Below are 144179 nucleotides of genomic sequence, written 5' to 3'. Positions count from 1 at the left end.
TGCAGTGGTTCTCAAAGAAGAAAAAAAATCTTTAATGATTCGATTGTTTATATGATGATGTTTTTATTTTCCAATTTAGGGCTTATTTAGTGACAATTACAGTGAAGATTAGGTTACAGCAAAGTCACAGACAGAACAGTATGGCCACTCTGGTCTCAAGGAGTTTGAGGAGTCTAAGAGCAGGTGAGGGGCCTGCACATTCCACCCAGGTGCTGTCCAAGGTTACCCTAGCTGGAGAAATGACGCTGAGGCTGCAGAGCAGAGTCCCATGTGTCATGATGCTACATGCTTGTGGCAATCATTTCCTCTGGTAAGGTCAGAGTCATAGGGAAGAGAAGTAAATGTGAGTCTTGCAGCTTTACTATAAGGGGTATGAACTAATTAGCTGTACTCCTTTAGCAAAGTCATTTTAAGTATTGATGACTCCTCTACCATGTGGAAGATAATATAGTTAAAAGTATTTTGAAAAGCATGAAGTGCTATATAAACATAAGTTATTACCATTATAATTTAATTCATTTTTAGTAGCTTTTAAATGTCAAAGATATTTAAATGCTTAATTTTCTTCCTCCTGACTAACATAGTACTGGGAACACCCTTCCTGAAGTAAAGGACAGGAAATGGCTCCTTTTCTAATCTTAGAATTTTCCTTTGCCATCAACTGTGGAATTGTTATCAGAAAGGCTATGTGTCTGGTTCTGAACAAGTGAAAAGCTAAATGTGCTGCTAAAAAATGGAAAGAAAACTTTTTCATGTAAAGTTCAAAATGGAATAATTGGCATTTGTGGTAGATATTGATGATTGCCTAACCAATAGCTGATCTCTAAACCTCTTTGTCTTGGCTGGCAGAAGAAATATCCAGCCATAGAGGCTAAAAACCAGATATTCACTTTCTTAGCCTGCTTCGTGATTATTAATACAGGCACATTGGATGTAATTTTGATGAATGTGATCTGAAGCTAAGTTTAGGGGACTTATAGGAAAGATTCCCTTTCTAAAAATGAATAAAATTGTACAAGGAGAGAGAAGCCTCTCCCTTCTTTCCTGCAGAAGGCAATGTCAGAGTGGACCTAATGCTTGGATATGCTGCAGCCGTCTTATAATCATGAAGACAAGGGCAGGAGAATCACTGGGAAGCTGATCCAGCTCTGAGTTCACTGGACCAATGTTAGAATAACCTACCTTTAGGTATATTGTTTTTGAGAAAATATTTGGCAAGTGATTATTTGTATTCAAAAGGAAAAGGGAGTCGATGATGATAATATGTTTTGAAGCCTGGTTAACTGGGTGAATGGTGAAGCCATTTGCAGGATGGTATATGCTCATAGGTGAAGTCTAGGGCAAAAGAAAAAAAATGGTAGTGAATTGAAGAAAATGAATGCTTTAGAGCTCTCAGATACTGCAAGCAGAAGGACTGTGTTGAAACAGGGCATTAGTTTAGTGTAGCCCACCACAAACAAGGCCACTTAAGCATACATTTTCTTCCAATAATCTTTTATAGCAACTTACCCTTAAAACTTAAAGGATAACAAAAGATCATCTTATATTTGGGGCTAATGGAAAAACAAACAAGCCAACAAAAACTAGAGCCAGAACCAAGCAACAACAAAAGAATCTTAGAAAAAACAGGTTGAATACAAGCAGCAGAAGACCACTGGATAGCTACAGAATTTTTTCTTTATCACTGTGTTCAGTAGTTAACTAGGATGTTGTAGTATTGAACATTTTCTATCTTTATTTCTTGGAAGCAGGGCATTACTTGTCTATCTGAATGTTTAGTTCTTTCTTCTTTTCAGTGAAATTATCTAAATAATTTTGAAGACCTTTTCTGTGGCTCTTATTTGTAATTGAATGAGGAAAACAAAACAACAAAAGAAACAAATTAAAACCCTCAGGCAGAATTAAGCCTTTGTCGTTAGGTTCTTTGTTTGCTTGCAGCAGAATAAATATTTTCCTTGTACAGTTAGACTTAATTTGCAATACTGTCTGGATTACTATTTTCAAAGCACTTTCCAAAGACCAATCAGTAATCAACCTTGTGAATTGCTAAATGATACATACTATAGAAAACCAATGGTGAGTGAATTTGAAAATGGCTTTGTTTCAGGGAAGGCCAGCTGGACATGTTCCCTCATTTGAGGGCCTCTGCCTGACTACTGGACCTTCAGTCTAAGTTTAGTAACCTAATTCTGAGTTCCTGCATAATAAGATGGGACGTTTAATTATTTATTCAAAATATATGTATCAATTTTTTTAAAAATGTTTTATTTTTTAGGTTTTGATACAGCATAATAGTACCTTTGTAAAACAAATCTGAAACAACTTTATGTTTGAGGAAAATTCAATATAAATATTTTGGAGTGACTTCTTTTAGAACTTCTCCCATTAAAAAAATGCTTACTGGTCTGTTTAGTTGTCAGCTTCTCCTGTCTGAGACAATTTTGATATCTTAGATTTTATATTTAAAATGATTAACTCTATTGTGGTAGTTAGTTTCAGGTGTCAACTTGGCCAGGTGATGTTGCCTAGTTCTGTTGCTGTGGATTTGAACATTAGCTTGTGAAACTCATCTATGGCTGATTATATCTGCAGTGTCTAAGGGGAATGCTTTCTGATGTTTAATTTAATTCATGGGAAGCTTAAAAGAGAGAACTCAGTGCAGCACAGCCTTAGCAGCTCAGCCCAGACCTTTGGAAATGCAGAAAGGAATTGCCCTGGGGAAAGCTGTTGGAACCCAGAAGCCTGGAGAGAAGGCCAGCAGAGATCATTCTGTGCCTTACCATGTAAGACAGAACTACAGATGAAAGTTAGCTGCCTTTTCTCTGAAGAACTATACATTTTTAAATAAATAAATCCGCTTTTATTAAAAGCCAACCCATCTCTGATGTGTTGCTTTCTGGCAGCTTTAGCAGACTAGAACATTTATTGTTCAAAAAAAAAAATCAATAAATGTAATTCAGTTTCATTTTAAAAAACAAAAAGTTTGCACAAATTATATCAATCTTGGCTGCTTTTCCTCACTGTTGGATTTGAATTTAGTGACTTGGCTGTCAGAAGTTTGTAAAACTAAATATATTAGTTAGATATTTCATTTGGGTTTTAGAGGACAAGACTAGAGATAACTGGCTTAAACAAAGTTTACAAGGTTCTTGTAGGAAATAAGATCAGATGATAGCAGTCGAAGAGTGAAGATGTAAGTTTATTCTCATCAGGGAATTCATTTCCTTCAGGCTTTCTGCTCTCCTATAGTTCACACATAACTTCCATTCCAAGGTTGTTTCATTGCCTAAAATGGTTTCTGGAAATCTAGCCATCACAGCTATATTCAAAGCAGAAAGCAGAAACAAGGTGTCGATACATAAAAGCTAAGACCCTCTCAAATTCTCCTGACATTTCACTGGTCACTTGTACTGGAGGGGCATCTGGGAAATGTAATTTTCAGCTAGACCCACTGCCCAAGCTCTATTAGTAAAGAAGAAAGGGGGATGGCAATTAAGTCTAAAACACCCAGTATCTGCCACACTAAATATACAGAAATCTTTCTTGCATTAGAATTGTCACAGAATCCAAGTCATGGGATAATCCATTAAGAAAAATACTCATTATAATTTATTATTGGTTCTTCAGTTTAAAAAAATAAGATTTATTTGCTCAAGAGTGATTATCTTAATTCTATTTGACTAAATGTTGTTAAAACTTTCCAGCATAGAGTAGCAATGGTAACCTGAAGAATAAATGCTCTTATTTTGCTTCTTTTTTTGTTTTGTAGGCAAGTATTAATAAATCAATTTTTCTTGATCATGGAGCTAGCTGTATTTTAGTCTTTGTTTTTTGTTTCCAGTTGTACATTCTCACATAAGCTAATATAATTTTTCTTGCAAATATTAAAACAACTTAACTTCCAGTAACACTCCCAATATGGTAACTCAGGTTAAAAAAGTAAAATATGGGCATCCTAAACTGACTGCTATAATATATCATAAAGCAGAAACTAAATAATTAGAAACATTTATCAATATGCGGTTAATATGTTTTCAGTCAGCTAATGGCTGATGTTATTGCCAATGTATATGCATATATGCTCAGAGGCCAATTCATAGTTAACATCTGCAAAAACAATTCTAGGTTAGATAAATTCTGGTTGGAGTTGAGTCCTATGCCAAGTGTCTTCCTTGAATAGAATTTCTTGTCTGAAGCATTGCAGTAAAACATTTTATATCCAGTTAGATAGGGACCAAGTTGATGAGTATCTGGTTATGATTCCTTATATTGATTGAGTAAATGACCTTCCCATAATATTTTTAAGTGATTTATTTAAATAAATTCCTGGTACAGTTATGCTAAACATTCCTTATATTCTGTGACACCTCAAAGTATTATTAGAAGAGCAAAATTATTCTTTATTAACCTGTAACTGAAGTTTCTTTATGTGAATATCTTATATTTGCTTTACATAATAATTTATACAAGTAATATGTGATAACCATACATATTTGCATATATTCCATGCATTTGGCCATTTTATTTCTGTCACTTAATAGTTGTGCATCCTTGGGTAACCTCTGTGGCTCTGCTACTCCATTTCTAAAGTAATATCAGTACCTACTTCTTAAGTATGCATTAACTAGCCACATGAGAACAGGAATTTAATTCTATATAATTTTAATTGACTTAAATTTAAGCAGTCTCATGTGTCTGTGGCTACGGTATCAGACCTTGCAGGTCTATAGCATTGCAGGATTCTAAATTTACCTGCATTCATCAGTAAAACAGCACTATAATTAGGAAAAAAATAGTTTGTGGGCCCACAATACTCATTCATTTCCAGAGAAGTCTGGTGAACTTCCAGTGTGTTAATTATGTCTTACCTTTTTACACTTAAACAGAAGTCAATTTATTATGCCCTTATATTTGCGTATGATGACTAGCCACTTTCTTAATAAATTGTGTGTTTGTGCTTTTAATTTAGATGCTTAAGATTTGTTAAAATCTGGTGATCACACTGAAGTTGGCTCACAAAAGTCCAGAGAAAGAAGAAATTCTTGTTAACAGGGGAAAATAAAGGCAGGCTGCACATTAAAATTGCCTGAGTCATAAAAAAATCCTGGTGTTTGACCACCATTCTCAAAGATTCTGGTTTAATTAGTCTACGGAAAAGCAATGCTTTGGTATGTTTTTAACTTTCGGGTGATTCAGATAGACAGCCAGGAAGAGAAGCACTGGCTAAAGCTTTTGGGGAAGGATAACATACCATTAATTCTCAGAGCATCTAAGGAATTTGGGGCATGTGTTATTCTCGTTTTAGAGACATGCTTATCAAATCTCCACTTAGTTGCTTAAAAGAATATTTTGACAGGCATACCCAGTGATTCTGATGCAGAAGAAGCTTGGATTACATGTTGAGAGACACAGCTTTAGAGGTCAATTAGAGATGCCAACTTCTCAAGCTTGTGATGAGATATGAGATAAGTAAGTAAAAGAACTTTGACTACTTTAAAATGCTATATATGTATATATATAATGTAAAATACTTTAGGCTTGTTAGATTCCAAATTCTTGGGTAAGTGGGTTTGAATTAAGTATGGTATTTATGAGATGATGGTGACACATGGATGCTAGTAGCAAAGGTAGTATACATAAATAAATGAGATCTGTAGAGGAATAATGCACCTTATCTCTTTGCCTGTTTAGTAATGATGGATCATGACATCATCCCTTCTCTAGCTGTGAATGTATAAATTTAGACATGATGTAAGTTTCCATCTCATAATCGCCCCTGGCAATGAAAATTTGAACAGCTGTCTGTCTCCTTAAAGGTCTTATAAGGTGCCATTTATCACCATGGTAAATTTAAAATGGTCCAACTCTGTTTTCCAGCTTTTGTACACTTAGAAATCTTATGTTGTCTGAGAACATATGCAATTTTAGGATGTTATATTTTTATTAACCAAATTAACTGATGTAAACAGATAAGAACCCAAATTTATTAATTCAAAATGAAAAATTATTACTACACAGAGCAGAATGCTCATGTTCCTTAGATTAATGCCTTCTATCCCTATGAGCTATGCATGAGAAACCAAACATGATCAAAGGTTACTTACTAGACATGGCACCAGAATAAAGAGAGTAGTTAGATTAATTGAACTGTAATGGCATCAGACTAAAGGATACTGAAGCATTCGTATCACAATAGAGATGTTCTTAAGATGGGCCGAAACACTTGGAGTCTGATGTCTAGATTCCCTCTCCCCTGGTTAGAGCTCAGATGGGCACTGCCAATATTTCCTTCTATGACATTCCTTCCATTTTGCTTCCTTGGCTGAAAAATCCACTTTCTATTGGCATATTCTTTCTCTAACTATGTAGCACATTCAGTTGGATTTTAGTCTTCTGTTAGTACTGGTTGCAAAGAGCAGCATTCTCAGATTTCCACAGGTAATGGAGAATGCAAGGTTATTGTGAGAGTTCAAGTTGTAGTGATATCAGTGAATTGTGGAGAATTTGTATATGTTTCGGGATACAACCACAACCATAGTGATATTATAGCAACTCTGGGAGTCCAGCAGCAGCTCTATTGACTGTAGCTCTATGGATGTACATTTATAAGTGATCTTTTCTTATATCTAACTTTAGTATCATTAAATATGGTCATGACTTATCTTTCTTTAAATCTCTTTTATTGCTTCTGGTTATCTCTGAGTGTCTCACAATCAACATCCCTGAGAGAAGATACAGTTTATTCTCTTTACTATTAGCAGGAAACACACATGTTGCGTAGGGTTCTCAGACCAGCTGGGACCCATGAGCTATTTGTCTTTTCTTTGTTCAGTTTATCAGTAGCTGCCTCTGTTAGAATGCTAACGTGTGGCCTCAGTGTGAAAGGCGTGGATACTTGTGAATGAATCCCTACTTTTAGTCCCTCTCACAACAGGACTATTGAGCCTGTTAGGCACTTAGGCCTCCACGTCTTTATAGTTCACAGAAAGTCTTGCAGACCTGGGAGAAAAATCTGTCTTTCTATAGTGTTTCAAAACTGTGCTCTAATCAATTATGCATTGATTTTAAAGTTTAACTCTCAGAGAACAATCTTATTCCCTTTATTTACAAGCTCTTGGGGAGTGTCCCCTTAATACTACAACAGAGATTAAATTTGGCAAGCTAGTTTTAAACAGAGTGGGTAGAGCTAGCCAGAAAGGTCAGGCATGGAATCTGACCAAAGTAATTGGGACAATCAAAAAGAAACTGCAAAACAATATTTTCCTGAATCTAAGATACTTAATGGAATTTTTATATCATACATAGCATTATGGTTATGACTTAGATAAGTTTTCATATAGAAACAATATGAAGTCAGGCTTTCATATCTTAGGGCAATAAAGGGATTATTTTTTACAAAATAGTAACATAGAATTTTATTCACTAAAAGAAATTAATGAATCACTATTATGAAGTAAAATGTCCTTCTTATCCTTTAAGACATACCAATTTTAAAGAAACCAGGATCTGCATGAACATAAATTGGTCCATATTCTATATTTCATAAATATTAAATATTGCATCTGAAATCAAATGCTACATGTAATAATCCTCAATAAATTCTTTATAAATGTGTCCACTAAATTTTAAAGGAGATAAATATTAATATCATTATTGCTGTTTGAATTTCCTCAAATTGCTGATTACTTACTTTGCTTATCAATTTAATTTTTACCCAATATATTTTATAGAATATATGCACTACATTGGACAGAAAAATCTTATATTTGTGTGTTTGTTTGTTTGTTTATTAGAGAAGTCATGGGTTTATGGAACATGATTGCATAAAATACAGAATCCCTTATACCACCCTATTACTAACACCTTGCATTGATTTATGTTTATGTTTAAAATTAGGAGGTCCCAGGAATTTGTTAACTTTGACTATTTGTCATCATTGTAAAACGAATCCAGAAGATATCTTCAATATTACATATCCCAGAGAGTAAGCAGAAATAAGAAATAAATTCCTTGTTAAATTTGACTAAATTTTATGATACAAATACTCTTTCAAATATTCCATATGTAAATGCTTTGTGCTACTTTATTATATGGGTATAAATATCAGTGTAAGTAAATATTCAGTGTGTGAATTTAAGTCTGCCTTGTTGTATATCCACATTATTGAGGATGTGTTGACATTGAGATAAATTATTTTAAACATAGTTATGAAGGAGATGTTTTTCCTCTCAGAAAACAACAGGAAAAAACTCAGTTAATGATTCACTTATGGTTTCTCTTCTTTCTTAATACAACTAAAAGATGTACAAGCATGTATAACTTTTAAAGTAACTTTTACACTGTAATATTTTACAAATTACTCTGCTAAATAAGTGCATTAAGTGTACTTATGTTATTTAACAATCTATTGCAATTATTCTCTGCTACATAATGAGGCAAAATTTTTAAGGTCAGTGTAGAGAAAATCTTGGATCATATATGTATATATATATATATATATATATATATATACACACACAGACACACATGCATATATATATATATATATATATATATATATATATATAACTTTTTTTTTCTTGGAGTATAAATTTTATTTAATGGTAATTCATTTAAAACATCATTTATATTAAGCCAAACATTTGTTATGAAAAGAGGCAAAGATATCACCCAACTAAAGATAGCACAATATACATCACATATATTTCCTATACTATTGAGACCTGAGACTTTCTAGTCTACCCATCTGTGCTGGTTTGAAAGGACATATGTCCCTTAGAAAAGCCATGTTTTAATCTAAATCCCATATCACAAAGGCAGAATAATCCCTATTCAATACTGTATGTTTGAAACTGTAATCAGATCATCTCCCTGGAGATGTGATTTAATCAAGAGTGGTTGTTAAGCTGTATTAGGTGATGACATGTCTCCACCCATTTGGGTGGTCTTGATAAGTTTCTGGAGTCCTATAAAAGAGGAAACATTTTAGAGAATGAGCAATTCAGAGACAGCATAGCAGAATGACATAGCCACGAGAAGCAGAGTCCATCAGCCAGCGACCTTTGGAGATGAAGAAGGAAAATGCCTCCCAGAGATCTTCATGAAACAGGAAGCCAGGAGAAGAAGCTAGCAGATGATGCCATGTTCGCCATGTGCCCTTCCACATGAGAGAGAAACCCTGAACTTCATCGGCCTTCTTGAACCAAGGTATCTTTCCCTGGATGCCTTAGATTGGACATTTCTATAGACTTGTTTTAATTGGGACATTTTCTCGGCCTTAGAACTGCAAACTAGCAACTTATTAAATTCCCCTTTTTAAAAGTCATTCTGTTTCTGGTATATTGCATTCTGGAAACTAGCAAACTAGAACACCATCTTAGTCATTGCCAAAAAAAAATCCAGAATCCTATGTGGTGAGGGTTATGTTCTCACCACATAGGATATATATATATATCTTTTAAGTTTAACAGTACACGTAGTATTAATATTGAACCACTTCACATAAAATACAGAGATCTTACCATGTACAAGTCCATTTAACCTATCTACCATCCTGTATGCAATTGTCATATTAGCACTACAATCTATGCTGCAATGTTATACTATTTCTTTAAACTATGATATATATTTTATTAAATAAAGAGGAAAAATAGTCTTTAAAATTACCCATATTCATATTATTTCCAGTGCTCTTCATTATTTTTCTTGAAGATGTAACTTTCCATCTGGTATCATTTTTCAGCCTAATGAATTTGTGTTATTATTTCTCTTAGAACGGGTCTGCTGGTGAAAAATTATCTTATTTTTTTTTTTTTAACCTGAAAAATGTCTATTTTTCCTTCATTTTTGATGAATAGTTTTTTGGGATACAAAATTCTGGATTGATAATAGTTTTTATATGTTTGCCTCAATTTTTATTAACTAGAGCTATTCAATGTACAGTTCTAAATAGGCCCTGGTTTGATAAAGGCTAACATTCTAAGATAGATAATTTCAAGTGCATATATTTATTTTTTAAATAATTTTTAAACGAAATACATTCTCATGACAAAGGGATAGAAAATAATATTTTCATAGGACTTTAAAAAGTAATACAAAAAGTTCAATTTCTGAGACATCTCTTTAGCAATTTGCATTTACCTATCTTTGAAAATAAATTACCATTAATCTTTTTTTGCCTTAACTTATAAATGTAGAGTAACTTTACCTTTTTTCTAAATGATCAAATGAAATTAAAGTATCACATAATAATTTTAATCCATTTTTCAAGCTGCAAGTGCTTTTTCCCTCTCTGCTATTTATCTTCTGCTTTCTCCAAATTTCCCCTTAGGTGCTGGTAGTTTTCACATAAAATTAAATTATTTCTCCAGTTCTCACTTTTTTTTCTAGCCTTTATCAATCCCTTTTATGCAGGATTCATATCTGATTCATTTCTGCATTCATATATCCACTTTAGCACTTAAAAGTTTTGTATATATAAAAAGTATTCAGTAAATATTTTTGATGTGTAAGAAATATCTTACACCTCCTTTTGCTATTTTTTTTCTAATGAGGAAAGAAGAACAAGTTGTCAGCATGTTGATACTTAGGTATTTTTGAAGGATATTATGATACTTTCTTGGTAAAAGGAAAGTAATATTCAGGTTGAAGGTATTTATATTTAAATGGTATACATATTTTAGATAGATGTTTGTGAGAAAGTGAATTAGAACACATTTTGGTACAGTTTAGGGGTAAGGACTTGGTCATAAATATATTTGAACTTAATGCATTATCAAATTGTTATCTGAAACAAAATCAGGCAACTAAGCTGATAACAAAACTCCTATTAATTGAAGTGGGCCTTGCAATAAAATAAAATAATGAGAAATGTGCGTACCTTTCTGATACAACAAAATTGATGGGAGTCAGGGTGATGAATCAGTGAGAGAGTATTTTTGATTGAATGATGGACAGGAGCAGACATGGAGGATGCTATGAAAGCTTGTGGTTGAGGGCAAGGCTGCGGCCAGGTAGATTAAATCAATAACTCTTTAAATGATTTCCTGAGACCCAGTGCTACTTCGTAGGCCTTCTCAACAAGAAACTTGGGGAGGATCTAGGAGTCACGTAGCAGGTCCAGAAAGAACTTGTAATAGTACCTCAATACTAGCCATTAATATCTGTCCTGAGTGTGCAATGACCCACTGTGAGATCTTCCTGCCATAGGATGGAGGCACTGGGAATTTCATGCTATGTTCATTTGGAAGTAACTTTTGTTGAATTATCAGACTAGTGTGGTCACTGGAGGATTTGTACAGGCTGTTTTTGTTTCATCTAGTTAACTGAGAAACCACCTAAAATACTAAAAAGGATGATCAATAAATGAAAATTTCCAACATTAATTGTTTACTACAATTACCAAAGATATCCCAAAACAGTTGTGTCAGTTAGGATGCTCTTGGCTACAAGTAAAAGAAACCTGGACTATAAAACCCTGACTTTTAACAAATGCCAGGGACATTAATGGCATTTACTGTCTCACAGAGAAGGAGGTCCAGAGGTAGGAAAAGTCCTGGTCTGATGCCATCAGGTTTCTGGTTCTCTGCCATTTCCTCAGTGTATCCTCTAGGTATTGGCTTTGACTTTGCTCCCCATCAAAAGATGGCTGCCAGCAACATGCGTCTTGGAATTGTAGTCTTCATCCGATCGGGGTGGCCCGTATGACCCAATAACAATCTTAGGAGGATACTATCAATTGATTTAACTTTGAGTTTCTGCAAAAACTTTGGCAAAGATTACTATGATTGGCTTATGCTAATCAGAATAAAAAGAAGGAAGGAGTGAATGGATGCTCATCAGGCAACCTCAGGATTTATTGAAGGAGTTCACTCTATTGGTGGTAGTGGTATAAGAAACTTCAAAGTAGTGATGACAAAGACAAGAAGATATGACGAATTATTCATTATTTTATTCTATTTTTCTGTATTGAAACACCATTTAATTCCACATTATTGATTGTATTTGCCTGTCAAAACTGAGAAAATTAGGGTCGTGAATTTTGAAGGTAAAATCTGAATGTTAATATTGGTAATTTTTCTAGATCTTAGAGGAAACATGTAAGCAAATTCTTAATTTACATTAAAATTATTTGAAGGTGTTCTACTTTTGGCTTGGCATAGTAGAAATTATGTATGAAAATTTCCATATATTTATTTAAAATTAGTTTAAACATAATATGCCAATATTTTCCTTAATTTATATATCCAGTTACCTTTCAGGCATCTGATTTTCAACAATGCCAATAAGAAAAAATGACAAAAACAACAACAACAAAAAAGATTAAGCTATTCAGGTAAAAAAAAATATGTTAAAAACCTTTGCTTTTAATAAATGCCAGGGACATTAAGATGTCTTTTAAAATGTGTCAGAAAATACCTGAAGACAGCAAGATAATATTATTGTGTTCGATATCTCTAAGAAGTTTGATAGACCTTATTTGAACAGTTTTCTTATGGTTATTCCTTTGTAACTCATAGCACATATTTTCTTATATTTACAATAAGAAAAGATATAGTAAGTGAAATGTATAGCTTACTTCTGAAGGTTGAGATGTTTCAACCTTTAAGTTTTTTTTTTTTAATTTCATTTTAATGTGCTATTTTAAGCAGCTGATTTTCTTTGGGGACTATAGTTCCTAATATGGCATCCTCTGGGATGGAAAAATACCTATCAGAATTTAACATTTATTAGTAATTTCTAAAAATGAAGTGCCTTTTCATGAATAAAACACTATATTATATTTAACCTAAATTGGCTCCTTCATTCAAGCTGTCATGTATTATTGTTCAAAATTTGCACCTGGAGTCATGAAGTGTTAATCTAACATAACACATTTATGTAGTCTTAGTGCTGGTTTAGATGCTATTGCTGATTTGCCTTAACCTTTCAGCAGTCAGGATATCGCTCAAGACCTGTGGATTTGCTACGTTTCTCCCACAACACATATCTACCCCACAGCCATGAAGAAATAAAAGCTTAAGCTTGTTAGGCAAAGCTAATTTTTCCTTTAAAATAAAAGAGACCTGATTTGGTACTTAAGTCTTCCATAGACTAGGAATTTTGCTTCTTCTCTAATTCCAGATCACAGGGTACAGAAATGATTTACAGTTATTAGGAGACTGGAGGCAGGAATTGCCATTACAAAAGAGGACAAGTAACTCATTTTATTATCAACAAACATTTACCTGATTTCTGCTTAGAAATTCAGCATGCACCAAAACTGTAGAATTGATCCTGCAGCAATATCAATTTCTTAATCTGCTTTTAAACTATTGTAGCTCCTACCACTTATTCAAGGGGAAATGAGTTAAATAGAAATAGAGGACAAATTTTAGACAAAATGAATAGATGTCTCTTTTTATGATCACATAAGTCTTTTTGAAAAGATGCAACTCAAGTTTACCCATAAACATGTTAGAACAACTATCTAATCCTAACAAAGAAAACTGAAGCCAAACTACATTAGTTAAAAATAAATCAATGACTTTTGTTTTTTATAAAAGGATTTAAATCATTAGGCTTAGGTGATTGGTGTTAGCAACAATTTATTTTGTACTGGAAAGCTCCAAAGGAAATATTTAATAAACATAATGTGTTTGGAAGATGAATAACAATAGGCTGGTTGAATTTAAGCAGCACATTTTCCCATTGATAGTAATCAGTTATTTTCTATAGTGAAAATATCTACAGCCATTTTACGTTTAAAATAGTAAACTTTTTAAAGGGGAAAACCTATCCTGTCATATACTCACTATCTATTTTATTAGTCTTCCTTGAATATTTCAAGGAATAATGTAATAAATCTTATACAAAGATTTATCTTTTTGATTTATAAATTATTATGACAGTGATCTTGATTTGTTAAAGTTTATCAGAAAGTTTAAAACCTAAATCAAGCTAAACAACCAACCAACAGACTTCTTATAAAATAATTGGAAGATCTCTCTCATGGAACTCGCTAGAAAAGAAGGTAGCATAGCTAATAGGCTTTTGGCTGTGTTCATATTTTAGCAGAGACTGTTGATAAGTATTTAAATATTAATCATTTCAATGCATTAAGTATTATATTAATATAAAGTTTTAATAAAATATTAATTATATACTTAATATATTTAGATTTTTCTTTGAGGTAAAGAATTATTACATTCTTTTTTCATGTCTCAGTGATTTGGGACTAGATTATGAAATAAAGGAACAAACCGGTGATAATCCAGGTATAATTTGCAACAGAAATAGTATCAAGACAAATATTTGAAAATATTCATTTATAAAAGTAAAAAAGTTTGTTCCTAAATTTGTAACTGCTATTCCCTCTCATATTAAAACAAATATAATATTTAAAATTAGTGCTTTCAAACAGATTTGCATTCAATGTGGTTTCTGGTGGAAATTATATTTAGTATTACATTAAAATAACCCAATATATATACCTTTCTTAAATGAGTTTTTTTTCTTTATTTTCAAATAAAGTGCAATTCTAAATCTGCTTTACTATATTACTTATGGATAATTTAATATCCCTAGGTGAATAGGAATTTTGTTCATAACTTCTGGAAGTATTAATGAGTTTATATTAAAATAGAAAAAAAGAACTCATTAGTAATTCTAAGAAGAGCAAGTAAGCCAGGGAAAATGTATCCGTGTCAGCAGATATCTTCAGCAGAAAGACTGCTCTGCGTTCTTTCGCTGCCCTTTGAAGTTCTTCAACACCAGTCCTGGCAGCATTCAGAATGCCCTCATGAAAGAAGTGGCAGTAGCTGGGTGCATAAATCAATAACTCAGGGCCAATCTATATACAGTTGTAAAGCTGAAAAACCCTGAGGAGTCAATTCCTTCATTTCTACCTAGAATCCACACTGCGCTGAAATAGGGATAAGCCTGGAAATTCCAGTCTCTATGACTATTAAGACATTCATATAGCATTTTCTCTGTTTCTGAACCCACGTGAAAACCAGAAATATGGCCCTCAGCAGCCTCAGAGTATACGAGATGTCAGAGGATACTATTTAACTCTTACAGGCCATGAAAGGGAATGATATTTAACCAAATCGAATTGACTGATTCAAATATTTCGTAGAATTGGCTAACAGCCAATCCCTTTGAACTTACTGAGAAAGAACGTTGGAATGCAAAAACTGATTTGAGTTGAGAATTGCTTTTTGTTGTTGTGTCTCCAAGGTTATAACATCTGAGCTGGAAAAATTACATGATATAAATAATTTTGAAGCTAATGCGAGAATCACATAAGAAGTATATTTAAAACATTTTATGAAGTATTTTTAAATGTAAATTGAAGATAAGACAGTATTTTGTGTTATTGGCAAAGATTTCTGTAGCACCCTGAAAATCTTTCTTTGTTGTAGTCCTACCAATTAAAATACCAGAAAGTGATGAAAGCTACAATTATGAGGTTCAGTTATTCATTAAATCAGCATTTGTGAATCATATACACAGAATACCTGCCATACGCCTACCATTGTGATAAGAGTCAATAATCTTTCTGAGCTGTCTACAAACAGCTTAAGTCTAAAATTGTGATCCTTGGGGATGGTATTTGGAATTATTAAAAAAGGAGTTCTCTTTATTAAAATGCTTTTTTTTTTTCTGGCTTCAAGATGTTCTTTATTGGTTGAGACAGTGGCCTTCATTTCCTGATGAGAGGATAGGTACAATGCTGCCAAATTAGTCAGGAGAAGGGCTTTAACCACACCCTCAGGGCACCATTTCTCTGAGACTTCCAGCTAGAGAAAGTGGACAAGTTCTCAAGGACCTGGGCAACAAGTAAATCTTATTTAGATTCCCCTTGATCTTCTCCAGATGCCTTTTCTGTTCCTGTTCAGGGAGGGTTTTTAAAATCAATGTCATGTGTACAAATAAGTTGATTTTGTTGCATGCTGCAGTCTTCTAAGATGTTTGATTCAAATCTTTTTTTCTTGTCCTCCACACTTGGCTTCAGATATTAAAGCTAAATCCCTTTGCAACCCAAAACTAAAGCAAAAACATTTTTTTCTTGCCAAATTTGGACTAAAGCAAATCAAAGCTAGTTTGGTTTCAGACTCTTGTGTTTTGATGAAAGAAATTCACTCAGCCTTTTGTGTCTGAATGTGATTAAAAGGGGAAATGGTAGATTGTATAAATGGCAACAGAATAAAAATTTTTTAAATCCGTGGAACTACACCACAGAAACTGCAAATTCTAAGTTATGCTATGGAGTTTAGTTAATAATACACTTATTAAGACATGCTATCAATTGTAACAAATATTGCATAATATAAGGTTTAGTGGTGGGTTGTTAAATAGGAGTCTTGAATTTTACATGATTGTACTGTATACACACAATTTCTCTAATAAGAAAAATAAAATGTTAAAAAAAATGATGAAGAGACTTCGAGCCAGCAAGCAGCATAGGAGCTGAAAAGGGTCCTTTCTAGTTCAAGATCTTTAAGTGTTATCCTATTATATTACAATCATCACTTTTTTCCAAATTTTGCCTGAAACAGATATAGCTTGTCATTAGAACACACTTGACACTTTGTTTAGAGAAGAGAACATTAAGAGGGAGAACAAGTAAGTAGTCATTCAGTGGCTAGAAGGAAAGAAAAATACTTTCTAAACTACACTAGCATCTTGCATGGTTCCTCATCACCTCTTCAGGAAAATGTGCCTCAGTTGTTTCTACTGGTCAGAAGTACATGCGGGATGTGGTGCTGAATGAGGAAGCAATGGAAGAATATTCAGGTATGGACAAGAGTCAAAGAAATTAGGAATACAATACATTGAAGTGCACGATTTGCATTAGATAACTATTTCCTAGTATTTTGGTTCTGGATACAAATGCAGAGCTTCTTCAGTTAAGATCTTTTGCTTCACTGCTGAGGAGGCTGATACTCAGGCTGGCTGGGTGACTTGACTCAGGGCAGCACAGATAATGGGTGTTCAGACGGAATATGAAGTTAGGTGTCCTGACTTTCTTTCTTTTGCCAGAGAAACATTAAGCTTCAGATGAAGAGGCCCAGGGAATAAATTATAAACTGATGTCACTCTCTTCTCTTACTCACGTCTGCTGTGTGACTTCCTATTAGCCGAAGGCAACCAGACGCTAGGGGACAAGGAAGGTATTAATAATGTAGTTCACAGGTTAGAGACAGAGAAGAGGTAGGAAAACATGGACAATAAATCTGGAAGGAAAACAGGGGTATCTAGCATACTAATATATATTTTTTACTTTTTATGTTTTTTAAAAAATGGCTTTCTATGAATTCAATTTGATTAAAAACATTTTTTGAATGTTTTTAAAACATGGCTGCTATTCTCTTTTATTTTTATATTGTCTTTTAAGATACAGAGTGAATGAATACTCTTTTATTTCAAAATCCAGGCCAACCTATGTTTTCCTCCATGACACGTACCTAGTTCAAATTGCCGCAGATAAAGGTCTTACAAATAACTGTTAGAAGGAGAGTGACATCAATGAAATAGAGAAAGAAGAGTCATCTGGTAGAGTTAATCTCACATACTAATGTGAGTGACCTTCACAGCTGTGTTAGTTCACTTACTGTCATGTATTTCTTGCTACAGAACAATAATGCATAAAATACGTGATTCCCTTATACCACCCTATTATTAACAACTTGCAATGGTGTGGAATATTTGTTACAATTGGTAATAACACATTTTTATAATTGTACTTTTAACTATACTCCTTGGTTTAACTTAGGGTTCACTACATAGTATAGGTCAATGGATTTTTTTCAAAAAAACCTTTTTCTGTTACCAGATATACAATCTACCATTTCCCCTTTTAATTATATTCAGATATATATTTCAGTGCTATTAATTACACTCACAATGTTGTGCTACCATCACCACCATCCATTAGCAAAACTTTGCCATCATTCCAAATAGGAACCCTGTATATGATGACTAATCATATTGAGTGTCTTTTCAGGTGCTTTCTGACCATTAGTATATCTTCCTTAGAGAGACGTCAATTCATAAATTTTGCCCATTTTCTAAATTGGGTTGTCTGTCTTTTTGTTAAGTTGGAAGATTTATTTATATATCCTGGATATTAAAACATTATTGGAAATGTAGTTTCCAAATATTTTCTGCCATTATGTCAGTTGTCATTTTACTTTCATGATAAAGTCCTTTGAAAGGAAAAAGGTTTTAATTTTGATTAAGTCCCATTTATCTATTTTATCCATTTATCTATTTTAAGCCTTAACTTCGCATTCCCTATCCCCTCCCCATCCCATGGTAACCTGTATTCTAGATTCTGACTCTATGCGTTTGCTTATTCCAGTTATTTCAAATTAGTGAGAGCATACAATATTTGTCCTTTTGTTTCTGGCTTATTTTACTCAACATGATGTCTTCAAGGTTCATTCATGTTGGTGCACATAATCAGGACTTCATTCCTTTAAATGGCTGAATAGTATTCCATTGTATGTATACTCCACACTTTGTTTATGTATTCATTCGTCAATGTACCTTAGGGTTGTTTCTATCTTTTGGCAGTAGTGAATAATGCTGCAATGAATGTTGGTGTGCAAATATCTGTTTGAGTTCCTGCTTCAGTTCTTTTGGGTATATATGGGGTAGTGGGATGGCCAAGTGTGCTAGTTGGAAACTGTCGTGTACCCCAGAAAACTCATGTTCTTTAATCCTCATTCAGTATTGCTGGATGGGATCTTTTTTATTGTTTCCATGCAGATGTGGCCCACTCAATTGTGGGTGGTAACTTTTGATTAGATGGTTTCCATGGAGATGTGTTTCCACCCATCCAAGATGGGGTTGCTTACTGGAGTCCTTTAAGAGGGAACCATTTTGAAAAAAGCTTCAGTGCTGACAGAGCCCACATAGCCAGAGATCTTTGGAGATGCAGAAAGAAAACGCCCTTGGGGAAGCCTTATGAAATGAGGAGAAAAAGATGTCGGATGTCACCATGTGCCTTCCCAGCTGGGAGAGGTATCCAGAAGCCAGAGACCCCAGCAAACACCTGCCACATGCCTCCCCAGCTGACAGAGGTGTTCTAGAGGGTACCAACCTTTCTTAAGTGAAGGTAACCTCCTGTTGGTACCTTAATTTGAACATTTTCATGGCCTTAGAAGTGTAAATTTGCAACTTAATAAATTCCCTTTTGAAAAGCTGTTCCATTTCTGGTATATTACATTCTGGCAGCTTAACAAACTGAAACACCAGGTCATATAGTATTTTTATACTTAGCTTTGGTGGAACCACCAATCTGTCTTCTACAGCAGCTGTACTATTTTACATTCCCACCAGCAAGGAATGAGTATTCCTTTTTCTCTGTATCCTCTCCTACACTTCATATATTTCCATTTTTTAATAGCAGCTATTCTAATGGGTCTGGAATGGTTTCTCCTTAGGGTTTTGATTTTCATTTCCCTGATGACTGATGATGTTGAGTATCTTTTCATGCTTTCTGGCCACTTGTGTATCTTCCTTGGAAAGATGTATTTTCACGTCTTTGGCCCATTTTTTAAAATCAGGTTGTTTGTCTTTATGTTGTTAAGTTAAAAGATTTCTTTATATATTATAGATATTAAACCATTATGGGATATGTGATTTTCAAATATTTTCTGACATTGAGTAGGTTGTCTTTTCACTTTCATGACATAGTCCTTTGAGATGCAGAAGTTTTTAATTTTAATCAAGTCCCATTTTTCTATCTTTTGTTTTCTGCTTGTACTTTAGGTGAAAAGTCTAAGAAACCAAGGTCTAACACAAAATCCTGAAGATGTTTTCCTTTAGGAGTTTGGCAGTTTTGGCTTTTATATTTAGTTTTCGAAAAATCTATTTTGAGTTGATTTTTGCAAAAAGTGAGAGATGGGGCTTTTTTAAATGCAAATAGAGATCTAGTTTTCACAGCACCATTGTTGAAGAGACTATTTTTTTTCGCAATAGAGTGGTGTCTGCCTCCTTGTGAAAAATCAGTTGGGCATAAATGTGAGGGTTGGTATCTGAGCTCCCAGTTTGATTTCATTGGTCTATACGCTTGTCATTGTGCCAGTACCTTTGTAATAAGTTTTAAGGTCGAGTGTTGTGAGTCCTCCAACTGTATTCTTCTTTTTCAAGATGTCTTTAGATATTTGGAACCCCAAATATACTGTTCCATATAAATTCAATGATCTGCTTTTTCATTTCTACAAAAAACGTTTTTTGATTTTTTTGTTTTTTGTTTTTTTTTACATGGGCAGGCACCGGGAATCAAACCCGGGTCCTTGGGCATGGCTGGCAAGCACTCTTACCTGCTGAGCCACCATGGCCCGCCCCATTTTTTGAATTTTGATTGGGATTGAATTGCATGTATACATTGCTTTGGGTAAGACTGACATCTTAACAATATTTAGTCTTCCAATCCATGATCGTGTAATGTCCTTCTATTTATTTAGGTCTTCTTTGTTTTCTTTTAGCAGTGGTTTTTAGTTTTCCATGTACAAGTCTTTTAACTCCTTGGTTAGATTTATTCTTAGATATTATTTTATTCTTTTAGTTGCTGTTGTAAATGTAATTTTTTCTTGATTTCTTCTTCAAGTTATTCATTAGTAGTATATAGAAACACAAAAGACTTTTTTTGTGTGTTGATCTTGTATCCTGCTTCTTTGCTGAACTTGTTTATTCACTTTAGTCTTGTGGATTTTTCAGGGTTTTCTGTATATAGGATCATGTCATCTGCAAATAGGGAAAGTTTTATTTTTTCCTTTTCAATTTGCATGCTTTTTTTTTTCCTCTTGCCTAATTATCTACAAAATTTACAGTAAAATGTTGAATGACAGTGGTGATAGTGGACATCCTTGTCTTTTCCTGATCTTAGTGTGAAGGCTTTAATCTTTTGTCATTAAGTAGAATGTTAGCTGTGTGGGCTTTTTTGAAAAATGTATGCCCTTTATCATGTTAAGGAAGTTTCCTTCTATTCCTAGTGATCTAAGTGTTTTCATCAAGAAGGGGTACTGGATTTTGTCAAATGGCTTTTCTGTATCAAGTGAGATGATCATGATTTTCCCCACCATTCTGCTAATGTGGTGTAATGCATTAGTTGATTTCCTTTTATTGAACCAATCTTGCTTATGAGGGATAAATCCCACTTGATCATGGTGTATAGTTCTTTTAATATGGTGTTAATTCTATTTGCTCATATTTTGTTCAGGAATTTTGTATTTATATTCATAAGAAATATAGGTTTGTAGTTTTCTTTTCTTGTGGTATCTTTTTCTGGCTTTGGTATGAGGACGATGCTGTCCTTGTAGAATGAATTAGGAGTGTCCCCTTCTCTTTAACTCTTGGAAGAGTTTGAGCAGAATTGGAATTAAATCTTTTTGGTTTAATTCCCCTGTGATGCCATCTGGTCCTGGGCTTTTGTTGTTGTTGTTGGGAGATTTTTAATTACTGATTCAATTTCTTAGTAGCAATCAGTTTTTCAAGGTCTTCTATTTCTTTCTGAGTCCTTGTGAGGACTTCTTATGTATTTTTAGTATTTTTTTCATTTAATCTAGTTTATACAAATTATTGATGTACAGTTGCAAATAGTATCTTCATATAGTTTTTTTTAATTTCAGTGGTGTCAGTAGTACTGATTTTAGTTATTTGTATCTTCCCTCTTTTTTCTTTGTCCATCTAACTAAATGTTTGTCAGTTTTGCTCTTTTCAAATAACCAACTTTTCATTTTGCCGATTAGCTCTATAGCTTTTTTTCTTTTTTTTTTTAGGTGCATGGTCCATGAATTGAACCCAGGTCTCCCGCATGGAAGGCGAGCATTCTACCACTGAACCACTCAGGCACCCATAGCTCTATAGTTTTTTAATTCTATTTCATTTATCCCTACTCTAATCTTTATTTCCTTGTTTGTGTTCACTTTAGGTTTAGCTTGCTTTTCTTTTCTTCTTCTTCTAGTTTTGAGGTTAGGTCTTTGATTTGAAGTTTTTCTTCTTTTTAATGCAAGCATTAAAGCTCTATTTTGCCTCATAGCCATACCTTCGCTATGTCTCATAGGTTTTGGTGTGTTGTGTTTTCATTTTCATTTGCCCTAAGATATTCTGACATTGTTTGTGATTTCCTATTTAACTCATTGGTTGAGTATGTTGTATATTCTCCACATATTTGTGACCTTTCTATTTCTCTATTATTGATTTCCAGCTTCATTCTGATGTGGTCAGCAAATACATATTGTATGATTTCAATATTTTTGAATTTATTGATACTTGTTTTGTGACCTAAAATATGGTTACTTCTAATGTGTGTGTACATTAGAAGAATGAGTATTCTGTTTTGTTGGGTGAAGTGTTCTGTATATGTCTGTTAGGTCTAGCTGGCTTACAGTAGCATCTTTTATTTCCTTATTTATCTTCTTACCAAATATTCTATCCCTTATTGAAAGTGGTATATTAAATTCTCCTAAAATGTAGAAATGCCAATTTCTCCCTTCAAATCTGTCAGTATTTGCTTCATGTATTTTGGGGTTCTACTGTTAGGTATATATATGTATCTATAATTGTTACATTTTCTTGTTGAATTGACCCGTTATCAGTATATAATGGTGTATTTTTGTTCTTCGTAACTTGTTTTTTAGTTAAGACCTACTTTATCTAATATTAGTATAGGTTCTCCAGCTTTATTTTGGTCACTACTTGCACAGTGTTATTTTTCCATCCTTTTACTTTCAACCTTCTTGTGTCTTTGAATTTAAGGTGTGTCTCTTACAGACAGCATATATAGTTGGGTCATGCTTTTTTATCCATTCTGTCAATACATTTCGACTGGAGTTCTTTATTCATTCAAATTGAAACTCACTACTGATAATGCAGAACTTTCTTAGCCATTTTTCTATTTAGTTTTTAAAAAGTCATACTTTTTTTCCCTAATTCTTCTGTTAATACCTAATTTTATATTCATTTGATTTTTTGGTGTTGTACCACATTGAGTGCCTTCTCTTTTCTATCTGGATATATTTTTCATCTATTTTTCTTGTGGTTAAAATTTAGCATCCTAAATATGTGACAATTATATTTGGTTTGATACCAACTTAAACTTCAATGGCATATCCATGTAATTTTCCTATACCCTTCTACCCCATGCCTTTTTAAAAAAACTTGTTACCATTTATATCTTTTACACTGTATACCCCAAGCCATAGATTTATCATTACTTTTTATGTGTTTGCATTTTAACACCTGCTCTAGTTTGCTAGCTGACTAATGTGATACACCAGACTAGAATGGCTTTTAAAGAGGGGAATTTAATAAGTTGCTAGTTTACAGTTCTAAGGCTGAGAAAATGATCCAGTTAAAGGAAGTCTCTAAAGATGTCCAAATTAAGGCACCAACAAGAGGTTACCATCACTCAAGAAGGGCCGATGAAGTCCCAGGCCTCTTGCTTCATGAAGGTCCTCAGTCATGTTCTCTTTCTTCATCTCCAAAGGTCGCTGGCTGGTGGACTCTGTGGTTCTCTTGTCATTCTAAAGCCTTCTCCAAAATGTTTCCTCTTTTAAAGGATTCCAGTAAACTAATTTAGACCCATGTGGAATGGGTGGAGTCACATCTCCCTCTATTCAAAAGTTAATACCCACAATTGAGCAAGTCATATCTCCATGGAGATAATCTAATTAAGCCTCCAATACCCAGTGCTGAATAGGGTTTAAGAAAAATGGCTGCTCCCACAAGATTGGATTAGCATTAAGGCATGGCTTTTCTAGGGTGCACAAATCCTTTCAAACCAGCATATCACCTGTAGGAACTACGAAGTAGAGTTATATACCAATCAACACACAATAATATTGGCATTAATAACTACAAATGGTTACCTTTACCACAGGTGTTTATTTCTTTGTGGCACTTTGAACCACTCTCTACTATCCTTTGCTTTTGATCTGACGAACTCCCATTCGCACTGCTTGTAATGGAGGTCTAGTAGTGATAAACTACTTCAGCTTTAGTTTATCTGGGATTGTCTTAATCTATCCCTTATTCTTGAAAGACTGCCATGCCAAACATGAAATTCTTGGTTGGCAGTTGTTTTATGTTAGCACTTTAACTATTTTTATCCATTGCCTTCTTGCCTGGAAAAAAGTATTTGTGAATTTTCAGAGCCTCAATTTCTGTTGGATGCTAAAACTTGAAGGGAAGGATGGTTAATGTTTCTTTTCTTCTCAAAATGACCTTAGCTCTCTCCAGGGTGGTTAATGGGAGGCTTTCTAGCATTCTGTTCTAGGACCTTTGGCTTTCATTAAATTGGGGATCTCAGAACTCCGGATTTTATTTTTGCAGAATCCTAGATTTGAGTCTCCATGTGTGGTAATCGCTCCTTGCCTTAAGATATTTTGGGGTAGCAGTAGATGCCTTATTGCACTGAAGATGCAGCCTTTGTTTGTTGGTCTAGAACCCTTCAGCCCACCAAATATGTACCATAAATCCCATAGATCAGACCAACATATCAGTCATGGGCCAATCACCACTCACATGTATACAGGTGAGGCTCTTAAAATTGTCTTGTGGGCCGAGAACCCTGAAGATTGTATGGTGTTGTCAGTGCCGTTCTTACCACCTCTTTCTGGTTAATAGTGCACCCTTTCCTGGTGCTGCTCTGACCTCTTGGCCTAGGAAGGAAGACTGAGAAGTAAGAAACTGAAGAGGTTTTCTTTGCTTAGTTCTCTGATTCTGCTATCAACAAATAGGGTAGAAGAGTTCAGCTTTGAAGGTTCAATTCTAACAGGAGCTGTCTTGACTTGACATCGGTTGTAGATCTTGCTAATACAGCTGAATGTCATCATCTCTGCTGGTTCAATACAAAAACTGCTTTCTGGTTTGTCTTCTTAAATGTTTGTACATTAAAAATTTATGCAAAGGGAGAAAAAAAGATCATTTTTTAAAGGCTTTGTTCGGTATGTTCCCATTCGGGTTGGCTTTGTTGTTTTTTCTCCTCTTTCTTTGGACGTGCCATCATTTCCTGCATCGTTGTTTGTCCTGTACTGTTTATTGAACACTGTGCATTATGATATTTTCAAATGTTATCTCTAGGATTTATGCCCTGAGGTATCTGTTTCTTAATTTTGTAATCAGCAGGTGATAAAACAGAGATTTTCTTGAGCTGACTCAGCTCTGCTATCAGGAAGGTCTGCCCAAGCACCTGTGGCATGCAGGGTTCCCCTGCCTTTCCTCTGTCTTGTCCTGGGCTTTGGCTCGTTAGTCGTTTCAGAGTTGCCCTGTTTACAGGAGTTTGGCTGTCCCCTCTGTTTCCCAGGAGACAGAGCTTTCTGTCCTGGGTGTTTGAAGCTCACAAGGCTTTGCCCCAGACTGCCTCTGTGGTTTCTTATAATCCTTTACTTGTTTCAAGCTTCTTTACCTGGAGGTCAAACTCTGGGAAGAGGGGCATGCCTCAGAGGATTTTCCCAAGCCAGTCTTTCCCAGGCTTTTGCCTTGAAGAGGGTGCAGACTGGCTCTAAAATGTCCTGAGGAGAGGATCAGGAGGGATGCCAAGAGCTTCCTTTTGGCTCCCAAAGCTGAGCTTTCCTGGCTTTCCCATCAAATGCAGCCCTTCAACTTATTCCGCCACAGCCCTGAGGGAGTGCAGTGTTTTTAAGTCCTCTCTGCTCTGGCCTTTTCTGTGGCAGGCAGCATCAATGGCTGCCCTCAGAGCTGGACCCCCAGGGATCGGAAGTCTCTAATCAAAAGTTGTGATCAGTGATTGGCTGTGCCCACTCCTGCTGTTGGGGAAGAGGATTTTTATTCCCCTTTCTCATACCAGTGAGCTAGCCTGGGCTGGACCCCATGGCGGCCTGACGCCAGAGTGTGGAATGACAGCTGGTGGCAGGGACTGGTAACTATAGAGGAGAGAGAGCAATTTACTTATCTTTACAGTAATTTATCAATGTCCTCCTCTCCCTTTTCCTAGGGTACTGTACAGTGTTCTACTGGCCTCCAGAGATTCAAAATAGTTCTTTTAGACAGTTGCTCCCTATTTAATAGTTGTTCTGCTGGAAGGATTGAGTCCTGGAGCTCCCTACTGCACCATTTTCCCACAGCGCTCTCCATTGTTGTTTTAAGTAATTCTAAATTTCAGGAATTTATTTTAATACCTTGTGCAATGTACTGCAAGTACTTTTTTACTTGAGGAAGTAATCTTCTCCTATCCACAAAAGAAAGAAATGCCTAATGCATAGGCAAAAGGAGAATCCTTCTTAGCCTATGTAGGTGAACGGCTTGCATCCTGAATATAATGTTTTATTGTCCATGTCATTGTCCTAACTTGAAATATTTATGCGTGGTTATAACATTTTTTATCTCTTTCAAATATTCAACCCAAAGCATGTATACTGCTGACCTCCAGGGGGTGTTAGTGTACTGGTTTACTATTTTCATGTATTCTAATTAAATAATTATTTATTTTTATAGGCGTGAAATTTATCTCACTTCAATGTTATTAAGTTTTCATAATTTCATATCGTTAGCTTAACCCGTTTTCATTGAATCCTTAAAGGTAGTTTCCGTAAACATATGGAAAGGATCCTTCAACATTGTTTCTGCCAAACATGTTCATGCTTAATTTCTTCAGACCACTAAACTTAACAAATACGCATTCTTATAAAAATAGAAAACTTGGGGGAGTCATTTTGATCTGAAACGCATTTCACCATCCAGCACTTTTACCCTTAATCTGGGTAAAACAAACATTTTATGATCAGATTCAAAACACAGAAGTTATAAGTTAAGGGTATAATAAAACAGTTCAGAATTCTGTTTTAATTTTATCTAGTTTCATCACCTAAAACATAGAAAGTCTATGTAATAGAATGAAGACTATGGAGAGCACTGTCTTAGACTTGGACTTTTAGAAATCAAAACCCGAGGCAAAGATTAAAGTGCTGCTGTTTTCTTTGAGATATGCAAACTGTAGGCATTGAGGGTGAGGAATAAATGATGGAAGGCAAAGAAAGATATAATGGATTACTACACTAATGAGAACTTCAGAATTAGCAAAATGAAATAGGATCTTGTTCAATAGCCGTGTTCTCTTGACATGTGGGACTTCCTTTGGGGGAATTAAACCTTAGAGAACAGTATGAAAGCAGAAGGATTTATCTGCTTGTCTCTCTCCATCTCCTGTATCTAATTGGTCAAGGATCACTCCATGGAGTGAAATTCTTTAAATTTCAGGGCTGCTATCCTTCCATTTTGCAATGACTCCAGGAAGCTGCAGCCCATACTCAGCAGAGTAGGATTTCATCTGAGTAAGGAAGTGGCTGGGAGATGAGGAATTCAGTAATTGCCGGGCTGCATAGGTGATATTTGATGAGCAGATAAACGTATAGCCTAAACTTGGACAGTAGCCAGCTAGGTGAGTTTGTCAAAGACAGACTTTGGAAAAAATGAGTCAGAGGTAAGAATTTGAGACGGCACACAAAGTTTGTGCACATAAAAAAAAAATGATCAGAAATGGTCCGAACCTGAAAAGGCTGTGGAATATCTTATAAATTTATTGACAATCATATTGTATTAGAATTATGTCTGTTCTATCTCACCCATTGGATTGTGAATATTAGGACAGAAAATTTTCCTATTGCCTTGTTATAACCCCTTATATGGTTAGGCTCTTCTGGACCCTTTGTGCTGCATAAGTAATAAAAGTAGCCATTAGCTGGGAGTCTGTTGGTCTCAGCCTCTGTTCCTATGACAGTCCATATAGCAACTCTCTCTACAGACTGGTGTGGTCCAGTCAAACAAAATTTAAGAACAAACTTTGAAAAAGTCACTGTTTCCAAGTAATTTAATTTAGTCCCAGAACAAAACCCAAGAATATTAACCCATACATACATACATACACACATACACAAATACACACAAAATCCAGCACGTAACAATGTAAAATTCTGAAGTTCTTATTAAATCCAAAATTACCAGACATGTAAATATTCAGGAAAATAGATGGGAAACCAATAAGTCAATTTAAATGACCCACACATGATGCAAATAAGAGAATTTAAAACAAAGAGTATAGAAAACATTGAAACTGTATTCCATGTGTTCAATATTTAGAATACAACTGAACATGTTATGTGAAGTTATTGGAAGATATTTAAAAATTTGAAAACCTAAGGATAAGAAAATCAAATGTTGGAAATGAAAATATGTTAGATACTTTCAGCACAGATTAGACATTGCAGAAAAAAAAAAGATTTTGTGAACTTGAAGATATCTATAAAAAAGATTCTATATTACAAGAAACAGATGAAAGACTGAAAATGTTGACGAGGACATCAGTGAACTGTGGAGCAATTTTAAGTGGACTGATATATGTGTTATTGGAGTACCCAAAGCAAAAGAGGGGTAATGGAAAAATATTTGAAGAAACAATGGCCCCAAATTTTCTAAGTTTGATGTAAACTATGCACCTACAGATCCAAGAAATTACAGAAACCCCAAGGACAAGAATCTTAAAAAAATTACTCTGAGAAACAAGATAATCAAATTGTCAAGACCAATAATAAAGAAAAGTATTCAGAAAGGAAAGGCACATATGCACAGAATAAAAATAAAGATGAAAATGCACTTTTTGTCAAAAGTAATGCAAGTCAAGAGTCAGTGTGTGGCATATTTCTCAGGGACTGGAGCCTAGCCATGCTTAAAATTTTTTAATCCTTCTATCCCTCTCTACATTCACTCTCTACCCTCCATACCTGTAACCCCCCTCTCTGTTCCCCCCTTCCCCCTCTTGTTGTAGACCGCCCATTTCCGTAGCTCACCACTAAACCGCAAGCCTTCCTGTTATTCTCTTCACTCCTCTATACCTAACCTAAGCCCTCAGCCTAGCAACTGCCTCCTGCCTTGTGTGATTGGCTGTCCCTTCCTGACGTGTGCGCCCAAGACTCCACCCCTCCCCGAGAGTACTTAAGCCCCACGCTTACCCCGCTCTGGGTCGTCCGAGCCCCGGGGTCTTCGGACCCCAGACGTCTCACTCCTGGGTTCGCGGGTGGCCCATCCCGGAGTGTAACAATAAAAGCTTAAAACCCGCATCTGGCCTGAGTGACGACTTCTCATGAGTGACGACTTCTCACGACCGCCGGCTGGGGAAAGCGCCGGCTCCAGCTTACCCAGGTTAATTCCTGCGAGCTCGCCCCAAACCCACCCAGTGTACCGGTCGCGCGGCCCGGCTGAAGCTATCAGCGGCATCAGTGGAGCAGCATCTTTAATGTGCTGAATAAAGTATATCAATTTGCAGTTTTCTATGCAAGGAATGTATTTTTCAAAGAGGAAACCAAAATTAAGAATTTTTCAGATCTACAAAATCTGAAATATTCATTACTGTCAGGCCTACATTATAAGAAAAGTTAGCAAAAATCCCTCAGGCAGAAGGAAAATGAGGTCAGATATAAATCTGGACCCATGAAAAGATATGAACACCAGTTTTGGTAAACATTTGGGCAAATGTAAATTTTTTCTGATTTTTAAAATCTCTTTAAAAGATAATTGACAGTTCAAAGCAAAAATAAAAGCAGTGCATTGTAGAGTTTTTAACATATGTAAAAGTAAAATGTATGAAAACATTAGCAAGAAGGGGAGGAGAAATGGATGCATACTGTTGTAAGGTTCTTATACTATAAGTGGATTATATTATTTGAAGGTAAATTCTGTTAGGTTAAAGAGGCATAATATAAACCAAAAAGAAACTACTAAAAAAAATAGAAGTGGTTTAAACTAATAAACCACAAATGAAATAAAATAGAATTAAAAAAATAGTAAAATAAAAAAATCAGAAAAAGTAGATTTAGGAAAAAAACAAATGGAAGAAAGAGAAAACAACTAAGAAGATGGTAGGTTTAAATTCAATCACATCAGTTTTCTCACATCTCATTCATAAAAGTAAATGTTGTAAACAATCTCATTAAAATACTGAGATTGTTAAATTAGATTTAAAAAGACCCAAATGTATGCTGCCCATAAGAAACCCATTCTAAATATACAGATACAAATAGGTTAAAAGGAAAAGAATGGCAAAATATATACCATAGTGACAGTAATCAAAAGAAAGCTTGAGTAGCTTCATTTAATACCAAAGTCAATTTCAGAGCAAAGGCTTTTAATATAAATGGAGAGGTTCAATTCATAAAGATAAAGTGGTCGATTTGTCAGGAGGACGAAATCCTAAACATTCATGCACCAAAAAAATAGAACTTCAAAGCCAAGAATGCAAAAAAAAAAAAAAAAAAAGAACTGCAAGGGGCAATAGATAATTCCACCATTATAGTCAGGGATTAAGCATCCCTTTCTCAATAATAGCTAGAACACATAAATTAAAAGCTATTAAGAATATTGAAAGATTAAATCAGTCTTTTAGTCATTGTGATCTAATTGATATTTAAAGAATATTCCACCCAACAATAACAGAGTATACTTCCTTGTCAAGAGCACATGGACATTATCCAAGGTAGACCTATATAGGTGACCATAAAACAAGCCTCAGATTTAAAAATATTCAAGTCATTGATTCTTGAAGAAGATTGTATAGAGATAATTTTACAGTGTGATTGTAAAAATTTTCTGTCTGATGCTCCCTTTAACCAAGGTATGGACAGACAAATTAAAAAATATGTATAAAAAAAGCAATAGGGAGGATAAGGAGTGAAATAAATTTGGTAGATGAAAATACTAGTGGTTAATGAGAAGGAGGGGTAAGTGGTATAGGATGATGAGTTTTTTCTTTTTATTTCTTTTTTCTGGATGTAAGTGTTCTAAAATATGATCATAGTGATGAATACACAACTATGTGATGATATTGTGAGCCATTGATTGTATACCATTTATGAACTGTGTGTGTGCAAAGATGTGTCAGTAAAAATATTTTAAAAATTCAGGTCATACAGAGTGTGTTCTCCAGTTACAATGAAATGTAAACAGTGGAAAGATATTTGGAAAATCTGCAAACATTTGGAAACAAAATAACAGACATCTAAATATTCAGGGGCCAAAGAAGAAATAAAAAGTAATATTAGAAATTATTTGAGTTGAATGAAATTGAAAACACAATATATCAAAAATTTCTGGAATTCAATTAAAGCAGTACTTAAGGGGTGGGGGGTTTCAACAAAATAGTTGGCCTTTATTCTTCAAAAACATCAAGGTCACGAAAAACAAAAGTCTGAAAAACTGTTCCGTATAGAAAAATGCTAAAGAGCAACATGTGACCCCAAGGTTGAATCATAGGCCAAGAACACATTTTTTCTTTTGCCATGGATTAGTGGGGCAATTGGCAAAGTTTGAATCAGTCTGTGGTAAATTTTACTGTTACTAAAGTTAATTTCCTGATTTTGCTAATTGTTTTGTGGTTATGTATGAGAATGTCTAGAGGGAATTTATAGAATTAAACTCATATTAGAAAAAAGAAAGCACTCACATTAATAACTTCAATTTCATCTTAAAAATAAGAAAAAAAAAGCAAATTAATCCAAAGCATGAGGAGGACAGAAAATAATGAAGATAATAATAGAAATCAGGGTGGGCCATGGTGGCTTAGTAGGCAGAGTTCTCGCCTGCCATGCGGAAGACCCGGGTTCTATTCCCAGTGCCTGCCCATGGGAAAAAAAAAAAAAAAAGAAATCAATGCAGTAGAAAAACAGTGTACTAAAAACTGATTCTTTGAGAAGACCAAAATAATTAAGCGTTAGCCTGATCAGGAAAAGAGAAATAATAAAACAGAAGACTGAAATTATGAAATCAATAATGAGAGGTGACATAACTACAGATGCTACCAATAATAAAAGGACAAGGAACTACTATGAATGATTTTATGACAGTCACTACAACAACTGTGATAAAATGCGCAAATTCCTTGAAAGACACAAACTACAAAAGGTTACCCAAGGAGAAATATACAACCTGAATAACCCTATATATATATATATATATACTTAGAAATTTATAGCTTAAAAACTTCCTGTAAAGAAAATTTCAGCCCCATATGGCTTTTACTGAACAATTCTACAAAACGTTTAAGGAAGAGATACTAGCAAATATAAATATGTGTTTCTGGAAAATTTAAGAGTAGGGAATGCATTCCCACTTTTTCAATAAAGTCAATTTAGGAATGATACTTTGTTACTTTGCTGATTTAGAATGCATTAGAGGATTTATCGGTATCTTTATAATGATCATTACTTCCATAGAATTTTACCAGCACTATTCTGGTTATAGCCTGTTTTTTAATTTTTATTTTTTTTAAGAGATGAGGTTTTTAGGATTTTATTTTTTATTTTTTCCCTTTTTTTTTTTTTTTTTTTTTAGTTTTTGTTTTCTTAGGATTTTATTTTAAGTAAGCCAAATGACTCTTTCATTTGAGAATTGCAATGGCGGATTGCTTCTTGATGGGTTTGACTCAAAAATTTCTTTTACTTTCCAAAATTGTTTGATTTGCAAAGCCTAAAAAATGTTTATTATTTATTTATGTAAACCAACATTAAGCCTGATACACTGTATTTAAAAAGAGTGCAACATTGAAAAGTTATGGTCATTTTCTTATTTAGTTTTAAATGAATTGAAACAGTTCATTATTTCTAATCAAATTTAATACTGATATGATCTTTGTTTCCTATGAGTTTTCCATTTTTTATATTCTTAATATATTCTATGTATTCGTTAAAATACATAAGTAAGGTGATGATATTATAAACTATTGACTTGCAAAATGTCAAGAATTATAATATGAATATTAAAATCAAATAATTTTCTTTGATAATTTGGGGAGAGTATATTCACATCAGTTATTTTCTTTCTATAAAGGAAAAAAGACTTGTAGATGTCTCTTTTAGGTAATTCTAACTCATAAATATTCAAAAGATAGCCAAAAAATAAAGTCAAACTAATACTTACCAGAAAAATACTACTTATTATAGTAATACAATTTTACTATTCTACAGCCCCATACTAAAAGTTCGGTAGTCACACAATTTGATGTGCATCATACTTTTTCCTCCTACAAATTCTCAAATATAATTTGTATGTAACTAAAGCTTAATGTGATTCTCAGCACTGCTTTGGGAAATTTTGTCATTTTATTCTTGTTTTGAATTGAGTTTAATGAAGATAAATGATATTTGAAATGCAAAATGATATAGCTGACTGATAGCGTGGGAAAGATTGTTGTTTCTTGAAGTGACTGCCAAATGAAAATACTTTTAACTCTTCTTTTATGCTAAGCATTGAGTTACTTAGGGTATTCAAATATAGTCTTTGAGGCCTAAAGTTCTAGTTTTCCAGTAACATGTTGAACCACGATTTAGCGAACCTGGGTTGTGATTAGATTTGGTATTTTTGAGATGAAGTGATAAAACTAGTAGATCTTTCTTGCTCATTTTCCATTGCACACATCCTCCTTCCAATAGATACAGGAAGCATCATATTTACAATGGGTCAAATTCTTCAATTTTTATAATTAACCTGATGATTTCTAAAAAGATGCTAGAGCCACATTTCAATGATTCGTTATGTTGAGCCTTACATAGAAATGATTAATTTTTAGAAACTTCTCACTGGTCTATTTTTTTTTTTTAGAATTTTCGTGTATTTCTATATATGGCTTTATTTATTTTACTCATCAAGATATATTTTAAATAAAACATTTATTTGCAGTTTAAAACTACTCAACTTTTAAAAAGCTTTTAAAGTTGAAATAGTTTTAAAAATCTACCCTGACAGGAAATCTATGATTTTAAATAGCATTTATACATTCTAATTTTTGTTTGAAGCATTCATTCATATTTCCAATAGAAAAATTCTAAAAATGAAAGAATAAAAAGAAATAGAAGCAGAATACAATTTATAAAAGGAAAGTGATATTATTTAAAATATTTAAAGTCCTTTAAAACCATGTAGATTTTCTTAAAAAAAACACACACACACTAAAGTTGCTGAGCTAAAATGGTTTACATTTCAAGTCTTCCCATCTATCAGAAAAGAGATTTCATATTGTAATTCAGGTAAATAGATTTTTAATGAAAAACAAGCAAATCTCTAAATATAATCCACTATTTATGATTGGTAAAAACTGTTTAAAATCAATGATGATTCACATAGAAAAAATATGAAGCATTTTTTGCAAATGTGAAGAAAAATAGAAAGAAAACCTTAATGGCATAAAATATTTTGTGCATTTAATTTGTAAACCATTTCCTAAAAATTGATAAGTACTTTAAATGGTATATACTTTTCTCAGGATTTTTCATTTTTGTTTGTTTGCAAGATTTCTTCAAAAGTTAAAAGTAGTGTTTAGTGGGAGTCAGGCAATATCAGCTAGAAGATGACAGCTTCCAAAAGAAGCTACTTTGTGTGTCAGGCAGATCAATATAGATTAATTATATTTTGAAAATTGGGAATACAAAATGACAAATTAACAAATGTGAGTGAAAATGAAAAAGTTTGTTTTAATGACTCATTCAGAAGACTTCATGAACAAAGTGCACACTTCATTATGTAATTTGAACAATGTTTTGCACAAAATGAAAAGACAGTAAAACTCATTACCAGTCTACAGATGCTTAATGCAATTTTAAAATTGTATACCAGAATTAATGGCACATCTTTGTTTATAAATCAGCTGTAATATTTTATTAAGACATCTGTTAGTTCTTTGGTAGAAAAATATGGTGAAAGCAGAATAGATTTGACATAAACACAAACTGTAGAAATTAAGTTTACAGTAATTCAGCAACAACCAAAGGAACCAATGAAATAAATATAGACTTTTTTTTCTCTATTGGCAATGTGCCTAAGAATTTGAAGTAAAAATTTCAGGAATAACATAAAGAAATATAAACTTTCAATCTGGAATACGTTGCTTCCTTTTCCCCTCACAAAACCATCTCTTGCTTTGTATCTAGCTTGTTCTTAACTGTCTATATTTCTTTGCCTCTGCAGAACCAAAATATTTTTGGCAAAAGTATCATTCTGTTTTAGAGTTTTAGTATAATAATCCAGTTAGTTGGCAACTCCTAGAAGCTTGAGGAATCTATTTAAGTAAAAAACTTTTTAGTGTATAGTTATTTAGGGAGGACAATGGTGGCTCAGTGGCAGAGTTCTTGCCTGCCTTGTCAGAGACCCAGGTTCGATTCCCAGTACCTGCACATGCCAAAACAAATGAACAAAAAAAATATATGTATATAAAATATAGTGATTTATTGAATGTAAGTACTAGTTAAATGCTTCTTGAAAAAGAGCATTTAGCAGGTAAGTCCCTCCTCCCATTTGTCTATTTCTCATCCCACATCTAGGAATGCAAATCCTCCCATTTCCCAGCAGGCATTTGATGCTGAAGCCCAAGGCTGGCGAAACTGCTTTCTGTCCTTTGCTGCCTCTGTGATGTCTTTCTTTACCTAACTGGTCTCTGGCTTGATGGCCTTAACTTCTGCATCTATCATGTAATGCATTTGTGGGTTTCTGGGATGTCAATCGGGTTCATATCATTGACCTCTTGGCCTCAAGTGTTTGCCAGGCACGTGACCACTGCACATCCTTGTCGTTACCTGGCAGGTAGTCAAATACATAGCATCTGATTTAGGTGCCTTTACCACCTTCCTGAACAGATGACCATTTGGACAGTTGGTGAGATTTTCAGGGTTCCAACTTCCTTCTAAGACCTTTCTGCTGACATCTACTTATGTTCCAGTTTCCTTTTATGACCCCCATGCCCAGTGTGACTCTTTGGGGAAAATAAAGATTAATTTATATTCTCGATGCAGCTTCCAAACTATACTGGTAGGCACCATATTGAATACAGTGCTTCTCTAGAGCAGCTTGGATTTTCCTAATCCATGCTATTAAAACAAGGAAACTCTCATGGTCCAGAATTCTTCTGAATATATTTGCGTGTTCCTTGTACTTCTCCTTGCCATATTTCAGCTTCAGTTTAGAATAGGGAGAAAGGATACATGTGTCTAACAGCCTATCATTCCTTGACTGATTCCTCTTGAGTCTTTGGAAAACCAGAGGATAATGTTTTATGTCTGGTGAGGCTCTTTTTCCCCCTCTCTGTGTCCCTGCTGTCAAAATAAACTTGTTTATAAAGAAATGGTATGTCTCAGGATGTACTTTAAAACATGGTTCTTGCTAAAATCTATTTTTAATGTGATTTACAAATCTGTTGTTCTTCTCCGCTAGAGGGTCTGACTCTTTATGAAAAAGGCCATAAGTGCTTTGCCTACTTCTAGTTTCTCGGTGCCAGAAAAGCCTAGCATATAGTAGGTTCTTAACTTATTCAGTGTGTGAATGAAATTAAAAATTTGCAGCAGTCTTGAAGTAGGCACTCTCTAAAATGCTCTCAGTGATCCCTGCCTTCTGGTATTCACATCCTAGTGTAACCCCCTGTCTCAGATGGTGGAATGCAATTGGTGACAGGTTTCCAAGTAAAATATGATGAAAGTGATGGGATATCAGTCCCCAGACGAGGTTACAGAGAGACCATGACTTACTTGCTCATCATCTCCATGGTCTCTGAACCCTCCCTCTGGGGGAAACAAGTTGCCGTGCTGTGAGTTGCCCTCTGGAGAGGACTGTCTGGTGAGGATCTGATGTCTCTCACCAACAGCCTGTAAGGACCTGACACTACCAATGGTCACACAAGTGAATTTAGAAGTGGATCATCCTCCAATCTAGCTTTGAGATGACTTTCATTCTGCCTGGCTCTGTAATGGCAGACTTAGGAGAGGATTGACCCACAGGACCCAGCTAAGGTGTGTACCCTTATTCTGCCCCCTGGTCTGTGAGATAATAAATGTTTATTGTTTAATCCATTGTTTTGGGATAGTTTATTATGCAGCAATAGGTAAATAATACAGGTTTGAAAAGCTTTAAAAATGTATAAATCGGGATAAAATTATCTTAAGGATTCAACTCTCCCTATAGGTTCCATTGATAATATTTATTTACAGTAATAAATAATAATATTTATTATTTCCTGATAATATTTACTTCAAATAGGGATTATGAAGATAGTAAATGTAAGCACATACTAGTATTGTAATACATTTTCCAACCGTTCTATACAAACATGTTTGCACACAGGCCCTTGCCAGGCACATCAGCTGAGGTAGGAGTCTTGTGCGCATGAGAATGATCAAAGGCAGCTCAGAAATCTGTGGCACAGTGATGAAGACAGAGAGCCTTGTTAGAAAGACATGAAGGGGAGTTGAGGCCACTCTGTCTCTCCTATTGAGATATCTTCCGGTCTTCTGTATCACAATAGCTTTCAGAATTCTCTCTCTTCTCATATAGCTTTGTATAAAGTAATCATTGCCTGTTTAAAAAACGAAGGGAACAACATCATTTATAAACATCTATAAAATGTCAAAGGTTTATAGCAAAGGATATATCAAATGAATAATCTGTGACTGAAGGTAAAAAGCCTGTTCCACAAAGGGCAGGATATCCCACTGTGGTGTAATGCCTTTAGGTCATCTCAAAGGACCACAATCCGAGGTCTACCTCTGTTACTTAATTCATCCTTGAAAAGGAGATGAGGCACTGGTCAGAATCAGTCTAAGAATATCTCATTTCAGTTCATCTCAGGAAATTGACTTCAGATATCAGTGTGGTTCTATGATTAAGAAGGTTTCTATCTCTACAACTGAGGGTTGTGGAAAGTAAAGAAGTGGCTTACATGCTTTCTATTATTGACTCATACACCCCAAGTAACAGTCCTGTGTTTTAAGAGCTTTTGCTTTAAATCTATCCTTGGTGGGAGGATAATACATAGATTGTGGCAGATAACAGGGAAAAGTATCTTCTGAGAGTGTTAATCTGGGAAAGAGTTTAAAGTCCAGTTTCCATTAAATGTACTGCTTTAAGGAATGTTGTCCCTAACCAGGCTTTCAAATAAAAATCTCGAAGGGCATAGAGAGAAATCATTATTTCATTTCTGTGCTGATAAATAAATCTACATAGGGAAATGGTTGGCAAGATGCAGATTGCGTATCTTAACCCATTCCAGTCAGCTGGAACTCAGAATAGGAATTAATATCACCTGTTAGGAAACTAGACTGAAGTGGGAAAACTAAGTACAGCTGTACCACTAAGGCACGTGACTGCAGAGACAGACGGGAGAGGCACTACCCAGAGAAAGGCCAAGTGCTCAAGGGCTGCTGGATACTGGGCTTCTAGGAGTAAATTTAACTCTAGGCCCCACTCAGTAATTCAAAAGCAGTTCTAGACTTGGCCGGGAACAGCGCAAACCTTGGTAAGACTGATCTTCCAGGTATAAGGTCTGGTACCTGGAAAGAACTAGAAGAGGGAGGTTTGGAACCTGATACTTTTCATCTTACATTAAAATGCATCAGCTTTTAAATTCATTTATACTAGTTCCTGAATACAATTTGAAAATGAGAAATATTATGATGTTCCCAGAACATCATAACAACACAAATGGCATCACCTTATGTTGTTTTTTTTTAATGGCATAAGTATAGTATCTAACCAAGTTGAATAAATACCTAAAGCATTTATGATTTATTTTAATAAGCTTAAAAATATCATATATATAAATCAAATTCAGGAGTCATTTGAAGAGTATAATATCTGAGTTGGATTTGGATTTTGGATATAACCAATTTTTAAAAATTGATCCCTTCTATGGATATTCCTTGTGTTGTTTTTTTGTTTTGTTTTGCTTTGTTTTGCATGAGCAGGCATTGGGAATGGAACAAGTTCTCTGGCATGGTAGGCCAGTTCCTTGTGTTTTAAAACCTGATTTGCACAAGTGTTTCTTACAAATAGTCTTTTTCCCCAAATCAAAAGTCACTGCCATCCTATGCAGTGGTAGGTACTAAAGGTTGACCATAAACAGAGTTAGTACTGTCAATTCCTTTATTTAAAAAATATATTCTTAGTGCCTACTATGTGTACAGTACCAGAAATACACATATAATCTAGTGGAGTAGTTGACAAGTATATAGTCCAATTCAAGATTGTAATAAGTCTGCACCTCAAAAGACTTTATCAAAAAGATGAAGAGGCAACCAACTCAATGGGAGAAAATATTTGGAAATCACACATCAGATAAAGGTTTGATTTCCTATATATACAAAGAAATCATACAACTCAACAACAAAAGAACTAACAACCCAATTATAAAATGGGCTAAAGATATGAATAGGCATTTTTCTGAAGAGCAAATACAGATGGCTCAAAAGCACAAGAAGAGATGCTCATTTTCATTGGCTATAAGGAAAATGCAGATCAAGACCACAATGAGATACTACTTCATATCTATAAGAATGGCTGCTATTAAACAAACAGGAAACTATAAATGTTGGAGAGGATGTGGAGAAACTGGGACACTTATGCACTGCTAGTGGGAATGTATAATGGTGCAGCCACTATGGAAGACTGTTTGGCAGTTCCTTAGGAAACTAAATATCGAGTTGCCCTTTGCCCAGCAATAGCATGACTTGGTATATACCCAGAAGAGGTGAAAGCAATGACACAAACAGACATTTGCAGACCAATGTTTATAGCAGCATTATTCATAATTGCCAAAAGAAGGAAACAAACCAAATGCCCATCAATAGACAAGTAGATCAAACAAATGTGGTATATACATGCAATGGAATATTATACAGCATAAAATGAAATGACATCCTGAAGCACATGAACTTAATGTGTCTGCTCTAAAAGCTTACAATCTGGGCCCCTGTATTCTTATAAGCATTTTCTCAAGGTGACCATAACATTGTTGTTCTTTTGTTTCTGGCTTCTTTTGTCTCACCAAATGTCCCACCTGTTCATTCACATCGTTGCATGCCTCACGGCTTTGTTCCTTTTTGTAACAGCACAACCTTCCTTCTTATGTATACACCATTGTTCACCAATCTACTGTTCTGTCAGTGCATCCTTCAGCCACCTGAAGGATGAGCCTTGAGCTTGTATAATGCTGAGTGAAATTAACCAGACACAAAAGGATAGATACTGTATGATTCTACTTTTATGACCAGCTTAAATGTATATTCAGAGACTTGTAATACACAATATAGGGGACTAAGAGATACATAGAAACTAGAGATGGGTGAATCATTAGCTAATGAGGTTGAACTCCAATGTAAGGGAATAGATAGGAGTGAAGGTGGTTCTCTAGTGGATCTGGAAGTGATACTACCATATTGACGATGAACAAGATTGAAAGGGGTTGTATAGACCCATGTGTCCCACTGACTCACACTAGAAATATGAATGAGTTCTCATAAAAATTATTTCAAAGATATGATTCTTGCATAAAGAGTGTTTAAGTCCAGGGTACAGGGGAAAATTGCTATTGCATGCTCTGAGCTATATTCAAAAGAAAACCATCAGCACTACCACAGCAACAGCAGAGGTAAATAATGGGCTGAGGGACAGGGTTAAGAAGAGGTTTAGATTTCCTATTCGGTGAGGGTGTGCATATTGGTTTTCTTTCCATTGGGAACAATGAAATGATCTAAAATTGAGAATGTTGATGTATTGTGGACTTTAGGCCCTTCACGTGATGCCGGATGAATGCAGGTGGCTTAAGGATGCACTGACAGAGCAGTAGATTGGTGAACAATGATGTGTACATAAGAAGGAATGTTGTGCTGTTACAAAAAGGAACAAAGCCATGAGGCATGCAACGATGTGAATGAACAGATGGGACATTTGGTGAGACAAAAGAAGCCAGAAACAAAAGAACAACAATGTTATGGCCACCTTGAGAAAATGCTTATAAGAAGACAGGGGCCTAGACTCTAAGCTTTTAGAGCAGACACATTAAGTCCAGAGTGGTGATTAACATTTCTAGATTTTAAGAGGCTGTTTTATATATATAACCTGATATTTAGAGATCAGGAGGAAGCCAAACCGGTTGAGGTTAAAGTAATTCAGAATATAGGGGTAAGGAAGACAGTATCTATAGTTTAGAACCACATATACTCTTTGAGACCAATGGAAGAAAGTTTTATTGATCTGAAATTGAAATTTTCTGTAGTGCATAATCTAATTCAATCTATCTGTATAGCTCATTTGAACAATTGAAACACAGGGAGGACAGAATAAGAAAGAGACCCTTTAATCCTATATAGATTATTGTAATCCCTGGAAACATTTTAGAGTATATTAAGCAGATAATCAAAAAGTATTGGGAAAGTCCCCTCAGGGAGGGGAGAAAGAATATGGAACTATTAAACCTTACCACCATGAAATCCCCTGATACTGTGTCAAACTTTAGGGATACCCCAAATCAATAGGCCATGCCCTCAATCATGAGGCTTACTCTTGTGAAGCTTATGTAGGTACCAGAGAAGCTTAGACTATCTATAGGCATGCCTAAGAGTTACTTCTGGAGGACCTCTGTTGTTGCTTAGATGTGACCTCAGTCTCTCTAAGCCCAACTCTGCAAGTGAAATCATTGCACTCCCCCCTACATGAGACATGACTTCCAGAGGTGAAAGTCTCCCTGGCAATGTGGGAGATGACTCCCAGGGATGAATCAAGACCAGCCACCTTGGGAGCAACAATTCCATCCTGACCAAAAGGGGGAAAAGAAGTGTTATTAATAAAGTATCAGTGGCAGAGAGAGTTCAAATAGAGTCAAGAGGCTACTCTGGAGGTTGCTCTTATGCAAGCTTCAGTTAGACCTTGCTACCTATCATAACCTGCCAACCCCCAACCAGGACCATTCCAGCCAGTCCTAAAGAACACCTAGGGCGATATATTAGATCCCACCAAAAACCTACAACTTCCAGATGGGTCCCTGGTCCAGATAAGTCCTGAAACCTAACCCAGCCCCTCCAGAACATCAGATAGTTCCATCTTTCTACGCCATATTAGTGATAGACCCTTCCAATATAAAAAAATTTGGAATTGCCATAGCCCTAACAACCATAAAGAGAGGTATGGAAAGATCAAAGGTGATAGTGGAGTTTTACCAAAAAGATAGGATTTAACACATGAATATGTTTGTTGAATCATTAAATTGATATCTCTTTTAGTCTCCAGTATTTTAGAGCAGCTAGAAGTAAACACCTAAAATTGTGATTTGTAACCCATGTCAAAGTCTGTAATATGTTCTACAACTAATTGTGGTGCTGTACTTTGAAATTTATAGCTTTTTTTTGATTATATGTTATTTTTCACAAAAAAGGAAAAAAAGTCGATTGTGATGATAAAAGAATATTTAAGTCCTCTGGTCCTATATTCTGGAGCAGCTAGAAGGAAAATTATGAGAGGACCCTATGGTCCTCTGGGATCTGTCCTGTAACTACTTGTTGAACAGTGCTTTGAAAACTATTGCTTTCTACTTTTTTGCTTTGTATATATTTTATACTATATAATTAAAAAGTTAAAAAAAAAAGAGACTGTAATAAGTACTGAATGGGGCAACCACAGGGTGCATTCAGAGTATTTCATGCCCTTCAGGTGCTGTTAGGTATCCAAGTAGAAAAAGGGGGATGTCCAGAGAAGCCTCCCCAAACATGTGATGTCTAAGCCAAAAGCTGAGACAAATCAAGAGTTGGACACATGAGGAAAAGGCAGTGGACTGGCACATCATCTTAGGGGGGAGAAAAATAACATACACGAACACCCAGTAAGAACTTAGAATATTTTGGAATCTGTGGGTCTCAGTAGTGTTTAAAGATGGTGTAAGGAGACTGGCATAGTATATTCTGGAGAAAGATGAGCTTATGGAATAAGCCAATGCCAGTTTAAGGATATTTTCAAACCAGGCTATAATCTAGCAGTGTAATTAGAACTTCCTCATTTCATCTTAGGAAGTGGAACTTGGGAAAGATCTGCTGCCTTCTGCCTCCATAAGCCAAACTGATAACGTTACATGGCCCATCTGCCTACATGGCTTTCTACTCAAATCCTGGCTTCCACTCTTCCGCCCTGCTGGGGCAGATTTTCCTTGCTTCCATTTTGCTTGCCCCCTTCCCATACCTGGCTCTCTCTCATCTATTTTCCACATTTCTCTCTGCCTGGGTGGATACTATTTACCAGTACTTTCTAGCATTGTCTCTCCTGACTTCCCTAATCTGTAATTTACCCCTTCAAGATCATTTTGGGCATAAATTCAGTCAAGGGTTAGACTAGAGTAGCCATTCCTACATCTGTTTTAAGGAAAATTAATTTCTTATAAGAAATTAGAGTTCAGTGACCAGATATGTTGGGATGCACTGTGTAGGAAACTTCTTTGCCTTAACACCCTGGCAAATTTTCACGTATTCACATAGGCCATGCTAGAAAAGGCTTTAATTGTAAGAAATGTGAGTCTTGGCAGAATACCTTGTGATCCTCCTGAAGCATAGCAGGATAAGAGCCTTGGAAGGGCTGCTACAAGGCCATCTCTCACTCCCCTGCCTATTTCCTTGGGAGACTGTCATGAAACAGTTTTTCATCACATTACTGGTTCTCATGAAGGCTTTCTGCCTTGCTTCCCTCAGGATACAGCTGTAGAATATAAAACCACTTAGGTGCAGTCTAGAATTGGTGCCTCAGAAGTAGAGTTTCTCACAACTTGCTATAGTGTGGCCACTTTTATTTCAGTGTCGTACTTTTTGCTGTGTGGGACAATGCTGCAGGAAATAAGCTGTCCAAATCTAAAAGTGGCTCCTTGTATCTTTGCCAATCTAATTAGTCAGACCTTGGCCTTGTCACCTCTTAGAAATTCATAATACAGGTTAGTGTACAAGAATTTGAGTAGTCCAATGGTAAAGATATTTTGTTTAACTTTTTTCTACTATTTCCCAACTTATTGATATACAAAGCTTTGTTTCTCCCACCAATTCTAATAAACCTTATGGGACAAAGAACTTCCAGGGAAGGTGGTAGAGTAGGGAGTTCCAGGACTCATTCCTCTAAAACAGCTAGTGGATAGGCAGAAAATATTTGAAACAATTGTTCTGGGGCTCTGGAGGCCAGGAGAGCCCTATGCAGCATGCAGAGAAGAGTGGCAGAGAGAGGTTGAGAAACTGGTAGAGAATTGTGAGTCCCTTGCTCTGTGGTAGCTGCAGGCGCCCATCCCACACTATCAAGGTGAGCCTGGTCTCTGGCTGGCTTCTTGGGCTGGCGAGGGATGTGGAAGTCCTCTTCCCCAAGAACAGACAGGACATGGTTGAGCACCAATTGTGGCTTTTGATCAGCAAAATTTGGATAGTTGGGTCTGGGCTCTGAGCCCAGACAGGGCACAGTGCCTCCTTAGGGCAGTGGGGAATAGTTTGCTGAAGAGTGCCATCTGATGGGCTGGCCAGGAAGGTGCAGATTTAGAGAGCTGTTAATAAGGTTTGGTGTCTTTCCTGACCATTTCACCATGGCTCTTTGGAATTGGTCTCTGTTTTCCTTTTGGGCCCCAGCCCTGATTTTGCTGGGAAATGCTGAATTTTCACTCCAGGCCAAAGTGGCTGGAGGCAAAGAAAGTAGCGTAAAAACAAACTATAGAGGCAAAATGAAAACAAACTGAATGGATTAAGATTCCCAGAGAAGGAACAGAGGAAAGGAAGCTTTCTCCTGGGGTGTAACAATTGCACAAATACTAGAATATTAGTAACTGGACCACATATCCCGGCCAAGAATCAGATGAAGAAGAGTAGAAAAATCTGATCAGTTAAACATAGACAATTTGAAATGTCTAAAAGAAGTTGAATCAGGTGTTAAGGAAGATCCATAACACAAATCCAAGCAGCAATAAAACCTTAGGCGAGAACTTCACACTAAACTCCTCAAGATAAGAGATGCTTACACCTTAGCAAAAAATTAAAAGCCGTATTAAAAAACAGGAAGATATGGTCCAGTTAAAGCAACATATTAAGACTTCAGAGGAGAGAAAGAATCTAGAACAATTAAACAAAGATGTCAAATAAATCTCCTAAATCAATTCAAGGAGATAAAAGAAAATATGGCTAAAGAGATAAAAAATATTGAGATGACACTGGAGAAGCATAAAGAAGAATTTGAAAATATGAAATGCTACATAACAGAAATGATGGGAATGAAAGGCACAACAGAAGAGATAAAACTACACTTATTGTATGTAGTCATCAGACTTTTCCAGTGTGGTTTGGACTGTAGCTTCCTGCAGGCCTAGGTCTCTTCCTATCTTGGCTTTACTGCCACTATTTTCAGATCTTCTAATCATACACAGTTTCATTTCCAGCATTATCATATTGCATTTCTTCACTGTTCCATCATCTTTGTTGACCAGTGGCCTCTTTCTATCATCCATTTTTGTAAAATGTCACATGGATTTATCACCAAAAGATAATGAGGCTATGAGACTGCACACTTTGTTGTTTGTATGTGAACTGAGTTACAGATCCTCGGTGACCAAAGCAGACTTTGAAGGAATTATTGTGATTTATCAGTGATCATGATGCACATTTGTTCTTTGCCTAATGATTTATTGACCAAAGAGCTAGCAGCAAAGTCTTTACTTTCTACAACTGTTCATAGCACTGTGGTAACTGAAATTTTGACTGCATTTTTGGTAGACCGGTGTTATTTAACTATGATGACTGATGTACGTGCATGTTGGAACCATGCAAAGCAAGGACTACTTTCTTATATAAATATTTAAATTCTTGGTCAGATACATCTGACAAATAATGTTTTCTAAGAAAAACACCCTTCAGTTTTATTCCTCCCCAATTTTCAAGTAATTATCTTTAAGACCCAGGTATCTTTATCTAACATCTCCAAGAATAAAATTACTGAGTCCCTCAATTCTATTGCACCAAAGTGTCTTGCAGAAAAGTTTTCATTGAATTAACAGTTGATGTATCTTCCTATTAGAATCTCAAATTCCATACACCTATGACCAACCTTACTGAAAGTTCCCCCATTATCTCCGTATCAGGGAGCCAGAAACCAGGATGCCCAGGATTCACCCCAATCTATGTCCTGATTCTCTACTTCACATTCTTAGCTTTGGCCTTAAGTAGGGCTAATGGCACTGACTGAGCCAGGGCAGGTGAAAGCAAAAGATGGGATCCAAACAACACACTCTTAAACAATTAGTGTGTTAAAGAAAAAATTGTAAGTAACTCAAGAGAAATAAGCAAATCAGTAAATATATCAAGACAAATGAAAACAAGACTGCAATATAGCAAAATTTTATGGTATGCAATGAAGACTGTGCTGAGAGGTTATTGCCCTAAATGTCTAAATTAAAAAAAAAAAAAGAAAATTCAAAGACCTAATTGAAACTAGAAAAAGAACAGCAAATTAATCCCAAAGCAAGGATAAGGAAAGAAATGACAAAGATTGGAGCAGAAATAAGGGAAATTGAGAATAAAAAAATAGTTAACAAAACCAAAAGCTGGTTAATTGAAAAGATCAACAAAATTGGCCAAAACTTAGCTAGAATGATAATGAAAAAAGAGAGAAGATGCAAATAAGTAAATTCAGAAATGAGAGGGAGGAGAATAACTACTGACCCCAGAGAAATAAAAGTAGCATAAGAAGATACTATGAACAACTGTATACCAACAAATTATATATTTGGTTGAAATGGACAAATAACTGCAAACACATACACAACCTATAATGACTCTACAAGAAATAGAAGACCTCAACAGACTAATTACAAGTAAAGAGATTAAGTCAATCATCAAAACCTCCCAAGGAATTAAACTGCAGTGACAGATGATTTCACAGGTGGTTTCTATGAATTATTTCAAGAACAATTAATACCAATCCTACTCAAACTCTTCTAAAAAGTTGAGGAGAAGGGAACACTACCTAACTCATTCTATGAAGCCAACATTAACCCAATACCAAAGCCAGATAATTTTTCCAAAGAGGAAATACAAATGGCTAAAAAGCACATGAAGAGATGTTGAACATTACTAGCTATTAGGGAAATACATATAAAAACCACACCTATTAGAATGATTGCTATTTAAAAAAAGGCAGGAAACTACAAGTATTAGAAAGGATGTGAAGAAATAGGAATACTCATTGTACTTTACCTATGGCAAGGTAAAATGGTGCAACTGCTTTGGAAGATAGTTTAATGGTTTCTCAGGAAGCTAAATATAGAACTGCCATATGATTCAGCAATCCTGCTACCAGGACTATAACTAGAAAAACTGAAAGCAGGGGTTTGAACAGACATTTACACACCAGTGTTCGTAGTAGCATTATTCACAATTGCTGAAAGCAACCTGAGTGTCCATCAATTGAGGAACAGTAAATAAAATGTGGTACCTACATATGTTGGAATATTATTCAGCTGTGAGAAAGAAGGAAGTCTGATGCATGTGACAACATGAATGAATCTCAAGGACATTATGTTGAGTGCAATAAGCCAGACACAAAAGGATAAATATTGTATGATCTCAGTGAGATGAACTAATTGTAATAAGCAAATTCATAGTTAGAATGTTGAATATAGGTTATCATGGGATAAAATGGGGGTAGAAGATGGGGAAGGAATGCTTTATTTGTACAGTATTCCTATTTGGGTTGATTTTAAGTGTTTAAAAATGGATAGTAGTGATAGTAGCACATTATTGTAAGTGTTACTAACAGTGCCGAATTACGTTTGTGAATTGTGATTGAAAGAGGAAGTTTTGGATTGTGGTTATTATTAGAAGGATAGTTAAAAGATAAAACATGGGATTCTATTACACAGTGAACACTGTTGTTGTTAATGGACTGAGTTAATAGTACAAGTAAAAGAATGTTCTTTCATGAATTATAACAAATGTACATCACTATTGCATACACTGCCTACTAATAGGGCAGTATATGGGAAAATATACTGTGAACTATTGACTATAGTGAACAGTAATATTTAATATTCTTTCATCAGTTGTAACAAAGGTAGCACCCTAATGTAGTGTCAACAATGGGGGGTATATGGGAACCTTGTATTTTTTACGTGACTTTTCTGTAAATCTGAAATTTCTCTGATTAAAAATAATTATGCTAACTGAAAGAAACCAGAAACAAAGTACTACATATTGTATGATTCCATTTATATAAGAAGCAAATATAAATAAATGTACAGGGACAGAATTAGATTAGTGGTTATGTAGAGCTTGGGAAAAATAGAGGGATTGAGAGGTGGCTGCTAAGGGTATGGGGTTTTAATTTTTGGCGTAATGAAAATGTTCTAAAATTGATTGTTCTGATGAGTACACAGATACTAAAAACTATTGATTGTACACTTTGGATGGACTGTATATATTTGAATATATCTCAATAAAACTACTTTAAAATGAAACAACTACCTTATGGAACATACTCTGGTAATCATTGGCAAAAATTAGTGCTTTAAACTAAGTGATTTTTTTCTTCTTTGTAAGAGCTTTATCTTCTATTCTGCATCTTTTCTCCAGCACCCTACCATGGCTTATGCTACCTATTCTCTCCTTCATACACAGTATTGTTTGTTCACTTATGCCTCACTTTTGCTTCTCCAGTCCACCCTACACACGCACACACACACACACACACACACACACACACACACATATCATTTAGACATAAATTTCTTGCTTTATTTCTTTGTAGGAAGATCATATATTCTTTCATTTTCCTATCACTTTCATCACTCAGAGCTCAATTATTTTCATCTCATTAATTTCCTTTCTCATAGTTAACAATGTACATCAGCATCAGCTCTTTGTCTTCCAATATTCTCTTCAAATCCTTGTCTATGCTATCAGGAAAATATTTATCAGTTTTCATAGGTTAATTTACATATTCTGTTTACTAAGAATAATAATTCTAATAGCACCAGTAGTTCCTCCTTTTCATACCCTTCTTCCTATTCTCTCTTTCCTTCTTGAGCAAATCAGTCCTATTCTCTTTCAAGAAGGGTGAGCATTCTATACTGGGGAGAGAAGGGTAGCCACAGGGGCACAGAGGGATTGTGGGAAAATGAAATTTATCTGGAAATCCACATGGGTGAAAAGTGTCCTGTCTGAAGTTTAGGCATGATGAAGCCTGTGCAATATGAGAATCTGCAATGGAGGATGGCCCAGTGTGAGGTGTCAGAGTCTAGGCAGAGTAAAAAGCACTTCCATGTGCTTGAATAGTGGCTGCATGCAGGGTGTCAAAGTCTAAATGGGATGAGGAGGATATCTGTGGAGAAGGACCGTCTGATGGGGTTGAAGGGAGGATGTCCTGGCACAGAGTGTCAGAGCCTGAAGAGAATAAGGAGGGCATTGGTGTAGGATGGCAGCCAGGCATAGGATGTTAGAGCCTGAGGGGTGGGTTCTTGCTTAAGAGTTTAGATGATATGAAGATGGTGTTTGTATAGGAGTGCCCCTACATGCAGGAGTCAGGCCCAGTGTAGGATTTCAGAGCCTGATTGGGGTAAAGAGACCATACATATAAGGAAGCTGCATGGTCCAGAGTGTCAGGGTACAGGTGGAGTAAGGAGAAAGTCTACATCAGGATGAAGCATGGTAGAAGTGCAATGAGAGATTGTTATATACAGTGGGATTAATGAAATCCCTACACATGTTAAGAAAATGGATGCCAGGTTTCTCATTGTTGAAGGAACTTACAAATATGGGAATAAAGCAAACTAGAGTGAGTTCTGTGATGTGCTGGATTAGAGACATAGGTATGAAATTATGACTTTCAACCTATATAGATGCAGAAACAAATACAGATGCATATGTGTGTATTTACATGTTTTATATATGCACACATACATATACACAGATTTATACACATACATAAATACATATACACCGACACTGAGACAACTTAAGAACAATAGCACCCCAATAACAGTGAGCACACTTAACATCAGATCTTGGTTTCTAAATATCATTTCACACTGAAAGGAATGAGAGATTACTGAAGAAATTGTCTATTTCAAGGCTGGTGCAGAGAGAGCAAAGATGAACATTTTCTGATGCCAGAAATTGAGGGAGTGCTAACAAATGATGAGGACATGTCAGAAAGATAGAGAATCCACTTGATGGGCTCTCACTGGCCAATGTTGAGCTTTAAAAATAAATGATAATCATCACAGATGATGGTTCATTGAATAAAGTAGGAAACCATGAGTCCATATTGACATACCGAGGTCCCTGATGTATCTGTTTTCTGGATTTCCTTTTGTATATAATTCCTGGACTTCCTTTTCCATCACTGAAGATTTCCATTTTCTCCTATCTTTTAGTAAAATCACTACTCTTTATCTCTTTTCTGTTTTCAAAATGTTATTGCAGTAGGCTCCTCTTCCTTTTTTTTTTCTTCTGCCCCTGTGGTTTTAAAATCATTTTGGATAGGTTTGAGGAGCAAGTGCAAGTAAATGTAGAAATCCTTTGTACAATTTGAGAGCTAAACTTAGAATCAATTCACCATTTATGGTCCTGTTTTTATGATGGAGGAACCACATTAAAGGATTCATACAGTAAGCACACAAATGAATGTTTGACTACAACTAAAGTCTATATTAATCTGTCCTTTATTAACTTCATTTATAATCTTTTCAAATTGAAGAATCATGAAAGCAAAATGCATATATTTCATTAGTGGAAACTTAAAGTTATCACCAAAATCCTGTGGCTGTGAGTGTGAAAGGTAAAGGCCCATTCTATTTTCATATATTTATAAAACTCCCTCTTGTACCAGCAATCAATTTTTTTAAATGTAAATTGCATGTATTACTCATTTACAAATTTCACGTTCAAAGAGAGAACCCCTGCTTCTCTACAGTAAAGCATTTCATTCATTCTCTTCAGAAATTTGTAAGCCATTAACAAAAGTATCTCCTCTGGAATTAAAGGGCATGGATTTTTTATCTTCCACATTCCTCAATAGAGTCAGAAGGTAAAACAATGATTCTTGGATAGGCAATGCTCAGTGAAAGAAATTAAGGCACTTGCTATTTCTCTACAAATTAGCATCCCTTAGGGATAGCCTCACCAAAGAGTACTCCTTGGTGTTTCAACTATCAGGTGAGTTGGAGGGTAGAGTTGTTGCTAATAGGTGGGCATATCTCATACCTCATAACTCCTAATTTTTTTTCCTCTAGTACTTGATAAAAAGTGTCTATTTTAGCTTTATATTTTCAAAAATTATTTTATTTTTGACAGGTTATGGATTAACCTGCATCTGAGCAGTCCAAGGGATAATTTTGCATGATGGAAATTATATCCTGACAAAGATGCCATAATTAGTGGTGGTTAAAGCAAAACTATATTGGGACATCTTTACATCTATAAACAAATAAAATCAACTTTCAAAATGTACTCTTCAAAATCTGGACACAAGGAATATCAACTACTTAATCTTACATGTTAGGTTTATATTTTAATTTCAGATGAAGGGTAAAAAGTAATAGAAGCTAAATGTTATTTCAGAAGCTGATATAATGTAGTGAGTAGGTTTCTCAAAGACTCATTGACATTTTACTTACTGACCAGATTAGTAAACATTTTTGGTCAGCATGTTACTGGTGTGTGGATATCATAAGATAAAGCTGTGTATACAATAATGACTTGCAATAAAATCATAGGCACAGATTTTAATTAGTTATTAAATGCTTAATTATCTAATCAACATTTTATGGTTTAATTGATATTTATGGGTGAAAGCCTTCGACCTTTAAAAGCTAATATTATGGCTTTATATGTATACACCAGTTCTTTAACTTAAAGAACTCAAGGTTCTTAATACTTACTCAAATTTGATTTCATATGAAATTTCAGAGTATTTAGTAGGCACTTTATAAATATTTGTTGAATGAATGCATGATTTTAATATTGGAGTCAATTCTAGTAGGTGTCATGGAGTAGAAAGAATTATTTGAATAGTGGAAGAATACACAGTACTTAGGAAAATTAGAACTCACTCTGCCTGCTCTCCCTTACACCATGTACCAATACACTTTCAAACAGGAGCATGTCAAAACTTGTATCTGAACAAATTTAAAGGCTGTTTTAAATATGACACACAGGCAATTGAAAACTACTCTCTATTCAAACTGATCCCTTCACAGGAGAGAGGGTGTAGATGGATATATTGGTCATTGTGTTTTCCTTAAGGTGGAGATGGTAGACAGATATGGAAGGGATGAAGGGCTTTTGAATGTGGTAATATGAGTATTGCAGGAACAGCAAACAAGTTTGATACAAGGGAGGAAAATTAAATTATATTGATATTAGTGAAAAATCTGTGTTGAGAGCTCATAGAAGAAGTTGGTTAGGTGAGGATAGAATAGAATAGAATAATAAAAATTTTAAGGGTGATATTTAATATAAGGAGAGGGAAAAAAAGGTTACAAAAAGAAAATAAAAGTGTTTCGAGTCACTTGAGTGACTTCGAGTCACATAAAATCAACATTTTATGGTTTAATTGATATTTATGGGTGAAATATCAGCAGGAATTGGGGATTATTCATTGTTGAATATCTGTTGCCTAACAGTATCTGACACAGAGAGCACTCAATACCAATTGATTTGAATCAAACTATTAATTTTTTAGAAAAGTGCCTCATAGTGGGTGAGAAAGAAGATTCAGGAGCCTAGCTTCCTGGGTTTAAATCTGTGTTCCACCATTTATTCAGTTGTGTGACCTTGGGCAATTTTATCACTTATAGAAGGGAAATGATAATATTGTAAAGATTAAATGAGTTAATGAATGCAAAGCTCTAAACTATGCTGGCATAATAAGTGCTATATGTTTTACTTGTCATGGTTTTTGCGACTCAAGGGCAGTTTCTATAAAACTCTTAATGAACTTGGTAAAACAATATTAAGAAATTGATCTGTTTTCTTTTTCTTGGGGTACTTGATTAAATACTGATCAAAATTTGAAGGATCAAAAGACCCTAGTTAGAAAATATGGGATCTAATTCACAGAAAAATATGATAAATTATTCTTAAAACATGTTGTATAAGAAGCAAAAACGATCATGTGCCTGTCTTGGAAGTGCTCTTATCAGATATGTGTAGAAATTGTTTGGCTATATCATTAATTCTAATCGTTAGTCATAGGTTTTCTAAGTGTAGGAATCAAGAGATTGCTTGCTTATAAACTTCCATTTTCCAGATACGTAAACAAACTCAGTGAAGGTGACCAGTGTTTCAAGGACCCAATCACAAATCTGGAATATGTTCTCCCAGATCTTTTTCATTACAACATACTGTCATTCAGTCATGATCTCTTTTTCTTGGCTAATGTGTGTCTCTCTAAGAAGGAAATACAATTTATAAGTATTATTTGTTTTAAGCCATACAAATCTTTATACTGTTAAAAAGAATATGATATTGTCGGTTATGTAAAATTATAAATGTACATTATAATATTTTAAGTAATATAGGAAAGCACAAAAAAGTTCTGCTAATCACCCCAAACCATCTACTCCAAATAATAATCATTAAAAAAAGGTTAATATCCTCCCAGCACCTTTCTAAGGATAAATACAGATATATGAGACCAGACAGTGAGGTACATATAAATAAGTCTATAGAAACACTGTATATATCTTAAAATTAAGTTATTAAATGTATTTAACTTGAACAATCAAGTAATTTAAAATAAAAAGAATTGTCAAATTATAGCCTAGCTTCTATAAACTTGGGTTCTTAATTTTGGTTCATGTGTTAGTTGACTGAATTTCAAGCAACCAAAACTGACTGGGAAGCATAAGAATGAATTTATTCTACAGATATCGAGTAACCCAAAGAACTTATAGGAAATTTGAAAAACCAGTGTTGGGTTGGGGTCAAGGGGAGCAAGGCATGGAGAAGATGCTGCCGTATGACCATTCTCCTCAGAGTTCAACCATTTGCCAACTGGACACTTACCAATGCTTTGGTCATTGACATCGTCAGATTCACAAAGCTGGTGGGCTTTGCACCTTCATAATTATTTCACGCCTCCACTTATTTATTGCTGTGAAATATAACTCTCCTTTTTCCCCAGTCTCCATGAAAATATCTCTAAACCTGACCATCAAACTCAATAGTCAAAATTGTGGTTGGGAGCATTTTGGCTGTTCTGCTGCATATATCCATGGTCCGTCTGTCTGTCAGGGGATGGAGGAAGGGCACAACAAATGCCATTTATATTCTGTAGAAGACACCACTTATCTGCAATTCCTTCAAAATTGGAAGTGGATTCAGGTGTTGGACACTAAATTGACATCTATCCATCAAAATAATCAGGTTGCTTTTTTTAGTGTTCAAATACTCATTATTTTCTGAATTCGTATTACCTTACATTTCCAATATGCTCTGAGTTGTAAAATTCTTGATTTATGCTTGCCTTTCAGATTTTGAAGCTCTTGCTCCATTATTATCTGTCATGGGATGAAATCAATTCTTATATCACAGCTTCTGCATTCAGGTGACTTTTTTTTTCTCCCTGAGTATTCCTTCCTTATCCTTGAAAATCAATAACAGAATAAGAAAATGTTTTTGATAACAGTATGATCAATATCATTTGTCTTAGAAGATACTATTCCATTTCAAACAAAAAATATAATCAAGTTTTTATTTTTTTCCTGAATTTGGGTAAATATTCTCCATTGGAGTTATGTGTAATATTTGATGGGGGAATTTGGTTTTTGGTTTTTCTCAAATTTTGTGAAATATCCTGTAGCAGGGTTGAATACACCAATTTGAAAATTTACTTTATGCAGAACACTTTCCAAATTGATTTGTTCTCAAAGCTCTTCCTGAAAAATGGCAAGTCAAAGCACTTTTTCCTGTCTGTACACTGTTATAGAAATTTTGTAAATGCTATGTTCAAGTATATAATCATTTCCCACTTGACTTCTACCATTCTCTACTGACCCTTTCACATTACTTTTCTCTAGTTTTAGGAAGTATTACAGAGAATTGCCATGATATCATCTTCTTTAGGTAAGTTCCTGGGAGGTTTGCTAGAATTACGAGTTTTATTGCATTACCTCCATTTATCTTTCAAGTTTAGTGCAAGATAGTTTTATCTCTCTTCATATCTGATTCATGAATATAAGATTTGAGCTTTTTTGCCCTATTTCTCTCAATTCCATCAGGTGATAAGAAGGAAAGTTTGTGATTTGTCTTCACTCTGATATTAGTTAGAATACTAAGAATACTTAGAATAAGTATTTTCAAGAACTGTATGTGTATGCGTGTGTGTATTGCATTCACATTGCTATAGTTATGTTTATTTTACTTTGTGTGTAAAATATTTCAGTGTTTACAGTCAGGTCTTGATAGAGTTGATAGCCAGGTCTTGATTTTTCCATCATGTGTGTATGTATGCATATTTATTTAATTAGAAAAGTTGTAGGTTCACAGAAAAATTACATAGAAAATACAGTGTTGCAATATATTCCCACTCCTGTTAGTAACACCTTGCATTAGTGTACTATATTTGTATACAATTGATGAAATAATATTATTATAATTGTATTGTTAACTACCATCCATGGTTTACATCAGGGTTCTCTGTGTTGAACAGTAGTTTTTTGTGTTGTACAGTACTTTTTCTTTTGTCTTTTTTTTTTTTTGGTGTGCTGTATGGTGGGGCCACATTTCATAATTTTTCCTTGTGAGTATCCCATGATTGCAAGACCATTTCTTGAATTTTTGTAGGTTTGTTTTGTAGATTTGTTTTGTTGGTTTGTTTTGCTTGTTTGTTTTTTTGGGAAGTGCACAGACCAGAAATTGAGCCTGGGTCTCCCACATGGCAGGTGAGAATTCTACCACTGAACTACCCTTGCATCCCAGTCCTGCAGTTTTTTAAAAATTTTTGTCTAGTAGTATACATATAACCTGAACTTTCTCCTTTAACCACATTCAAATATATACTTCATTCCAATTAATAATGTACACAATAGTGTTTTAAAATGGATTAAGAATCACTTCTCAGCAACTGAAGGATGTATTTAAATATTAGCTTTTTCTTTTTGGGGTATGTGTAGTAGATTTATTTGGAAACGTTAAGGAAGTCACTCATTGTTTTCTCTCATAAATGATAAACCTGGTAGATTATACACAATGTGTTAGACCTGTGCTACTCCATAGGTAGGAATGGCATTTATTTTCTTTAATAACTCTTCTACCATTTGTAGAAAGTCCTTATTCCTTGCTTATATACTCATTGAAAATATTTTTAACATAACTGTGGTGGTTTGAAGTTGTATATACCCCAGAAAAAAAACAGGTTCTTAAATTTAATCCAATCCCGTGGATATGAAACCATTGTAAGGATGACATTGTTTTTGAGGTAACTTCAGTTATGTCCCACCTCAATCAGGATTTTCCTTAATCCTACTACCGGAGCCCTTAATAAGTGGAGTGAAATTCAGACAGAAGTGAGGAGCTGAAAATCAATGGAACTGGAAGATAAGGGAGAGACCAGAAGACCCTGCCATGTGCCTTGCCATGTGGGAGACTAAGGACCAAGGATCTCCAGCAGTCAACTCCAAAATTCTACAGTCTTCAGGAAGAAAGCATTGTCTTGATGACACCCTGATTTGAACTTTTTCCTAACCTAAAAATTATGAACAAATAAATTCCCACCATTTAACTGGACCTATTATTTCATGATATTTTCTTAGGTAGTCTAGGAAATGAAAACAATAGTCTTTTATAATTTGATTTTTTAAAAGAGATTTTCCTTCTTCTGTATATTCTGCAAAATGATTTCTGCCTCCCTTACTTACTACTCAGAAAAAGTGTAAATCTTTAGATATCTTTATGAAATCACTATCCTGTATTCTATTGACCTGTATTTTCTCTTTCCAAGTATTTTGTAGACTTTCAATAAATACTTCTATGTTAAACACAAGTCCTAAAATGGGTGGGCCTGACTTAATCAGTTAGAAGGCCTAAAAGTAGAACTGAGGTTTCTGAGAGAGGGAGAGTGAGAATGAGAGAACGAGCGCCCATTGCAAACTTTGGACAAAAGTTTTGGTACATGCCCATGGAGTTCAACTTTGCTTATGATCTTCCCTTCCTGACTCCTTGCCCTGTGGATTTTGGACTTGCTCAGCTAGGTTTCACAATTGCATACACTAAAATCTTGTAAATATGTGTATGTATTTATCCTTCTGGATCAGTTTCAGTGATTGATCCCTACCTCATAAAATTACAATTTCCTTAGAAGTTTTATGGTGGTATCATAAAATGATGCACCCTAACTACTAAAATGTAAGCAAAAATAACATTATAATATTATAGAGGAGTCACTTTAAGAAGAGTATCAAAAGATCAACAGAGCGTCAAGCAGTTCCCTTGTTTAAATGAAGGAGTAAGTTTTAAACTACTTCAAAAGTAACAGTGTTGCACATATATTTAGAATTACAGAGTTGTGGAGGAAGCATCTTAATCACATAATCTACTGATGTTTACATCAGGCTCTGGGCAATCCTAAGAGTAGTTTGGAGCCACTTCACTTGCTCCATTTGAGGAAGAGATGAGAAAGCTTGATGTGAGTAGGTTCTCAATGCCCCGCTGCTTTCCCCTAAGTGGTTCTTTATTAAATTAAGTCTTCTGTGTTTGACTTTGTTTGAAGAAAGGAAGTGGTTTGAAAACCACTGATCTAATCTTAGATACTTTTATCTATGTGAGGAACATGCACCAAGAAAAATTGAGTGCCTTGCCCAAATCTCACCCCTGGTAGAGGTGAAATTAGGATACCCATCTCTCCTGATTCCAAAACAAGCCCAAGTACATATTTCATTCATTCCCAATTCCTCCATAAACTGTAAGAATAAATTCCTTGATAGCAGAAACCATGTGTTCTTCACATGTACACATTAGAGAATTTAAATTTAATTGCATAGACAAGGAATAAACATAGGTCTACAACAGTATGTGAAAATACTATGTGATACTGTAGGAAATAAATTTTACTAAATTTCAGAAGAAAAAAATTCAGTGTGGGGTGCAGGATTCATGGACAAGATTGAATTTGCACTGAGTCATAACAGTTTTCCAGCATTTTACCATGCAGTCATTAAGAAGCAGGGAATCAAGCAGAGAGGACTATAGAAGTACATAATGGTGGAAGAAACGCATTCGTTTTTTCCTTTAACAAAGACTAATTTAATTCCTCCTATGCCTGGGTACTTTTCATGGCCTGGAAGATTCATTGGCTGTCATTTAAAAATAAACCCTGACATAAGAAGCTTACTTTCTAAAGATGTCATTAGAAAGAGCCTATATTGCCGGGCTTGTCAGGTAGAGGGTTGGAATGAAAAAGTAAAAGGAGTAGGTGGTGCGATGGTGACTCAGTGGCAGAATTCTCGCCTGCCATGCCGGAGACCCAGGTGTGATTCCCAGCACCTGCCCAAGCAAAGAAAAAAAAAGAGTAAAAGGAGTAAAGACTGAAAAATGAGCAGGAGATTGTGAAAAGTCTAGAATGCCAGGTTGCGTTACCCTGACAATGAAGTGCAGTTAATAAGACCAACTAAAAGTTACTGCAAACTTGTTAAGGCAAATTGATCAGAACTGTAAATAAAGTGGATCAAGTGCTGTATTCGCTTTTTTATTGCTGACATAATAAATTACCCCAAACTTAGTGGTTTAAAACAAACCAAATTTATTATCTTACAGTTCTGTAAGTCAAAAGTCTGATATTCATTGCACTGGGCTAAAATCAAGGTCTAGACAGGGTTTTATTCCCTTATGGAGGCTCTAGGGGAAATGCTGTTCCCCTGGCCTTTCTAACTTCTAGAAGCTACTCACATTCCCTGGCTCATGGCTTCCCTCCTCCATTTTTAAAGGCAGCAAGGAACCTTTTTATATAGCATTACTCTGACACTGGCATCTCTTTCTTTGACCCTCCCTCTGTTGTCTCCCTCCTCCACCTGTAAGGACCGTTGTGACTATACTGGGCCCACCAGGATAATCCAGGGGGACCTCTCTATCTTTAGGTCAGCTGATTGGCAACCTTAATTCTATCTGCAAGCTTAATTCTACCCTTTGCCATGTATGGGTTCTGGGTATTACATCTTTGGGCAACCACTATTCTGTGTACTATAGGTGGAATAAAAAGTATGTTGGGCCCATTAAAAAAAGAGCAGGACTTAAATTAGTGAAATAATAATAATAATAATAATAATAATAATAATAATTAGTGAAATAATTTCTATCATTGATAGGAACTGGAGAAACAGGAAAAAGCCTGTGTGTTGAAGAACAATTTCAAGTTAAACCTGATAGTATTGCCTGAACTGAAGACACAGTTGCTATACAGATTTTATATTTGGATTTCTGACTTATTTCTGGTTGTCCGTATACATAGAGGAATTTAAATGATAAACTAAAATACATACCTGTGTAATATATCTGCAGCGAAAGCTCTCAAGACCATTGTGGACATTATCTTAGCCTTAGTTAGCTCCAAAGCAGAGCTGAGACAAATGTCTATGTATAAATAGTTTACTTGGCAGTGTGATCCAAGTGAACAGAAGTGATTGGAGGCAAAGTGAAATAGGAAGAAGAGATAGCGAATTTCGAGATGTCCTGTCGTCTTGGCCACCGCTATGGGTAACAGGTTGCTCAGTCCTGCAGGAAGTATTGAGAAGTCTCATGGGTCCTTTTCCTAGAAAGAATAAATTAGAAAGCTTTTATCTATTCTGCTTGGTCAAGGTTTCTTCCACAGGGCATTATCAGTACCACACATTTGTGTTCTTCATGATTCCCAAGCAGGTTTTCATGGGTGAGCACTCCTTAGCATCATAGAAGATTCAGAGCAAGAAATAAGAGGAACTACATGCCTGAGATAAGACACTGCCAGTTTGCACTTGTTTGAAGCTAGTAGAGGCTTATATGACAGAGTTTCCTGTAGTAGTGGCTGTATCAATAGATAGAGTAAGAGCATTTGATAGTGACATGATTCATAACAGGTGTTCACTATAGAACGTATAATACACCATTCCGAGCCATTCGTGCCCTTCATCCCATTCCAGATGGTGGCCAGCAGGAGTATTTGCAGATAAGGCACTTAATGCCCAATTAATGAAATAAGATTAGTAAAACAAGCTTTACTTTAATCATTTGCCTCTTCCATAGCTGATATGTGATTCCCCTTACTCTCTCCTAGCACTTGAGCAATTAGGAGTTATTGGCCTGGTATGTGAACCAGATTTTAACATCCAAATATTCTGAGCTCTTATTTGACCTACCATTCTTATATTGTGATTTCAGAAACAGGCCCCTAACCATTATCTCTGTATGTGCAAGTTTCAAGAATACTTTGGAAGCCCCTTTATACCATATATGCTCCTTCCTTCTCCCATTTTTGTTTGTTTGTTTGTTTGTTTTGCATGAGCAGGCACCAGGAATCAAACTTGGTCTCCAGCATGGCAGGCGAGAACTCTGCCTGCTGAGCCATCATGGCCTGCCCTACTTCCCCCATTTTTAGCAGCAACCATGGGTCTTTATGGCAATCCGAGTTGATTATCCAACAGGTAACTTCCTTGCCTATTGATACATGATTTTAGGATTAGGACAGAGCCAGACCAAATATAAGGCTGCACACAGGGACTGAAAGGGCAAGTTCAGCAGATTGAGTCACAGGAAGTAATGGTGATAGGTCCTAGTCCTACTTCTGCCCCTTGGGTCAGGACCCATGAATTCTAATTCACTGTGAACCAGCACTATACCAGTGGTTGCTTCAGAGTTTATACCTATCATGGAGGATGGCGTTCAACCATCACCTTGTCACCTTAGCTGAACCTTTAACAGGACATTGTTCTGCTGTTCTATAACCATTGTTCTATTACAAGTCTGCTTCTGGGTTAAAAAGCATGATGTGAAACAAGTGTAACCTGTGGATACCCACCTATTATCATAACTCCCTTGTTATAAAATTAGGCTGTTAATCTGATGCAATATTGCATGGGGCACCAATTCAGTAAATTAGGCATTCTGCAAGCCCCTTTATGATGATATTGGTACAGGCATTAGGAACAGGGAAGGCAGACCCATAATTAGTTGTCAAAACTATTATGGATAAGTAGCTTCTTTATCCAAGTAGGAAAGAGTCGGTATAATCAACACTTCATCAGGCGTCACAGGATACCTCTAGGAATTGTGCCACATAGAGAGTTCAGCATCTTTCATTACTACTAGCAGATCAGGATTCAGCAGTGGCAGTAGCTAGATTATCTTTGGTGAGAGTGAACACTGTTGCTGGGTTAATGACTTTATTCCTGCTACTATGGCTGCTCCATATTAAGTCTACTGCATCAGCACTGGGGTGACTGAAGAGAGAGGCTGGCTTTCATCCAAAGAACAAGTCATTCTGTCCTTCAGGTGTTCAGTGACTTTTTTTTATCACGGATGCTCTCTGATATGCATTAACATGACGCAGAAAGATCACCGTGGCCCATATCCACTCCCATAGGTCTGTCTATATGTCTGTTTCCCAGAATTCCTTATGATCTGCCCTTCACCCTTACTTGTTTTGGAATCTTGTTAAAGAAATCAAAACATTTTTACCCCACCGAGGTATATCTGTACCTGAGTCCATTTCTTCTTTCATTAAAGGTAAATGATAAAGTGTTTTCTTTTAGCTCTTTCTATAGGAGGGTTTAACTTCACCACTCTTCTTTAGGGCCAACACTTCACAAAACTGGAATGTGATAACAGCCCATTTTAAGCTAGACCCAATAATTCATGCCAACCTCTATGTAAACCATGCCATAGTTTTTCTTTTTCCAGCAGCTGCTCATAGAGAAACCCTCAGGGAGGCCATTTATTTTGAGTTGAGAGACTTTGGTACAACAGAAGTAGTGTTCATGGAAACATGAATCACCTTTTTCAGGTAATTAACTTGTACCTTTTAGATCTGTCCAATCTCAAATATACTTTTTCTTTAGTAAAACGGGTGACTTCTATAACTACTTGATTTCATGATTTTGCAAATCATGTTGGGCATCTTTAATCAAATAATATAACTTGATGTCTTGTCACATGCTGGTAATATTCCAGGACAGGTTTTGTATATGACAGGAAGCTCTATTCTTCAGAAGGTAAAGTCTTGCTTCAGTTTCAGAAATCTGTCCTGTGACTTAGATTATATACAAATACAATGTATGCTACCACCAATATCCAAAGGGATTCAAAAGCACTGAAACTCTTGATTAATGGTAGGAGATGTAAGTTGCAATAATTTGTCCTTTCCTTAGAGTAGATATCCTGGAATTCTTCAGATCATTAGACACATAAAACCTTCACAGGTATTTCATTACTCTGAATTGTTAGGGAGTTTATCTCCAGCCTTCTGGAACGTATGTATCTCATCACCTGTTTTCTAAGAGTCCTCCCTCTAACTGGAGAATCATGATGGCATTTTGAATCCCCTGGCATCAGTTCAGGGCCCATATCTAATAAGCTTCAACCAAACCATGAGAATTCTCCTTTCTCTAGTGTGCAGTTACTTAAGCAAATACATGTAAGTCCCTTTGGGCAAAGATCAGAGGAATACTTGCTCTATATGGGTGCAGAAGTGTTTTATTGTCCTGGTCAAGGGACCTTATCTCTTTCAATCATATTTTTGGGTCCATGAAAGACTGATATTTGGAAACTGGATGTGGTAGTCTGAAGCTGTATGTATCCCAGAAAACATGTTCACAAACTTAAATTCCTGTGGGTGTGAATCCATTGTAGGTAGGAGCTTTTGATGAGGTTACTTCAATTAAGGTGTGGCTCACCTTGATCAGGATTGGTCTTAATCCTGTTACTGGAGTCCTTTATAAGCAGATGGAAATTCAGACACAGAGAGAAAAAGCCACAGAGGAAGCAGCCAGAAGCTAAACATCAGCGGAATCAGGAAGAGAAGGGAGAGATGAAGAGATGCTGCCATGTCATATGCTAATTCTGTACTCAGCTTTCTGAGGAATCACCAAACTGTTTTCCACAGCTTTTGCACCAGCAATGAACACATGTTGGTATTTCTTCACATCCTCTTCAGTACTTATTTTTGGTTTTTTTTTTAATAGTAGCCATTCTAGTGGTGTGAAATGGTATCGAATTGTGGGTTTTATTTGCATTTCCCCAATGGTTAATAATGTTGAGCATCTTTTCATGTGCTTGTTGTCCATTCGTATATCTTTTTTGGAAAAATATCTATTCAAGTCTTTTACTGATTTTTGAATTGAGTTGTTTGTCTTTTTATTGTTGAATTTTAGAATTTCTTTATGTGTTCTAGATATTAAACCTTTATCAGATATTTGATCTCCAATCTTGTAGCTTTACTATTTACTTTCATAAAAAAGTCTTTTGATGTACAAACGTTTTTAATTTTGATGATGTTTTTAATTTTTCTTTCATTACTCATTCTTTTTGATATAAGGTCTAAGGAACTATGGCCTAACACAAGTCCTGAAGATGTTTTCCTCTAGAAGTTTTATAGTTTTGGTTCTTATATATAGGACTTTGATCTCTTTTGAGTTGGTTTTTGTATATGGTGTGAAATAGTGATCTACCTTCATTCTTTTGCATATAGATGTCCAGACATCCCTGCATAATTTTTGACAAGATATTTTCACCATTGAGTAGACTTGGTATCCTTGTCAAAAATCAATTGGCCACAGATGTGAGAGTTTATTTCTGAACACTCAGTTTGATTCCTTTGGTCCCTGTGACAATGTCAGGCTGTTCCAATTACTGTAGTTTTGTAATAAGTTTTAAAGTCAGAAAGTGTGAGTCCTCAGCTTTGTCCTTTTTCAAGTAGTTTTATAATAAGTTTTAAAGTCAGGAAGTGTGAGTCCACCAGTTTTGTTCTTTTCAGGATGGTTTTGGCTATTTGGAACTCTTTGCCTTTACAAATAAATTTGATATGTTTTCCATTTCTGCAGAGACTGCTGTTGGAATTTTGTGTTGAATCTGTAAATCACTTTATGTGGAATTGATGTCTTTACAATATTTAATATTCCAATCCTTGAACATGAGAATGCCCTTCCATTTATTTAGGTCTTCTTCAACTTTTTCAGCAATATTTTTTTCCATGTACGAGTCTTTTACATCCTTTGTTAAATTTTTCCTATTTATTTGACTTATTTATTTCCTATTGTAATTGTAATTTTTTATCTTGATTTCTCTTCACATTCTTAATTACTTGTGTGTAGAGTCATCACTGATTTTTGTGGGTTGATCCTGTACCAGGCCACTTTGCTGAATTAATTTATTAGCCCTAATAGCTTTGTTGTGGAATTTTCAGGGTTTTCTATCTATAGGATCATAGCATCTGTAAGAAAGGAAAGTTTTATTTCTTCCTTTCCAATTTGGGTACCTTTATTTCATTTTCTTCCCTAATTTCTCTGGCTAGAACTTCCAGTATGGTATTGAATAACAGTGGTAATAGTAGGCATCTTTGTCTTGTTCCTGATCTTAGAGGCAGATCTTTCAATCTTTCACCATTAGGTTATTGTGTTGGGGAACAAATTTCACTCTGTCTTAGTTTTTTGAGTGTTTATGTCAAGATGTGGTGCTTGATTTTGTCAAATGCATTCTTGGCATCAATTGAGATGATGATGTTTTTTGTTTTTTTTTCATTTGTGCTATTTATGTGGTATATTACATGAATTGATTTTCTTATGTTGAAATACCCTTCCAAAACTGGGATAAATCCCACTTGATCATGGTTTATATTTCTTTTAATGTGTTGTTGGATTTAGTTTGCTAGTATTTGGCTGAGGATTTTGTATCTATATTCAAAAGGAGTATTGGCCTATAATCTTTTTTTTTTTTGTAATATCTTTATCTGGCTTTGGGTTAGGGTGATGCTGGCCTCATAGAATGAGTTAAGAAGTATTCACTTCTCTTCAATTTTTTGGAGGAGTTTGAGCAGGATTGGTCTTACCCCTTTACCTTTCAACAAAAAAAGAAGCATGCTGGGTTCAGTATGTACCTACTTATTTTCTGCATGTTTTTCTTTTACATTACTTGTAGATGTAGTTATGCTTTTAAAATAGTTCCACAATATTCCATATCTTTGTTTTGCCAGATGACCTTCAAGTCATTCATTTTGTTATTAACAAAGCATATCTCCAGTATACTTCTTTGTACATGTATTTTAATATAAGTGATACTTTTATATCTGAAGGATATAGTTCTATGTGGGATTTCTAGGTCAAATAGAATGCATATTTCAAACTTTAATAGGTACTATGGGATCTTCATACAGAAAAAGTTTTTAGAACTCATGTTTCTAATTGGAATATGTAATGTGGCTCATTTCTACACTTCCCTCCCAGCTGTGTACAATTATTACTTTGGTTTCGATGGGGTTGAAATATTAGAAGAAAATACATTGAAACAAGCAAAGAAAATATAACTGTAAATGTTGACCTTGAATATATAGGTAGTTTGTAATAGGGCTTCTGCTAGCTCTTAGAATACCTTTGAAAAACGATGACCCTTCTGAATAGATGGAATCTTTGGTCAAGGTGCAGTGGCTTGGTGAACAAAGGACAAACTAGATTTCAGACACCACTCAACTCTTAACTTGAGTACTCATAAAGAAGAAATGACCTACATAATTTTTTGTGACAACCCTAGATGCAAATAATTTGGGTGAAATCTGACTAAGGAGTAATCAATTTAGGAAGAACTACTTAGGTAGTTTGTTTCTAGAGAAGGTTAATTAAAGGAAAATGTAACCTACATAGGCTACTAGAATAATCATATTTCAATCAACCTTTATAATATTTTCTAACGATAAGATTATAAGAAGAGTGTGATGGTTAGGTTCTGGTGCCAACTTGGCCAAATGATTATGCCCAATTATCTGGCCAGTCAAACATTGGCTTGACTGTTGCTGTAAAGATATTTTGTGGCTGGTTAGTAAATCATAAAGCTGATGTATTAAATCATCAGTCAGTTGATTGCACCTATGGCTGACTACATCAGCGATCAACTAAAGCATGTCTCCCACAAATGAGATAATCCAATCAGTTGAGGACTGTTATGGGGCAGGAGAGATTTTTCACTGCTTCTTCAGCCAGTGAGCCTCTCCTGCACAGTTCTTCCAGACCATTCATCAGTCCTATGAATTTTGGACTCTTCCATTCCTACAGTTGCATGAGGCACTTTATGCCTTTCATGTTTACAGATATCTCCTGTTGGTTCTGTTTTTCTCGAGAACCCTGACTAATACAACTTGGTACTGGGAGTGGTTCTTGAGAAACAGAACTTCAAAATGGGTTTTTACAATTGGTTGTCTCCTCTGACTAGACTCAAAGGCACTAATGACTATATTTCCAATAATCAAGTAGCACTGACAGTCCATGGGGTGAGTTGGCAAGAGAGATATGCAAAATATCACTATTAGATTCTACTAATTGTGTGCTTATAAAAGGAAGGGCTCTGGGTGAGAGTGTTTTTGACACCTTTATGGTGTTTTGTGGAATCAAGAGATACAGTAATGTTGGCTGGTTGTTGTTAGATATGCTGGATAGTGATGAGGGAAAGGGATGAGCTGAAGGCTTCAAATTTGCAACTTAAGTGCTATGTGAAAGATGTTAAAGTTTCCATGTATGCCCTGAAAAAAATCTTACTTCTTGTGGTCACAGACTTGAGATCTCCAAAAACCAAACACAAAACCTCATTATGTGAGTAGCAGATTTACAACATAAACTAAAATCTCAACCTTTCAGGGTTTCTCCTGTTAAAGTAAGGGCTTTGATTAGAAAAGAATGGGATCCTGAAATGTGGGATGGGGATATATGATTTGATAATGATGGTGATGGAGAGATGGAATCCCTGGAATCTGCTGAAGCTTTGCTAGATAGACTTATAATGGACTATAAGGGGTCAGGAAGCTCTTTCTCAGCTCAAGGATTAGAAAGGGCATTAACAGTTTTTTTGGATGGTTGGCTGAAGCATGGATCAAAAGGTGGCTGATATTACTGAGGTCAAAATGCCAGAACTGTCCTGGTATAATGTAGATAAGAGTCTCCAAAGTCTTAGAGAGATTAGAATGCTGGAGTGGATTTATCATGGAAGACTTACTCACACACTCTAGGAATGTCCAGAGGACACATCTTTCAACAGAAAGTTGAGAAATAAATTCATGAGACTAGCTCCATTATCCCTGAGGAGCTCTTTAGTTGCCTTTCTCTGTATGTCAGATATCACTGTGGTCACTGTGCTATCACTGAGCTGGAATTCTTAAACACAATGGGTCAGACCCTGAATTGCCAGAAGCCATGTGGGGACAGTTAATTACCATAGACAAGGTAGGTGTGGCCACCATAAATTACAGCAGACTCAAAGCAGTAGTCAAAATAGTCTGACTCACAGAGACTTGTGGTGTTGGCTAGTAGATCATGTAGTACCTAGAAGTACAATAGATAGGCAGTCTACTAAATTTTTGTTTGAGCTGTGTAAGCAGAAGGATTCTAGGTCAAGTGAACACAAGTCAATATGAATTACAAAAACAGAGAGTCAAGGCCCCTTAATCAATTTCCATACTTGAGAAAGTTTACAAACCCAGAGCCCCTTGAATGAGGGGATGGCTGGGTAGCCTTGGGGATGGACCTTTTACACTGCCCCAAATTTGCACTGTTAACTTTCTTCCCAGCCTTCCCCAAGGAGACCTATGGTCTTTTACCAGGGATGCTGTGCACTGGGGAAAAGGAAATTATCAGATATCTTAGAGATTATTAGACACTGGTTTAGAAGTGACACTATTCCAGGGGACCCAGAACATCACTCTGGTCTACCAGTCAGAGTAGGGGCTTATGAAAGTCAGGCGATCAATGGAGTTTTAGTTCAGTTCCATCTCACAGTGAGTTCAGTGTGTCCCAGAACCCATTTGGTGATCATTTCCCCAATTCCAGAATGCCTAATTGCAATTGACATACTCAGCAACTGGCAGAATCCCCACGTTAGTTCTCCAACTCATGGAGTGAGGGCTATTTTGGTAGGAAAGGGCAAGTGGAAGCCACTGGAACTGCCTCTACCTAGCAAAATAGTGTATCAGAAGCAATACTGGGTTCCTGGAGGGATTACAGAAATTGTTGCCTCTCCTAAGAATTTGTAGAGTGTAGGAGTGATAATTCCCACCACATCCCCATGCAACTCTCCTATATGGCCTGTGCAGAAAACAGATGGATCTTGGAGGATGACAGTGGGTTATAGTAATCTTAACTAGATGGTGTCCACTTGCAGCTGCTGTTTCAGATGTGGATCATTGCTTGAGCAAATCAACACATCACCTGGTACCTGATATGCAGCTTTTAATCTGGCAAATGCTTTTTCCTCATTAGTTGTCAATAAGGACCACCAGAAACAGTTTGCATTCAGTTGGCAAGGCCAGCAGTATTTTCACTGTCCTGACTCAGGGATATATCTTCTCTCAATCCCCATGTCACAGTCTTGTCCATAGGGACCTTGATAGTTTCTCCCTTCCACAAGGCATCACACTGGTCCATTATATTGATGATATCATGTTGATTGGATCTAGTGACCAAGAAGTAGCAACTACTCTAGATTTATTGGTAAGGCATTTGCATGTCAGGGGATGGGAGATAAATCCAGCAAAAATATAGGGGCCTTCTACCTCAGTGAAATTTCTAGGTGTCCAGTAGTGTGAGGCATGTTGAATATTCCTTTGAAAGTGAAGGATAAGCTGTTACATCTGGCCCTTCCTATGACCAAAAAACAGGCACAACGCCTGGTTGGCCTCTTTGTATTTTATAGACAACATATTCCTCATTTGGGTGTGCTGCTCTGGCCCATTTACTGAGTGAACAGAAAAGTCAGTTTTGAGTGGGGTCCAGAACAGTAGGAGACTGTGACAAGGCCAGGCTGCTATGCAAGCTGCTCTGCCACTTGGGCCATATGATCCAGCAGATCCAATGGTGCTAAAAGTGTCAGTAACAAATAGAGATGCTGTCTGGAGCCTTTGGCAGGCCCCGATAGGAGAATCAGCACAGACCCTTAGGATTTTGGAGCAAAGCCTTACCAACCTCTGCAGATAACTACTCTCCTTTTGAGAAATAGCATTTTGCCTGCTGGGCTTTAGTAAAATCTGAACACTTAACCATGGGCCACCAAGTTACCATGAGACCTGAGTTGCCTATCATGAGCTGAGTATTGTCTGGCCCACCAAGTCATAAAGTTGGATGTATGCAGCAGCACTCCACCATAAAATGAAAATGATAAATATGAGATAGGGCCAGAGCAGGTCCTGAAGGTGCAAGTAAGTTACATGAGGAACTGGCCTAAATGTCAATGGCCCCCACTCCTGCCACATTACCTTCTCTTTCCCAGCACAGAATTATAGCCTCTTAGGGAGTTCCTGACAGTCAGTTGACTGAGGAAGAGAAAACTCAGGCCTGGTTTGCAGATAGTTCTATACAATATGCAGTGACCACCTGGAAGTGGGCAGCTATAGCACTACAACCTCATTCTAGGATGTCCTTAAGGGGCAGTGGTGAGGGGTAATCCTCTTAGTGGGTGGAACTTCAAGCTGTGTGCCTGGTTGTTCATTTTGCTTAAAAGGAGAACTGGTCAGAGGTGCGTTTGTATACTGAGTCATGGGTTGTTGGTAATGGTTTGGCTGGATGGTCAGGGACTTGAAAGGGGATAATCCAATCAGTCGAAGGCGGTTATGAGAGAGGAGAGACTTTTTCACTGCTTTTTCAGGCAGCAAGCCTCTCCTGTGGAGTTTGTCCAGAGCCTTCTTCAGAGTTGCCAGCTTCACAGCCTGCCCTGCAAGTTTTGAACTCTTCCAATCCCATGGTTGCTTGAGATACCTTCATAAAACTTATATTTACAGATATCTCCTGTTGGTTCTGTTTCTCTAGAGAAGCCTGACTAGTACAAATAGAATTACTTAGTTTCCAGAAAAATATTTATTAACAATTAAAATTGGTATTTGACATGTTTATTAATAACATAAATATTTTTATCTAATCTCAAAATTTGTGTCTGTGTTGGTTTAGGAGTTAAAGAAAGAAGACTGTATTTTGTTAGCAGGCCCAATATTTCTTCATAAAGATCATTTTAAAAGACAGCAAAACTACCATATTGTTCATAAAAGGCTGCTATTTTTATGGATTAGTAGTAGTAAGTAAAAATTTAAAACAAAATAAATAGCAATGGTAGTTTGTTATTCTTTACATAAAAATTGCTGGATCTGCATGTTGTCTAAGGGTTTAAGTTGGAGCATTTGCAAATTGTGATATACACCTCATTTCTTATTTATGTATATCAAGTTTAGAAATACAGATTATATTTATTGAAAAATATGATAACACAAACGATTTTGGTAATTTTCCCTTTTTTTATCCTTGTAGTTTTCAAACTACTTTGAATACGTACTACACATACACATGCACACACACGCACATTAGTATCAGGTTATGGTCAATTTTATATCTTGTAATTTAGGATAATTACAGTTAGCCATTTACATATTAAATCAGCTTTCTGCAAAAGCAATAACCAACAATCCCACTCTAAAAGACAGTTCATAGCCATGAAAAACATGTCTGTAAATAAAATTAGAATGAGAAAGGCATAGTTGATATTCAATTAAGGAATTCAGGGTATAAATTTCAGATGGCATTACTGAAATACAGTTCATATTCAAGGATAATATGATCTAATCTATGCTAATTTTCTGTTTTTATAAAGAAAGAATAATATATTAAGAGACACTCGTTTCTCCATGGGCCCCAGAAAAATGAAAGCAATAGAGTGAGAATGTGTCAGTGATTTCAGGACTACCCAAGGAGAATGTCACCTATCTTTGATGGCTGCCTTAGATGTGCACAACCTGATAACTCTAACCATTGTAATCATCTTCCTACACACCCTTGGTGACCAAGCAATATTCTGATTAAATCTGCTTCTCATAAAGACTTTATTACAGCAGAGAAGATGTACTGAACATTCGACAAGAATATTCTTGACCTTCGACAGTTCTATGTCACTTGAATTAGCACATTAGCAATCTGTTTTATAACTTAGATATTTTGTGAACTTGATTAGTGTGAGGTTGACAACCTGTGACATTCTGGGTATTCTGACAGAATTTCTTTGGAATTTGACAACCAGAACCTGGACCATGAAGCTCTTCCCACAATGTTTCTGGCATTAGAAGTCTGTGGCCAGAAAGCTGTTTTCTTTGATTTTCCTCTTTTCTTTAATGTAACTGTCTATAGGTACAAATTAGCTGTCTCCCACTCTAATGTTTTTGGTGTGAAATAAAACTCTCAGGAAAAGTGGACAATGCATATATTCATTCAACAAAACAATATTAAGCATCCACTATAAATCTGGTACCATGCTAGACTTTAAAAATACAGCAGAGAAAGAGACAGAATAAGTTACTCTTTTGTCCTTGGGTCTTGGAACATGGCCAATATTTCAGAATGAAGACTTTGTTATTAACTTTTTGTTGCTGCATTAAGCTTTAACATTTTGATTAAACTCTGGATTGATCCTACTGCTTAAATGAACTACCATATATAAAGAATCTAGCATGGTTCCTGGCAGATCATGAATGCCTAATAATGATTTGTTTCCTTCCTTTTCTCTTTCCTGGAGTTTCACGCAACATAATTATTTTGAGATTTTTATCTATTGTCAATTGCATGAGTAATTAATTTTTTATTTCTCAGAAATATCCTAATGTATAGATAAACCATAGTTTGTTTATCCATTCACATGTGCATTGATATTTGGATTGTTTTTAGTGTTTGGCTAATACAAATAAGGCAGCTGTGAACAGTAAGATACAAGTTTTGGGGTGGACTTATGCTTTTATTTTTATGGGATGATATCTAGTAGAGGAATGCCTGTGTGATATGATAGGTGTATGGGTAACTTTTTAGAAAACTGCCAAACTTTTTGCAAAGTGGATGTACCATTTTACACTCCCATTTGTAGTGCATGTGAGTTCCATTTCCTCCACATCTTTGCCAATATTTAGTGTGATTGACTTTTTCAATTTTCGATATCCTGGTTTTAATTTGCATTTCCCTAATGACTAAGACTCTAAACATGTTTTCATATGCTTATTTGCCATTCATACCTTCTTTGGTGGAGTGTTCCTTCAAATCTTTTGACCATTCTTTGGTAGGGGAGTTAGTTGTGTTCTTTCTATTAAAATTGTTTGCATATTCTAGATACTTTGTCAGACATATGATTAGTAAATATGTTAACATATTTGTCTTTCTTAAAAACAGTTTTATTGAGGTAAAATTAACATACAATGAACTACACATGTTTAAAGGGTATACTTTGAAAAGCTTTGAAATGTGTCTTTTATTTCTTTTAAGAGTCTTGCGAAGAGAAGTTCTTAATTATGAGTAAGTCAAACTTTCTTTTTCTTTTATGGATTATGCTTTTCAAGTTGTAGCTAAAAATATTTTATAAACCCCAAGATATTAAGAATTTTTCCTATGTTTTCTGTGAGAAATTTTGTAGCTCTAGGTTTTACATTTAGGACTATGTGTATTTTGAGTTAATTTTTTATAGGGTATAATGTAATGATCAAGTTTTCCTTTGTTTTGTTTTGTTTTTCATATGGTTATCCAATTGTTGCAACATCATTGAAACCCATGTATGTGTGTGTCTGTAACTGGATTCTCTTTTCTATTCTATTCCTCTTGTATAACTTTATACCAATATCCCATTGTCTTGATTCATGCAGCTTTATAATAATCCTTGAAATGAACCAATGTAAATCCTCCAAATTTGATTTTATTTTTCAAAGCTGTTTTGGCTATTCTAGGTCCTTTGCATTTCCATATAAATTTTAGAAAGACATTGTGAGTTTCTACAATAAATTCTGCTCAAATTTTATCAGTCACTTTGTTTAATCTGTACATCAATCAGAAGAAAATTGATTTCATGAACATGCAATTTATCTGGATTTATGTCTTCTTTAATTTCTCTATAGTTTCAGTCTACAAACTCACATACATTTTTGTCAAATGTAGACCTAGGAATTCAATATATTTCAATGCTATTGTAATTATCATTATTTTTCCATTTCAATTTCCAGTTATAGTTGCTGTTAGTCCTTGTAAGTACAATTGATTTTTGATATTGTTTGTATCTTCCAACTTCACAAATCTCATTTATTCATTCTCTTTTTGTAGATACCATAGGATTTTATAAACTGATCATTTTGTTTGTGAATAAAGGCACTTTTACTTCCCTCCTGATCTGGATACATTTTATTTATTTGTTCCCTGTAGCAGCCTATAGTTCTTATCTAATCTATAATCTCCTTTTAAAAACTAGAGGATTTAGTCCATTAAAATTTAATTTGATTATTGATTTGGTTGAGTTTAAAGTTTCTGTCTTTCTAGTTGTTTTATATTTATATTTGCTTCATTTGTTCTTTTTTTTCTGTTTTCTTTTGTATTGATTGCTTTTATAACTTCCATTCTGTCTTCTTTTGGCTTTTTAACTATTACTATTTGTTGATTGCTTTTATAACTTCCATTCTGTCTTCTTTTGGCTTTTTAACTATTACTGTTTGTTGTGCTTTTTATTGGCTGCCTTAGGTTTTATAAAATATATCTTTAACTTATCCCAGTGTGCCTTCAAGTGATATTATATCACCTATAAAACCTTAAAATGGTATATTTCCATTTCACTTTGCACTGCATTTATGGTATTTTAGACATGTAATTTACTTATTCTTTTGATACAGACACGAAAATATATTGTTATTATTTTTACCTTAAACATTTAATTTTAAAGGGATTTTAAAAATAATAAACAAGTCTTTTATGCTTACTCATATTTTCACCATTACTGTTTCTCTTCCTTCCTTTATGCCCATGCAGATTTTCATCTGGTATCATTTTCTTTCTGCTTGAAGGATGTTAATATTTCTTGTAGGGTCTACAATGTTTTCAATGAAAAGTCTGCTTTTTGCTTATTCTTTTTCTTTTTTATATAATGTTTCCCTTTTCTCTGGATCCTTTTAGGATTTTCTCTTTAATATCAATTTTAAGCAATTTTTAATGATGTGTTTTGATGTAGTCTTCATATTTCTTGTGTGACGATTTATTGAATTTCTTAGATTGGTAAATTTATTGTTTTCATTAAATTTGGAAATTTTGGCCACTATTTTTTCAAATATCTCCACATATACATGTATATTCAGACACTTAAAGTTGTCACACAGCTCACTGATGCATTCTGGTCATTGTTTTTTCAGTCTTATTTGGAAAATCTCTCTGTGCTTCTTTGCACAGTTTCTATTATGTCTTTAAGTAACCTAACATTTTCTTCTGCTGTGTGTTATTAACCTTTATTAATACAAGGTTAATAAAACCTTGCATATTTTTAATATTATTGTATTTTTCATCACAAGCATTTGATTTGGGTTTTTCTATATCTTCCATATCTCTTCCATGTCTCACCTTAATAGTATCAGTGTTTCATTAATTTTTAGACCATATGTAATATAATTATAATAAATCTTTTAATATCCTCATCTAGCAATTCTATAATTTATAATTTGTCATTTCAGCATTTGTATCAATTGGTGATGCTGTCTCATCATTATGTAGAAAAAATTCCCTGCTTCTCCTCATGCCTGGTAACTTTTCAATGGATGACAGGCATTGTGAAGATTGTGGTGTCATTTGCTGTAATTTTTAACTACAGTTTTACTATTAGTGAAATTATAGGTTTACAGAGAATTTATGCAAAAATACAAAGTTCTTATTTACCCTCTCTGGTAGTTTAAAGCTGTATGCACACCAGAAAGACACTTTTTGAATTTAATCCATTCCTGTGGGTTATTCATTAAATAACCCACAGTTATTTAATTCATCAAACTTATACTGGGTTTAAATTAATTCACTAAATTTAAGTATAAGCATAAGTAGGACCTTTTGATGAGGCTATCTCAGTTAAGGTTGACCCACCTCATTCATTTATGGGTCTTAATCCCCTAACTTTATAAGAGAATGAAATTCAAACAAAGAGACAAAGTCACAGAAGCAAGAAGCTGAAATCAATGAAGCCCAGAAGAGAAGGAAGAAAACAGATGCTGCATGTGTATCACCATGTGGCAGAGGAATCACGGGTCACCAGCAGCTGGTCTTGGGGAAGAAAGCATCGCCTTGATGATGCCTTGATTTGGACATTTTTCCATCCTTAAAACTGTGAGCGAAAATATTCCCATTGTTTAAGACTAACCATTTAATGTTATTTGCTTTGAGTAGCCTATGAACCTAAAACACTCCCTGTTAACATTTTGCATTAGTGTGGTGTCTTTGTTACAATTAATGAAAGAGTATTATTATAATTGTATTATTAACTATAGTCCATGGTTTATATTAGGGTTCAGTATTTGATAGACCTATGGTGGATTTTTTTTTTTTACAATTTTTATTCCATAAAACATACAAAATCTAAAAATTCCATTTACTCTTTTAACAACAGTCAACAATATAATTCAATGGTGTTAATTATATTCACAATGTTGTGCTACCGTCACCACCATCCATTACTAAAATTTTTCCATCATCTCAAATAGAAACTCTGTACCAATAAAGCATTAACTCTTCATTTGTTATCCTACCTTGCCCCCTGGTAACCTGTATTCTGTATTATGACTCCAAGAATTTGCTTATTCTAATTATTTCATATCAGTGAGATCATAAAATATCTGTCCTTTTGTACCTGTCTTTTTTTACTCAATGTGATGTCTTCATGTTCATCCATATTATTGCATCTATCAGAACTTCATTCCTTTTTGCTGATATTTCATTGTATGTAGATACTACATTTTATTTATCCATACATCAGTTTTTGGACACTTGGATTGCTTCCACCTTTTGGAAATTGTGAATAAAGCTGCTTTGAACATCATTGTGCAAATATCTATTTAAGGTCCTGCTTTAAATTATTTTGGGTAAAAACCTAATAGAGGGATGGCTGGATAGTATGGAAATTCTATAGGTACTTTCTGAGGAACTGCCAAATTGTCTTCCATAGCAGGTGGATCATCTCACATTTCCACCAGCAATGAATAACTATTCCTATTTTTCTGCATTCTTTCCAACACTGGTAAATTTCTGCTTTTTTTTTTTTTAATTATAGTCATTCTGGTAGGTATGAAATGATATTTCACTGAGATTTTAATTTTCATTTCCCTAATAGCTAATGTGAACATCCTTTCCTGTGCTTTTTATCCATTTTCATATCCTATTTGGAGAAATATCTATTCAAGCCTTTTGCCCGTATGTAAATTGGATTATTTGTCTTTTTTTCTTTATGTATTCTAGATATTAAACATTTATCAGATATGTGTTTTCCACATTTTTTCTCCTATTAAGTAGGTTGTCTTTTCATTTTTATGATAGTCTTTTGATGTGCAAAAGTTTTTAAATTTTTATGAGGTCCAATCTATTTTTTTCATTTGTTGTGTTTTAGGTGTAAATTTGAAGGAAACCATTGCCTAGCACAAGATTCTTAGATGCTTCCCTACATTTTCTTCAAGGAGTTTTATAGCCTTGGTTCTTATATTTAGGATTCTGATCTCTTTTGAGTTGATTTTTGTGTATGGTGTGGAGTAGGCATCCACCTTTATTTTTTGCATATAGATATCCAGTTATCCCAGCACCATTTCTTGAAGAGATTGTTCTTTTCTCACCGAGTAGACTTTGTACCCTTGTCAGAAATTTGTTGGCCATAATGTGAAGGTTTATTTCTGAACTCTCATATTCCATTGGTCTATGTGTCTGTTCCTGTGCTAGTAAGAAGCTGGTTTATTTATGCAACTTTGTTAATAAGTTTTAAAATAGAGAAGTGTGAGTCCTCCAACTTTGTTCTTCTTTTTTCAAGGTGGATTTGGCTTTTTGAAGCCCTTATCCTTCCAGAAGAATTTGATGATTTGCTTTTCCATTTTTGCAAAGAAGGCTGTTGGAATTTGATTGTGATTATGTTGATCCTTTAAATCCCTCTATGCCGCGTCCTCTTTTTCCTCCCCGGTTTGACACGGTTCCCTGGAAGGAAGGGCGGTGGCAAGGCCTTCAACGCCCCAAAAGAGGACGAGGCATAAAATGGTGTAATAGAAAAATACTATTACGTATTAACACGACACTAATTGTGTGTTTCTTGTTGCTGGTTGTGCTCCAAGCATTATATCAAAAAGAATCAGAAAGCAAAAGAATTGGAAAAAATGATACAAATTGTACAAATTGCAAAACCTTATTAATGACTGTTTGGAAAAAATTAGGTTGGGACGCCCCCATTAAGCAAGTCATGCTGCAGATACAGCAGGCAGAAGTGCTTTTAGAACAAGTCACAGAAAAGTACCCCATAGAAAGTAAACACTTACAATTAAAAAACCCTGCATTGAGCCATCCTAGAAATTTACTCCCCACCACGGCACCGGTCCATTGCTATAAAACAATAAAAAATCTAAGCAAACAATGTAACCTCTTAATCAAAACAAGCTAACCTTTAACCAGATTAAAATAGGTCTTGACATATTGCCTCACCTGTAGAATAATAGGAAAAGAAAGTCTAAACTCAGAAAACTGCAAACACAATGTCTGTGGTTTAAGCCAATATCTTGCTGCTGTTAAAATCTTGTGTAAGTGTTCCTAAGAAAATCAAAACGTGTACTTTCGCTTTGCTTCCCTGAATCTGTAACTTTACCTAAAACGTAAGCCATGACACAACCATGATTCTGTAATACCTGTTTCCTTGCCAAAAATAAGGGTATAAAATCAGTTAAGCAAAAATAAATCTAAGCAACTCTTCTCAGAGGAAAATTCTCTAAGCTGTCTCTTGGTGTTCTTCTCGCGCCGACGACCCTCCACACCTTCAAGCCCGTTCCCTCTGCTGCGGCTGGACCGCGGCACCTCTAGGTATAATTGATATCTTAATATTTAATCTTTCAATTTATGAATATTGAGTGTTCTTCCATTTATTTAGTTATTCTTTGATTTCTTTCAGAAATCTTTGTAGTCTCCCATGTACATTTCCTTTACACTCTTGGATAATTTTTTCTCTAGCTGTTTGATTATTTTAGTTGCTATTGTATATGTTTATCTCCTGATTTCCTCTTCAGATTGTTATTACCAGCATATGGAATCACTACTGATTTTTTTTGCATGCTGACCTTGTACTTTACTGAATTTATTAGCTCTAGTAACTTTGCTACCGATTTTTCAGAATTTGATGCCTGTAGGATAATGTCTTCTGTGGATAGGAAAATTTTACTTCTCCCTTTCCAATTTGGATGCCTTTATTCTCTTGCCTAATTGCTCTAGCTAGAAACTCTAGTATAATGTTGACTAACAATGGTATCAGTGGGCATCCGTGTCTTGTTCCAGATCTTGAGGGAAAACTTTCTCTCATCATTGAGTATGATGTTAGCTGTGGGTTTCTCACATATGCCCTTTATCATGTTGAGAAAGTTTCTTTCTAATCTTAGATTTCTAGGTGTTTTCATCAAGATGCTAGTTTTTTTCTAGTGCCTTCTCTGTATCAATCAAGATGCCCCTGTGATTTTTCCCTTTGTTTATCAATATAATGTTTGGTATTATCTGATTTTCTCATGTTGAACCACCTTTCTGTACCTGGGATAAACCTAGCTTAATCATCTGGATTTCTTTTAATATGCTATTGGAATCTGTTTGCTCATATTATTATTATTATTTTTGCATGAGCAGGCACTAGGAATCAAACCCGGGTCTCTGGCATGGCAGGGGAGAATTCTGCCACTGAGCCACCATTGCCCACCCTGCTAGTATTTTTTGAGAATTTTTGCATCTATATTTAAAAGGGATGTTGGTTGGCCTGCAATTTTCTTCTCCTTAGGTATCTTTTTTTAATGCAGTTTAACTGAGATATATTATACATTCATATACCATATAATCATTTGAAGTATACAATCAGTTATTCACACTATCATCGTATAGGTGTGAGTTCATCATCACAATCAATTTTTGAAAATTTCATTACTCCAAGAAAAGTAGAAATAAGAATAAAAATTAGAATAAAAGAAGAACATGTAGAATATCCCATGTCACCATCCTCCCTATTATTTATTTATTTATTTATATCTTTATTTTCTCACTCATCTGTCCATACACTGGATAAAGGGAATGTCAGTCAAGGTTTTCACAATCACACAGTCATACGTGGTAAAAGCTCTATAGTTGTGCAATCATCTTCAAGAATCAAGGCTGCTGGATTACAGTTCAACAGTTTCAGGTATTTCCATGTAGCTACTCTAACACACCAAAAATTGAAAAGGGATATTTATATACTGCATATGAATATCCTCCAGAATGGCTTCCCGACTCTATTTGAAATCTCTCAGCCAGTGAAATTTTATTTTGTTTCATTTCTCTTCCCCCTTTGATCAAGAAGGTTTTTCTCAATTCCACAATGTCAGGACCAGGTTCATCCCCACGAGGATGTCCTGTGTTGCCAGGGACATTTACACCTCTGGAGGGAGGAGGACAGTGATTTCACCCATGAGATTGGTTTAGAGAGAGAGGCCACATCTAAGCAACAAAAGAGGTTATCTATGGGTGACATTTAGGCATAATCATAAGCAGGCATAGGTTCCACTTTGCAGGATTAAGTTTGATAAGGACATGTCCCAAGATTGTGGGCCTGGCTCATCAAATTGGCAGTCCCTAATGCTTGTGAGAATATCAGAATTCCCCAGGTGGAGAAGCTTAACATTTGCACATTTTTCTCCAGTCCCTCAAGGGAACTTTGCAAATACTTTTGTAGTTTCTGCCCAAGTTTCTGTGGGATGTATCACGGTATCACACTACCTATACAAAGCAACATGATCTCACTCCCTATTCAAGGTTCAACGTAATTATTGTGCATTCAAATAAGTTTTCAAATAAGCTGACCATACAAGTTAAATTAGGTAGTGTGCTAAAAAAATATAAATTTTGCATCAAATGAACATCCCTTCCTTTGGTCTCACACAAAAGTTGAGTTAGTCAGTATCATTCTCTATCCTTTAGTGTGATTTACATTAGTTCTAACTAGATCTGCTTCATTCATATCTCTGTTTGAAATCTGATCTCTTTTTTAGTTTTTTTTTTATTTTTTTAACAGTTGCTGTATGGGGTAATGCTGACTTTCATAGCTGCAACACTATAGTTCTGAGTCTCAGGTATCACACAGATACCCGAAGTTCCAGGGATCAAGTTATACACCAAGAGCTCCACATTTCAGACTTTAGAAATAACAGTTACAACTCTGGAATGGATGTAACTATTGTAAGAGTTTACAATCTAGTTGCCTTTACAGTAGGCTTTCCGCTGATAACCTATGCTTTTGAATTCAGTTCTCAGAGTTTGCACATTTTAGTCCATATTAGTGAGGTGTTATAATATTTGCTTTTTAATTTCTGGCTTATTTCACTCAATATGATGTCCTCAAGTTTCATTCACCTAGTTGCACACCTCACAACCTCATTCCTTTTTTCAGCTGCGTTATACTCCATTGTATGTATGCACCACAGTTCTCCCTTCTGTTCTCCAATAGATGACCCATTAGGCCACCTCCATCCATTCAAAATGGTGGACACTGCTGCCATCAACACTAGTGTGCAAATGTCCATTCCTGTCCTTGCTCTTAGTTCCTCCAAGTACAGACCTAACAATATGATTGGAAGATCATGTGGCAATCCTACATCTAACCTCCTGCACCACTCTACTTCCCTACCAACACTGAATAGGTACATCTCCCTCTCCACATTTTCTCTAGGATTTTATCTCTCTGTTCATTTTAAACAGTTTTATTCATATACCATACAATCCAACCTAAGTAAACAATCAGTGATTCCTAATATAATCACATAGCCATGCATTCACCACAACAATCTGTATAAGGAAATTTCTTTTCTTCCATCAAGAAGTAAGAAAAGGAATAAAAAAAGAAGAAAAAACAAAAGAATAAAATTAAGTAAAAGGGAGAAACAACAACAACAACATCAAGAATCCCATACCCATTCCCCATATCCCCCTTATTAATATTTAGCTTCGGCATATTGCCTTTGTTACATCCGAAGAAGGCAAATTACAATATTACTGTTAACTATAGAACTTAGTTTGCATGGATTGTATTTCTTACTGTATGCCATCCCATTTGCAACACCTTATAATGTTGACATTGGTTCTCCCTCATCCAAAAAACATTCTTTTTTTTTTTTTTAAATTTTTTTATTAATCAAAAAAAGAAAAGAAATTAACACAACATTTAGAAATCATTCCATTCTACACATGCACTCAGTAATTCTTAGTATCATCACATAGATGTATGATCATCATTTCTTAGTACATTTGCATCGATTTAGGAAAAGAACTAGCAAAACAGCAGAAAAAGATATAGAATGTTAATATAGAGAAGAGAATTAAAATAATAATACTAATAATATATATATATATAAAAAGGAAAAAGAAAAAAACAAAAACAAAAGATACAAACACACAAACAAACAAACAAAAAACCATATTTCAGGTGCAGCTTCATTCAGTGTTCCAACCTAGTTACATTACACTTAGGTATTATTGTGCTGTCCATTTTTGAGTTTTTGTATCTAGTCCTGTTGCACAGTCTGTATCCCTTCAGCTCCAATTACCCATTATCTTACCCTGTTTCTAACTCCTGCTGGTCTCTGTTACCAATGATATAGTCCAAGCTGATTCTCGAATGTCGGTTCACATCAGTGGGACCATACAGTATTTGTCCTTTAGTTTTTGGCTAGACTCACTCAGCATAATGTTCTCTAGGTCCATCTATGTTATTACATGCTTCATAAGTTTAGTCTGTCTTAAAGCTGCAAAATATTCCATCGTAGGTATACGCCACAGTTTGTTTAGCCACTCGTCTGTTGATGGGCATTTTGGCTATTTCCATCTCTTTGAAGTTGTAGATAATGCTGCTATAAACACTGGTGTGCAAATGTCCGTCTGTGTCTTTGCCCTTAAGTCCTTTGAGTAGATACCTAGCAGTGGTATTGCTGGGTCGTAATCCATTCTGCCATTCTATGTCTTTTGATTGGGAAATTCAGTCCATTAACTTTTAGTGTTATTACTGTTTGGATAATATTTTCCTCTACCATTTTGGCTTTTGTATTATATATATCATATCTGATTTTCCTTCTTTCTACACTTTACTCCATACCTCTCTCTTCTGTCTTTTCGTATCTGACTCTAGTGCTCCCTTTAGTATTTCTTGCAGAGCTGGTCTCTTGGTCACAAATTCTCTCAGTGACTTTTTGTCTATAAATGTTTTAATTTCTCCTTCATTTTTGAAGGACAATTTTGCTGGATATAGGAGTCTTGGTTGGCAGTTTTTCTCTTTTAGTGATTTAAATATATCATCCCACTGTCTTCTAGCTTCCATGGTTTCTGCTGAGAAATCTACACATAGTCTTATTGGGTTTCCCTTGTATGTGACAGATTGTTTTTCTCTTGCTGCTTTCAAGATCCTCTCTTTCTCTTTGACCTCTGACATTCTAACTAGTAAATGTCTTGGAGAATGCCTATTTGGGTCTATTCTCTTTGGGATGCGCTGCACTTCTTGGATCTGTATATTTAGGTCTTTCATAAGAGTTGGGAAATTTTCAGTGATAATTTCTTCCATTAGTTTTTCTCCTCCTTTTCCCTTCTCTTCTCCTTCTGGGACACCCACAACACGTATATTTGTGCGCTTCATATTGTCATTCAGTTCCCTGATTCCCTGCTCAAGTTTTTCCATTCTTTTCCCTATAGCTTCTGTTTCTTTTTGGAATTCAGATGTTCCATCCTCCAGTTCACTAATTGTAGCTTCTGTCTCTTTAGATCTACCATTGTAGGTATCCATTGTTTTTTCCATTTTTTCTTCTTTGTCCTTCACTCCCACAAGTTCTGTGATTTGTTTTTTCAGATTTTCTATTTCTTCTTTTTGTTCAGCCCATATCTTCTTCATGTCCTCCCTCAATTTATTGATTTGGTTTTTGAAGAGTTTTTCCATTTCTGTTCGTATATTCAGCATTAGTTGTCTCAGCTCCTGTATCTCATTTGAACTATTGGTTTGTTCCTTTGATTGGGCCATATCTTCAATTTTCCGAGCATCATCCATTATTTTCTGCTGGTGTCTGGGCATTTGATCAGATCTCCCTGGGTGTGGGACCCAGCTGGTTGAAAGGTTTTTCTGTGGAATCTCTGGGCTCTGTTTTTCTTTTCCTGCCCAGTAGGTGGCGCTCGTGGCAGTCGTTTGTCTGCGGGGCAGTCGGCCCGGGAAACCGCGCGTGGAGGCGGGGGTCGCTGGCCGTGGCTTGGGGGAGTGCTGGTCCAAATTGCCCAGCTGGCCTGAGACGCCAAGCGTGACGGGAGGGCCCCGCTATCCAATGTTCCCAGTCAGACCGGGGAGCCACGTCCGTGGAGGGGACCCCAGACGCCAGCCACCCCAGCCGGGAAAACGTGCACCCCTCGGGTATCTCACAGCAGTGGATTCTCCCTACCCGTTCAGCCGTTCCAGAATGGGGTACGCTGTCTTTTTTGGTCTCTGTCGTGACTCCGGGAGCTGTTTCGTATTGTTTCTGTTTCTTTAGTTGCTTTTCTGGAGGAGGATCTAAGACCCGCGCGTCTTACTAAGCCGCCATCTTCTCCCCAAAAAACATTCTTATATCTCATTTAATCACTGTCATTTTCCACTTTAGGCTTTGCTATGTTATACTGACTCAGTCTTTATCCCCTTATCTTTCCTTCTGGTGTCATACATGACCCTAGCCTTCCTCTTTCAACCATACTCATAGCTTCATTTAGTGTACTTAAGGTATTGTGCTACCATCAGATAGTATTTTGCTATCTATTTCTGGATCTTTATAATCAATCCTGTTGAACATTGTGTAATTCTTGAGCATCAAATGCCCAATCTCTACCTTCTTTCCATCTTCTGATAACCTGTGTTCTCAACTTTAACTCTCAAAGTTTGCACTACAATGTTAGTTCATATTAGTGAGACCATACAGCATTTAACCTTTTGTTTCTGGTTGATTTTGCTCAACATAATTTCCCCAAGATTCATGTACATTGTTGCATGTGTTATAACTTTATTCTGTTATACAGCTGCATAATATTCTGTAGTATGTATATACCACAGTTTGTTTAGCCACTTGTATGTTGATGGACATTGGAATATTTCCATCTCTTGCCAAACATGAATAATGGTGTTATACACATCCATGGGCAAATGTCCATTCATGTACTTGCCTTCAGTTTTTCTGAATTTATACCTCACAATGGAATTGCAGGATCATATGGTAATTCTATGCTTAGCTTCCTGAGGAACCACTAAACTGCTTTTCAGAGTGCTTACACCATTCTACATTTCCACCACAAGTGAATAAGTGTGCCTCTTTCTCCACACCCTCTCTAGTACTTCTCTCTCTCTCTCTCTCTCTCTCTCTCTCTCTCTCTCTCTCTGTGTGTGTGTGTGTGTGTGTGTGTGTGTTTCATAGTGGCCATTCTAGTGGGTATGAGATGATATCTCATTGTGGTTTTGATTTACATTTCCCTAAAAGCCAGTGAAGGTGACCATCTTTTCATATGCTCTTGAGTAACTTGTATTTCTTCTTTGGAAAAGTCTCTGTGCATGTCTTTTGCCCATTTTAAAATTTGGTTGTTTGTCCTTTTGTTGTTGAGTTATAGAATCTCTTTATACATTCTGGATATCAAACCCTTATCTGATATGTGGATTCCAAATATTGTCTCCCATTGCATAGTGCATAGGCTGCCTTTTTACTTTTCTGACAAAGTCCTTTGACAAAGTGTTCAGTTTTGAGGAGTTCCCATCTATCTATTTCTTCTTTCATTGCACGTGCCTTGGGTATAAGATCTAGGAAACTACCTCCTATCCCAAGATCTCGAAGACACCTGTATTTTCTTCTAAACATTTTATGGTCTTATCTTTAATGGTCTTTGATCCACCTTGAGTTATTTTTATATAAGGTGTGAGATAGGAGTCTTCTTTCATTCTTTTGGATATGGCTACTCAGTTCTCCAGGCATCATTTATTGAAGAGTCTGCTCTGTCCCAATGGAATTGACTTGACCATCTTATCAAAGATCAATTGTCCATAGATGAGAGGGTCAATTTCTGAAAACTGAATTTGATTCCATTGTTCAGTATATCTATCTTTATTCCAGTGCCATGCTGTTTTGACTACTGTAGCTTTGTAATATGCTTTAAAGTTAGGTAGTGTGAGACCTCCCACTTTATTACTTCATCTCAAGATATTTTTAGTTATTCAGGGCACCCTGCCCTTCCAAATAAATTTCATTATTGTTGTTCCTATTTCTGCAAAGTAAGTTGATTGAGGTTTTTTGTTTTTTGTTTTTCTTTTTTTTGTGTGCTGTATGGTGGAGTCACATTTCATTCTTTTTCCATGTGAGTATCCCATTATTGCAGCACCATTTGTTGAATTTTTGCTTGTTTTCTTTGGTTTCTTTGTTTAGGAAACCCGGGTCTACCACATAATAGGCGAGAATTCTACCACTGAACTACCCTCACACCCCCAGTTTGAGATTTTAATTGGTATTGAATTAAATCTACAAACGAATTTGGGTAGAAGTGAAATCGTAACTATATTTAGTCTTCCAATCCATGAATACCATATGCCTTTCCAAATATTGAGTCTTCTTTGATTTCTTTTAGCAATTTCTTTTCTTTTTCTGTGTTTAGGTCTTTTGCAGCCTTGGTTAAATTTATTCCTAAACATTTGATTTTTTTGTTGCTATTTTAAATGGAGTTTTTTCTTGATTTTCTCCTTAGATTGTTCATTATTAGTGTATAGAAATGCAACTGATTTTGGGGTGCTGGTCTAGTACCCTGCCACTTTGCTGTACTCATTAAGTACCTCTAGTAGCTTTGCTGTAGGTTTTTTTTTAATCATTGAATGTTATCTGCAAACAGCATAGTTTTACTTCTTCCTCTCCAACTTGTGTGTCTTTTATTTCTTTTTCTTGTCTAATTGCTCTAAGCTAGAAATTCCAGCAGAGTGTTGAATAACAATGGCGATAGTACATATCCATGTTTTATTTCTGATTGTAGAGGAAAAACTTTTTAGTCTTTCCCCATTGAGTATGATGTTTGCTACTGGTTTTTCATATATTCCCTTTATCACTTTGAGGAAGTTCTGACTACTCTAATCCATTGAAATGTCATCAAGAAAGGATGTTGATTTTGTCAAATGCGTTTTCTGCCTAAGTTGAGATGATCATGTGGTTTTTCTGCTTTGATTTATTGATATGGTGTATCATGTTAATTGATTTTCTTGTGTTGAACCAACCTTGCATACCTGGAATAAATCCCACTTGTTCATGGTGTATAGGTCTTTTAATGTGCTGCTGGATTTGATTTGTGAGTATTTTGTTGAGGATTTTTGCATCTATATTTATAAAAGATATTGGTCTGTAATTTTCTTTTCTTTTTTGTAGTATCTTTGTCTGGTTTTGGTATTAGGGTGATGTTGGCTTCATAGAATGGGTTTGGTAGCTTTCCATCCTCTTCAGTTTCTTTAAGAGTTTGAGCAGGATTGGTACTATTTCTTTCTTGAATGCTTGACAGAGTTCACCTGTGAAGCCATGTGGTTCTGGACTTTTCTTTTTTGGTGGCATTTTGATGACTGATTCAATTTCTTTACTTGTGATTGGTTTGTTGAAGTTCTCTATTTCTTCTCAGTCAGTGTTGGTTGTTCATGTTTCCTAGGTAGTTGTCCCTTTCATCTACATTGTATAGTTTAATGCATATAGTTGCCCATAGTATCCTCTCATTATCTACTTTATTTCTGTGGGGTCATCAGTTATGTCCCCTCTCCCATTTTGATTTTATTTATTTACATCCTCTTTTTTATTTCTTTTATCAGCCTAGCTAAGGGTCCATTGATTTTGTTGATTCTCTCAAAGAACCAACGTCTGGTTTTGTTGATTCTCTCCATTATCTTCTTATTCTCAATTTCATTTATTTCTACACTAATCTTTATATTTTTTCCCTTTTGCTTGCTTTGGGGTCACTTTGCTGTTCTTTATCTAATTTTCCAGGTGAACAGTTAATTCCACAATTTTTACTCTGTCTTCTTTTTTAATGTACTCGTTTAGGGTAATAAATTTCCCTCTGAGCACTGCACTTACTGCATCCCATAAGTTTTGGTATGATGTGTTTTCATTTTCATTTGCCTTGAGATATTTACTTATTTCACCTGTAATTTCTTCCTCGACCCACTGGTTGGGTTAAGAGTGTGTTGTTTAGCCTCCAAATAATTGTGAATTTTCCAGCCTTCTGGCTGTTACTGATTTCCAACTTCATTCCATTATGATTCAAGAAAGTGTTTTTGTATAAATTCAGTCTTTTAACATTTATTGAGACTTGCTTTGTGACCTTACATGTGGTCTAACCTGGAGAATGATCCATAAGCACTTGAGGAAAATGTGTACCATGCTCTTGTGGAGTGTAATGTTCTATAAAAGTCTGTTAAGTCTAGTTCATTTGTTATACTATTCAACATCTCTTTCCTTATAGATCCTTTGCCTAGATGTTCTATCCACTGATGAAAGCAGTGTATTGAAGTCTCCAGCTATTACTTTAGAGGGGTCTACTTGTCCCTTCAGTATTGTCAGTTTGTGCCCCATGTATTTTGGGGCACTCCGGCTGAGCACATAAATATCTATGATTATGTTTTCTTCTTGAATTGTCCCTTTTATTAATACATGGCATCCTCCTTTGTCTTTTTTCATTGTTTTACATTTGAAGTCTAATTTGTCTGATATGAGTATAGCTACCTCCACTCTTTTCTGGTTGTTGTTTGTACGAAATATTGTTTACAACCTTTCACTTTAAAACTTCTTGTGTCCTTGGATTTAAAGTGAGCCTCTTGTGGAGCACCTATAGATGGGTCCTATTTTTTTTTAAATCCATTCTGCTAGTCTATGACTTTTGACTGGGGAATTTAATACATTTACATTTAATGTTATTAATGTATTACTGTAATCGTCTACCATTTTGTCTTTTGGATTTTATTTGTCATATTTTTTTCTCTTTTTACCCTTACTGATAGTTTTCTGTTTTCTTTTTCTTTTTTTTCTTTTCTTTTTTTTTGCATGGGCAGGTACCAGGAATTGAACCCAGGTCTCTGGCACAGCAGGGAAGAACTCTGCCTGCTGAGCCACGATGACCCACCCATTACTGATAGTTTTCATTTCTCCACTCTTCTCCATGCCACTCTCTCCTGTCTTTTCCTATCTGCCTGTAGTATTCACTTCTTGTAGAGCAAGTCTTTTATTTAAAAGCTCTCTCAGTGTCTATTTTCTGTAAAATTTTAAACTCTCCCTCATTTTTTTTTATAATGCCAACAATCCATGCATACTTTATTCTAAAGGATATGAGGAACAAGAGAATGATAATTATGGTAATGAACTGTTTATGTACATTTGAAAGTGATATTGAATTAGGTAGCTTAGATACATTTGAAAAATATGATATTCAACTTAAAGGCTATTGGAGTAGCATTTACTAAAGACAAATCAAGTTTTGGGAACACATATTTTTAGACCAGAAAACTGATAAACCTAAACTTTGACTGTCAAATTAGAAATGGGAAATTCAGGTGAATGTTAGATCTAGTAGATTTCAATACAATCTAAAGGCATTCTAGCATCACTTCCAAATCGGAAGTGTTGGAGGACTGTAGTTTCTTCAATCCAAGAACCTATCCTCCAATACATTCATTAATAAAATGTAGGATTTCCAAAGTGTTTAATATTCATTTCTTTGTCCTTCTAAATATCTTTGTGAAGTAGGATGGGAATTCTAAAGATAAGAGCATAGAAGACTTAGGCAAAAAGAAAATCTCAGACGAACACTGAATCACATTCCCCAATCATATTACAAGGACACTGTATGAGGTAGTTCTGAAATCACCATCCCAAGGCCATGCTGCGTGACTGTAGGACAGGATGTGCTGGAAGGAGAAACACCCACTGTGACCTATAAGAAGCCCTTGTGGGAGGATTACTCCAGTGCATTCCCCATTAGAAGGGCACATCCTTCATCTTGCACTCATTATCAATCCAAGGATCATATAAAATGATCAGTTGGGGATTTTTCTCTTCAGAAGATGCCAGCAGCATCTGAGTTTCCTCATCAAAGGAAGACATGTCCAGCCCGAGCACCTGCAAGGAACAGTCCGGGTGGTTCAAGGCCTCACATAGCACCAGAGCCCCATCGTGGTCCAAAGGGATGGAGTGTAGACTCAGATGCCTCAGTGTTTTGCAGATGGTGAGAGCAGAGGCAAAGTCCTCACAGCAGGCACTGGTGAGCCTATACCTGTCCAGCCCAAGATCCTCTAATTTACAGTTAGGATGCTTCAAAGCTTCACGCAACTGTTTGACACCATCATCTCGTATTTCATTATGCCCAAGTTTCAGGGTTTTTAGTTTTTCATTACTAATAAGAACAGAAGAAATGTCCCTACAGCAATCTGAAGTGAGGTAACAACCCACCAACCACAAATTCTGTATGTTACAGTTTGGGTGCTTCAAGCTTTCACATAGAGTCTTGATTCCGTTATCTTCCAGGAAATTGGACCCCAGATCCAAAAAGGTCAGTGATGTGTTGCACAAAAGGAGTTGGGAGATGTAGTTACAGGAGTCAGAAGTAATACAACAGTGCATTAACACAAGTGAATCCAGCACACAGTTTGGCTGCTTCAATGCATCGCACAGTAACATCACTCCTTCGTTCATCAGGGGATTTTCTAACAGGGAGAGATGCTTCAGCTTGTTGCAGAGGAGAGCAGAGGCGATTTCTTCACAAGCGTCACTCGTGATGTCACATTTTTTTCAACATCAACTGTTCTATGTTGCACATGGGGTTTTTCAGTGTCTCACACAGCTGCCTGGACTGCAACATAGGAGAGATTTGTGCCCTGCAGGATCAGGTGTTTCAGGTGAGCATTATGAAGAATGGCCTTAAAGAAGTGTGGACCATTTCCAAGGTTAGAAACAAAATGAATCTCGAGCCTTTGGAGTTTACTCATGGGCTGTGCCAGTGCTTTACAAAAAATCATCAGGGAGGCATCATCTAGGCTCCAGTTGTCCAATTCCAAATCTTGCAGGTTCTTGTTGGTGCTGAACACTGAACAAAGTTTCTGCCATGAGAGGAGACTCTCTTGAGGTGAATTCAAAGTCATCTGAAAAGACGTTTTCTACACACAGCCTAAACTTCTGCAAATTATGGCACTGTTCCAGGCAAAATGAAAATATCATCAATTCCTCCATATTAGTTATATGAATGTTAACTTCTTCAAAGAAATCCATTACTTGTGCTATAAATTCTTTATCCTGAGTTTCAAATATATCAATAAACAATTCCTGGAAATCGACCTCTCTCTTATGGTGTCCACATTGACTTAAAGTTTTTAAGAATTGGGTTATTTCCTGCCTTATATCTCGTAACAGTCGAAAACCAAAGCTTGTCTACAGAATTTTGGTTACTTTTTCTGTTGAAAACCCGAACACGAATAGCCGCATTTGAGACAAGTGATCTTGTGCTTGACACACTCCTGCTGCTACAAGCTGGGTCACACTCCCAATGGCTGGGTTAGGGTTGTCTTTGGGTTGCTGCAGCAAATAGAACATGGCAGCACAAAACTCTTGGATACAGACATGGATGAAAGTGAAACAATCACCACTTCTTAGAAGGAGGCTCATGCCCACCCACATCAAAACATCAGATTCAGATACCCCATTTCTCCTGAGATCCCCATGGCAAAACACAAATGTCAAATTCCTTTGGCAGCCAAAGAACACAGGCCTTTTAGCCGGGTTCTGTTTTGCTTAGGTGAACACGTTTCACTTCTTGGTTTGAATATGTCTATAAAAAAGGATGCACACAAACAGGTGATGTTACACCAGGCAATATTTAAGTCTTCTCCCCTCTCTAGCTGAAATTTCAGACAAGTACAGACCAACCAACATAGAAAGGGATTTTGGCACATGGAGACTAGGGGTCTGTGGTGTCTCACAAAACTAAGGACTTTCAAAACATTCTTCTTCTCACAGAAGAAGTGGGTGAAATACAGCTCCATTTCATGCTCAGAAAGTCCTAGCAGATAGATGTATTTGGGATGCTGTAGCAAGAAATGATTTTTTTTCATACCCACAGCTCCTAATGCGATAAGCAGAGAGGACTCCGGAAGGAGTTTTTTCTGCAACAAACTGCTCAGGATAATGGGGATTGGCTGCTTCTGTGTCCACTCATGGCACAAGTTAGTCTTAAGTTCCAAATCAAATTTCAATTCCTCAAGGCCATCAATGATGAACAGAATTTTCTGTGGTTGGGAAAAAATGTCTTCAATTTGCTCTGCAGACTCAGGCCAGTCCCCGGAGATGAGCTCCCCCAAGCTTGCTTCTTTAATATTGTTCATTTCATGGGCAGTGAGGAAGAAAACAAACGTGAATCTGTCTTTACAGAAGTTTCCCTCTGCCCATTCCAACCTTATTCTTCTCAAAAGGGTCGTTTTTCCTATTCCTTGAGGACCATGCAAGACCACAGTACGTGAACACTCTCTAAACTCCTCAGCAGTATATGCGTCATTCACTCCTTCATAGTCGTTATTTGTGACCTCTTTGTAGAGCCTCTCAGGGACCTGAAGACAAGTTTCCTTTGTCCAGACAAGATGGAACTTTTCCTTCATGTGTTTTCTGTATGGGTTTATCTTTCTAATCTCTTCCTGAGCCTTCAGCCAGAGGTCTCTTCGATCCATCTGAAGAAATATGCTCAGTGTTACCTCCTATGCCTTTTGTCCTGGGTAATGCTTGTCTAACAGCTTTGCTAGGTCTTCTCTTGAGGCCTTCTTTAGCTCACTCCAGGAAATTGGCTTGAATTCAGACTTCACAGGTTGTTGCTTGAGCAGCTCCTTAAATTTCCAGAACTCTTTCCTTTTGAGCTCCTTCAGGTACCACAACAAGCCAAAGTCAGAAAAAAAAGATTCAGCCATTGTGCTCCAGGGTGCTGAGCTCACCTGTCTCCAGAAGAAAATCTACAGAAACAAGAAAAAGGTGGGATCCAGTCTGGTTCTGGTCCTCAGGGCCACATGGATTCTCCCTCATTTTTGAAGGACAATATTGCCAGGTGTATTGTTGTTCTAGTTTGCTAGCTGCTGGAATGCAACACACCAGAAACAGATTGGCTTTTAATAAAAGAGGATTTATTTTGTTAGTTCTTCAGAGGAAAGGCAGCTAACTTTCCACTGAGGTTCTTTCTTACATGGGAAGGCACAGGATGGTCTCTGCTGGCCTTCTCTCCAGGCCCCTGGGTTCCAACAACTTTACCCGGGTGACTTCTTTCTACATCTCCAAAGGCCTGGGCTGAGCTGCGAGTGCTGAGATGAGGAATGCCAAGTTGCTTGGGCTGTGCTACACTGTGCTCTCTCATTTAAGCACCAGCCAATTAAGTCAAACATCATTTATTACAGCAGGTATGCCTCCTAACCGACTGCAGATGTAATTAGCAACAGATGAGGTTCACTTACCATTAGCTCATGTCCACAGCAATGAAACTAGGTACATTCACCTGGCAAAGTTGACAACTAATCTAACTACCACAAGTGTTCTTGGTTGGAAGTTTTCCTCTTTTAGTATCTTAAATATATCATACCATGTCTTCTCATCTCCATGGTTTCTGCTGAGATATCTACACAGAACATATTCTTATTGAGTTCCCTTGTATGTGCTGGGTCACTTTTCTCTTGCTGCTTTCAGAATTCTTTCCTTTGTCTTTGATATTTGATTATCTGGTTGTTAAGTTTCTTGGAGTTGGTCTATTCATGTCTGTTCTATTTGGGGCATGATATGCTTCTTGGAACTGTAACTTTTGTCTTTAATATGAGCTGGGAAATCTTAGTGATTATTTCCTCCAGTATTCTTTCCACCCCTTTTCCCTTCTCTTCTCCTTCTGGGACATCCTTAATACAAACATTTGTGCTCTTCATGTTGTTATTCAGTTCCCTGAGACCCTATTCATATTTTTCCATTTCTGTTTCTGTTGTTTTGCATAAGGTTTTGGATGCCCTGTCCTCTAGTTCATTAATCTTCTGCCTTTTCAAATCTGTTGTTTTTTTGTTTGTTTGTTTTTTGCTTTTTGTTTTTGTTTTTTTGTTTTTTCGCTATTGTAATTTTCATTCCCATACATTCTGCCATTTGTTTTTTTCAAGCTTTCAAATTCTTCTTCATGGTTTCCCAATATCTTATTTATATCCTTCATCTCTTTGGCCATATCTTCCCTCAACTTGTTTTGATTTTTTATTTGATTTAGCATGTCTGTTTGAACATCCTTAATTAGTTGTTTCAACTCCTGTGTCTCCTTTGAAATGTAAGTTGTTCTTTTGGCTAATGTCTTAATTTTTCCTACTGTGACTCATAAATTTTGTTGGTGCCTATGTATCTGATTTCCTTGATTAGTTTATTTGGGAGATCATTCTCACTCTTTTACCTAAAGTTTTCTTACAGGTTGGCTTTTCTCTATATCTGTTCTTTGACAGTTCAGTTCAATTTGTTCTAGACCCCTAGCCTGGCTTCAATTTAACTGATCAAAATTTTTCACCTCTGTTTTTTTGTCCTGCCTAAGTGGAACTTGTTCTTTTTTGAAGAGGGTCTCCCCAGGTATTATTGATTCCAATCTAATTTTCCATATCAGACAGGCCCAGATCTCAGGAGGAGGGTATAATCAGTATCAGGTTTCCCTGAGGATAAGACCCAGCAGGTTGTCACAGTTTCCTGTGAAGGCTCCAGACTTTATGTTTTTTTTTTTAATCTTTCCCAGCAGGTAGCACTCATCAACCCCTAGCTCCCCACCCATGTAAAATTATTTGGTGACTTTAATTCTCAAAAGACCTGTCCCTTCCAGTGGTGTGGTGAAGACAGAGGCTGTGATAGAAGACGGGCCTAGACTGTTTCTGTTGTCCAGCCCCTGGGGTCTGAATTCTCTGAATAAGGGCCACTACTTAAGCTGGGCCCTGCCACACTTTTTCTTGGGGAAGATATTCTCTTTAGGAAATTATCTCCTTCACCTGACTCTCAGACCTTTCTTAATTCCACTCTTGCCTGAGACTTTCTCTAATGAGCTTCTTAAAAGATTTCAAAAAAGAAAAAAAAAAGAAGAAAGAAAGAAAAAATCCCTTTTCAGAACCAGTCCCCAGCCCTCACGTTTCTTGAGTCAAAGGCTGGAGTTGTTACCTGGCTCAATGTGTCCCTTTTCTTGGGGCCCACCCCTTCTCCAATATTCTAAGTTCAGCTGACTCTGCAAGCCTCTGTTTTCGTTTTCATTTTGTTTTGCTTTGTTTGTCTTATCTCATTTCTACCAGGAAAGACTGCAGGATTCCTTTCCTGATTGCTCTGAGTTTATCTGTATTTGGAGCTTATATTCAGCAGTACATGCTCATTCATTAAAACCAAGTTTGTGTCTGATTGAGCCACCTTCCCTTGCTCCAGTAAAGACTGCTTTTTCTTTTCCCACAGCAGCATATCTCCACCTGAGCCTGCAGTGCAAATGGGGAAGGGGTGCCAGTTCATTCTGTGCCATGATCTCAGCCCTTCCACCCATTCCAGACTGGTATATGATCTGTATAGTCATGATGTCCCTCAATTTCAGACAGTTCTGGCTATTTAATAGCTGTTCTAGAGGACTAACTAAATTCCACACCTCCCTATGCCACCATCATCTGTTTTTTGCATGAGGTTAATGTTGACTTCATAGAATGAGTTATGGGGCATTCCCTTTTCGAAGAATTTGAACATGTTTGATATTAATTTTTCTTGGAATGTTTGGTAAAATTCACCAGTGGAGACTGATCATGTTTTCTGTGTTGGAAGATTTTTCTTACTGATTCAAAGTCTTTCTTGTTAAGATATTTTATTTTTCCTTGAGTCAATGTAGGTAGTTTCTGTATATCTAGGAGTTTGTCCATTTCATCTCATTTATCTAATATCTTGGCTCATAATTTTTCATAGTATTCTCCTATAATCCTTTTAATTTCTGTGGAGTTGGTAGTAGCATCAACCTTACATTTCTGATTTTAGTTATTTGCATACTCTGTCTTTCTCCCTTTGTCAGTCTAGCTAAAGGTTTGTTGATATTTTTTATCTTATCTAGGAACCAACTTTTGATTTTGTTGAATCTCTCTAATGTTATTTTATTCTCATGTTCATTATCTCTCTCTAATCTTTTTTCTTTCCTTCTTTCTGCTTGCTTTGGGTTTAGCTTGCTTTTATTTTTCTGGACCCTCTAGTTGTGAGGTTAGGTCTCTTATATGAGATCTTTCTCCTTCTTGAATGTAAATATTTAGAGCTATAAACTTCCCCCTTGGCACTGCCTTTGCTGTATCCTATATGGTTTAATATGTTATGTTCTTATTTTCATTCACCTCATGATATTTCCTGATTTCCCTTCTGATTTCTTCTTTAATTTTTTGGTCAAGTCTGCTTTGTTTAATTTTCACATATTTGTGAATTTTCCATTTCACTCTCTGTTATTGGTTTCTTGTTTAATTCCATTGTGTCTGAAGAAGATATAGAGCATGATTAAAATATTTTAACATGCTCCATGGGCACTAGAGAAGTGTGTGCATTCAGTTGCTGTTGGGTGAAGTGTTTTTGTTGATTTATAACTTTGCTCAAATACTGTTTTTTCCTTATTGACATTATGCCTAGGGGTTCTATCCATCTTGAAAGTAAAGTATTGAAATCTTCTCCTATCTGTGTAGAGCTGTCTATTTATCCCTTCAACTCCATGAATATTTGCTTCATCTATTTAGTTGCTTGGCCCTTTTGTTTATATATATTTATAATTGCTATACCTTCTTGTTGAATTGACCCATTTATAATTATATGGCCACCTTCTATGTCCCTCATAACAGTTTTTCAGTAAAAGTATATTTTATTTGATATTAGTATAGGTACCTGAATCTCTTTCAGGTTATTGTGATCAGTTTGTGTGTGTGTGTGTGTATGTTTTCTACTCTTTCAGCGTACTTGATTCTTTGAATTTAAGGTGAATCTTTTGTCAAGAGCATACAGTTGGGTTTTCTTTCTTTTTTTTTTTTTAATTCACCTGCCATTCTCTGCCTTTTGAATGGACAGTTAGTCCATTTACATTTAAAGTGATTATGGATAATGTAGGACTTTATTCTATCATTTTATTTGGCCTTTCTAAGTCTTAAACCTTATTTTTCCCTTAATTCTTCCATTAATTACTAATTTTATATTTATTTGAGTTTCTGTATTGTTCTATTTTGAATGTCTTCTCAATTTTTTATATAGTTCCCTTGTAGTTATTGTTGGACTTAAATTTAATATCCTGTATTTATAACAATCATCTTTGATCTGATATCAGCTTAAATAGCATACACAATTACTATTCTATCCCCTCACCTTTTTGTTGTGTTCATTACTAATATCTTTATATATTGTATTTCTAAAACTATAGATTATCATACTTTTTATGTATTTGCATTTTAGAAACTGTAAGAATTAAAAATGGAGCTATATAACACAAAATACAATAATGCTGGCTTTTATAATTACCTGATTGATTCCCTTTACTTTAGAGGGCTTTATTTATTTATACCTCTTTGATCCACTGTCTATTATCCTTTCCTTTCAGCCTGAAGAACTCCTTTTGTCATTGCTTCCAGTGCAGGTTTAGTTGTGAGAAACCCCCTCATCTTTTATCTGGAATGTCTTAATCTCTTCTTCAGTTTTGAATAACGCTCCCACCAGATATAAAATTTTTGGAAGACAATTGTTTTCTTTCAGCACTTTTTCACCACTGTGTTTTTGCCTCCATGGTTTCCAAAAAGAAGTCATCATTCAATCTAATTGGGACTGTCTTATACATAAGCCATTGCTTTTCTCTTGCAGTTTTCAGAATTCTCTCCTTGTCCTTGGCATTTGAAGTTTAATTGCTATGTGTCTGAATATAATGATTACTATTCTGTGCCAAATATTTAAGCTTTCTACCTACATTACAACTATCAGGTAACAATGCTCTTTAGTCTTTATAAGCCTTTCATTCAAAGTAGAAAAATATACTTAGTATGTATACTTTTATGTAGCTCTAATGAAGTAAAGTTTGAACAAGATTTAATGTATGTTTACCAAATAGAAAAGACAGTTATTAATTTGCAAATTATTCATCTTTTCATTCTTCTAGGCCTTGACATGAACAACTTAACATTCAGATAATTCTGAAACTGCTATACTAATTCTAAGTAAGCCAGTCAGGTAAGTGATGATAAAAACTGAAGGCTCAAGGTGTGTGTGAGGAAAATTCTATGCTTTGCATAAGCAATTGCCTAATTGAATATTCAAACACAGACTTTAAGCTTATACAAGTTTTATGATCATAGCTTAAGTAACAACCTTGAAAAGCCTGGGACGATATTTTAAAAATAATTCTATTCATAAATTGTGGTGAAATGTCATAGTAATAATTACATTGTTTTCAGAGAATGCAGTATGCATCATATGAAAGGCTATCAAACTTTTCTTTCTATATAATAGTGCTATGGACTCAATGAATCATCCATATGATTCACTTACGTTTACTTTTTTTTTAGTAAACGTTTTTACTTATGTTTAGGAAAAAATTCTCAATATTACATTTCATAAGTTTGCAATTGACTTTTTTGTGTATATACATTAAATCTTTCAGTTCAGTTGAATCATGAAATATTTTTTAATGAATCATAGTTATTGAATTTTGATACATTACATTCCTGTTTAGAAATGGTGCCTTTCATAGATTTTTCTTCCCTTTTAATTTTCAACTTTCCTTTTTAATGTTTTGTGGATGCCTTTTAAAAAAAAGTTTACAGGAGATTTTTTGGAAACCTACTAACAGCCACTTTGTTGTTTACTTTCTTAATAATAACATGGAATTGAATGTCTCTTGGATGCTTGCGATGGCTGTTTGTCTGTCAAGATGACAGTTAGAATACCGTGAAAGATATTTGCCTTCTACTCTGTCGATTATGAAATGATGCTCTCTACTCTCTAAATCAGTGATTCTTTATCTTTAGTATATGCTAGAATTACCATCACTGTCAGCTTGAAGGTCTCTTAAATAAAACACAGACTATAAGGCCCCCTCCCCAGCTGGGTGGAATTTCTAGTAAGTTATAGATTACTGATGTTGTTAGTGTGGGTCCATGGACCACATTTCGAGTCCTGATACTCTAGATTGGTGTTTCCTAACTCTGGCAGAAAGTTAGCGGTGTGTAGGGAGTTTAATAAATGCAGGTAGTTCTTGCTTTACATCTCAGTGCAGGACTGTAAGAATGACCATGCAACGTGCAACCTGAAACTGTACAAAGTGATCTTAATAATTAATCAGTAGGAAAATTATAATTGTTTCATGACCTTTAAATATTATTCATCAAAATATTTAAATCTCTCTTACTCTCTGTTTAATAGCAGGTAAAACTTTTTAAATAAATGAAAAACATATTACATATTACTATATAATTTTAAATGTTATAAGCACAGAATTAAAATGCTTTACTTCTTTGTAGAAAAGTTATCAAAAGTAATTCGAACAGTGCTTGCCTTTTTCTCTTTGTATCACTTGTGATATACATGAGCATATTTTCTGTGGTTTTCACAAATTGTTAAATTCCTCTTTCAATGTTGTAAAATATCTCCAAAATTTCCTTTAATGTGAAGTTTTGCTGGTGTCACTTATTGAGGACAGCTTCATCCTTTTCATCACAACCCCTTTCTTCTCTTATAAGTTTTCTTTCACCAAGTTCCTCTGGTTGCAAATCTAGAATCTATCTGTGCAACTTCCACAGTGTCAACATTTCCAAGGTGAACTATATCCTATAAAACTCCGTTTACTCTTGATTTGCACTTCACCTCCAGCATTATCACTTCTTGTTCCTTTGCTGCATTTTTATCTTGGTGGACAAGTTTCTTTTTGTGATTATCCATTTTTATAAAATTCCATGTGGATTTATCACTGAAAGACACACTTTGCTGTCTCTGCCGAACTGAAAAACAGATGTTCAGTGGCCAATCAAGGACACGCTTTGAAAACAGTGACTTGATTGAACCTGACCATGATGGCCAGCTGTTGTTTACATAGAGATTTGTGTACTAAAGTGCTGGCAGTGAATTTTGTACTTTATACAATTACTCACAGTTAATATACCATGGTAACTGAAATTTTAATCGGGTTGTCTGGGAACTGTTGTTATTTAACTGTAATAACTGAAATCTGCATATTAGAAGCATGCAAAGTAAGGATTACCTGTAATAGCAATGCCTAGTCCCCTCTTCAGACTAATAAAATTAGAATCTCTTGATGGGAGTCAGACAATGATGCTCTTCTAAAATTAGGTGATGATAATGTGCAGCCAGTTCTGAAACCACTGCTCTGGCACAGAGCTTCTCAAAACTCATTTGGAGGGCTTGTTAAAGAACTTGTTCCTGGTACCCATTCCAGAACTCCTTTTTCAGAAATGTGATGAATTTTACCTGTTCAAATTATCTGACAAAGTTTTAACTAAAGTTTGAATTTTTTGCAAGCTCTCAGGTGATGCTGCTGCTCCTGGTTCATGGAATATACTTTGAGCTGATTTTTACTGTAAATACAGTATGTCATCTGAATGTGAAAACTGTAACTGGAGCAACTACTTTTGTTACCATGTGAAAAGCCATCTTTAGATGTATTTGGCACATCAATGAGAGCAGGACTCAGAGAATTATTGTGAACTCATGATGTAAATCTGATGATTTAGAGACCTTCGAAGTCAAACTACAACTAAGTTCAACCCTCCATAGATTTTTTTTTTTAAGCTACATAAACCAACAAATCTTGAAATTTTAGCTTTTTTCAATTAGGTGTTCTGTTATTTATAAGAACGCATCCTCATAAAAGGTTAGATTCACTGTTGTGTTCATTTTCCTTTAAAGCCACAAGTTCTGCGTGATTTTTCATTACTTATTTAAGAAATGGACAAAGTATAAAAAGATCTTCATGCTTTTTAAAATCAGGTGTAAGAACGAATTGAGAAGACCCCATTCTGTTTTCTAGTGTGTCCTATCGCAATTCAGGATTTCAAACCATTGCAGGTATTTTCAATGTGAGTGGTGAAAAAGTTGTTCATAAATTTATTCAGTGATACCACTTGATTTCTTTATTGATTTTAAATGATTGTAACTTAATATTTTGCTGTTAAAGTTGGTATGAATTATTTCATTAATAAAAATTATCAATACTTTAACTTGTTACATTTAGTTAACAGTCAGTTTAGCAAAATGACTAGAGCACAATCATTTGTCCTTCCCAATTCATCTAAGTATGTACCTCCAAGATATTGGATAAATATTATCCATTTAATATCTCTACTTATATTTAAACACACTGGTTAAATTTATACTCAATATTCTTTCCCTTGCTCTGGTGATTTTAATCTCCTAATCCCTCTTTTAGTTTTTATTTTCTAACTCCTTCCTTCCTTCATTCCTTTCCTCTTCCCTTCTTTCCATGCTTTCATCTTTCCATCCTACCTTTCTTCCTCCTTTTCTTTCATTGTTTGTTGTATTCAGTTTCTAAATTCCACACTTTGGGTATAATGATTTAATGCCCAGTGATGAGGGTTGTGCTATGCAAATTGTAAGAACACTTACTTCTTCACAAATGGGACTATAATCAGTGAGGTAAAGGTTAAAATGTATCATAGCATACATGCAAAAACCATTTTCTTTTTCCTAAGAGGACTGACATACTACCTGCTCATAAAATAAAAGTAAATTTATATCAACCCTTGCTACAAAGTTTCCAAAGGTGATGGGGGAATATATGCTTTGACCTTGGCTGAATGTAAAACTTGAAATGAGTAATATAGCAAGATGTGCTTGTGGTGGACATAAAATGACTTATTTCTGTTCTTGGCAAACAGCATATCCTGTGCTTGCCGCTTTATTCCACCTTAAAAAGTAAAGTTCTTAAAATATAGCTATATTATACCACTGAATTGCAATTTGGACTGAGTTGGCCAGATGACACTTTTAGAAGCTTTCTGTCACACTATTTGAATAATCTGCAAATTAGTACATATTAGATTGATTGTGTATACATAGATTTAAATATATCATAAGAATACCTGTGACCATTATTTTTCCTATGGGAAAAATTGCAATTAAGATAATAACAAGATGTAATTCTCCTAATTTTAATGAAATGTAATAGTAAAAAACCTTTTGTTTACAAGCTTTGCACTTAAATAATTTAATGCTTTTAAACCTTCTCTTGTAGAGAATTCTAATTTCTCTTCCTAACTTCTATTCATTGTAACTCAATGCTTCTTCTTTTTCCTCTCTTTTCCATTGCAAAAATATTTGTATTTTTTGCTCTAAGTGTTTCTTACAGTGTCAATAATAAAATACTCTGACGTATTCTCTGATACTGAAACTCAGTTAATCAGCAAGAAATGTAACCCTAAGAAAAGAACTTCCAGGCAGTTTGCAACTTTTTGTGAAGGAATATAGTTTACTGGGTACCATATGTTCCCAGAGCCAGTGGTTTTTAAGCTTTTAAAGACAACGGCACTCTTATATGTACTCCAAAATGTAATGTAAATAAAGACATTGACTGTTGTTGAAGTAGTGTTGGGAGCTTATCTAACCTCAAGGAAACTCTGAAAAACACTGGTTTCACAGGGACATGAATTTTAGGCCTGCAGTTAGAGAGTGTCCCATGTCCTAAGATATTTTCTTTTCCCAGCATTCCATGCAATATTTATTTTAAAGAATGTGCAAAGTTATGTTCTAAATCCTGCTAGTATTCTTACATAAGTTTATTCTTACACATGATTATTTGGTTCATATAAAATACAAGTGATAAATCTGACAAATAAAAATTACATATTATGGCTAAAAATCTTACCAAATGATGTTACTGAAAGAAAATTCCAAGGTACTCAGAAAAAACCTAAATGCAGGTGGGGGGTGGGGGAGTTAGTTTGGCAATCACAGCACCAGAGTCTGTGTCCCAACCTGCCTATTTTAACCTTACCTCCTCACTGGGCCAAATTTATACCTAGTGAGTAGTGTCATTGTTAGTTATACTTCAATTTTAGTTCCCTGATATCCCATTGCATTAGTCCTTATGGCAGTATTCCTGCTCTGGTTTCTGGATGTTCATGTTTATGTTGCCATTTTCAGTAGATTGAATTATGTACCTGTACCCTTATTTTGACATGTTCCTAATCTTTTTTTTTAATGTGCTGTATGATGAGGGTCATATTTCATTCTTTTTCCATGTGACTATCCTGTTATTGTAACAGCACATTTGTTGTTTTTTTTTTTTTTTTTTGCTGGAGGAAGTGCATGGGCTAGGAATTGAACCCGGGTGTCCTGCATGGCAGGCGAGAATTCTACCACTGAACTACCCTTGCACCCCCACATGTGCTTAATCTTAATCAGCATTCCTGTGGGTATACATCTATTGTAAATAGGATCTCTTGAAATATTATTTCAAATCAATGTGAGGGCCAACTGAATGAGGCTGAGTTAATCTAGATTACTGGAGGCTTTACAAAGAGAAAGGAACCAGAAGCCAGAAGCAGAGAAAGCCATAGGGAGGGGCCAGGAGCTGGAAGTCATTTGAGCCTGGAAGAGAAAGGAGAGGACATCACCGTGTAACATAAGGCAGGGCAACAAGCCAAGGAGCCCTCAGGGACTGGGACAGCAGCGCCAGAATACTGTGGACTTTGGGGAGAACACATCACATTGCTGCCAGCTTAGTTTTGGATTTCCTCTAACTTCAAGAAGTGAGCCAATACATTCCCATTGTTTAAGCCAAACCAATCTGTGGTATTTGTGATAGGAGATTTGGAAAACTATGACATAATCTATGGACAGAACTCTTGTTTCCTACATCCTCCATTCCTCCTCCCAGGTAATTCCTGAGCTACTCTACCAACACCCGCCTTCCTGTTACAGCAGCTGAACCTGCTGTTTGTTGTACTTGCTAGCTCACAGGAGCTCATTTAAAGCTTATGCTTGACAAAAATGGAAGGAAAAAAGGAAGCCAAGTTATAATATATTCTGAACAACAGATATTTCCCTTAAAACATTATTAGCTTTAAGCTTACCAGGTAATACAGCAGCTTACCCTTTTATTAAAACCTCACCATTAGGATGTTTTGAGCTATATTCAGCTAAATAATGACTCATTACTATAAATCTTATTCATAGTAACAGCTGTAGTTGAATCCTTTAAGAAAGGACAGATGATATCCACTCAAATGAATACAGTGGATTTATCACCCTTCTATTCAGCGTCTCAGATGAAACGATGTTTTCATGTAAATAGTTGTAAATAGTTTAATCAGTTGGCAGCTGAGTTGATGTAAGAGATTATGCCATTAATAGCTAAATATCTATAGTGCTGGTAACTAGGAATGCAGTTAATCTTCTAGAGCATTTACTTACTAATATACTGAGAGTCCTGTCTAGTCAAGCTTTGTGTCAGGGAAAAAGATTATAGATATAGATCATTAAATAATAGTAGCCATATAGTTAGGGGAAAAAAATCTCAATGAGACCCAGAGATAGTAAATGACACATTTAAATAGCCAGTTCATAGCAGAGCCAGGGTAGAAATTTTATTCTCACGTACTGGACTGATATTCTTTCTATATATTAAGAATAAAAAAATTTACACAAACTACTCACAAATGATAAATTTGAAAAATCTTATAAATGCCAGATTTTTGACCTGTCTAAAAAGAAGTTCTTCTTATCTCCATCTCAATGTTGAGGAATCTGAGTCTTGGCAGTGCTTATGTTGCTCAGCGTCACCCAGACAAAGAGCGATGGAGCAGAATTTTGGCTCATGCCTGTATGGATCTAAAATCCGCATTCTCTTTATAGATCCATGTCGCTTTTTTCTCTGAGATAAAGGAAATACTGACCACTGGAGTTAATATTTTGAATAGACTGTTTGACAATCATGATCGGTTGGATTTATTCAAGGCCTACCACTGCAACTCGTTCAGGGAAGCCAATACGTAAGCTCTGAATTACTGTGCAAAGCTTCTGTGACCAGGATTCTCAGAGACGTGAGTCCGATCCCAGGATTGGGTGCACAATTGGCTAGGTGAACTCTCAGTTCATGAACTTTCAGTTCTATTTTCTCTATCAATAAAATACTGGATTAAGGACAAGATAGAGTTCAAATTCAGTGGCTTATTATTTCCAGTATTTGGTCTCTATTAACATCTGCAAACTGTTCAGATTAACTCTCCTCTCTGGGTGAAATATCTGCTTGCCCTTCAGGGTGATCTACGAGTTATTATTTCCTCCATATCTTTACATGTTCACTGAAGGTACATCCAGGAGTTTAACAGATTGGTTTTGCATTCGCATCTAGATACAATTAACAGTAACAAGCAGAGGCTGGTACAGGGTAGAGAGTAGTACACTGCTGAGTGTGAAGGTCTGGGTCCTAGTTTTTGACTGGACCATATAATAGCCATATGACCTTGGGTTAATCTTTTCCTACCCTTTCAATTTTTGTATTATATGAAATGGAGAGGATAATTTTATCTACTTCCTAATGTTGCAAAATAAGTGGAATACTGTATTTTATAACATGCTAAGTAAATGGAAGAAATTATTATTAACACTTAACCATCCAGTAGGACTCAACTTAGAAATTTAATGCAGGATCTTGGCAAAAACACAGTTTTTAGAAAATCAAATTTATAAATTGCTGTTAGGAAAATAGGACTTTTAATGTGTCCTAGTGGAATGAAGAAGGATAATTATTTTTAAGAGTTTTTAAGAAAAGAAAATCCATTCAGTGCCAAATTCCTGTGACATAATTATTGAAAGAATAAATAATTTAGAGAAGAGAAAGTGGGGACAGTAATTATCAAAGTTATAGAAAGGCAAACAGGACAGTAAGAGTAAGAAAAAGAAATATTTAATTGACCAATTCCAAGCAAACTTTTAAAGCCCTAAAAAAATGCCTTCTAATGTTTATGAAGACTACAAGTTCTCTAAGTTTGTGTCCCATAGAATTTAAAACACACTGATGTTCTAAAATTGAGGTTGTGCTCATTTATAATCATTTATGGAAAGCCGTGAACCTTATCTGTAAAGAGCATATAAGTTAGAAACTTTAGATAAAGAAAATAAAAATTCTCTTCCGGTATCTCACCAGTTTAGTGAATTTTAAAATGGAAACTTGGGGAAAAGACATAAAAAATATTGAGATTAGAAATTGAATATGGCCTGTGGTATAGTCTTAGGCTGTTAAAGTAATGAAAAAGAAGACTGACACTTCATTGCATACAAGGCAGTTATTGTACTGCTTAGGTTGTACAGAAACCATTAAACCTCTCTATTTAATAGGCAATTTTATTCAGAACATATTTCAGGGCCTTCCTCAAGTTCCAAGTTCACTAGGCATCATGTTTCATCTCCCCAGCATTCAATATACTGTTTGTCAATCCAATGCTATTTTCTACAATCAGTTTTCATGTTCTCTTAAAAACTCTTTTTTAAATTATTTTTCATGCTTTTCTGCCAGATAGGATTTGAAGTGGACATACTCATTTGTTTATATGAGATAGTGGATATCTACTATATAGTTGGTAGAAATATTATAATACTATGGCTTTTCAATAGTCAACTGTTATGAAGAGTCTGGATTAATTATTCACAAGCATTGGGTGCTGTTCTAGTTTGCTAGCTGCCAGAATGCAATATACCAGAAACAGAATGGCTTTTAAAAGGGGAATTTAATAGGTTGCTAGTATACAGTTCTAAGGCTGAGAAAATGTCCCAATTAAAGGAAGTCTATGGAAATGTCTAATCTAAGGCATCCAGGAAAGATACCTTGGCTCAAGAAGGCCGATGAAGTTCAGGGTTTCTCTCTCAGGTGAGAAGGCACATGGGGAACACGGTCAGAGTTTCTCTCTCATCTGGAAAGGCACATGGTGAACACAGTCAGGGTTCCTCTCTCATCTGAAAGAGCACGTGGCAAACACGGTGTCATCTGCTAGCTTCTTCTCCTGGCTTCCTGTTTCATGAAGCTCCCTGGGAGGCATTTTCCTTCCTCATCTCCAAAGGTCACTGGCTGGTGGACTGTGCTTCTCATGGCTATGTCATTCTGCTCTGCTTTCTCTGAATCTCTTTCATTCTCCAAAATGTTTCCTCTTTTATAGGACTCTAGAAACTTATCAAGATCCACCTGAATGGGCGGAGACATGTCACCACCTAACCACTCTTGATTAAATCACATCTCCAGGGAGATGAGCGGATTACGGTTTCAAACATACAGTATTGAATAGGGATTATTCTACCTTTATGAAATGGGATTTAGATTAAAACATGGCTTTTCAATACATCCTTTCAAACCAGCACAGGTGCATAAATAGGTGAGAACTTGTTAACATACAGATTTCTAACCCTTATTCCCAAAGATAGATTCTACAATTGGAGCTCAGGAGTCAGTTTTTTTTTTTTTTCATCAGCACTGTTCTGGAGCAAGTAATATCTGGATACATTAAGAGGCTATGAACTTGATATTTGTGAATATAGCTGAGAGGAATTTGGAATTTCTCTAATTTCTAAAAAATTCTAAAAAATTTTTAAATTTGTCTCAAGGGAAAGAGGAAAGGAGTAATATTAATTGAGCTAAGTACTTTGCACATTATGTCTTAAACTTAACAATACATTCTGAGGGTTGGGCATTATCATACCAATGTTACCATAATTTGTAGAATGAGAAATTAAACTTATGTTTTTATCAATGTCCAGGGAATTTGGCTTTTTACTATCATCCATTAAAAAATCTTCACACCTAGAAATAACTCACAATATTAAATATACTAACATATGATTCAGTTGCTATTCAGTGTGATTGGGGGCAAAAAAGAGACTTTTACAGGAAGTACTTTTAGAGATATTTTGATTTAAATATCCAAAGGACTAGTAGGATGAAATATGAGTGAAGGTCAAAGTGTTCTAGTTGTTGAGATAGACAAATAAAGATTGTAGGTTCATTTAATAACTGACTAATATTTCACAGGAATGAACACCATCTTCTAAATGTAAAGGGAAAAATGGGTGTACAAAAATTGAAATTTATTAGATTTTTGTAAGGGAAACAATTGAAGCAGTATTAAAATTATTATTATTATTATTATTATTTTTACATGGGCACGCACCTGGAATCAAACCGGGTCGTCTGGTATCTCAGGCAAGCATTCTTGCCTGCTGAGCCACCGTGGCCTGCCCTGAAGCACTATTAAAATTTGGAGGCAGGATCCTTAGAATAACCCTGCCTATTTATTGGGTGGGTTATTATTGTTGTTGTTTTGTGTGTGTGTGTGTGTTTGTGTGAGAGAGAGAGAGAGGAGAAAGAGAGGAGAGAGAGAGAGAGAAGGAAGGAGGGAGAGAGGGAGGGGTCAGGGACAGGGCAAAGACAAAATTGTATTTATGTAGTGGGAAAATTTTGGATGTTGATTCTCAACCTCCAGCATCAACCTCCCTTTTCATCTTGATCTTAACTGTTTTACCCAATGTAGGGTTTGCTCCATGGATCATATCCTAACTTTCACTGCTTCCCACACCAAGTTTCTGGACTATCTTCCTTGCTTGTCTTCATATCCCAGCCAAAGCCTTTTGCAAGTTTGGGGTCAAACTTCTATAAATTTTCTACTCTCATTTCCCCCATTCAGGCCTTTGGATCAAATTTAGCCTCCTCTATGTCACTTTCCAGAGTTAATTCAAGAAAAAGAATTCCTCCCACAGCATGCATTTTTGGATAGGGCACATCCATGACCATTTAACACGAAGACTCATGCACTTGGCTTTACCTTCCTTTCTTGACTCATAACGAAAGAAGAACTTGTAAATGAAATAAAACTTCAAAGGGAAACAGAACTGTGACTATAATCTGACAGGTGTAATTTATCAGACAATTAAGGATGTGAGTAGAAAACTAGGCACACATGATTTTATTAACATTATTGAGAGTTTAAAAGATGTTAATGTTTTAATTTTCAAGAAATAATCAGCAATTATATGTAAAATTTGCAACACTGAATCAGTGTATTGGTCACACGAGAATATTAAACATTTAACAGGGTAAAATTTTAAAAATGGTTTTATGATGGCATGTTTACTCTTGAGTCAAATAAATACATAGAGAGATACTCCTTTCTTGTTCAATGAATTCTTTCTAGTATGTTTACTAATCACAGTGTGCTTTTTAAAGCTCATGTGATCCACTTGCATTCAGTTATGTATTAGCCAGGAAACTAGAGGGCACCATGGGCATTTTGTGGAAAAAGAGGCTTAACACAGGGTGTTCGAGGCTTAAAGTAGGGATAACCATTGGAACTCTGGGGTCAGGCTGCTGTGGGGAAATTCTGAAGTGAGGGAATCAAAGGAGTCAGCAGCCTGTAGCCTGGGAGTGTGGGATTCACCATGGGGATGCCTAGATCATTTGGCAGAAGCAGGAAGTCACTGCAAATGACTTTGGCTACCTGCAGGGATGAAAGTACAGGCAAAATCCTGCATCAGCTCTCTGTTTTTGCCCTTATATTCACCCACAGGCTTTGCTGGAGGCTCCTGGTTTCTCTTCTCCTGCCTTCCAAATCCAGGGTGAACGACTTTCATTGCTATCATCTGATGAGAATCCAACAGGAAAGATCTTTGACGGGTGGAGATTATAGTGCATGTAAACAAACCATATCTGAAACAATGGAACATCCTCAATCAGTGTCATTCACATCTTTCTTAAACAGTTCAGCAATGACCAATTCAGAATAACTTAAAGGAAGCTTCCATTTTTCTTTTTGGATCCTTCAATTGCTAGAAAATTCACCTTATTTACAACTAAGCAACATCCTTTATCCTGTATTTTCTTTAACTTGCCTCCTTGCTCTAGGACTGTCCACTGGCATGCATCTTACTATATCTTCTCCTTTGTTCATAAGAGGAGGCTAAATATTCTGGTTGCTGTCTTATTTTCTCACATCAAGCAGATATAAATTATAGGATATTTTAATATTTGGAATTGTCACTACAGAATACACCTTAGTTTTCTAAAATGGTGATCTTAGTAGGTTGATGTAGACTGATCCATGCAAATTACAGAGGAAATAACTGTTTCTATTAATTTAGACCAACAATGTTATATATATGTTCCTGACACTCATCTGAATCTTGCAGATAAAAAAAAACAAACAAAAAACTAATGCTAGTTTTTTTGGTTGTTTGTTTTTCATAAATGATTGTCTCTTACATAATTTCAAATAAGTGGAGAATGTGTTATGGATCTTTGTTAAATTTTGTCTTGGTTAATTTTGGTCATTGTTCCAATCTATCAAGAGAGTTTCTTGAATGAAAGTTTTGTTTAGTTTTTTTTATTTTAAGGCTCTGAATTAATTTTGAATGAGTGGAATAAATGAATGCATAATAAAGTAAATTTTTATGAGTCAGAATATATTAGTTTTAGACATATATGCCACACACTTAATTTTTTTGTCTGGTAATGTCTTTCCCCTAGAAATCTTTTCTTGGGGAGTAAATTCTTCCCATTGTGCCTTTTCTTCTTCTTCTTTCCCCCTTCTCCCTTTCCCTTATCCCTCTCACTGCCTCCATCCAATCTGAAAACTGGTCTTTGCAAACAATCTAACTCCAAACCCTTCATTACCCTGTCATGGTTAAAAGAGACCAAGGAGCAGACAGGGATATTAAGGGACTATTTGTCAAAATGTAGTAGAGAATAAGTGAGGAAAAAAGCAAAGCCAAGGGTGCATGAGCAGTTCAGTGGTAGAATGCTCGCCTTTCATTGGGGAGACCCCGGTTTAATTCCCAGACTATGCACCCCCCCCCAAAAAAAGTTCAAAGACTATATAAGAAATTAGAGATGTATTTTTCTGATTTGCTCTCTACATTTATTCTCTTAGCTATCTCACTATAAGTAAGAAAATTTAGGGACTTCCGGAGAAGATGGCGGCTTAGTAAGACGCGCGGGTCTTAGTTCCTCCTTCAGAAAAGCAACTAAAGAAACAGAAACAATACAAAACAGCTCCCAGAGTCACGACAGAGACCAAAAAGACAGCGTACCCCATTCTGGAACGGCTGAACGGGCAGGGAGAATCTGCTGCGGTGAGATACCCGAGGGGTGCACGTTTTCCCGGCCGGGGCGGCTGGCGACTGGGGTCCCCTCCACGCACGTGGCTCCCCGGTCTGACTGGGAACGTTGGATAGCGGGGCCCTCCAGTCACGCTTGGCGTATCGGGCCAGCTGGGCAATTTGGACCGGCACTCCCCCAAACTGCGGCCAGCGACCCCCGCCTCCATGCACGGTTTCCCGGCCGACTGCCCCGCAGACAGACAACCGCCACGAGTGCCACCTACTGGGCAGGAAAAGAAAAACAGAGCCCAGAGATTCCACAGAAAAACCTTTCAACCAGCTGGGTCCCACACCCAGGGAAATCTGATCAAATGCCCAGACACCAGCAGAAAATAATGGATGACGCTCGGAAAATTGAAGATATGGCCCAGTCAAAGGAACAAACCAATAGTTCAAATGAGATACAGGAGCTGAGACAACTAATGCTGAATATACGAACAGAAATGGAAAAACTCTTCAAAAACCAAATCAATAAATTGAGGGAGGACATGAAGAAGACATGGGCTGAACAAAAAGAAGAAATAGAAAATCTGAAAAAACAAATCACAGAACTTATGGGAGTGAAGGACAAAGAAGAAAAAATGGAAAAAACAATGGATACCTACAATGGTAGATCTAAAGAGACAGAAGCTACAATTAGTGAACTGGAGGATGGAACATCTGAATTCCAAAAAGAAACAGAAGCTATAGGGAAAAGAATGGAAAAATTTGAGCAGGGGATCAGGGAACTAAATGACAATATGAAGCGCACAAATATACGTGTTGTGGGTGTCCCAGAAGGAGAAGAGAAGGGAAAAGGAGGAGAAAAACTAATGGAAGAAATTATCACTGAAAATTTCCCAACTCTTATGAAAGACCTAAATTTGCAGATCCAAGAAGTGCAGCACACCCTAAAGAGAATAGACCCAAATAGGCGTTCTCCAAGACACTTACTAGTTAGAATGTCAGAAGTCAAAGAGAAAGAGAGGATCTTGAAAGCAGCAAGAGAAAAACAATCTGTCACATACAAGGGAAACCCAATAAGACTATGTGTAGATTTCTCAGCAGAAACCATGGAAGCTAGAAGACAGTGGGATGATATATTTAAAATACTAAAAGAGAAAAACTGCCAACCAAGACTCCTATATCCAGCAAAATTGTCCTTCAAAAATGAAGAAGAAATTAAAACATTTATAGACAAAAAGTCACTGAGAGAATCTGTGACCAAGAGACCAGCTCTGCAAGAAATACTAAAGGGAGCACTAGAGTCAGATACGAAAAGACAGAAGAGAGAGGTATGGAGTAAAGTGTAGAAAGAAGGAAAATCAGATATGATATATATAATACAAAAGCCAAAATGGTAGAGGAAAATATTATCCAAACAGTAATAACACTAAAAGTTAATGACTGAATTTCCCAATCAAAAGACATAGAATGGCAGAATGGATTACGACCCAGCAATACCACTGCTAGGTATCTACTCAAAGGACTTAAGGGCAAAGACACAGACGGACATTTGCACACCAGTGTTTATAGCAGCATTATCTACAATTGCAAACAGATGGAAACAGTCAAAATGTCCATCAACAGACGAGTGGCTAAACAAACTGTGGCGTATACCTACAATGGAATATTATGCAGCTTTAAGACAGACTAAACTTATGAAGCATGTAATAACATGGATGGACCTAGAGAACATTATGCTGAGTGAGTCTAGCCCAAAACTAAAGGACAAATACTGTATGGTCCCACTGATGTGAACCGACATTCGAGAATCAGCTTGGAATATATCATTGGTAACAGAGACCAGCAGGAGTTAGAAACAGGGTAAGATAATGGGTAATTGGAGCTGAAGGGATACAGACTGTGCAACAGGACTAGATACAAAAACTCAAAAATGGACAGCACAATAATACCTAAGTGTAATGTAACTAGGTTGGAACACTGAATGAAGCTGCACCTGAAATATGTTTTTTTGTTTGTTTGTTTGTGTGCTTGTATCTTTTTTTGTTTGTTTTTTTTCTTTTTCCTTTTTATATATATATATTTTTGATTAGTATTATTATTTTAATTCTCTCCTCTATATTAACATTCTATATCTTTTTCTGCTGTTTTGCTAGTTCTTTTCCTAAATCGATGCAAATGTACTAAGAAATGATGATCATACATCTATGTGATGATACTAAGAATTACTGAGTGCATGTGTAGAATGGAATGATTTCTAAATGTTTTGTTAATTTCTTTTCTTTTTTTTGATTAATAAAAAAATTTAAAAAAAAAAGAAAGTTTAAGTTAAAATTTAGTACAAATAAGCTCTATCTTTTTAAGGCATGGAGAGCTAAAAAAAAAAAAAAACTTTTATGCTTCGCTTATTTCTTCACTATAAAACAAGAATATGTTCTCTTTATTTGTAAGAAGGAGATTGTTTTGACCACTTAGATTATGACTAAAATGACACATGGGGAAAAAGAAAACAAATGTTCTAAAGGTGACAATTTATTTTATAATGACATTATTTCATTATCTAAATTGGATGAAAAATAGCTTTTTATTCTTATCCATCTGAAGATTAAAATATCCTTGATATCTCTGAGACTAAAGAATTGCTCATTTAGTTTTAACAGGGCATTCTAATATCCCTGCAATGCACTAAAAAGTCATATTTATATATTATGATTGTTGATGTGAAGAACTTCCTGGGCAGTCAATTGGAAAGATTGTTCCTGTATGTAACGGTATCGCATTTCAAGGTAGATTGATATTTGCAACAAAAGCATTTAATAAAGAAAAGAATCTTATGTCCCATGCAATTTGCTTAGTTAGAATTTGGCTTGGCTATTGGAGCCTGAAAGTAGAAAGGAGTTAATTGCTAGGGAAGTGCCAATGGTGAGCTAATGTTGGAATAAAGAGCCCTGGTGCCTCATAAGTTCTTCTAGCTTTAGCCTTGGTCCCTGGTGAGTAGAATTACTTTGGCATTTATCTATTTTTTTTTTTAGATTAGGTTTCTAGTTACAGCTTTGTTAGTTGTAAAAGTCTTAACAAGAACAAACAAAAACACTTGATTAACATTTTAGTTTTCATGATAGGTGTACCTGATAATATTAAAATAATTGACAGGAGAAAAACTTATGTTTACTAAACAATTATTAGAAGTGTGACTAACTTATTTATATTATTTTATTTCAGCCCTCATTGGACTTTAAGGGTAGATATTATTATACTATTCTTTCATATGGATAAACTGCAGCTCAGACTGGTCAAATTGTGTTCCCAAACTCATATCAGAGTCCGAATTTAAACCTAGCTTCCTCTGCTATGAAGTCATTGCTCTTTTCCTTAAAATCATAGTGCTTCAGGAGAAGAACAAATATCTTCTACTTAACTTTTATAATAGGTTATGACAGTCACAAATGGGTAACTAGCATACAAATTAATACGTCTTCCTCTGGAAACTTTTGCACCCAAGCCCTGCCACACAAAAGCAATTGTTTTTAAAAGCTCCAATTGTCAAGGGAAGGGTTTCTAAACTTGCTCCTGAGTTTCTAGGGAAAGATCAAGGAAACAGGATAATGTTCATGGAGGACTATCATGCTTTGTGAATTTAATAGAAGAGTTTAGAGAAAAGATATTCAACTCTGAGTTTCTCTGTGTTAAGCATTGTTAGTAGTCTTCACAGATTTTGCATCTTCAAAATCCAAAATGAGCATTTAAGGGTTGGTTTTCTGCCCTCTTCCTAAAATCCAAAAGTAGCAACTAAGGGTGAGAGAAGTTATGTGAATTTCCAACTGGCCAAACAGTAAGGGATAGGGTCAGGATTTAAACTCATTACTCTAATACCCAAAATGTGCTGTTTGTTTCTCAGTTAGCATGTGTGTATGCAATAGTTTAGTCCAAAGTTATGCTTCTGAGAGATTGGATGAGTTTGTTAAATGGATAGTTATTTATTGAGTATTTACTATATGGTGGGTCAGGTATTGTACTTTACCTGAATTATCTCTAGTCTTAGCAGTCTTTTAGTTTTTACTTAGCAGTATAGGTTTTCTTATCACCCAATGTTATAGATGTGGGAAGTAAGGCTCAGAGATAAAAATAATGATGTGGCAACTGGAAGAGTCCTTGTTCAAATCTAAATCTAATTCCAAATTGATGCTCATGAATATTATGTTACAGTACAAACTTAGTATTTTTTTAATTTGTAAAAAAAAGTAGAAATTATGTAACTGATTACTATATAAAAAGTAAACAGTTGTGGACAAGCAATAAAAAGTAATAAAAAATAGAAAGTACAAAAAGAAAGTGATAGTTTGGTGGTATTATAGATTAGTTTTGTGCAAACTTTTACTTTGTTATGGTTATAATTACCTTTTTAACTTTTTAAGATAACAGAATAAAGGTAAAGAATAATCTTTAAAGTTTACATGCAGTTTATACAAAATTAAAATTACATACATATGTGTACATTTATTTTTTCTGCAAAGAACACTAAATTTAGTATGTGAGCATGAGAGTTTAAAAAATATTATAGTTTACACAAATCCCTTTGTCCTTCATGTGCATGCAGATTAAAGTCTTTGAATAACTTTCTTATCATTTTCTTTCTTTAATCTGTTTTATGCACAAGTTGGGATATATATAAGATGGAAGTGAAGCATTTCAAGTCTACTTAACCACAGCTATTTTCATTATTATCTACTTTTTCCAGTTCTGAAATCGCTTGTAGAATTTGAAAGCTGAGCAGCTCAAGATTTCTAAAGCTGACAAATATCTACCCAGCATTTTTGTTTCTCTAATTGCTATGGATATGCTGGTTAGATTTTGTTTCCATATGTCTTCAGCAATAAATTTATGGATAGATTTAAGGTTTTAGTCATGATAGGTTGGGAAATTTTGAGCAACTTTGCTGCTTAAAACAATTGGAAAAATCGAGGAACATGAAAAACTAATAAGACGGGGAAGAATCTTAGAAGGCTGAGGTCTGGAAGAAGAGAGTGTACTCAATAACTAGGGCCATTGCTGTCCTGTTTTTCTGTGGAAGAAAATGAGAGGTGAAAAGCTTGATGGGGTTTTTGATAAACTTATGAAGCTGGAAGAACAAATACTCAAGTCTAAGGACTTTCAAAAGAAGGCCCGTTAAACCCTCCATGTTTGGTTGGAATTCTGAAGGTGCATTCTGTGAATAAGGGTGCAGTGAAAATAGGTCAGCTCTCATACAAATTGAAGCTTAGCTTTGAATCATGTCAAGCTCCAACATTGGATGAAGAGTGCTCCCAGTGCTAGTGCCCTTAGCACTCTGCCAGAAGCAAACATAAATCCTATCTTGAGGATTATTAAGAACTAAATCCCTACATTAATTCTACAATTTTATATTTACAGTGCCTGACACTGATTAAAAAATACTGGCACACAAGTAGTTAAGACATCAAGCACAAAAATAAGAGAAAAGCAATATTCAATACAATCACAGCCAGGGAGTTGCTGATAAAAAGAATTATCAGATGTAGACTTTAAAATAACCATGGCAATATGTTCAAGAGAATAAAAGATGAGATTGGCAGTTTCAGCAGAGAATTGGAAACTATTAAAAAATCAAATGAAGGTTATGGAACTAAAAAAATACAATATTTAAAATTAAGAAATCAATGGCTGAGTTCAACAGCAAATTGGACACAACTGAAAAGAGAAATAATTAACTGAGATGTGACTTTGCAACAAAATCAGTGGAACTTAGAAAGCAAGAAATAGTATCCTGAAGATGACAAAATTACTGTCAGTGAGAATGACAAACCCAAGAAATTTTCCTCTTAGATTGAAGATGATGATTTTGGATTAACAACAAGAACAAAGTTCCTAAATTTAACACTGCAGGTGAGATAAAGGAAATAACAATGACTTTTCTTCTGGCAAAAAGAAACAAATCCCAAATGAGAGGTCAATGATCCAGAAAGGAATGAAAATCAGTAACATTATAATTATATAAGGAAATATAAATAAACATAACTGTATAAAAGTGTAATCATAATGTTTTCTGGGGTTTAATGTATAAGCACAATGAAAAATAAATAAACATGGCAACTGTAACTCAAAAACACCAAAGGGAAAGAGGTGAATCCAAGAATTTAAATTGTTCTAATTCCTTGCACTGTCTGATGACAGGGTAAATGTACCAATTAAATTCATCTCCATGCACAATGCCTCATCCGCTTCCTTTTTCCTTTTTTTTATTATCACTATCAGCACATGACTACATGTTTTATTACTCATATTTACTGTTGCTATAGCTTTTATTGAATGTAAGTTCCATGAGCTAGAGACCTATTTAATTCATTGTACTAGAGACACTTGGCATGAGCAACTGGTAAGTTATGTGCCCCATAAATAATTGTTGAATAGATTAATAATAAATATGATGGTACATATTTGCAAATTTGCTTCTTATTTTATATAATGTAGTAATATACAAATAATTACTCATATGTAAGAAGTACTGTTAAAAAATCTTAAAGGGACCATTTGGAAAAGATATATCTGTCTAATTCTTTTAGCTTTAACTTATCAAAATCAGTAAGATTGGTTATGTGCTATAATTTGAGTCGATGTGCCATTTTAATAATAAGCAAAGACTAAAAAATGAAGGAAAAACTAGATCATAATATGGCAAAGATGAATAATTATCTCTATAAATGTTATATATTTTATGCTGTAGAATACCAGAAATATTAGTAACTTCCTATATATGTTTACTTGCAAATTAGTCTAACTACAAGAAATAGATCATCATCTCTATGTATGAAAATACATTTTTGGTGTTTTAAAGTAATCATACAGATTTCTTGAACAGATTTGGAACTGTTCTCTCTGTAATTACTTAGAAATGTGACAAAAAATATTGAATTAAGATATTTGACAATAAGTTCTCCATGCCAACCATTATTTAATTGACAAATCTGTGTCAGTGGGCATAAATATTTTGGGGGGAGACAGTAAATATTTCCAAGTGAATTATCTGGAAGAAGTAAAGAAAAAAAAGCTTAAAAATATGAATGGTTTGATAAAATGCCTTGTATCAGTCAGGGTCCTAGCAGAAGAGAAATGGCACATTTAAATGAGTTAATAAAAGAGTTTAATCAAGGGACTGTTTACAGAGCTAAAGGTAAGCTATGGGACAGTAACAAGGGATGGAGTACTTGGAGATAGCAACATCAGGGAGATGTTTCCATTCCTAGGCCAGAATGAGCGTGACAGAGAGCAGTTATTAGAACTGGAGAGGCCTGTAGCTGGGGCTGTCTTTCTAAGGGAGAGTTACCCAACAGGGGATGAGACCTTCCATAAAGCTACACAGCCTCTGCCATCTTGCAGCCCAGCTGGCAGAGAGCTGAGGAGTAAGAATCCAACCTTGTTCTCCTCCTGCTGTCAGGGTGCCTCCTAATGTCTCCCATTGTCCAAACACACCTCAGAAGCCAGAGAACTAAGTAGCCCAGGAGATCAGTCCATAGAATTCAGTTTCCTAGGGGATGGAGCAGAGTGGATCAGAACAGAGAGTATATCTGAAGGGTCAAAGGCACAAACTTTAACATTTGCCCCATATAATACAAATAGATAAAGGTGAAATAAAATAAAAAGTTTTAAACATTGCATTTTGTTTTCAACTGGTGCTGCGAGATTCTCCAGTTATGCTCTGTAATCATAAAAGGAAATCACAAAATTTAAAGTGAATAAATAAAATATCATGAGAAGGAAACTATTTCAAAGAAAACATGTTTCAAAAGCTTGAAGTCAAAATATTGGTTTCCATAACCATACTGAAACACATGTACATGAATCCCAGTAATACAAATGCCAATCATACAAGTTGAGATTTTGCTAGTTATTGGATTATAGAGCAAAGAACGGAACTTGGTAAATGCATATTGAATCATTTCAGTAATACCTCCTTTAAAAGGTTTGTTGTTTTGTTCTTAATGAATTATGATCTTTCATAATTTCTTTATTAGCCAACATGTTGAAAATATTTCAAGCCAGAAATTCATTCATTTGTTTAAATATTTGAGCACCTACTATGTGACAGAGGTTACATTAGACTCTAAAGTTACAAATCATTCAGGAGTGGACATAAATCTGTAAAAAATGAACATTGTCCTTCCTGAGCTCACATTCTTCGTAGAAGCACTAGATATCTGAAATAATTTTTATAGTTTTGCATATTATAAACATATAACACATTGCTGGCATTTACTAAATATTAATATTAGAGGTGATGTCCTAAGAGGACCCATGTTCTATCACAAAATATTGTTCTACTCAGTTGCATATTAACTGACTCATTTCTTTTTGGAAAATTTGTTACCAAGATTTCATAACAATGATGTACTCTAAGACAAGATGATAAAGATTTTCTCTAAATTGTATTGACTTGCAATCAGCTTCAAAATCAATGTGGAATATTGTATTACTGTTAAAATCACTATAAGTAATGGAAATTGAGAGTAAATTAAATTAGAAACACTAAGATAAATTCAGTGAACCCCTGCAGAGTTGTAGATTGTAATTATTACTTCTAATATTATAATAATTCTAATGCATTGCTTATTAGGTTTCATGATTATGGATTTACATAAGAAATAAAGTTAACCTTACTAACTAAAAAATTCTGGGGTGGTATCATTTTCTTAATGTAATATTACCTCAAAATGGATTACAAGCTATGATGCTATAAAATTCATATGAAATATTGCTTCCAGGTCATGAGACACACCTAGTGAGGAAAGGACGATCTCCTTGAGGATATACAAAATAGGAGGTTTTTGCTTCAAGACAAGACTTAGCGTCCCTAAGCTGCACCTGTTCTCATGGAATGATGTGTGGAAATAGTACAGAAACTCTTGTTCCTTGATCACAAAAACAGACTAATTATATGTGTTGACACTATTTGAGTGTCCCAGCATAAAGCAGAATCCATTGAGGTGACTTTAAAGAAGGTATATGTGCAGATACAAGGACAGTAGCAAACAAGCAGTGTTTTAATATCTAGAGACTAGTAACAGTATGGACTGTTTTACTGGAGCCCAGTGAAAGAGCTATAAAAGGAGGAATGCAGTTGCTACCAGAGTAGGAGCTCTGATATAGAGAGGAAAGCAGAAAGAAATATTCCAACTTCTTTCTCTTTCCACCCTGTGATCTCCTGCTGTTGCTTCCTGTTGGCAAACATCTATCAGAGCCAGAGGACAAGGAACTCCAGGTGATGTCTCCTGGGGCACAGCCAGGACCCCAAAAGATAAAATGGTGTGGGAGCAACTGGAAGATAACCAGCAGAATAAAGGAGGACATTCATCTCATGCAGCTCTGCAAAAGTACTAAATAAATTTACAGAAAATTTCTCTATTTTTGGCTAAATATACAAAACAGTACATTCCTTGTTGATTTTCTTGTTCTTTTTCCATATGTTGGGGTGAAGGATATCACATTTGAAGAAGTAGAATTCATTCATCCATTTCTTTTTGAAATAATTTTCTGATTTCACAAATAATATCAGAGCAAGAAAAGTTTATTAATGATTTCAATTTCAAAATACCTTTGATTAACTAGTTCCAAAAACATTGAGAGGCAAACTACTTTCCATTAATGATTTACTTAATTGTTTCTATAATAAAGTGTCTCTAATTGACAGCACATATTTTCCAAACAACCTGTATTATTCGATTAGAAACCTGATGCTGTTCACATCTGGATACATGAACAAAAATAATTACATTTAATAATAATGAAAAGAACCCACAATAATCCATCATGACAGTACTGTAGTATGAGCAATGAAGTTGAATAGGTGCCAAATTAGAAAATGAATCCATAAAAATATGCCAATTACTGTAACTATAATAAAATTTCTTTCCCAATTTGAAGGAATTGTAACCATAATTATCATCTTGGATTGAAACTCTTAAGACGCCATTGTTTCTAAATTTTAGATGCTCTCATAATGTACATTATATACAGAGATTTTATGAAAGCTTTAATGATATGATACGATTTTAAAACAATGATGCTCTGGTTTGCTAATGCTGCTGGAGTGCAGTAAAGCAGAAATGAATTGGCTTTTACAAAGGGGATATATTAAGTTACAAGTTTACATTTCTAAGGCCATGAATACATCCAAATTAAGGCATCAACAAGAGTTTTACCTTCACTCAAGAAAAGCCTATCACGTCTGGCGTTTCTCTGTCATGTGGGAAGGCGCATGGCTGCATCTGCTGGCTCTTTGCTCCTGGGTTTCGTTGCTTTCAACTCCTGGTTCCAGTGGCCTTTCTGAGCATCTGTCTGTCTCCAAGCACCTCCAAGACTCTGTCACTTGGTTTCATCTTTCTGCTTTCTGTATGAGGTCTGAACTCTTTCTCTCTCCCTGAGCTCTTTTAAGGACGCCAGTAAACTAAGACCCACTTTAAACAGGTGGGATCCCATCTCCATGGAAACAATCCAATTAGAAGGTCCCACCCTACACAATAGGTCTGCCCCGCCCAAGACTGAATTTAAAGAACATGGCTTTTCTGGGGTGCATAACAGTTTCAAACCAGCAAAAATCATAATCGGTGGAATTGAATTAACTATTGAAACATTCCTATATCTAAATATTCAGTAACTCTCTACTTAGCTATATGGTACAGTGAAACAGTCCTGAACTTAGATTCAGAATAATGTATACTTGACTAACACATATTAGACTTACTTTGTTTGTGATTCAGTAAAATTTCTCCAGTCTCAATTGGACAAATAGAGGGACTAACCACCATCATATAATTCACTATATGTTTCACATTAGATTTCTGTCCAGATATGAGGTTGTTACCATTTAAGTAAAATGTTAGAAATAATCTTTAGATTAATAACTACCCTCACCATAAATCTTATATTTTAGGAAAAGGACTCTCCTCCCTTTAATCCCTGAATTACATGTATTTGTCTCAGAATGCATTAAGATTTTAACTCAAGTATATTTTCGAGTCTCTTTGTAGATATGGCATGAAAATGAACTTATAGTTAAGTTTTATTTATTATGTGTAGGAATAATGGAAAATGGGAGAAAAAGGAGAATATAATTGTTTACTGATTTCACCATATTTTTTGTTTGTCTTGCTTACTCTACAAACTCCTATCCTTCCTACTTGTTTGGAATTTTCTCTCAAAGCGAAGTAATAGATTCATCTTATAGAATTCTTTGTATAATATCAAGAAAAATATATAGGTGAGGGACTGACCTAGGACTCATATTTAATTTGTGGAGGGAGAAAGTCTATCAGATAGTTTGTTACTGGGAGTTGCTGCTCTGAAATTGGAAATAGGTTTGTGCTCCTTAGAAAAGGGACTCAGAGGTGGTACATTGATTCTGAGGCTTGAGACTCCAGAAATATTTGTTCAATCCTAATATAACTTTGCTACTTATTGAGCTATATTCTAAGTATTTTATAAATGTTTGGTTAGGTCCTTTCCAGAGAAGGTTTTGAAAGTAAGAGGGGAGGAGAACACAAAGAAATCAGGCATATCACTCTTAAAAGAAGAGGACTATCACAATTCTTGCCAGGTTGAGCTTAGACATGTCCTAAATCTTTGGTATCAATTGGATCACCAAATAGAACAATTGAGAAACAAGCAGATTCACTCGTGAATTGAGTTTTTTGTGTGATTTTCTTAAGTGAATTCTTGCATCTTCAAGCTAATTATAATATGAGAAGCCTTTCATAATTCCTCTACTTTTGTTAATATCAAATTGAAAGGGTAAATATCCTTGATTATTTATACTCATGTCACATGACATAGAGGTGGTTTCTCTGTTACACTTATACTTGGACTGGCCGGGTAATAACTTAGGATATTAACTTTAACTTTTCTTACTTGTACTCATCCTGCTTACCTTTGCTCTCAACCTAGCATATTATCTTTCTGCCCTCTGTTTCCCTCAGAGTGGGAGAAAATACATAGGAACAGTAGGGTGAGCTAGTTCCGACCATTCAGCTGATGTGGGTTGTAAGTTTGTGGAGAATGATGACTCATACTTTTCTTAGTTTGTCTTAAGTTCAGTTTACTACCACACCAGAAAACAAAACAAACAACAAAAAGAAAAACAGTGCAAAGGGCAAACACAATATTAGGTTCTATGATTAGACATGGCTATCAGAGGATGCATGCTTCTGCACAGAGGTGTACCTGTGGCATTCAGAGGTCTTCATCGAAGGCATTAAGTGAGGTGAAGAGTACACCAGATCAGAGTTTCCTTCTGTGGGCTCCCTTCCTGTATTCTGTTCCTGACTGTGGGGTGGTAAGACAGAAGTCAAGGTGGCACTTGAGTGTCCATGTAGTGTTATCACATAAGAGAATTCATGTTCAGCTACTGTCACTTTCTTCCAAGTTCAATTTCTTGTGACATTGTCAGACCTACTTGAAATTTTCACTCAGTAGGTCTTTCCATGGTCTACCATGCAAGACTGAAAAGATATTTTCCCCATAGAAGGGAAGAGACAGAGAAATCTGTGGTTTCTAGGCATATACTCAGGCCACTTACCAGGAAACTAGCAAGACAGATAAAAATGGTGATTTTGAGGAAGCAGCTAAGAAATAAAGATAACTATGTCCCAAAAAGCAGCTGAAACCCCAAGCTGGTTGCGTGATTGAAGTTTCTATGCTAGGTGTTGTGGAGGTACCCTTGGGAAAGAATGTGGTTAGATCTCAGAATCATAGCACAGAAGTCAAGGGGCAGAAGTGTGGGGGCTTCCCAAGAAGGATAGATGATTATTTATTCTTTTCATCTGCCCAGCAGAATAGACACTTAGAATCCAAAATTAAGTTGCAGAACATAAACTGATATTTCCCTACCACCTGAATTTGTGCGCTGTTTCACATCCTTATACCCGTTATTTTCTGTATGTATGGATTTTAACAGTTTTTATCCACAAGAATCAGCTTGCCCTTGAACTTGATCATCTTCATTTTCTCCTCATTTACTCTCCAAGGCATTTTTCATTTGGTCTTATTTTCCAAAGTCCATGCTGCCATACCTGTTTTGTTGATACCAACCAGATTAATTAGGCATAGCTCTTATTCTGTCATTTAGACACATGATGGTACAAGTGCATTCAGGGCTGTGCTCATTTCTTCAATGAGTAAAACCGAAAACATTGTGTGAAATTTATTTTTTTTTGTAAAATCACATTTGATCATCTTCTGTGTGCTAAATATCTTTTGACAAATGTTTCAGTGCTGTACATTTTAGGTCATGTTTTATATCTACAGTCTGATAGTAGTCATTTGTCATCTTCAGAGAATGAGTAGAAAGACAAAGTGGAGAAGAGGAAGTATTAGACCTTTCCAGTCGTATTGTACTATACTGTAGAAAAAGTTTCTTTGTTCGCAAGAGAAAATGAATTGTTACTTGTTGCTGATAAAAACAGTATTGTGTAAATGTCATGTTAAAAATACATTGATACATCAATGTTAAGGCTGTATTACTTTATTCTGTATGGAAAGGAGTAAAACTATATCTCCGGTATAGATTCCCCAAGACCATTTGCAGCTATCTTCATGGGCCCTTAAAACCTCTGTATGACTGAACATGAATTATTTGAAATAATTTTATTGGCAATTATGCTCTGAAATACTTGCCTTTTTGATTATAACAATTGTTTTCTGAGTCACCTTGAAATACTTAATTTTTTAAAAGCAGCGCAAAAATTGATCTACAGTTTTAAATACATGCACATATGCATAAATACAAAAATATGTGTATTTAATGAGAATATAATGTCAGGATAATGTCAGAGGATTAATTACTTTCATATTTATTAGATTACATTTTATTATCCATTTTATGTCCTTTACCTTTTCAAAACAATGTTTGCTCTATTGTTCACTTGAGCACAATCCAATAATATAGACTATACACATAAATTGTGAGTTTGGGGATCAAAAAATAAATATAAAATTCCAGTGATGAATGGCTTCAAATTTGTATTTATTGTAAAATTAGTAATATGCTCTATCTATATGGACTTCCTGGATCATTAGGGAAATAACTATTCAAATCAGGTGTGGGTTAATTGATATACATATGATCTTAATATTTGACTGTATTCTCATGATGAATGTAGAAAACTATGTAAAGGAACCTGGATGAAATGGATAGTGTATGAAATCTATATCATGCAATATGTAGATATTTCTGTACTGAAGAAACTTGGAAAAGTATCAGGATCGATAGGAATTTCTGTTGAGGTAAAATGGAATGGTGATGCTTCTAACTAACTAAGGTAGTGTGTGTGTTTCCTGGATTTTTCTATGATTGTTCTATTTTAAAATATCACCCTTTGTGTCTATAAGTATATTCACACTTGTCAACCTATTTGTCTCAATTTTTGGTTTAGAAAAATGGTCACCACAGGCGTATAACCTCTAGGTAAAATTTGAGCCATCTTCTCTGCTATTATTGCACATCTGGTTAACAGCTAGCATACAAATGAGATATCAAACACTCCCAAAGTGAGGACTGTCACCGGATAGACACATAAGGTCGAATAAACATTTGATGCTGGGGTCATGAGCACATGCTGTGCACCAGAGAGCAGAGAATCAATCATCGTGTTGTCGACGTGAATCTGGATCTAATCCAAAAGCTAGGTGAACTAATAGGATGTCACATGTAGAGAGGTCTTAGGAAGATTTTGATCTAAGAGCATTTGTAGATAAGCAGACAATTTGCATTTTGATTTTTAAAGAGAACACTTTCAGCAACAGATTTCAAAACAGCCCAATGGCAATACAGTGGTTTTGCCACTTTGAAAAATACCCTTATTTAACAATGAACACAAATTTCCAAGTACACAAAGCCCACTTAAGATAAAGCTAATGAAGCATTTAGTAAAGAAGAGAATATGTGAAAATTATAAAGAGCTGGAAAGAAAAAGTCTTTTACTTTTATTATGGATCAGGATAGGCAGAGTAATATGTAATACTGTACAGGTTAGCTTCCTAAGTGCCTTCCATTACTATCATCTCCTATTGTGTGTTTGTCCCCAGACATGTATCTGCATCATGGAGTAAGTCACTGATGGAGAATAGAAACAAACAAATGGGACATAATATACTACTTTGGAAAATAATACCCAGAATTTATACAAGGACTCCTAAAAATAGTTTCCATTCAAGTATGAAAAGTTCTCTGAAATCCTTACAAGAATTGTTCATAGTCATGAAACTTTCAGCTGCTAAAAAAATATTACAGAGCCTCTACAGAAGTTAAGTAATTGTCTGTAGAGCTTTACTTATTACAGTGCTTTATTTTACTTTTTAAAACATCTCTCTAAAATGCAGAACAATGCTATCAAGGTAACTACAAATTCTGAATAAAAGTTACATGTGTCTTTATTTAAGCATCGTGTGCAAGAAGCAAATGCTTACTGTATGCATATGAAATATAACCTAACAAAAATGCTTTAAAAATTGAAGAAGGTAAAAATAAAATTTCAAACCCCTGCACCTAATAACCAAGCTCTATTGCTGAGTTGGCAGTATAGAATAAGAAAAAAAACCTTAATGTTAGAGAAAATGGTCTGAAAGAACAGAAAGTCATAATCCTTCTTTCAGAGTCAGAGTCACGAAAATAGTGAAACTCTTAGCTGCTTAGCACAAGGCTTAGTGTGAATGGTCAATGCACAATTTGGGTTGATTGTATAAAAATTGATTTACAAAATTTCCCACTTGAAAAACCAGAATTTCATCTGGCTGTAAATATCAGTAGGGTTAAAAATAATGTTTCTTTAGATGTTAAATAAAGGTGCTATGTACATCTGAAGGCTGGATCCATAAACATTAATGTTCTTGCCAAATAGATTTGGGGGAAAAGAACAAAGGGGGGAGTTCCATTGGCTTCATGCTTATCCCTCTTCTTTATTTTCATTTTTAATGAAACAGGTAGAGTATCTTTCATTTGTTTATAGTATATTATGATGTGTTCCAATAATATATGCATCAAAGATGTTAAGTCTTAATGTTTTGAAGTAGAATCCACATCCAAGACTGTCAAGGTTTACTGAAGAGGAATTGATTGTTCATTATATATAAAACACAGTTCTGGTATTGTTTTGGTTTGTTAAAGCCGCTGGAATGTAATATACCAGAAATGGAGCAGCTTTTAAAGGGGAATTTATTATGTTGCAAGTTTACTATTCTGAGGCTATTAAAATGTCCAAAGTAAGGCATCCAGATTAAAAGATGCCTTTTCTCAAGAAGGGCTGATGGGTCCAGAACATCTCTGTCTTCTGGGAAGGCACATGGCTGACGTCTGCTGGGGTCTCAGACTTCTAGTTTCAAACAGCTTCTCTGGGAGCATTTACTTTTTGCATCTCCGAAATTCGGGGTCTTGTGTTGGCTCTGTTGGCTCTGACCTTTCTCCAGAAAGTCTCCCCTTTTAAAGGACTCCAGTAAACTTCAAGGCCCACCTTGAATGGGCGAAGTCACATCTCCATCTAATCAAAAGTCCACACCCACAACTGGGTGTGTGGGTGTGTCACATCTCCATGAAAACAGTCCAAAGTTTCCCACCCTAGATAATAGGTCTGGCCCCACAAGACTGAATCAGGATCAAAACATGATTTTTCTGCGGTGTGCAGTTGTTTCAAACTGGCACAGTTACTTTAGAAACTAAACTTGAATAATGTAAAAGAGAACCCTTTATTGCTAAATTTCATTTTATAAAATACACTGTTACCACAAAATTATGGGTACGAATAAAATGAAATTGGTTTAAATGTCAATATGGCTCCTGTGAAGGTTAGGTTCTGGTGTGAACTTGTCTGAATGATTATGCCCAGTTGTCTGGTCAGGCAAGCACTGGTCTGACCATTGCTGCAGGAATATTTTGTGGCTGGTTGATAAACCAGAAGGCTAGTGTATTAAGTCATCAGTCAGTTGATGGCATCTGTGGCATGTCTCCCACCAGTGAGATAATTCATAAGTTGAAGGCTTTTAAGGAAGAAGAAAGACTCTTTCACTGCTTCTTCAGCCAGCAAGCCTCTCCTGTGGAGTTCATCTAGACCCTTCATTGGAGCCACCAGCTTCACAGCCTGCCTTATGGATTTTGGACTCTTCCATTCCCACAGTTGCATGAGACACCCTTATAAATCTCATATTTTTAGGTATCTCCTATTGGTCCTGTTTCTCTAGAGAACACTGCCCACACAGCTTCCAGTAACAATAGGTAGTAGACGGGTGCAAAAAGTGCTCAAACAAATGTTGTTTATAATAGAACAATCTTAAGATACAGACTTTGTGTCATGAAAACTGTGTTTTCCACCACTGCTTGTCTTCTGAAGGACGGATTAACACCACCTCACATTTACATATTTGGTATACTTTTATTAATTTTCCTTTGAAGCATATATTATAATTTTTGTCTTATAGTTCACAAGTTATGGGTTTCTGAGACCCAAAGAATCTTTTGCAGAATAAACAGGTGGAAACAGTATGTACTGAATGATAGGAAAAGACTTCAGGTTTTAAGGCAGTAACACAAATTCAAGGAAGAGAATGACTATTTCCTATCATTTCATTTACTAATAAGTGGCATAAGGGACCTATACAGCATTTAAAACTTGATAAAAGTTTCAAGTGAAGATAATTTTTTTTTCTGTTTATTGACTCTGGTCTCTTCCATGCAACTACTTTTGTGCTTTAACATCTTAAACTGATCCTAAGTCCTAGGAAAATTTTCAGAGGGAGGACTGCTTTCCCTCTAGTGACTATTTGAACATGCCAAGCCTCTGTCCCTGCTGTTTCCTCTTCCTGAGACACTGTTTCCCAAGATACATGCAGGGCTTCTCCGTGATTATCTCATGTCTCTCTCTACTTCTCTGACCACCATATGACATAGAGCACCACCTATCCCTGGTACTTTAGATTCTCCTTACTCTACAAATTTTTACCCCATTCTACTATACACCTCATATCTGCCTGAATATACATATATATATGTTTATATCTTCACAGTCTCCTTCCCTCCCCCCCAAAATACTTTTTGGTGTATTCCCTGAGACTAGAAGAATGTCTGAGACTAGATTTATTGGAAGCTCAATAAATATTTTAATGAGTATGATTCAATGTCTATTACTTAATGTTCATGCTGATATTTGATGATGGTGATTAGGAAGCCCCTTTACACTTCTGCATATTATGAGGAATTTTTGTTTTTCCTAAGAGAGTAGAGAAAGACTGCCACTTTCTAAACCCTCAATCGTCAGAAATTGTTCATTTTAATAGTTTTAACTGAAGTGTTAACTTGCCAATCTCTTTTTATTTTTTGTACCTCTGTGGTTTTTTTCTAAACCATATATGAGTAAAGCTGTAGAGCTTTACATATTATAGTGCCTTATTTTACTTTTTAAAACTAAATGAAGAAGAATGCTATCAAGGTAACTACAACTTCTGAATAAAAGTTACATGTGTCTTTATTTAAGCATCATGTGCAAGAATGGCTATTTTAATAGCCTCAGCATAGTAAACTTGCAACATAATAAATTCCCCTTTAAAAGCTGCTCCATTTCTGGTATATTACATTCCAGCGGCTCTAACAAACCAAAACAATACCAAAACTGTGTTTTATATATAATGAACAATCAATTCCTCTTCAGTAAACCTTGGCAGTCTTGGATGTGGATTCTACTTCAAAACATTAAGACTTGACATCCTTGATGCGTATATTATTGGAACGCTTATCATAATATACTATAAACAAATGAAAGTTTCATTAAATATATAAATAAAGAAGAGGGATAAGCATGAAGTCAATGGAACTGCCCCCTTTGTTCTTTTCCCTCAAATCTATTTGGCAAGAACATTAATGTTTATGAATCCAGCCTTCAGATGTACATAGCGCATTTATTTAACATCTAAAGAAACATTATTTTTAGCCTTACTGATATTTACAGCTAGGTGAAATTCTGTTTTTCCAAGTGGGAAATTCTGTAAATAAATTTTTATACAACAATGAGAGATTTATTAGTTTACCCATTTATAAAACGATCTCCATCTTAAAACAGTAAGTAGGTTAAATGGACAAGCTACTACTTTGCAAGTTAAATATTGCTACTCATTCACAAATATGTAATAATAAACTCATGTTCTTTATCAATAAAGTAAAAAGGAGCATGGTAAAACATGACCTACCTCAACAAGAGCTTTTTTGGATTGCAAGCATGTGAAACAGTTCATTTCAATGAAGCTGTTTTAACAGTTCTGTCAGAATACCCCAGTTAACTACATAAGTTCACAGTTTTTTTTAATACATATATATTGAATTAATGTGAGCAACAGACATGTCTTTCACCTTATTTTTCTATTTGAATTTTTACTTTGGCTTTTATAACAACTATTGTATTGTTTTAGGTCTGTTTTAACTTGGTAATGAGGCTAAGATTTGCTCAATCTTTCACTTGAGCAAACAGAAAAATCAGTGGACAATTATCACTGCTATCAATATCTTCCTGTTTATTTTATGAGACCTTTATACATTCTGCTCAACCTCTGCCCTCCACCCCCTAAAGAGCTTTTGTACTAGGTGAGTCTCCTTCCTAAAATTTATTTTCTGCTGTAGTCCATAATATTAGCTATCTTTCTTGATAGCTCCCTTTAACATCAAGCAGAAAAGAAATTCATTCAAAGATTGTAATCGTGTCTCTCTTTGTATTCTTCTTCCAATCACAAGGGTGATTCAAAGTGTGCCCAGAAAGAAAACAGAAAAGATAATCCTTTGTTCATCTCTGCATTACCAAAAGCTTGCACCATGTCTGGCACTCACGTGCATTGAATAAACAAATGACTGAATCAGTAAGTGAATCAATGAAAGCAATCCATTTTGTACCCTACTTATTGGATTGTATGATTTCCTTTGATGTCATACTCACATGTGCTTAACAAAAGCAGCTCTATGGGGAAAACAGGAACTATAGCATAGCTTCCTAAACAATGGAAAAGTTTATTGAGCACAAGACTTCTTAGTGACTCTAGATTATACCATGGGGAACAATTAGTTAAATATACTGCATGTTAGTTTTGCCCACGATAACTATAATACTTAAAACTGACTATTATTCTATTTCAGTTATTGTCAATACAGAAATACATTTCTTAGGTAGATTTATTTTCGAGTGATAGATTTATTCATCCCCTTTTTATTTACTATGCAAAATATATTAAGCAATCTGCATTAACATTTAATTTTTCCCCATTTGGGGGAAATAACATAAAGTGCAAAAGTCATGTAATTCAGCTACAGAATGAGTTTAATGGAACAGAAATTCAAAAGGAATAAACAGTTGGAGAACCAATTTAAATTATTACAGAGTATTAACTTTTTTTTTTTCCGTTTTACATTTCGGAGTATCAGATAATGGTGAAGAGCGTGAATGCTGCAAAAGACTTCTGATCATATTTCAAATTAGAATCCTCGGTTTGCTACTTACCAGAGGTATGAATGTGAGCAAATTATTTCACCCCAGCCTCTTCATCTGTCATTTGGAATAACCATTTGGTTTATTCTAAAAGATAATCTTTGTTAAGTGCTCAGAGTAGTACCTGGCATATAATATACCCTCAATGATTTTTAGTAATGTTATTAAAATTATTACTATCCATTAGTAGAAATCTTTAGACTTTGGATGGAGAAAATGTACATGTTTCTAACCTACAACAATGATTGGTTTTTAAGTTATGGCCAGGTGTAATGGCAAGAAGACATAAAAGCTAGAGGGCACACTAATGGTGACTTCAATTTGAAGGATGATGATGCTCTTAAAATGCTAGTTATGGAGTGAAAATTTAAAATAAGTAAGAACCCATTGTATCAATTTCCTGCAGCCACAAATGCAGTGGACTTTTGGTGGAGCTCCTCAATCATTTCTACTTTGTATTTTACCTTTCAATCCCACTGGCCTAGCTCCAGCTAGAGCCTGTATCCTTGCACCCCTTGATTATGAAAAATTTCCTTTGATGTAGTCTCCTACTTCCAAAATCTTCTCATCAATTTTATTATGTTCATCATTTGTAGATTAATTTTCAGAAAGCACAATTTTTGTAGAGTTACTCTCAGTCTCCAAAACCTTGATTGGTTGCCTATTACTTATATAAAAAAGGTTAAATTCTTCAACTATCATTCTTTGAATGATGTCATTCGAAGAGTTCTATACTTGTCTCCAATCTCCATTTATTAAATTTTTCCTTCCTTTGCTATCCTATTCAAAATCTGGGCTACAGTCAATATAAACTTCCATAGATATTTCATCATTGCATTCCATGATATCTTACTATATGCTGCCTTAAGTATCTAGTCATTTAGATTATGTTCCTATATACTCCTTGAGTTAGGTAACATGTTTGTAAATATTTGAAACTGATAAAACTCCTAATAGAGTTATTTGTATGGAATATATGCTCAAATATTTTTTAATAAAATGGGAAACCCTAAATTCAACCCCAGGTTGGAAGGCCTCTGCAGAGATAATAGTCTGTATAGACAAAAATAAGGTATTCTATATTGTGATAGTTAGGTTCAGGTGTCAACTTGGCCAGGTAATGGTGCCCAGTTGTTCTGTTGCTGTGGGTGTCAATCATCAGCATGTGAAATTCATCTATGGCTGATTGCATCTGCGATCAGCTAATGGGTGTGCCTTGCACAGTGAGTGACATTTAACTTAATTAGCTGGAGTCTTAAAAGAGAGAGGTCAGAAGAGAGCTCAGCAACTCAGATTCAGATGTTTTGGAGATGCAGAAAGGAACCACCCCAGGGAAAGCCATTGGAACCCAGAAGCTGGGAGAGAAGCTCAGCAGATGTCACCCTGTGCCTTCCCAAATTAGTAAATTTGTAACTAAATAAATCCCTTTTAGAAAAACTGGTCCATCTCTGGTGTATTAAATTCTAGCAGCATAAGCAAACTAAAACATATGTCCTTCCCTCTTGCCCATTTTCAATATTCATGTTAATCCTTTGTTCGTAATTATCTCATTTTGTCTGATTTCTCTTTCTTTCCATCCTTTTGTCATTAGCCAAAGTTCCCATCCACTCTTACCTGGATTATTGCAGAGGCCTTCAAAGTGGTCTTACTTCCAAATTCCAATTCATCCTGCTCATTGCTTTGGGAATGATTGTCCCCTAAGTCTTACTCTGAGACTATTCTGCGGTGATGTCTCACTGCCTCTAGGATATGTGTCTAACTCTCACAAGATACTCAAAGCTCATATGTTCTGACTTTTAGCTACCTTTCCCCATGGTTTACCTCATATATTTCTTTACCATGGAACTATAATACTTGCAGTTTTATAATACATGTATTATTTCATGAGTACTTGTCTTTGACCATTATGGCGGTTGCATACTAGGGTGACCCTAGTAATTCTTAACACATGGTGTCTATGCCTTTGTGTAATCCCCTTGAGTATGGGTGGGACATGCCATTTGCTTCTAACATGAGGTATGGCAAAAATGATGCAAGTCACGACTATGAACAGGATATTTTGTTGATAAAGGTGAAGGGATTTTGCAGATGTAATTAAGGTCCCAGATCAGTTAACTTTAAGTTAATATAAAGGGAGATTATGAGTGGTCCTGATAGTTTTTAAAGTCCTTAAATGTCCTTCAAAGTGAGAGATATTCCTGCTGGCCTTGCAGAAACAAACATCTGTGTTTGAACTGCCTGTGGAGAGGGCCATGTGAAAGAGAACTGCAGGTGGCCTCTGGAGCCTGAGGGAGGCATCCAGTTGACAGCCAGTAAGAATCTGGGCCTTCAATCATAAAACTGAAAGAAAATAAATTCTTCTAACAACCTGAGTGAACTTGAAAGGGGATGCTTCCCTAGTCTAGGCTCTATATGAGAATGTGATGTGACCAGGCCAGTACCTTGACCGTGGCCTGAGACCCTAGCAGGGGATCCACCTAAGCCATGTCCAGGCTCCTGAGGCACAGAAGCCCTGAAACAAGTATATACATACATATATGTTGTTTTAAGCTACTACATTTATGGTACTTTGATATGCAACAATAGAAAACTGATAAATCCTAGAATTACTTTTTCCTGCACTATGTTTGCAACTATTCCCTACTCAGTTCTACATCCTACTCAATTAAATCCTTTAAGAATCGACTTAAATATCACCTCCTCCATGAACTATTTTCTTATTTCCTACCATGGGTTAATTATAGCTGTTCCTGCCCTCTCAGAGTATCTTTTATTCTTATTAATACTAATTAAACCATATTGAAATTTGATTTTACGTGTTCAATTCTCTCTATGAACAGCGAACTCCTTGAGAGGAGAGTATATGTCTTAAAAAGCACTCAATATATATATTTGAGTACATGAAATAATGAATAAATATCAAGCCAGGCATCTAAGGTCGTTTGGTATGTTTATTAGCAAAATACGTTGGGTTCTTATTGTATTTTGAACCATCTACTAGGAACTCAGAGCTCTCTGCTTAAAAAATGAAAATAGACTTCTAGCAAAAGCACGAACAAGAGAAACTGAGAAGGAAGTAAAAGTCAGGCAGTAGAGACAAGATTTCATCTTCAGAGAGGGTTATTTTGAAAATGGTAGTAGGATGTGAAAAATATCAGTTTAAAGAACTGACTTGATTCTGATATTTTACAGTTACTCTGAAAAGAAAAGAGTTGAGATGAACTGAGACCAAAAAAAAAAAAGAAGAAGAAGAAGAAAATACCTTGAATTCTGACAGTATGAATGATGATGATTTCATTGTGTCTGGTCCATGACATGTGAAATAAAAAGCTTCAAAAGCTGCATAATGGATGGTAACATTAAAAGAGATATAATGTATTCTGAAATCCTAAACCAAGTATAAAGATTCTGATACACATGCTCAAAAGAGGGGTTCACACATAGTCTCTACACCCCAGAGAACAAGGGCAAATATTTGACTTGTGACATTGCTGACAAAGCCTTCAGAGAGGGCAATGAGTCTGATAACCCACTTAATGCCATCATAACACAACAGAGTTCCCCCTAATCAAAGGAAGTATTTTGTTCTATCTCTAAATATCAATCTCCATGTAAGTTGGTGGGATATCCATAACAGGTTGAATGTTGGTAGAATTATCCACCATAGCAACTTCACACAGCCTTCAAAGTGATTTTTCCTCAACTCAAGAATTTTATTTCTATTCATAGAGAATACAAAGGCAACTTTAACAATGGCATGTTCAAGGACTTCAAGCTGGATCTTATATTTGTTTATAGAAACTCACTTTCACATAGAGTATATCGATAGTGATAAAATTATAAATCAGATGAGATATCAATATATGTATTTTTCAGATTATGAATATTTTTTGCCCAAGACCCTACAGCTAGTAAATGTGAAATCTAAACTGCTTCTCCATAGTTGGTTTTGAGATCTTTTACCTCATTGTCATTAACTAAGCTCTAATCAACCCCAGTTGATTAATTGATGGGGACCAAACATACCTTTCTGCCCTTCATCCCTTCAATATGAGGTAGGGAAAATAACTGAATAAGCATTTTCTGTAAATTCTGCCTATTTACATATTGTTGTGATGGTGCTGTGTAAAATCAGAAAGAGAATGCAACAGAAATAGAGTAGTATTATTGCATTCTTGGTGCCCCAAAGTCTAATCAAAGTGGCAAAATAGTAAGCTCTATCTGAAAGCTATGTCGCTAAATACCACTTGCTTGGTCTCTGGGAAGTAGGACATATGGCAGGGTGATTCTTTGGGAAAAGAAAAGGCCTAAGCACCTCATAGAATCTTTGGGAGAAGTGTCAGCCTATTTGTCAAACTTCACATCTAGAAAGATGTCTTCTAAGAAGGGTTAAGAAAAAAAGGGTAGTGGAAGGTGACCTGTATAAAGAAATTTCTTATTGACTTGCCACAACTGTGCTCTAAAGCTGTGTTCATATCACTTATTACTTCTGAGTCTCAATTTCCTTATTTGTAAAATTGGAGTAATTATTCCTGCCTTCCCTGTATCACAGAGTGACTTTGAAAGTAGAATGGAATAATATGAATGGTAATTAATTAAAACTACAATCCTCCTTCTAAATATATCCTGCCATTTCTCACTATATATATAGAAAGCATTCCTAAATATTTGAGTTGATTGCTTAGCTCAGGGAAACTCCTTGAATTATGCAAAAAAAAGCAGATTGTTGAAACTTGTTCTTGCATCCACTAACAGACTATTCTATTTTATGCTTCATAAAATATTAATTTCATTTATCCTTGAAAGGATCAGGATTTATCAATAACAAAGGAAAAATGAAGTGCTTGTCTGTGGTGGTATTTCTCCATATGTAGGACCAGAAGGCTGTCACTCAGTTGATTAAGCACTGGTATCTTTTTTTTTTTAATGTTATATATGAAGAGAGAGACAGAGTGAGAGAGAGAGAGAGAGAGAGAGAGAGAGAGAGAGAGAGAGAGAGAGAGGAGACTGAATTAATGAATATGAATGTTTAGCACCAAAACTGGATCCAAGACTTTTCATGGGGTTGTGTCATTTATGCTCATTCAGATTTCAGTCATCATCATTTCACGGCTGGTGTTTTGATTTGCTAAAGCTTCTGGAATGCAATATACCAGAAATGGATTGGCTTTTTCCAGGGGGATATATTAGGTTATAGGTTTACAGTTCTAAAGCCATGAAAATGTTCAAATTAAGGCATCAAGAGTAAGATACCTTCTCTGAAGAAATGCTGCTGGTATCTGGAGTTCCTCTGTCACGTGGGAAGGCATACGGTGATGTCTGCTGGCCCTTCTCTTCTGGTTCTGGTTTAAATATCTGTCTCCAAAATGTTTCTGGGTATTTCTTCTTCAGCTTCTTTAAATGTCTCTGGGCTCTCTTGGCTTTTACTGTCTTTTTATCCCTCCACAAAAAACTCCAGTAAAAATTATAAGATACACCTTGTTTTGGGTGGGCCACACTCCATGGAAACAACCTAATCAAAAGGTCCTGCCCACAATAGGTCAGCACCCACAAGAATGGATTTGAGGAATATTGCTTTTCTGTGGTACACAACAGTTTCAAATGAGCACAGCTCTTTTCCATACTTGTACCTTTGAATGATCTGAAAATTTTTTGTAAGAGAACCACTTATCCATTAATTCTTGCTCTTTTAAAAGATACAATTTATGCCTGTATCTCTGGACACTCTAGTTCTACCGTTATTTAAGTTGCCATTAAGATTAATTAGAAGTCTCTTAATTTAACTACAGACTCTTGCTGGAATAAAAACACAAAGCTTGTCATATTTAAAACACAAAACAACATGCTGGCTTCCCTTTTCTTTAACCAGAGGAGAAACATGCTGAAAAAACTTACTAATAGAGAAAGATAAACTTACCATTAAGCTTACTGCAGAATTCAAGAAATGGTGGGCAACTGAGTTTGTATATAGATTATTTGCCCACATATAATTAATTAAAAGAGATTTAATTATATTTAAATATTTTTATTTCTTAGAGTATCATGTATTCTTGAATACACATGAATTAAGATCTTCAATATTTCTATTCTCAGGACTATATGGAGTCAATAATATGAAAGAAGGCCACTGGATGTGTAATTTTACACAAAAATTTGTAAAATTTTTAGGTTCTTAATTTTTGTACATATACAGAGATATTTGAACATTGGTTCCTTCAGCTTTAAAATTAAAATAAAAAAAAGCGTTAATTCTATATTTACAATCTTTTTTTTAGAAACCTGGTGTTTTGTTTGCTAATGCTACCAAAATGCAATATACCAGAAATGGAATAACTTTTTTCCTTTTTTTTTTTTTCGTTTGCATGGGCAGGCACTGGGAAACTAAGGAAATACTTTTATAAAAGGTATCTATTATGTTACAAGTTAAAGGGTATTTAGTTATTATGTTACAAGTTTACAGCTTTAAGGCCATAGAAATATCCAAAATAAGGCATCCAGAAAAAAAATATCTTAACTCCATAGAAAGGCTGATGTCTGTTACATGGGAAGGCACATGGCTGGAATTTGCTGGTCCTTGTTCTGGGTTCCTTCGCTTCCTGATGCAGTTTCCTCTCTAAGCATCTGTGGGCCTTCATTTAGTTCCTCCAGGCCACAACTCTGGGTTCTGGATTGCTTAACATCTCTTGGAAGGAACATGGCAACATCTGCTAGGCTTCACATGCCCCTGTCTAGGCATCTGCTCTCTCTGTTGGCTCTCCAAGCATCTCCAAGCATCTCTGTCAGTGCTGAAGCAACTGTTCTACAAAAGTCTGCATCTGAGGTTTCTCCAACTTGCTTCCTCTTTTAAAGGACTCTAGTAAATGGACTAATCAAGACCCACCTCAAATGGGTGGAGTCACATCTCCATCTAATCAAAAGGCTACACCCATAACTGGGTGTGTTACATCTCCATGGAAATAGTCTAACAAAAATGTCACACCCACAACAGGGTGTGTCACATCTCCATGGAAACAATCCAACCAAAGTTTCCCACCCTAAACAATAGGTCTGGTCCCACAAAATTGGATCAGGATTAAAACATGGCTTTTCTGGGGTATATAATAGTTTCAAACCAGCATATCCAGAGACACTTACATTTAAAATTTATTCTGTTATCTATATAATCTGATGTCATATATGAAGTTTTTGAATTCCAAAGCAATGTTTTGAATTAGAAGCAATGTCATTCCCTATTTCTTGACAAATAAGTTTAGCAACAGCTAGGTACATTGCCTTTACAGTGAGAGACTTCACGTGCAACAGATTAGGACACTGAGTTAGAGGAGACTCCAGCCTAACAGAGGAAATTAAATATGTACATAAACAACAGCATTGCAAATTAAAAAGAGGTATGTGCCTTTAGAGATTAAATTGTTACTTGGGTTTAGTGAAGAGATATTTATTCATTCATTTGAAATTATTCATTATATGCCTAATGCATCAATAAATTGTGAAAAGAAGGGGAAGTATACTATGCAAGTATTTTATTCTATACAAGTATTTTACTCTATACAAGTTCCAGTCTCTTACGCTAGACCCAAGTCTTTTAGAAGCTGTTTTCATTGCTTTTCAAAACTTTTTATTGTAATAGCATATATACAACTGAGAATTTCGCATTGTAACAATTTTCAGGTCTAGAATTCAGTGTTATTAATTACATTCACAGTATTGTGCTGCTCTCATCAACAACCTTTACCCCAAATTTTCATCACCTCAAACCGAAACTCTGGACAATAATTAAGTAATAATTCTCCCTTTCCCTTATCCCTGGACCTGTTAATCTGTAATTTATCTGTGTCTATGAATTTGATAACTCTAGGTATTTAGTATAAATGAGATCAAGCAATATCTGTCTTTTTGTGTCTGGCATATTTCACTCAACATGACTTTTTTTTAAGTTCATACATGTTGTATCACATATCAGAACTTCATTCCTTTTTATGGCTGAATAATATTCCTTTGTGTGTATGTACTGCATTAGATCGGGTTGCATCCCATTTGGGTTGCTTCCACCTTTCTGCTTTTATGAATGATGCTGCTATGAACACCGGTGTACAGATGATCTGTCTGAGTCCCTGCTTTCAGTTCTTCTGGGCATATACCAAGGGGTGGAATTGCCGGGTCATATGGTAATTCTGTGTTAAACTTTCTGAGGAAGCACCAAACTGATTTTTAGGGTGGTTTCACCATTTTTCAATGCCACCAAGAATGTATAAAGGTTCCCATTTTTCAATATCCTCACCACAGTTGTTACTGCTTTGAGTCCACCCCACCAGAATGTGCACCAAGATGAAGAACATGTCCAAACTGGGGTACACAATTCCATCCACCCCAGGCCAGAGATTTTCTCTATCTTGTGGGACTAATTGACAAAAATTGGACCTTGAAAAGCCTCTTAATTAATAAGAACTTAGTATTGTGTAACTAATGAAAATATTTGGAAGTAGTATTTTACAAGATTTTTAAAAATAACTAGTTGACAGAAATAGTTCTCCTAAAGATTGGCTGTTAAGAAATCCCTATATATGAAAATATCAAATGACAAACCAGATGAATAGCAAGTTATTGCTTTCATGAAAAAGGATTCTTTGCTTTAGAAAATATATGTATGAAGAGATTCAGTTATTGATGAACATTTTAAACATATGAAATAATTAAAGGTACAGAAATTTAGTGTATAAGTCACCCTTCAGTAAAATTTCTATCCCTGTTTGTAAGGTAGTATTCCAGTTTGCTAGCTGCCAAAATATAGCAAAAACAGAATGGCTTTTTAAAAGGCAGAATTTAATAAGTTGCAATTCATACTTCTAAGGCTGAGAAAATAACACAATTAAAGCAAGGCTATGGAAATGTCCAATATAAGGCACCAAGAGGTTACCTTCACTCAAGATAGGCTGATGAAGTTCAGGGTTTCTCTTTCAACTGGAAAGACACACGGCAAGCCTACTAGCTTCCTCCACAGGCCTCTTGCTTCAGGAAGCTCCCCAGGGGCTTTCCCTTCATCTCCAAAGGTCACTGGCTTTGGACTCTAGTTCTTGTGTCTCTGCTGTTCTTGCCATTCTCAAGCTTTCTCCAAAATGCTTCCTTTTTTTAAAGGGTTCCAGTAAAGTAATCAAGATCCACCTGGAATGGGTGGAGTCACAGCTTCCTCTATTCAAAAATTAATACTTACAATTGCATCAGTCACATCTCTGTGGAGATAACCTAACCAAGTTTCCAACCTATAGTATGAAATAGACCATAGAAGAAATGGTTGCTCCCACAAGATTGATTAGTATTAAAAAAAACGCGGCTTTTCTATGGTACATAAATCCTTTCCAACTGGCACAGGTAGTGAATCAGAAACAGTCACAGTCTGGCTTTAAAAGCACATGATATGGTTCTATCCAAGATGAAATAGACACTTGAAATTGGAGTTGGAAGTAGAACTGAGTTACATTTCTTTAGTTATTGGTATTTTTGCAAAAAAAATGACCTCTACTCTATCCCTGCTTGAGTAGTGGGGAAGAGGGGATTAGATAAGTAAATTCAGGAAATAGATAAACCTATTTTCAAAATCAGGTAGTTATTTGACCTTGGGCAAGTTTACTAAACTCTCTAAGCTTCAGTTTCTCCCTTTGTAAAATGGGAATAATACTAACACCCATTTGTATTCATTTCCTAGGACTGCTGAAATAACATATCACAAACTCGGTGGCTGAAAATAGGAGAACTGTATTCTTTCATAGATCAGAGGCCAGAAGTCTGAAATCAAGTTGTTGATTGGTTGGTTCCTTCTTGAGGGGCTGTGCTGCTTCGACTCTGTTATGTGCCTCAGAAAAGCCTCTGTTCTTTTAATCCACAGACCTGCTGTGGTTGGGACCTTTTGATTAGGTTGCTTCCATGGAGATGTGACCCAAACAATTCAAGGTGGATCTTAATCCTTTACTAGAATACTCAGAAAGAAAACACCCCAGGAGAAGCTGGAGAGACAAGAAATATCCAGAGACATTTTGTAGAGAGCTGATACAGAGCAGAGCAGGGAGAGGGAGAGGGGGAGGGAGAGGGGGAGGGGGAGGGGGAGGGGGAGGGGGAGGGAGAATGCCCAGAGACACTACGAGTGGACCCACAAGACACAAAGAGCTCAGAGAGAGGTCCCTTGGAGGAGCAAGCAAGGATCCACAGAAGTTCAGAGAGGAAGCCACTGGAATCACTTTCTTCAGAGTCAACGTAGCTTTCTCTGGATGCCTTAATTTGGACATTTTCATGGCCTTATAAATTTGTAATCTAATACATCTCCTTTGTAAAAGCCAGTCATTTCTGGTATACTGCATTTCAACAGCTTTAGTAACCGAACAGGAGCTAAGGGGGAAAGCAGCCTATATCTCTCTCCAAGCTTCTGGTGGTTACTAGCAATCATTGGCATTCCTTGGCAATAAAGCCACCAGTAATTGGATTTACAGCTCACCTTAATCTTATCTTAATTTGATTATATCTGAAAATACCCTATTTCCAAATAAAATGGAGATTAAGAATGAGACTATATTGGGGGGGCAGGGTTGTACAATATAATCCACTACACCATTTAAAGAGATGTTGGGAGAATTATATGAAAGGAAGGGCTTTCTTACAGTACTTGTTATATAGTAAGTTCCAAATATATAATAGCTTTGATTATGGTCATTTTGTTAATATCATTTCTATTTCTTCTAGTTTCTTAATGTAACCAGTGCAGAGTCACAATCTCACACTCCTCAGAATTGTTCTTTTGTTGTATTTTGTTCTTCTGACAGAGTTTAGTGATCCACAAGAAGCCTAGCTGGTTTGTCCATCCTTATCATTTCTTATATTTCTCATTGGTGAGGATGAATAACCCTGCTAGGCTTTTCACACCTGGGGATACAAGTGTTTCATGACAGGGGCTGAGCAGTGTTTTAAATTAGTTCTCAAAAGGTTCCTATATGCACTCTAATCTATTTCATAAGCTCTAGGGAAAGAAAAGTTCTCAATCACATAATTGTACTTTGTGTATTAGAAAAGAGTGGGGAGGGTGTTCTGGTTTGAACAAAGGTTGTTTGTTGAGGATTTGTAGTAAATGTAAATTAGAATTTAAAAAGTGAGGTCAGACATTAGGGAGTATTTATTTAGGACATTAAGCTGAGAAATTTAGACCAAGATAGCAAATTGATTTCATCTTTCTGATCTACTCTGATGGATTATTAGAGGCTTTCAAAATTTCTAGGTTAAAAATGATTTTAAAGACATATCTTGCCTCTTCAGGAAAACTTACTGCCATCAATTATGAATGTCTGCCCTGAGATGTGGAGGAACAAATGAGATGTGTCTGCAATACTGAGTTAGTCTATGTCGTCAGAGACATCTCAGGTTGCAGCAGTCTTTCAGGAAGATTAGTTTGGGTAGATTATACAGGGCAGATTGAAGAAGAAAAACTGAATCAGAGAGACTAGAGGCTGTGAAAATAAATCAAGCAAATTCTTCACATCTGCTTTGTTTTTCCAGAGTAAGTATTTGGGGAATGTCTTCTTAGAAGACAATCTTCTCCATCAAAGTATTTAAAACTAAACTACAGCCGTGCAGGTTGGCACTGTAAAGTGAATGTATTTATTGGTCAAGATAGGCTTGGTTATGCTGTGTTAGTAACACACTAAAGAATCTCAGGGGTTTAAAAAAAGAAATGTTCACTTTTCACTGGTGATATATGTTTACCACATGTCAGCAGAGACTCTTACCCGTATTTCCCCACTTAGAGATCAGGATGATGGAGAGTCCACCACCTGGAAGAGAGAAGAGACCACTGTAGAGTTGTGCGTTGGCAAATCAGTGCTTTCAATTAAAAGCAACACTCTAGCCAATACATAACCTGTTCTCGTTATGGGATAGGGATATAAAACCTTCTATATATCTGCCAGCACAGAAAAAACAGATATGGGTGAGTGTTAGAAAAATCACTACTATAGTATGCTAGAAAAAAATACCTAATTTGTAAGTTAAAGGAAAATACATTACCTCTGAACAGGAAAAACTGTTTACTTTTTTAAAAAAATTAATGCTTAATATGATTAGTAAACTTACACAGTCTTGGCAAATACATGTCTGTGTATGATTTGCTCTTCATGGCAAGTTTATTAGAATGTCTGGACAGATCATGCAAGAATTATTGAATTGATAGGGAATGTGAGACTCAGAAAGGTTAAGGGATTGGTACTAGTCATGAGGCCAGTAAGTAATGCAGCCATCAGTGCCCTGGATTCAAATCCAGTAAAATAACCATCTAGGTCAATGTTTCTACCAAGTCAGTGTTTACAATTCTTTTAGGGACCTCATTAAAAAGCAGACTTCGGTTCAGTAGTTCCAGCCTGGACCTGAAAGTCTGCATTTGTACCCAATTTCCAGGTAATGTTCTTATTGCTGATCCTCAGATCACACCCTTAAGCAGCAAAAATTTAGATGAACCACACAAACCACACACTCTTTTCTGTAACTTTTCAGACACTATCTGCATTTCCTCTCTGCAACTCTGCTGCAAGATAGGAAGTACATGTTAAGTTGTGTAAGAGTGTTTGAAATCTGTAAAATTTTAAATAACATTTCTAAAATGTACATATTATAAGGGAAAAAACATAAGTTTTCACTCTGTATCATTTGATACATCTTTGTAATACAATGAATAGTCAGCTGATGTAAGTGCTGGTGATGTGCACTCTGCTTCCTTCAGCAGCTAATCTATATCCATGGAGGTGAGAGCTAAGGAGAGAAGGTAATTGAGTGCTGACTCAATACCACTTGTAAATTTCATTGTGTTTATAATATATTGATAGCTATTACAACTGGTGTTTTGTGAAAATTATATTTATTACTTTCTTGCTTAAGTCTCTGCAGAGAAGTCTTTTTTTTTTTGCCACCTGACTACACATTTGACATTTTGAAAGGTGGCTCTCTATCATAAATAATATCTTGAGATCGCTGTGTGCTATTCAATTTAAAGCAGAGGGGCAAAAGACAAAAATCATTTTGCTTCAAGGGCAAAATAAAAGAATTGAGTAGAAGAATATTTTGGGGTCTGGTTAGTAAGAGGGTCTTTGGGAAATATGTGTCTGAGACTTTGGTGATCAAGTCACCTGCCAGACTCTGAAGGGACACATCAATCAGGTTTGACACACTGCTGATTGCACCATTAAATCACCATCATGGGCTTGATTTGTCTCATCAGGTCAAGTAAAATAAAATTTTATGGTAAGTTCTTTTTCAGATTTTCTTACTGAAGCTTCTCCAAATAAATCTATATTTTGCATTGAGCTAAGCTAATCGACCATAAAGCTCTATCCTTAATAACAGATATTTAGAGTAGACACCATGCTTCTTTACGCAGGGTCAAATGACTATTTTTAGCAAGCTTGGAAACATTCACCAAATTAACTCTCCGGGAAGAGATGTGAAGGACAGCAGCAGGTCACTTCGAGTTTAACCATATAGGAAAAGCGCAAAAGA

General features: G+C 35.6%; 1 long non-coding RNA gene and 1 pseudogene across 2 annotated transcripts; both read right to left on the bottom strand.

Annotated features, from left to right (window-relative positions):
• Window positions 1-36979: 36979 nt before the first annotated feature.
• On the bottom strand, window positions 36980-120611 carry LOC143682708 (uncharacterized). 2 transcript variants are annotated; one of them, XR_013175240.1, is made up of 4 exons: window positions 120348-120611; window positions 117357-117676; window positions 108537-108745; window positions 36980-37336 (listed from the first exon to the last, which is right to left on the bottom strand). It is a non-coding gene; the product is annotated as an uncharacterized LOC143682708 (long non-coding RNA). The 2 variants fall into 2 exon arrangements; XR_013175239.1 differs by lacking the exon at window positions 36980-37336 and having other exon boundaries at window positions 108091-108745.
• LOC143682707 (NACHT, LRR and PYD domains-containing protein 9 pseudogene) lies at window positions 89002-91970 on the bottom strand (annotated as a pseudogene).
• Window positions 120612-144179: the final 23568 nt, after the last annotated feature.

Source organism: Tamandua tetradactyla, chromosome 5 (genome assembly GCF_023851605.1).
Source record: "Tamandua tetradactyla isolate mTamTet1 chromosome 5, mTamTet1.pri, whole genome shotgun sequence".
Taxonomy (NCBI): Eukaryota; Metazoa; Chordata; class Mammalia; order Pilosa; family Myrmecophagidae; genus Tamandua; species Tamandua tetradactyla.
This window is presented reverse-complemented; position numbering and strand designations above follow the sequence as displayed.